Source organism: Manacus candei, unplaced genomic scaffold, assembly GCF_025592945.1.
Source record: "Manacus candei isolate 608988 ecotype Guabito, Panama unplaced genomic scaffold, ASM2559294v1 h1tg000017l, whole genome shotgun sequence".
Classification (NCBI taxonomy): domain Eukaryota; kingdom Metazoa; phylum Chordata; class Aves; order Passeriformes; family Pipridae; genus Manacus; species Manacus candei.
Window position 1 is genome coordinate 19,261,072 of NW_026138065.1, and position 125,377 is coordinate 19,386,448.

Genomic DNA, 125,377 nt, shown 5'->3' on the forward strand with positions numbered 1-125,377 from the left:
TCCATTGCATTTTCTGCTTTCTGTTCCTTAGTGCAGCTCTCACCTCCTCAAGTGTTTTGGGGGGACCAAACAGAAACACTAACACAGAAATGTAAAGGATCTTGTCTTCTACTGTAAGTGCATTTCCATCACTGTAAAAATGTGAAACAATACAGCTTATTTCAATTTGATGATGTAAAGTGCCTTACATCACTATAAACAGAATATACTGTATATATATTGGATATACAGTGTGAGTCTAGCCATGTTGGTTAATAGCATTTTTAAATCTTGACAGCTGTATCCTTACAGTTTAAATGCATCTCTGCCCACTGTCATATATGTAAGAAACAAACAAGACACAGTGAGGCCTTGAAGTAACTGGTATATATGACTATAAAAGACTTGTATAAAAATTCAGGTTACAGTTCTGAATGGGAAAGTTCAAAGCAGAAGATGTGGATGGTTGTTTTAAACTCCTTTAACAAACCCTTGTACATTCAGCTTCGCTACAATCAGTGTAATAATTTGCTTCTGTGCTGAGGAATATGAAATAGAAAACAGAAACTGCTGAAAGTAGGGTGATACGATGACTGGCAAAGTTCCAATCAGAGATGGTTGTCTGTGCTCTTCCACGCAATGTGTGCCAATATTGCATCCACTTCCAATGGACAAAATTCTGAAAAAGTAACATAGCTGACATTGCACTGAAGTTTCACTACATACATTGGAAAACTTTAATCTTGATCTCAGTTGTCAGTGTGAACTTAGACATGTTGCACATTGTGGTAGGGAACCACGCTGACTTAATCATATCTGTATTTAGATATTATCCTTCTGTTACAGAAAACTATTTAGATTAACTGTAACTTAAAGTTAATATTCCAGGTTTCCTTCTATTCTCATCACACATCTTTTCCATAACTTTTACCTTTTATCTTTAGAAAAGTTTTGACTGTAATCAGCTTCATTTTTCCCTCCCAAACTCAAAAGTATGATTTCTCTTTTTCAGCAAACCTATTAGAAATTAGTACAGCTGTCTGTAACAAGCCATCCTAGAGCCTTTTTCTTTGTATATATCAATTTTTGTATATAATTTATATATAATTTGTATATAAAAATTTTTAAAGCCAAGAGAAAATAATACAGGAAGATTGCTTGGGGCATTCAATAAAAATTGTGGGAGACACTACCTTAAATCTATCACTGTATTTCAATGGATTTCAAGTTGACAGTGTCCCTGTAAAGGCAGTTTCCATTAAATAGTGTAATTGAATTAAATCTTTGTCTGCAAACAGGACTCAGTATTTCTATCTGGTAGTACAACAGCAGCACATTTAGAATAAGGCGTGCTTCTTCATAGAGCACTTTTCAGTTGTTACCACTGAGAGTGCATATAAAGCCAGCAGGATAAAACTTCTTGCATGTCAGTCAAACCTCCAAACATTGCAAGATAGGCATAAGATCTACTTGCAAAACACTGATCTGTCCTCAAGATATAACAAAGTGCAATGACTTAGGAGATTTGTTTTCATACTTTACCTCTGCAGCTACTTTCCTGGATGACATTGGACCACCTCTGTTCCCTAGTTTACCCATCTGTAAAATGGGTACATATTACTGGCCCCGAACTGTAAGACCATCTCAGATCAAAGCTGCAACAGAGCAAGTGGTTTTAAAGTGTAAAATAGCTCAAACCACTCCATCAACTTAAAATCTGGAAATTATTTTTAAAAGAAGTTATTTTCACTCATGTTAGTTTTATAAAGATACAAGAATTTTACATGTTTATACATTCATAATTTACAAATGTATGTAATATAATTTCATACATCAGTGTATTGTATAAAATAAAACACTTCCTCATTTTTGGCATGTGAAAAAGCCACACAAACTGGAGCGTTGCTCACTAGGACATGATCACACAAGATGGTCCATGTCACTGTGTATCTCTTGTGCACACATATACATGCCCACAGGTTATTCCTGACAGCATGATAGTATAAGTGACTGTTCCAAGAGGAACGGTAACTGGCACAAAAAAAATGAAGCAAAAATGTCTCTAGCTCATTTTCCTCTGTAGGGCTCATGCATGGTTGCAAAACAGCAATAGTGTCACTGAAAAAAATCTCCAAGTCATCACTAGCTCTCACTTGCCTATCTGTAATTTCTTTACCAAAACATTCCTAAGCACTTTACAGACTTTGATTTGTGTCAGGGCATCCTGCAAAGCGGTGTCACAGGTCCCACGCCCCCAACTGCAAAGCAATGCAGAGAAGTCAAGGCCACATCCCACCAAGAGCTGCCAGGAGGATCCCTCATCCATCACCACTCATCTCTATCAGCACTGGGCCAGAGCCCTAGGGTTCAGCAGGTACTGCAGGCTGCACCAAAGAAGCAACTCAGTGGCTCAGTGACTGACAGGGTTCGAGTTGAGAGAAAACTAGTGCTTGTGGACTCCTAGAGCTGCCCATGGTGCAAACAGCTATGCAGGTTCAGTTTTCCTGTTTTTTTTTTTTTTTTGTCCTGGACTGACTATCTTAACAAGCATCTTATCCTCCAGATGAGATAGCAGCTGTGGCTTCATGACAATTAGAGGTAATTTAAACTTGTGTGGATGCAAATCCCACTTTTGGGCACACACTCCTTCCTCCTTTTCTGGTACTTGCCTGGCTGATTCAATGAGGCAACCCATTTGAAAAATGACAGGACATTTCTGCCAGCACTGGGAGGTGATCTGGCTCACCTGGGTAGCGTGAGTGTCAGCATCAGGTGCAAACAGGAGGCAAAACCATGCAGCTGGAGGCAATAACTTGCAGAAGGGACAGCAGGACCCTAGCCATCGCAATTCACTCAGCCTTCATGGAAAAAAATCATAGAATCATTTAGGTTGTAAAAGACCCTTAAGATCATTGAGTCCAACCATTAACCTAACACTACCAAGTCTGCCACTTTTCCTAAGCACCACATCTGTACATCTTTTAAATCCCAGTAGGAATGGTTACCACTTCCCTGAGCAGCCTGTGCCAATGCTTGACAACCCTTTCTGTAAAGAAATTTATCCTAATACCCATTATAAACCTCTCCTGGTGCAACTTGAGGCCATTTCCTCTAGCTCCACTGCTTGTTACTTGAGAGAAGATAACAACCCCCACCTTGCTACAGCCTCCTTTCAGGTAATCATGGAAAGCAATGAGGTCTCCCATGAGCCTCCTATTCGCCAGGCTAAACAGCCCCTGTTTCCCCAGCTGCTCCTCATAAGACTTGTGCTCCAGACCCTTCACCAGCTCTGTTGCCTTTCTCTAGACAGATGCCAGCACCTCAATGCCTTTTTTGGAGTGAGGGGCCCTGTGGGCAAGGCTTTTACCAGCAGTCTGAGTGACAGCAGTATGCTTTCATCCTCTTCTCTCCTCGGCACATTTCCTGCACCTCCTATGCAATCAGCAAACCAATCTGGCTGAAAGAGAAGAAGAAAATGAAAAAGTTTTATTTCCAGGATTAGGTTTCAAATGTTGGCGGCACAGTCTGAGGTCAGATTAGTCTGCTGGTGAAATCCATGACTTCACCTCACGTCTTCAATCAGAGCAGCCACTTCACTAGACAAAAGCCAACTTGGACTAGCAAGGGTGGGATGCTGCTTGCCTGACACAGGCCTGCTTCTCACCCAGGCAGGAGCAGCCAAAGGGTAGTTTGCAGTAGCTGGGGTCCTGATGCATTTCTACGAAAAATCATTTTAATTTTTTTAAGCTCCGTTTCAACCTTGGCCATTTTTCCTAATTCACAATGGATGCGGTCAGAAGCGACACCAAAGAGCACAAGCTGTTTTATCCTAGAAGCTCTCTGTGTCCTGAGCTTCCTGGTGAGAGGACCTAAGAGGGAGAAACACCATATTCAAACATACATGAAGGCAAGGAGCACCAAGGCGAGAGCAGAGGTGCTAACACTACCTTCAAACAAAGCAGAGGTACAGTTTCTTGAGCACAGGGACAACCTGGAATGATACACTTGCTGATCTCTGAGCAAGCCCATCACCAACTGTAATTTAATTTTCTTTGTGTATGTGGGATGCTGTGGCTAGTTCCTTTTAGATGCACAGGGAATGTGATAGCAGAAAACATGTTTGGATTTTTAACTATTCTGACCCTGCTAGTGTCACTCCTGTAAGACCCCAATGTGTCTTATACATTCAACAGGAAAGAGACAAAGGTAAATGACTTGGTAAAAGCCAAGGGATTCTGATGATACCAAACTAATTTAGAAGGAAAAGAACCAGCAATGTCAAGCTGGAAAACTCACAAACTGAAATGAAAAATCAAAAGTTGAACATTTAACCAGAGGATGATCAATAATTACACCAGAACAACAGGTAGCAAAGGCCATATTTGCCATTTCTTGAAATATCCATAATGACTTTTCATTTTTCCTGGAAAATAAACTTTAACTAAGTAGGTTATAATCTCAGTTACAAATACTACAGTCCACATTATGTTGGATATCAGATTCTGAGACCAAACTTGCTTTCAAACCTAAATCCTATGTCAGTACACTGTATGGCTCAACCGCTCCACGTTAAAACAAAATTAAGTCTGTCATTGGTTTTGTCCAATGGACTTGGATAATTAAGGTCTGGTTATTTTTTTTAAGATAACATCCACAATTAAAAGTTCAACCTGGAAACAGGCATCCAAACCCAAGAAATAGGATGGATATCCATACTTTGGCTGCTGGGACTTCAAGCAGTAAGATACTTGCATAAATGTGATTTATTAAGGTGTCTTAAGTAGTTTTATTTTAATGACTCCAGCTGTTGAACAAAGGTATGTTGCCTCCTACCACAGCCATACTATGTTTTCCTCAGCATTGTCTTTCTTGGAAAGCCTACAAATTCAAGGCAAAGCCTTCTAATAAAAACTAAGGCATTTGGGAAGATGATGACACAGCAATTCTGTGTTGGAAAGGAATAAACCAGGAGGATGATCAGAGACCTTATAAACTTCTGTAATTCATTTCTAAAACACCCTTGCTTAGAAAAAAATTAAAATGCGTTAATTGCTAACAAAAATCTGACAGAGCGACTTTTGCTGCTTTGCCGTTGTTTTAAGTGGTGGGAGGCTTCAGGAGACAGCTGAGCTACCCTGCTAGTTTCCTGCAGGTCCCACGTCCCCCCTCAGCTCCCTTTGAGCTGCTCCCGGCACCCAGCTGACTTCCCAGGGAGCTCACCAAAATGGCAGCAAATTAACCCAGAGAGGGAATAGTTTTCTGGCTTGATGAGCTGAACCACCAGCTCGACGGGCAGGGAAGAGAGGGCAAGGTCTCCCTCTTCTGACAGCAGCAAGCGGGCAGCTCCCCTGGCCAGGACCTAACTCAGCCCAGCTTCAGGGCTCCTAGCACTCACCAACTTGCCAGGTATCGCTGTCAAATCATTATTGAACAACATCACGACAAACCTGTAGAATTATTCTGAGCTTTAATACTGTAAATAGTAATATGATTTGTTATTCAAAACCAGGAAGCTTGATACTCAAATCCTTGAAGATCAGAAGAAGGATGACCAAAACTGAGAAACATAAATTAAGGCTTTGTGCTTTTGATGGAGACCAATTCATAACTGGCAGGATAAGTACAAAGAATGGAATCTGGTTATAGCCAGGCCCCATAGTTCTATGGAAATGTTGTCCAAAGCTGAAAGAATAGCTAAACTTGTTATGGCAAAGATGGGTCCACATCAGAAAGTTCCTTGGTAATGATTCTTTGTTCAAAATTAAATTAGACATTTGCTTCTATTTTGAGAGTTATAGCACAAACCTGTGTGTTTCAGGTAAATCAAGTAACACCTAGCTGATTCAACAGAGATTTACTTGTATCGATTAACTGGACAAGTAAAAATGCCGAGACAAACCTAGAAGGACTGTTAAATTCCATTGCTTATTTTCAGAGGTCATTTTGGAAATCACAAGTAATATGGGTTATTCTAGGTTTCAGACTAGACACAAAAAACTAAACAGAGGCAAGGCACATGTTGAGTGTTGAGTTGTGGTTTTAATTCTATTTTCAACATAGTTTATATGACTTAGGACTCCAGCAAGCAAACAAGCCAACCATTGAATCCAAAACTTAGAATACATTTTGCATAGCTCAGCACAGAGAAGTTACATTATCTGAATGGTATTTTTCAGTTAAGTAAAAATAAAATTAGAAAATTACTAGTTGGCTGGGAAAAAAAAAAAAGAAAAATTAAGAAAAGAGCCTTTCTCACATTTTAAACAGCAGAGACCTTTGCATACAGTACAAAGAAGTTTAATAGCCAATGGGTGATATACTTTTCACTCTTCCTCTAATCTACACTGTAAATCAAAATAATCTCATAAAAGGTTAAATTATTAAGAACAGCGGCCCAATGGAAGTGTCATGCAACTAGGAAACCAGGATGACCATAAAAAGAAAATGAGGCTGCTGGTAACCATTATAATGTAAGGCAGAATCACAAACGCTAGCACCAAACCTTTTTCTGTTCCAGTTATAACCCTTTAGAATTTTGTGTGTTGGATTTTTTCCCCTCTTTAGAGACAGAAGTAGGCCCTTTAACCATCCCCGTTTCAGTTTCTCTCTTCCTAGCTACGGTTTCTTACAGTAACTTGTCTGTCATTGTCCATGAGCTTAAACAGAGCACTGCATAAGCTGTATGCATCACATATCTGTCCCCAAGATGCAAAATCCTTCCATGCGAGGGAACATTTTGGTGCAATCTAATGCAAATGCTGAGCCCAAGAGAAGCAGGACGATGAGGTATTTCACCAATATATTTCTGTAGAATTAAAAAAAAAAAGAAAAAAAAGGCAATTTAAGAGTACCAGTGGCGAAGATCAGTGACCACAGGAGCAAGTTCCTACACGGTTCGCTGTATTAGAGAATTAACTTCTAAATTAACCCAAAGCGCCGGAGCCTCCCTGCAGCCGGAGGCGGCCCCGGCAGGCGCAGCAGCCCTTCCCCGCACAGGGCAGGAGACCTCCCGGGTGAGAGAGAGCCTTAATCGCGGCCACTTTCCTCCCCCGGCTCCCCGGGGCTGGCGGAGGCCGGACCGCAGCGCCCGCAGCCCCTGGCCCCGACACGGCTCCCCCAACTCCGCAGGACACCCCCCGGCGCCGGCGGAGAACCCCCTCCGCCCCAGCCCCTCGGCGGCGGGACTCCCTCGGCCCCAGGGCTGGCGCGGTGTCACCCGCAGGCACGGCCGCCCGGGGGGAGCGGGAGGCGGCCCCGGCGCCCTGCGGCGGGATCCCGCGGCACCCCCTCGCCCGCACCCCGCCGGTCCGGCGGGAGCCGCTGACAGGTCGCCGCCAGTGGCCCCGGCACCTGCGCTGCGCTCACCGCCCTTAGAGGAGGGGCTGCCGGCCAGACCGCGGCGCGGCGGAGCGGGAGGGAAGGAGGGAGGTACGGCGGGAGGCGGCGGCGCACGGCCGGCGGCGGGCGGGCCCCGGGGGCCGGCGGGCGCCCCTCGCCCTCGCCCCGCCGCGGGGCCGGGCGGCCGCGGCGCCACCGACACCTTACTTCCTGCTTCGCTACCCGGGGCCAGACCCATCGCGGCGGAGGGATCCCGCCGCCTCCCGCAGCCTCCTCCCCCTCCTGCTTCTGCTTTTCCCCGCTCTCTGCTGCAAGGAAATTATTTGACAGCGATTTGCTGACACTGGTTTTTTTTTTTTTTCTTTCTCTTTTTTTTTTTTTTTTCCCCCCCCTCTCCTTTCTTTTTGCATCACGGACTCGGCAGCGCGGCGGGCGGGGGAGGCCGTGCCGGAGGTAAGTGCCGGTGCCCGGAGCCTCCCCCGGCGCGGGGCCCCCGCCCCGCTCCATGTGCCGCCGCCGGGGTGGGTGCCGGGCAGCGGGGCCGCGGGGGGCCGGGGCAGCGCGTTTCCTGGCGGAGCGATATTTGTTTACAGGATGGGCGCCGTACTGTAAGTGAAGTAGGACCGAGCCCCGGGCAGCTCCGTAATAAATTAATATCGCGATTTGCTCGCGCCTCGCCGACACCGCCACGGGCCCCGCGCCCGGCTCCCCTTCCCCCCACCACGCCTGCACTTGTTGCAGACTTGGCGCCAGGTAGGGGCAACGCTTCGCAAGTTTCGCTTCTGCAGCAGCCGGGGCAGCGCTGGACGAGAAAAGGGGGTTGGGGGATGGAAAAAGAAAAAAAAAAAAAAAGTTTGCAGGTCGCAGTTCACTTTCGTTCTGCAGCGCCCAGGCCCTGCCGGCTCCCGCCGCCCCGTCCTGCCCGGCCGGCTGCGGGCGGGCGGGGGGTGCGCGGTACCTGGGCGGCCCGGGCGGGCGGAGCGGGGCGCGGGGGCCGGCGGCGGGGCTCCCCACCGCGGCGCTGCCGCCCAGTCCCGGGCGCCGCCGCGCCGTGCCGGGGAGGAGAGGAGAGGCGGGGAAGGGCGGCTCGGCGGGGCTGGCCGCGGAAGTTCTCCGAGCTGCCGCGCTGTCACGGCCCCTTGACACGAGTGTCCAACCCACGCGCGGCTCCCCCCGCCCTTCGCCCCGCAGCGCGTTCGGTGCCGTCTCGGTATCGGTGTTGGATGCGGGGCGGTCCCGGGGCTTGGCTGGGGAGCCCTTCCCGGGCGGCACCGCGTGGGGCGGCGAGCTCGTCTTGGAGAAATGGGAATTTCTCCTTTCCCGCGGGAGAGGAGCGCGCGGCGGGTTGGGCGCTGCCGGGGCGATCCGATTTTCTGACCCGTCAACATGCGGGGTGGTAGCGAACAAGAACTCGTAGCCAGGTGTTTAAATACCGGAGAGGTGATTTGCAAGTGAAATTAATCGGCAGTTAACCACTTAATAAATGGATAATGCCTACTCATCCTTCTGCTGACTTTACAGAGTGGTTTTCACGTGTGCCGGTCACCTAGCCAGGCTTGACTGGTCAAGATGTAAACTTAGCGGGATTAGTGCCTTCATCCAGTCAAATCTGACCTGCACTTACTGTCCCTGTGCATCAGTGCTGGTTGTCATTCAGATGGTTACAAGTGAAGTTCATACATTTTTGCAGATTAGTATGATAGCAAAATAGATATGATGGCCCACAGCTTAATTATTTATGGAAAAAATTGCAAAGTGCTTAACTGCATGATTAATGTTCTAAGCAGATAATTACCGGGGAGGAATTTTTATGCCTTTGACAGCTACAGTTTTATTGTAGGTATGGGAAGAGGAGAGAGTTAACTTGGCAAGTTGGCCTGGCGTGCTGGACTGTTCGTTAGGGCCACCCTGCTGCCTTTACCCATCCTGCTTGGGGCTCTGGCCCACAGAGAGACTTGGTCCCTCGCTAGGGGTACAGTGCCATGACAAAGTGATCCATTCTTATAATGTTGGCATTTGCATGAATTGTTTCTGCATGCGGTATATGCAGCTGTTTGCTGTTGTCCCTTATCTTCTTGGTGGTCTTGGATGCTAAGTTGGATCGGAATGGAGCCATTGCCTTAATAAGACTCATGTATCTAGAAATGAGCCACTTCAGTTTGTTGCCCAGTGAAGTGATGGGCGTGATGTGCCCTGTGTGTGTTACGTCTTTTAATAAGGCTTGTCTGAGTCACACATTTAACAACAGAAGTGCTGCTCCATGAGTGTTCTATGCATATACATGAGGCACAGAAGTTGTTATACATCTTTGCTTAAAACGAAGATATATGTGTAGAATTTAGATAAGTGAATTTTCATACAAAGAAAATGTGTTGTATGCATTTTTCTTCCATAACTGATACTCTGATATACTTTGCAAAAATTTAAGACTGAAATATAGTCTACTCAAAAGTTTTGGTGTGAATAAATGCTCTTATGATCTGTTCTGCTACCATTGATAAGCAGCTTGTGTTTCTGAAGTTGGGCGACTCAGTGAGGAACTGAGCAGCAGTGCGGTGTGGTAGTCAAACCCAGTGTATCTTGAAAAGCCAAAAAATCTCAAATGTAAGTAATGCACTTCACTGTGAAAGTTGGCCTGAGTGAGGAGTGAAGAATTGTCTTCTTGGTGAAATGATAAGGCCAGAGCTTAATCATGCTGTTATCAATGTACGTCTTGCTGTTGCCATCCCTCCCTGGGGGAGAGGGATGAGGCCTCGAGTAGCTAGGCAGGCATCCTGCCTCCAGTATTTATATCAATCCTGCATAGGCCAACATAAGCATAAATAAACCACAGCATGACTAACCTCTCTACCTAATATTGACTCATGTTGTATTTGGATAGACTGAAAAAGTCTCCATGCCTTAGCCATTTCATTTTCTCAGTCTGTATGTTGCTAATGATGACCTGCCTCGTGAGAACACTTCAGTATGCATTTAAGACCATTAAGCAAGTCTTTGTTTCAGATTTGTTTTGTTTTTGGGTAGTACTCAACTAGCCTAGATAGGAAAAAGGAATTCCTAGATTTTAGCCTCAGAACTCTGTCGCTTCTTTTCTTCTGGCCTTTTTAATTCTTCCAGTGATATACTGAGACTTGCCATTATAAACTGAGCTCGTAACTTGGCACCTGGCAAGGAGTGTGAGAAAAGTATAGGAAGAGCAGTCCTGTAATGTACTGTAGGTTCCCTAAAGCATTAAGATAATATTTTGCTGTGAGTATTGCCATCTTACTTTTTGTTTGTTCTGATCAAATAGGGAATATGTCACCTAAAAAACTTACTCAGCAAAGTGTTTGAGAAGGCTCTTCTCTCCCTTTACCAATACTGTAATGGGACAGTAGTAAAGTAAAGAAGGGCCCTGGGTTGTGCCTCTTTATTATGTGTCATAACAACTTGTGAGATAAGGCAGTTTCATTTCAGCTTCCTTAGAAATATGTGCTCTGGTTTTGTTGGTTTTTTTTTTTTAAAAGCAAGCAGTGTTTGACAGATACGAAATAATGGTTGACGTGGAAACAGTTTGTTTCCTCTCCTTGCATTTTTTGGGGGGCTGCATATCTGCACAGTTCCAAGGAAAAATTATCAGAATTATAGTTTTTTCTGTCCCTGAAAACAGATTCTTTTGGCTCCCCTCCACCTGTAAGAAGTAGGCAAAAGCATCCTTAAGCACATGTATGAATTCTGCCTGGAGTGGCTGCCACACCCTTGGCTATTTATGTAAGGTGAGGAGCACAAGTGGTGGTCACATTGACTTCTATGGCACTGTTTACAAGAGTTGAGTTACCCTGTGTGTATTTGTAGGACAGGGAGTGAGGGGGTAGCATTTGAAACTAAGGGAGCTAATTCCATGTGTTTTGCTGCATATGAAGTTATAAAAGCTCTTCTTAACTTGTCCATCTCTGAGAAACCTATTATTGTAATCAGTTGCAGAGCTGTGAGGGGAAATCAAGCCTTCTAAGATAAAGATAAAAATAGCACATTCAAATATATTTTAAGAAAGGCGACTCTTCCTTCAAAGGGTAGATCTGAGTGTGGTTCAAAGAACGGTAGCAACAATTTTATGAGGTTTTTTTGTTTTTTTTAACTCTTTGTTTGAAACCAAACATTTAAGAGATCCATTGAAGTTACTTCTGAGCAGCATGCATTTATGTGCCAAGTTATTTTATGGACCTTGTGGTAGTATTTCCCCTTAGATCTGGAGATGCAGAGAAAGGGCTCTTGCCCCATCATCTCCTTGCTGCTGCTACTGTATGTCCAGCCTGGCCAGGAGGATGAAGTAGGTTACACAGTTGGTCAGCAAGTCATATCAGTGCTGGTTCTTGTTGGATATTGGTTTCTGTGGGCAAAAGGAATATTGTTTTTGATAGTGGTTTCTCTTATCTCTTTTTGGTTTGGCCATGTCACTCCATGTTGTTAGGGGTGTGGGCTCACCTGGACCTGCTCAAAACAGCAGCAGAAAGAAAAAAAATCCATTGATTTTTGTGGGGGAAAACTAGAAAATGTGCTCAGGTTACAACCTGCTGCCACAGAAACTAGAAGGCAAGTACTTAATTTACATTACTTTCTTCTCGAGAGGATAATAGTTTGGGGAGCCCAGGGCATGCTTTTAAATGTATGCCCTATTACCCTATAATAGGGCTTTTTGGTTTTTTTAAAGTTTTAACTCTTCGTATGAGAGTGGGGATGTTGCAGGGGCTTGGGGTAGTTGTGTAGCATTGGGTATATTTTGAGGTTCTGAGTGAAATGAGTCTTGTGGTTTCAGCTTACTCTGTAATAAATGTAGTGTGTCGCACACAAACAGCCCACCTAAGTTTTCATAACTGACTGATGATTTGCTCTGGAAAGACCCAAAATCCTGATATGATGCAGATTCAAAAGGTAATTGATTTTTTTAAAAAAATTCTTTTTAGTTTGTCATTCTCCAATTTACAGTTCAAATTTTGTTAGAATTTCAGTCAAATAGCTAATCTTCAGCTTCCCATGCACCACTCAGCTGGGCTGCTGGAGGTCACTTCCCAGGCAAGTGGCCACAAGTGCTGAGTTTCCATACCCCACCAGTATCTAAAGCAGGCATCCTGGCTCGTCACAGATTTTCTCCTGTCTGTTTAGTTCAGCGAGAAAATGGTTGCTGTCTTTCCCCTCCCTCCCCTCATCAACTGCTCATGGTAAGATTTTTGATAGAGCCCGCATTGTGATATGTCCTTGAAGTACAGAGCTGCAAGGTTTTGTTTTCCTTTGCCATTTTTTCTCTTCATGTTTTGACTTCAGTGCAACTATAGCAAAGCAAGATTTTTGTGAATGATCTTTTTCAATTTTTTTTTTCATTTGTCAAAAATCTCATATTCAGTAAGAGAAAGCTCAGACTCTGGTACTAAAAGCTCCACCTAACCCTGGAGTGTAAAGACTGCAGAAATGTGGACTGGGGAAGGATTGCCCCAGAAAAAACAGGTAGGTGTAAGTTAAATGTTAAATTATCGGCACCTCTTTTTATATAAGGTCCCTGATGGTGAGATGTTTTTGTTCACACCATCTGGCTAGAACAAGGCTTACCAGGGCTCTTAAAGGACAGGGTCCATTTGAGGTGCAAAATTTATATCAGGTACTTTTTTTTTAAGTGAATGTCAAATCCTGAATAACTTCAGCATCAGACTGTGCAAAAAAGTACCCAACCCTGCTCAGCAAGTGGCTATGAAGTTTAAAATTTGATAATGGCTGAAGTTCTCTGTCTTAAAAAAAAAAAAAAAAGCAGGTAATTTTGTCTTTGTCTTTGTTCTCCAATCCCCCCCCCATTTTCATTGATGGGGAAGTTTCATTTCCTTTATTTATATATTTTTAGTGTAAGTGTGTTTGGGGGGGGCATGGGGGTGCATAGGAAGGAAGTCTGTGTTCTACTTTTTATATGTAAGAGAAAAGAATAGTTAATGCTGGTGTGTTTAGAAATGACCTTATATACGTTCTCCCCTTTAAACCAGCAATTCTGCTGGTAAAATTGTGAATATTATTAGGGGATTGAGGGGTTTTGCAACGCTTCTGTGTGCGTGAGAGTCCTGTCTGAGTTCCAGTTGTACTAGCAGAAAAACGTTTTTCCCAGTACTGTCAAGTTTCACATGCCAGATCAGAACTAGAAGTGCCTTTTCCTGGAAGGATCTCTATTTACACTTGGAGGGTTATGCCAATTATGGCTACATTAGTAAGCCTTTTTTTTAAATTTTTAATTTTCCACTTGACCTACATAGTAACTTCTTTAATTTTCTTAACAGAACGCACACAACAATCCTGGAATTTCAGTAGGGTAAATGCTGCTGTCCTGTGGCTCTAATGCATATGGGCATTGTTGCAAGACCAGGATCTTAAGTGTGTCTTAGTGAAATGGAAGCTCTTAGCACTTTGCATAACTTGAGATGGACATCTGCTCTGCATACAGAATTAAATACAGTTTATTGGGGAGCAGGCAATATGTTACCAAGTATGTTATTCATATGTAATAATATTTTTCTGCAAAAGAGATCCAATTTCGAATACAATTTTTAAACACTGCAGATTAGGAAATACTGCATTGCAGACTTGTGGAAGTTTTGAGGCATAAGATAAGGTGCTATTAATTTTTTTATCAGAGACTTAAAATTGTTTACTCCTTTGGACAGTGTAGTGGTGCATGAAGGAGGAGGAGGTAAATGGGGCTTCTTTGACAAGAGTCTGTGGGTGTTGGGTGTTGGAGCAGGACTGTGGCTGTCAATGCTACCTCCCAAATTTGTACCATCAGTGCTTTGCCTCTGCTGCTGCTCTACCGTTGCTTTCTCCTGGTGAACCAACCCTGACTAGTAACTAGTGCTGTTGCTATTTTGTGAGCGGATTTGCTAGCTATTTGCTCTTTTTCTGATGTTAAAACTTGCATTGTATTAGTAAAAAAAAAAGGATGCTGACCAGTCTTTACATGGTTCACATCTTCCACAAGTGTGAATACTTAGAAGACTTACTGAGCTTTCTTTTTCCAAAAAGGTAGGCTGCCAAAGCCCTCAAATATTTAGGATATTGATCTGAAGTTCTGTAAATGTCTTCCCAATTGCTTCTTTTTGGTCTGCTTCTTTTATATTTTCTTTCATCCTGAGTGTTGAAGCTGGGCTTACCTTGCAGAGAGGTGGTGGTGTTTGAATTAGCCCCTCACTACCTTCAGCAGGGAGAGGGCTGCATATTGCACTCTTTTTGGAAGCTGAAAGCAACATCAATGTCTCCTAGGCCACAATGGGCCTTGAAATAGCCCTGAGCTCTGTGGCCATTACCAAAGCTGAGCGCAGGGGGCTGGAGTCACCTGAACTGCGAGTTCACACCGCATGTAGGTCAACGTTGAGCGCAGCAGTTTTGTGGCTGCTTGTGCCCCTAATATATTTGGGGGGAAATATGTGGAAGCGGTTCAGATGCTAACTTGTTGGCATGATTTTTGGGTTTTTTTGGTTACTTTTCAAAAGCTTATATTCAGTGTTGCAAAGGAACCCCTGTGTATCGTGATAGAAGAAATAGTTAATGTTAAACCACGTGGAATGGTGCAGCTTTGCAGGAGCATTGATACCCCATCTGTCTCTCTAGCCTGCCATGCAGTTCAAATTCAAGTGAAGGTCTCCCACGTGGTTACTTTGCAAGTGTCCTCCTATCTCTGTTTCGTATCTGCGATTTCAGTATATGCTTCCAAAATGATTTTTATTCATTTCCAATCATTCTTCAAAGATAACTGGCAAAAACCAACAGGCTGGTTGTGATTTTACAGCAGTAGAAGGTAGACAACTTTGATCTTGTTAAAATTAATTTTCTTCATGTGTGGGCTGGGTGTGTAGTATGTTGATTTAGTTTTTATTGATCAGTGTAAAAACATGAATTCGGCATCACAGCAATGATAATAAACAAGTACATGCAGTGATATTCTAATCAGTTCCTGGCAAAAATAAGGCAGAAAAACCATCTCAGAGATTGATGTGCTTTAGCGGTGAGATGCTGAACCAGGATACTTTATATAAAAGGGTTGAGTAAAGCTGTTTGAAGTTCTAGCTTTTCTCTGGCAACACAATTGCTGCGAGCAGTAGCATGCCAAACTGGGCACGATACAGTCTTTTCTGTAAGCATTTGAATGTCAGAAATGGCATTCTTGCCTCTGTCTGGTAGGTCTTTCACCCTCCTGGTCATGCCAAGGGAAGACAGGTTGGAGGAACCAAGTATCTGCTTTGTTAGAAGGTGTCTCCAAATGCAAGCAGTGGAGCATTAATTACCTTTCCGTCCTCATGCACAGGAATGCCCTGCAAACCATCTCCATGTGCTTCAATAAGCCTGCATGGCAAAGCATCAGGTACAGGGTAGGGGAGTGGAGAGAGGTTTCTAAATTATCAGACAACTTATGACTAGAAAAGTGAGATTCGTATTCATAACTAAGTTAAACACATATTTCTGAATATGATAGGGGCATATCTCCGTTGAAGATGGCAGTAGTTCCTCTAAGCCAAAATATTTGCAGTAGTATGGGCAGGCAAATTCTCCCTCATTATTCCCTCGATGCTGTGTTTCCAGTACTGGGAGAGGCTTCTCAGTCATGGTGGTGAACAGTGATTTTCTATATTTTTTTGTCAGATAAGCTTGTTTTATGCTGTCAGAGTTCAGTAAATTGGTATCTGAGCAGCATGGATCACGATGAAAAAGTATTGCTGCTGCCTGCATGTGTTTGATAAAATTAGAAAATGAGAGGCAAATTTTTTCTAAAGTGAGGAAAAGAAGGGGTTTTTTTAGGACTATGAAATTTTGAAAGAGATGGTTCATAATGAACTTTAATACTTTTCCAAAGTTGCTGCTATTATAATGAAAGAGCATGAATAAGAGAATATGCCTTGCAGGTAGAATGAAAAAAGGCTTCACCATTTATATACTTAAAAACCAAAGATACATTGCAGAGGATGAATTTTACTCCTCATATATTGCTTGTAGTAAAAAGCTAGTCTTTGAAGTTAAAAACAGCTTTAGATTTAAAGAAAGAATACACCTGAACAGGGAGGTGCACAGAAAAAAGACATTGGGTTAAGTGCTGTTTTGTTAATGAAAAGAACGTAAGTTAAGCCAAACGTGGCTGCCTGCATAGTAAGGTACTGCTTAACATGAGTGGGAATGATAAAATAAGGTCCTAGCAGACTTTCATTTCAATGATTTTCAACTTTCAGAAGCGGATTTAATCTGGATATTGAATGCTCATATATAAACCATAGACTAATACCACAGAATTACTCTAATTTATGAAAGGAGCAGTACTTTGATGCTGGAAGTCTGTCAGCATATGATCCCTAGGCTAACTACTTGATTGTTAGTTAAAGTAGGGGTTCATTAAAATAACATGGGCTCCTCTGTTTTTAAAGACTAGCTCTTAGCCAGTAGGTGAGGGTCCAAAACTAAAAAGGTTGTAGCACAGACATTATATGGCAGTGGCACGTAGATGACTAGGTAAAGCTGGCTAAAGCTGGCTGTTGGAAAAGCTTCTGTTGGATTGTGTGTTCAGTACTGGACTAAATATTTCAGTTTTTAGTGATCTGTAGCAACACCTGCTCATGCTGTAGTTGGTTGAACTACCTGTGTGACTGTTTGAAAGAAGGTGCACGGTTGAGTCTGTATATGGCTGCAGCTCCTTGGTGTAATTATTTTACTCTGTAATAATTGTATTCTTCTATTTGAAGAATAGTAATTACAAAGTGGATGATGGGCTTCAATTATGTAAAGAAAATCCTTACATTTAAGCACCATGCTATCCTTAGCACAAACAGCTCTTTTTTTCAGGTAGAACTTTTACTTTCAGGTTATTTCTGGAAAATCCGTACTGTTACTTATGTAAATTGCAAGAAATGAAAAAAGAGAACAAAAGAGCAGGGCATCTTATTTTAAGCTTCAGCAAATGCAAAGTCATGTGTGGCCGTTCCAGAATATGTGCCTGAATTGTTCTGCTACTGCTTCTGTTACCGGTAAACCAGATCAATTAAACTGGGCATTTCTTGCAGGCTTTGTACAATCAGATTGTCAAATGTGGGAGCTGGGAAGTTTTTCCTGTAGGAGGGTCAGCTTATGCCCCATAGAGAGTTCCTCCCTGCAGGGCTCCTTCCTTGCATACACAGAAGTTCCTTGCTGAAGGAAAATGTAGGACTTTCTGGTTTTTTTGGTCTGCTTGTTTTTATACTGTTGTGTAGCCAAGCGCCTGTTTTTTAGGGCGATCCTGTACAACAGCAGTAAGTTTTTGTACCTGATCTTTTACCTATTAAGGCAGTAAGAAGCTCTCCTTGAATAAAGGAAAGGCAGATTTCAGATCTGCCTGCTGATTAGAGAGAGAGGAGAATGGAAGAAGTGGTGTTCGAGTGAATGAACAAACTTTCAAGCTGACTCAGTGATACATGTACAGTGTACGCTCTAAGGATTAGTCACCATTTACGGTAAATCTTTCTTTATAGTGCCTGGTGGGTATGTGCCTCTATCAAGCTACTGTTAGCAAGCTTTGTAGGCTGGGAATACAGGTAAATGTTATTTCCACAGTATTTTCCCATTGAACAACAACAACAACAAAACCCAGTGAAACCTAAAGACTTGTAAATTACTGAGCTAAAGGCAAAAGAAATCTTTCAGTTATCTCATGGTGCTGCTATCTTGATCTGTGAAACTAGCAGGAAAGTGAATAAATTATGCAACAACTTTTTTTTTTACTGTTTAGAAACCTGTGCTTACATGCTATTAGTGCTTTTCTACCTTATTCTGTGCAGGTTGGTTGATATGATGTTGTTTTTCTTTCAGTAGGTAGGTTTCAAGCTGCATTTCTGTAAAACACCCATTTACGTGATGGTAACAGAATAACAATTACAGGGAAGGATATTTTCATTTGCCAAGCAGAAACTTCAGGAAAATTACCCTTCAGGTTGAATTTTCTCATAAATGCTCTCAAGTTCTAAAATTATTTACTGGCGTAATAAGTAAGCATAGCACTTAAGGCGGAGTTTCTATTAAGAAGTTACTTTTTTCGGGGGGGGAAATGGGAGGGTTTATTAAAAAAACCTAGTTAATATTTTTTAAAAATGATAAAATTATTCTGCAGCATTTTCTGAGTTACCACAATTCAGTAAGTTTATTGTTTGGTTTTTTTTTTACTTTCACATTTTTCTTTCAGCAGTTTCTTCTCTGTTTGGCTGAAGTTTTTTTTGTAAAGTTAGCTGGGCATCATTCATAATTCTTAGATGCCCTTTTTCTCTGATCTTCTGACCTGTTTTGCTTGGCTTGTTTAATCTGTCCTTAGAGAATGGTTAATTTCAGCTGTAATCATAGCAAAAATCCTTTAGAGCTGTTAGAGCAAGATTTTTTTTTTGATAGTTTGTTTAAAATTACTTCCTCCAAAATAAAGAAAAACCCCAAACATCTTGTTGAAGAGTGAGAACCAGACTCTGCTGGCACTGCTGGGTGGGACGGTGCTGAGGTTGCGTGCCTGTACAAGTGGTTTGGCTTGCTGCTCTCCCAGCAATCTGATCCTGTCATAGGCTTAGAGTCCTCTGAAGAGCAGGAGCGAAGGCTGAAAGCATTATTAAGTTTTGAGGTTATCGCACACTGTTTATTTGAAATGGAGGCCAAACAATTTACATATCTCTGTATCTTGGATCTGAAAATTTTTTTTTTTTCATTAGCCTTTTGTGTGGAAATGACATCACAGCTTACATCAGCCATGCTAAATTCAGAGGGTTTTTTTCTCCTCCCTTTTGGGTTATTAACTGAGCATTAGCTCTGTGCAGTGAGTCTTCCCTCACTGACTGTGGCACATCAATAACTTCATCGAAAATGCTCTGAATTTTGTATGATGAAGAGAAACGAAGATGTGGTCTAAAGCCTTTTGAATGTAACTGATTTCACTGATGTGCCTGCAACCAGACTGGGTGACCCTCAATGCTGCATTATTCCCAGGATCACTGATGCAGCAGAAGCAAGCCAAGGACGGCACTTTGCCTTTTGGTAGATCTGGGGACCAGGTCTGGATTTTGCTGCAGCACATCGTTGCATGGGTACGTCTCCTCAGCCCTGCAGGTCAAAACTTGCCCTTGTGAGACTGAGTAGGTTCTGAACTAGAGTTCTTAGATTGTGCCTGGATGTCCCATGTGCAAAGCTGAGCTCTGTAGCAGGAATAGGGAGTACATCATCTCTATCAGAAATACCGTGTTTTTGGGGCTGCCCTTCTGGGGTCAGTGCTAAGGCTGCAGCTGTGGCAAAGTGTGAAGTGGAGGCATGGGGGTTTCCTGTGAGAGCCTGAGGAGCTAGGAGGAGGGAAACAGAAATCAAAGCTGACATTTTGAAAAGTTGATTGCTACCTTTTTTTAATCATAAAGCAATTTTTAAAGTAAGTCACTTCCCAGAGGAAAAATAAATACATTAAGAAGAGAAATAGGAGAAATGTGATGCTGAATTTATGCATTTGAATACAGCAGACTTGGTTGTGTGCTGGTGGTGACACCAGTGTGCACAGAGACAAAGCAAAAGGACAACCATCATTCTGACTCTCTTGCTAAATTTCCAACCATGATGTCGTATATGCAGAATATTTTAATTTCTCTTTACTTTTTTGTGGAGATCTGAGACAGTGGGTAAGGGACTGATCCCAGTTACTTAAAAAAACCCCGAAAACTATGGTGAAACAAACCCACATGACACTGCAAGGGTTGTGGAGAGATTTCCCTTCGTGTCATCATAAGCTGCACTTTGCTCTGGGAGGAAGGCAAGGAGGGCCTCCAAGGCACCCTCAGCAGGAAGGCTTGCAGGAAGAGCTTTGAATTGGGCTCTGGGATTTCGAAAGTTATGGACTCACACACTTTGTATTTCTCTTATATCTCTTCTGGCTCAGCTTTTCTGCAGCAGTCAAGGAAGGGGGTGGAGAGCAAAGTGCTGAGGGATGCCCTGGCACTTGTTGGTGTTACCCATGTGAGTGTGTGTTTGAGTGGTCGGTGCTCACACACTGTGGAGGTGGCCCGTTGGAAAACCGGTGGAATTACTTGTCTCTTTTAGAGCTTGCAAGGAGCACTTCATCGCTGTACTTACTTGTATAGCCATATGCTATTCTTTTTTCTTACATATGTTCTCTTATAATTGTCAGTAGCAGGTGCCTGCGAGCCAAAGCGGAGTGATATTTAAAAATCAGATGCTTAATGGGGATAAAGAATAATGTGAGTTAAGCACCAGCAAAAAGACCAGGTTGAAAACATTGGCCTCTGAAGGTCATATTCCTCACAGAGCAGCAGCATGGTTGGTAGTATTGCTGGTCCTTCAGCTCTACTATTCACCTGCAGAGATGTGACCTTCAAGAAGTAGTCAGGAGGTCTGGTTTTGAGTTTGTATATCTGGTTGGGCTGAATCAAGAAAAATGCCAAGTCCCTTCTGATGTAAGTACCAGCCCACAGGAACAATAATGGGCGTGCATTGCACCCCTGCTTGGTGACTGAGGTGGTATGGGCTGGTTGGAGATGTGACATGAAATCTCTAGTTTGGTAGACTCACTTTTTGAACCTACCTTTCCCTCTATGTTTGTTGAGCATCCTGAGCTGTTCAGGTTGTGTAACTGGTTGCTATAGCATTGTGTGTGCAATGGTGCCCATGCATTACTGATAGTAATTGTTGATGCTGTCTCCTTCCATCATCTGAAAAACAACCACTGAGAGGATGATGTGGGGAGACTTGTAGTTGCTCTGGACTTGGAATGATGCAGCTGTGTCCACTGAAAATCATTTTGGGGCATCACATGGCCAGAATCGCCCAGTATACATGATATTGCTGTCACATCTTTTTCATATCTCCACAAATAGCTCTCTGAACTACCATTCCTTCTGTGTATCAGTTGGGGGGAACTTAGAGCCTGGTGTAACAGATGTCTAGGTGACCAACAAATCAGTAGTATCTTGCATTTCAAAGTGTCAGGGACATTTAACGTCCCTAACATTCTTTTGGGGGGGGGGAGTTGTTGGTTTTTAGTTTGGTTTTTTTTTTTCTTCATTTCTGTTAAAGAACTAGTAAAATATAGAGCACATATGGAAATGGCAGACGTTGTTGAGTTTTTGATTTTTTTTTGTTGTCCTTGTTTCTAAAATTAAGCACACAGAAGTTTGCAAGATCTTGCAAAGAATTTAAATGATATTGCACAGTCATGTGTTCAAGGAATCTGTTTAATCTAGTCACATATATTGTGAACAGATCCAAATTTTAAAAAATACATTGCAGTAAGGAGAAACAAACCAAACAGGATAAAGACAAAAGGCTGCTAAATATTTTTGATGGTACTTAGTTTAGTTTGCTGGCAGCATTCTGTCATGTTTCATTTTTGTTCGGTTGTCCTTCATGTTCTTCCTATGTGAGAAAGTAACCTGTGGTATGAGCTGTTCTGCTTATCCCTTGCATAATGTTGGCAACTGAAAGTTGGATCACGCGACCAAAGTAGGTCCCTCTCTGTGTCAGAAAACTTAACGATTTCTTCTTCATGTGGGTGGGTATCCATGCACATGGGTAGTAAGTTTTCATTCTGCCACTATATGTTTCTGAGCTGGATTGTAGGAGGAGTAGTGATCTCGCAGCTTGACCATAAATGCACTTGGCAGTGCTCACATGGGCCCGGCTGGTTCCAGAATTTGGGTCAGCAGGACAGTGTCCTGGTGAGCTGTCTGGCACAGGACCCTGTAAGACTGTATTAACTTACCCTAATTCTTGTTATATATACCATAAAAAACTTTCCTGAATGTTTTTACTTCTGTGTTTCCAGAACCTAGACCTTGAACTACTATAAAACTTCTGAGATACTTTTGATGGCATGTCCTACACCACTTCAGAGCACGTGCTACTCAGGTCAGACACACTAAAGGCAAGTTTAGGCTTTGTAACTGTAAAAGATGTACAGCACATCGTACAACTGTATATGACATTCCTTTAATTGTTTCTGATGGTAAATTTAATAAAGAAGACTTGAGAGATAGACACACACACATATGTATATATACACACACATGCACAGAGGGCAGATCTGAAAGCAGTGAACACAGGCATATATGCATTGTGTTGCAATTGTTTTCCCTTGCAGGTTTTGTTATTGTTGTCCCTTTCACAAACCATGAACCTGTAATTTTTTCATGTGCTGTTCTCTGGCCCTCTCTGCCAGAGAGGCTCAATCTATCATGTTAAAAAAAATCAATAAAAAGTCTAGAGGTTTATTTATAAAGTAGAGCATGGAGAGAGGGTGCAAAAATTCCATTAAAATGGCAGTTTAACACTAGCTACATCTCTTTGGGACTAAACTCCAATATTCTAAACTATTAAAATTGTTACAAGAGTGCTTTTAAAGTGCCACAAATCACAGTTAAGCTTTCTAGTTGAAACTTGCCTTTATATAGTGTGCTAGAATTCAGCTTATATATGTTTTTGGAGTGTCTGATGCTGCCCTCAAACACCATTTTAGGATCTATTTTAGAGCTTTATTATAGTTAATAATCTTCCACGTATTTTCCCTTGAGGATAAACCTGTATGTAAGAAGTCAGAATTTATTTTCCTTGAGAAGTGTGACTGCATGTATGTCTTTGTGCAGATGCAGCTCTGAGCAAATTAATTACTTCTGAGAAGTTTGTAGGCTTCTAATGTAATTCATCAGGATTGCCTGGCTTGGCACAGGCTACTTGGTTATAAGAACTTATAAATTCAGGCATCTGTAGGCTATTTTATAAGATAGCAGATTTCACCAGTGATGTAGTGGTCATCTACTCCATGTTTCTTATCCAAATAAATAAATATGTCCTTCTGCTCATAAATGTGATGCTGGAGAGTTTATGGGATAATATCTGTGTTAAACATCTCAAATATCAGAAGCAGTGTATCTGAAGTGTAAGCTTCTCCTCCACCTAGCATCTTTTTGACTTGTTTCAATAGCTGAAGAAGATCGATCTTGAGACTGTTGAGTTTTAATGCAAATGGCATTTTATGGTTCTGTGTTGTATCATCTTTTATCCTGGGATAGAATTGTTTCTAGTGGAAATACCCTTTATTAACTTCCAAAAATACCCAGGAAAAAAAATGGGTAACTGTTATTTGGGTAAAAAGCAGGCTTCTCTAGGAGACAGTGCAGATTGTTGGAGACCATGACTCTTGGTAGGATTCATGGGAGCAGGCTACATAAATGAACATGACAGAAGGCAAATGAGAAACTCCAACTCACCAAACACTTCTGTGTGGTATAAATATGCACCCTGTCACGCAGTCATATGCATACATACAAGTCAGTAACCCAGTTCATCATTCCTGCATTATTCATCCATCAATCTTTTCTTTTCTTACTAACCCACAGCCTAGTTCTAGCTTACTTGTTGCTGTTGCTTGCATACATTTTCCTCTTTCCTGGATGCATGGAGTAAAGTAATGATCTCAGCAAAGTTAAAAAAAGCAAAGCTATTAACATGGCCCTTTCACTGTTAATTAACATCTGAAGTTTCAGAAAAAGGGATCTAACTTGTGTAATTATTGTGTGGTTAAAAAAATCTTGAAAATTCATATTAGTGCTTGGAAAGTGGAGATGCTAAAGGGAAACCATCAAAACTTACTTTTCAAGCAAAAGACAACTAAAACCTGTTCTATAAGGTGCTTCTCGATGTAAAAATGGAAAGACTGTAGTTGTGTTACACAGCTCTGAGGAGAAGTGATAGTTAGCTTCTCTGCTTTTGAAAAAAATAAGCAAGAGATGTTAATGACGATAAAGCAGAAGAGCATCATTCAGGAAAATGGAGTTTCCTGTGAAGTCTGGAGTCACCAACCCGCCAAAACCTGGGTTGCAGATGGGTTAATTGGGTTTTGCCAGATTGTCTTTGCTGCCAACCAAGGTTGGCTTTCCAGCTCAGCTCTTTGGCTGGGGGGGGGCTACTTCTTGTTTCTCTTCCTCCTCCTCCTCCTCCTGGGCTTGCTCTGGCAGCAAAGGGAGCGTATTGGCTCCCTCACCTCTTGATGCTATGCAGTGCTGCTGTGCCCAGACCCACACAAAACAACACAATGTAAGGAGGGGAGACTGACGGGAGGTTTGGGAAGAGACAAGTGAGAGAAGGTAGCGTAGCCCAAAACATGAGGCTGCAGCCATTGGCAGGCATTCGTGAGGTCAGGGTGCTGCAGTGGTGTGGAGGCTGCCTGAGATCATGTGGGCAGTGTGATGCTCGTCTCACCAGGCTGTAGCCCTCAGAGCTGTTGTGGCAGTTATTCCCTGACTATGTCCTTGTTGGCAGAGCATCCAGTCACCAAGATTTGAATGCTCTCTGGTTCAGGCCACTGGTTTCCATTTCTCCCCCTTCCTCCCAGTGGTGGGCATGTTCTCAGTCTAGCGGGGTGTTTGTCTCCTTGCCTGCAGCATTGACCTTTTGCGGGTAGTGGTAAAAAAAGTCTTGGTTGAACATTGACAGTTGTTGGTCCTGTCCTTGAGAATGGGCTGGCAAGGCGTGCGCCGGGCCGGCGCTGTGGACACGCTTTGTGAAACGAGTGAAATCTGTGGGATTGGAGCTGAACAGCTCTGACTTAGCTCTGGATTGTGTCCAAAGTTAAGGTGCTCAGGTTTGTGTAAGGAGTAGTTACTAATTGCTTCAGCTTTTAAAATTTCTTTGGGAAGAGCGCTGCATTTTGTCAGCTGCATGCAGGATGAGTCTGATCATACATTTGCACCTCGCTCTTAGTCTTTGTCCTGAGTTTGGGGCATGGGACAGCTCCTAAAGGAAGCACCAAGTCTGTCTAGTGAGTTCTTCCTATCAGGGTAGTTTGGGGCATGGTGATGTCCTCCTTTCTTCATGTGGAAGGGGGGGGGGAAAGCCTTTTGTGTGGGTTTGCCACAGCAAGGAGATGGTGTGTTTTAGGATGTTGTAATGACCTTACTGAGCTAAACAGGTATTGTGTAGCTGCTGGTGACTGGAAAAGACTGTCCTTTTGCAGGTCTGATCCCTTATAGGTTTGTGGTCTTACTTTCGTAAGAAATGCTCTCTGAGACACTTAAAAAGTCTCTAACAGAACTGGCAAAGCCTTTGGCTTCAAGGAGTTTCCCTATCGGATGTGGTGGTAAGATGTGGTGTTTGAACACCAGCATTGGCCCTCTCCTGGCCTTGGGGTTGAGCCCACAGTAAGGATGGACTCTCGCAGCTTGTGGCAGAAGGGAGGAAATGGTAGATACCAGTCATCCCCTCTCACATGTCCTTGCACATGCATCTTGCTACTGACCACCCAAATTGTCCCCTAGAGATGCTACTCTACCGTGAATAATTTCCTTGCTTTTAATTTGAAAACGCAGTTATCAAAATTGTGCAGATCAGCTGGGGCAAGTTCCAGCTTTTGTTGTATATGAAAACCTAGAAAGCATAATTCTGGGAAGAGATGTTGGAGATGGGTTGGGTTTTGGGTATTTTGAGTGATTTGAAGACAGGAAGTGGATTAGTCAATGTTGAGGATTTGAATAATTGATGTACCTTGATTTGAAAATCAAGACTAAGTGGATTGGAAGTAGTAGATGCAAACTCTGTCAGGTATGAAGACTAACCAAGGCTGTGATCGTTAAAACTTTTTTCTGTTACTTATAATGCCATAAAAGCTCTCAGTCTGATGGATAGATAATCCACCTGTGTAATAAACAAGTTATCTTTCCTCTGTTGTTTATACAAATATTTTTGTTGGTAGTATTTTATGGACAGCACTACTTAATTGACTGTGAATGTTAGACATAACTTCTGGTTAAACTTCTGTGGGAAATATTTTAACTAATAGATGTACAAGCATGTGAATTTAGTCATTTCTTTATGCATTGCTTTCCCAGCTATAAAAATGTTCCAGTTAAGGGAAATAACTTTTCTTAGCAAATAAATATTACTCTAAGGAGAAGATTTTGTGTTTTGTTGTATTGTGTGTTTTTTCTTTGGGTTGTGTGTGTGTTTTAAAGAAGAGTAGTAAGTGAATAAAAATACTTACTTGAAGTATTTTGAAGTATTGGTGATTTGGTAATGTAGGATCAGATACTTACGTATTAGCTATATGGTGTGCCACTTGCTTAAAACCAAATTCTAGCACACTTTCCATGTATATATATACAACTGCAAATACTGTAAATTACAAAGCACAGAGTAGAACAAAAAAGTAAACTTTCATTGTAGTAGATGCGTTGAATTAATTGAGATGCCCGGGGAAGCAAATTTAGGAAAACGTGTTGAGATGGATCCTTCCTATATATGAGCAGTTCAAATGTGAGAAATTGTCTAGAAGGAAATTGTACAGTTTCAATATCTGAAAACCATTTTTACCAGATTTTACATTTATTGGTGGAGCTATAAATAAATGCAGAATAATTTTACTGAGCTTCATTGAGTTTCTGCAGATCAGTATCAGCCCAACAGCTCCTGATGTCAGGCCTCACTTCCTCCTTGGCTGGAAAAGCCAACCCAGTTCTTAAAAACTGCGGGGAAAGTGGCTGGGCATTAATCTTAGATAAATGGGTTCATTCATTAGGGTTTTTTTGTTTTGTTTTTAATTAAAATACATCTTTTTCAGATGGATTGTTTCCTGGAAATGCTGGGAAAGATGGTTAACCGAGCAGTTTCCTATTACCAATCTTAGTCCCGGCATTTGACTCTAAAAGAGCAAAATACAACATGCACCCCCGTCCCAGCCTCTTAGAAACCTACCCCGAGCCCTGCAGACAGCCTTTGCTCTCCTGGGGCCACCCCAGCCTGAACACCCCGAGGGAAGTTTGGAGCACAGAAAACTTTGTAAATGAAGTAAAGAGGAAAGTAAAATTCTCACTTTTTCAGTGTGGGAAGCAAGAGAGAAGTTACAGGGTTGGTTATATGTTAGCCTACAAACAGTGTTCAGAAGTTCCTTGGATAGTATGAACTCATCTTTTTTGCAGGGAACTGCTTTTAGATTGCCTGGCTCTTTAGGACTTGGTTGATAAAATTTAATCTTAGTGAAAAGTGAGTCAGTTACCTAAAATAACGTTTCTGTTAAAGCCTTGCCCCAGTGTAAAATATTTGAAGTTTAAAAAAACCCAACACTTTTTCTTTATTTCTTCTGTCTTTAAAATTGTCTCTGTGATCTGACAGCAAGCTGTGAAATGGTTGTGACACTTACTGTCTTGACTTAAGCCTGTATCAAGACTCCACTCCAGGGAGTGCAATCATGCGATAAGCAAACTACTCAAACACATCTTAATTGCTGCATACTCCATGTAGTTGCTTTCTGGGACCTTCTCCTCGTGGGATTTTGCAGGATCAGGACCATGAATTAGCTTCTCCATACACCGTTGGTGACCCTTGGGTGAACAGGGTAAAGAAAAAAAAAAAGATAGCACATGTACTCATAGAGACATAGCAAATAAGGGGACTGTTCACCTTTTATTTTAGCTCCTAGCAGTGCAGGTTTCATTGAATTGCCATTAAAGGAGGCTTGGTGAGGTGTAAAACGGACTTGTCTTGACTTCCTCCAGTGATCCCAGCACTGAAGTGCTGTGGTGCCTGTCCTGTGTTTCTTGGGTTAAGAAAAGTGAAGCAAGGCAGCAGGAAGCAGGGATGTAAACTTCTCAGAAGCAGCAGGAAAATAATGACATCACTGTTTTTTCAAACTTTGAGCCATCTTAAAGTTCTAGAGCTGTTTTGATCATATCTGTTTCATGAGGAAAAATGTGTATTTTTTTGTAGTGCTAAATGTGGTTATATGCTTAACTTTGTACAGTGCTGGCATATGCAGACATGGCAACTGCTTTGAAATGGTGTTTCTTTTATTACAGACCTGATTAGTTGGGAGGGAATGGGAATTAGATATTCTAATAACAAGTACTGGCAATATCTCCCACCACCCCCCCTTAAAATAGCTTCCACTTTTATTTCTTTTTATGTGAGGAACATGTTATCCAATGAAATAGAAATATAAGAGACAGTTAGAATTCAGATTTTTGTGAGGTAATCTTGTTTCAGCAAAAAAAAGGCTGTGAAACTTTTAATAAAAAGTAAAGAAAAAAGTTTTAAAAGTTCTGGCTCTGGAAACCCACTTTTTTCTTCTGAACTTTTTACTTATCGGTGTGATTCTTTTAAAGAGGTTCTGCTGCTTTCAGAAAAAAATGATGCTGAATGAATATCATGGGATAATACAGAAGCCTTTATAGGATGTGCACTGACCTACCTAAGAAACCCAAGAGAGATAATTACAACCTTTGGTAGTCTACATGTAAATGCACTTTGCAAACGATTTTCCATGCAAAAAATGCAAACCAGTTACATTTTGGAATCTATATCTATATGGAAAATGGACTGTAAAAGAGATGCCTATTTCAGGCAATTTTTGATGAGTTCCAGATTTAAAAAAATAAAATTATGGCATATTAAATTATTAGGCATCTTTATTAGGGTGTAAGGAAGATTTATGGTGCAATGAAATATTGCTGCAACCTAATTTAGAACTTGACAAATCTGGTTTTATAGGGTTGAATTATAAGGGATACCTCATTATTTGTGAGGAAAACTTTTCTTTATTGTTATTCTTGGCACCCTGATCTCCTTTTTGGTTGGGCTGTGTTCTGTAGGAGCTGCTTTGGGCAAGATGTCTCAGCTGATTCTTTTTCAAGGGAGCTGTGCAGGATGAAGTCATAATTAAGGTTCACATCCTGGCAAGCCTTTCTTACCATGTGTGGTTGCTGATTTCAAGTTAAATACTTGCAGTTCTCGTTGCTTCTCTCAGTCAGAAGTGTAGGTCTTCTTAAAAGCATAGAATATTACTTTATTGTCAGATATTCCTTACTGATAGTGTATATACAGTATCAATAGTTACAGAAAATTTTGCTGCACCAAAATTACATTTATACTGCTTTTTTTTGAGACCTCTATTCCTTTCTTCTGCATGCAGGCCTCTTGATTGCACAAGGGCATTCTTTCAAGCGAGTTTCAAGCGAGAGGCAATGTATGACCTGGCATTATGGCTTGCAGCAGTAACTAGAGAACATCACAAAAAAATCCCATCATTTGCTCAGTTTTGGGGTAGCAAATACTTCTTTGGCCCTCTTTTGAGACTTCTTATAGTATTCTTATGTTGCTGTTTACAGGTTCTTCATTGAGAAACAAAACTGGAAACTAAGTCTGTGCATTTGACTAAGCTGAAGAGCAAATTTTAACTGGAAATAATATTTCTTTGTAGGGGTATACAGTTTTTCTTGTGCATTGTTTCCTGTGCTGCACTGACATGTGAAGTGATTGATCTTAAGCAAATTGCATACACTCTTAACTACAGCCATCTATGCGCACATAAAGGATCATGTGACAAAGGAAAACAAAAACACAGACTTTGAGCTCAGACAGTAAATCTTTTGGGGACCTTTTCTCCTCATTCTTGTGGAAGAGAAATCTCAGTTTCTCCTGATGCTGGCTGTGTTACCTGACCCCGTGGCTCCACAAGTGTGCGTTCTGATGTGTTGTGCCTACCACACTGGAGGAGCAAGGCGTTGCTGGGTGGCTTATGTGATCAGGTATAAGTAGGAGAGGAAGTGTTTACATTTAGAAGGCTCTCATACTGAATACTTAAATGACTTACTGGTAAGCACAGCTTCACTAGAATTCCAGTTCAGTGTGTGTTGAATGTGCACTATGTTATACACTTAGCTTCAACTATAAACCATTTGCTGAGTTTTAGTGACTCTGATGTTTAGTCTTTGCCCCCCCTGTTTAGACATTAGTAGCCAAGTGTTCTGCCTCTGTATTTAGCCTTAAGTTGCACTTTTTTCTGATGTAGTCATCAGATCAAATTATTTATAAAATGAGGACATCCTTTTGGACTTCATGTGTAAACAGTCTTAAATATGTGCACAGGCAGAGAGATTCTTTTCTGTTTATCCACAATTGAGGGCCAGACGTTAATAAATGCTAACATTAAATAGGGTTTGTTTTTTTTTTTCCTGCTTGATCTTCACTTACATTTTCCCTGTAAGGCTCAGATTTCTTCTCTAGATTACCCAAAGAACTTTCACCTTGATCAAGGTACTGGTTGCAGTATGTCTCTGCTACAGTGATTTATCATCAGTTAGGGTAAGCAAGTGAATTCTTTTAGAGTGATTCCTACTGGGCAGATATTAATTGTAATCAAAACCATGGTAGCAACACTGGCACATGTGTTTGAGAGTAGGATCTGCCATCATTAGGCAATATGGTGACTCCAGGACTGTTAATTCTGGAATTAATGGTGAGAGCTGGAAACATGCCACCAGCTCACCAAGGTGCCATTTAAAATTTTCTTGGAGCCAAGTTGGTCTTGGGCTTGGCTTATTTTTAAGAAATCTCAACAGGCAACAAAGTACTCCCCTTGTAGTAGGGATATGGGGGTAGTAGGAAGGGATTCTTAATCAAGATCGGAGGTGACCGATGATGTCTCAAGCTGCTGCAGCAGGGAGACTCTTTTTTGGCTCTCTCTGCTGTGTCTTTTTGCATATGAGGTACTGGAGACCTGGGAGGTGCCCATACGAGTGGCTGCCTTCAGCAGAATGGGGAGATGGGAAAGCAAGAAGCAGGATGCTGTAAAACGGGGTTTGACAAAGGTGCATCTTTCATAGGTTTTAAAGGTACTGACTGCTCCCAGGGTAACTTCATTTCTGTCTTTGTTTCAGCTCTCTGGCTTTTTTTGCTTTTTTTAACAAAACTTCAAGCACCCTCTTAGCCAATGACAGCAAGGTTTGCAAATCAAAACCAAATCTGAGCACAGCACTACACTTGAGTGAGCTGTGCTAATCTAAGACAAGCTTCTGTTTCCTCCTTGGAGCTTCTCTCCTGTGCTCTTGTTTGGCACATGTATGGTGCTGTGTGCTGACAGACGCCTTTGAGGCACAGATCAGTTAAAGAAGTGTGTGTGGTGGCTGCTACTCCGGGCTTGGTATTTCGTGTGCTTATTGGCTACCTACTCGTGGTTAGGAAGTAGGTGTTTGGAGTCATGTAGGCTGGAGAGGACTCCTGCATTTGTGAATTAACATCCGTAATGGAGTGGTGTTGGGTCCTTTTTGTGTGCTCCTATGATCAGACAAAAAGCTTAATATGACAGTGGAAGTATTCCCCATAAGAAGTCACAGAGTGCAAGCAGTGTGTGAGCAGAACGTTTTAGGTAGCGAATACGTTGAACGGATACAATCCCGCGTAGCCCAGCGCTGCGGTTTGCATAAAAGCAGACCCTTAAAGACCGTGCGGTCTCATCTTCCATCAGCAACTCAATGACTGACTTTCACTTTCCTTACAGTAAGAGAATTGATAGAGAAGAGAATTTGCCATCAGTTTTCTCTCTCTGCATTTTTCCAGACAGTTTGGCCTCAACGAATTGTACAGCCTCCCTCTACGCTGCGTGGGAGAGTACAGACTGCTGCTGGCGGCAAGGAGGAGAGATTAACATTCATCTGTTCTCTCTTCGCTCTCTTTTCCATCCCGTGGGCATGGGAGACTTATGAATGTGCCGCTCCTTCAGGGAGCATTTCTACTCATTGCCCTGATGACAAGACCACAGAGACACCGATATGGTTGTGCAAGTTTCACATTGCTGATTAAATAGGCATATGAAAAAGTCAAGTGCAGTAGCTCTCCGGAAGAGGTCAGAGAAGAAGATGGAAGGACTGGCATAAGCCTTAGGTCACTTGCTTGCTGAGAGGTCTCATTTTCCAGAGTCCATGTGCATTGAGGGCTTAATGCAAAGTCTGCCTCCTCACTTGGGTCTTCCATGAAAACTGTGTTTTGCAAGAGCTCTATGCCAAGCAGAGATATTTACTTCTTTGATTTTTACTCTGTGTTTTAATGTTGCATGTATAGCCAGGAAATCTGATGAAGAATATATGAGAACAAATGTTGTGGAGTTTTGTGTTGTGTTTTTGTTTTTGGGGGGTTTGTTTGTTTGTTTGTTTTTGTTTGGTTTTGGTTTTGTTTTTGTTTTGGTTTGGGTTTTTTGTTTGGTTTTTTGTTTGTTTTGTGTTTGGGGTTTTTTGTTTGTTTGGGTTTTTTGTTTTGTTTTGTTTTTTTCTTTGTTTTTTTAAGAAAAGTATTTTCCAGTGTGGAAGTTAAAGTTGATGTTGTGTATGCATGTACAATCATAGCAGTGGTGATAACACTCAAACGCAGGATTAGGCGATTTACTTTCACTTTGTGGCATTGGCAGGGACAGGAAAGATTTTGCAAACAAATGTTTGTGAACCATCCTGCCGCAAGGGGAGCTCTCAGCTGGCATCATCCTCCGGTATCCATTTACCATCCATAGGATGGTACCGCGGTTGGGTGCACACCGTGAGGGGGTGATCCCTCTGCTCACTTCCTGCTGCATGAGCAGCAGGCTCAGGCTGTCTGGGCAGAAACAGCAATTGTTGTCCTCAGTGTCTCATGCTGATCTCAAATTAAAGGGTCTCTCTCAAGTAAGAGCCAGACATTCTTTCCCCCACTGTTGCCCATCCTAAATGGGGAGGGGTTGATAGTTAGCATTTACTAATTTAGGACTGTGGAAGGTTTGTTCTCAATGAAATGCAAGCAGGAGATCTTGCTCCTCCTTCAGTTAGTAGTTCCTGCAGGACAGAGGGCAATAGGCCTCTTCCCATCCTTTCCCACTGCCTAATGGGATGTGATGAGGCAAGTGCCACCGCCGCGGTGGCCTGGAGGTGATGGAGCTGCTGGTGTGGGTGGTGGTTTGCGAGAATCACAGAATCTGGGAAGTCTTACAAGTGTGCAATCAGCATCCTGCATGAGGTGGTGGAAGAGTACAAATGCAATTTATTTTGAAAAATATAGTGAGGATTTTACCTGGGATAATAGCATATGTATTGCATACATTGGCAGGGAATTTCTAAGAGCTTGTTTGAACTTTTAGAAGGATGTTGCTAACAGGAATCAAGTGTGATGAGGTCAGTACAAGAGGAACAAAACCTTCCATTCAGATAAGAGCAGGGGAAGAGAAACACTGCCACATGTGGGACTGGTTCAGGCTAAACTGGTCCGTGCAGTAATTTCTGCAGCTCTTCAGAAACATACTATGGGCTTGAGCTTCCCAGCTTAGACAGGTCTACGTTCACGTTCCAGGCTTTGGGATAGCAGGAACGTCACCATCTGTGTCCTACTTCATTTGAAAAAGAAAATTAAAAAAAATCCTGAATGCCAACCATCTGCTGATATCACATCCAGATTTTATCCTTGTATCTGGGGGCAGAGGAGGAAGATGGTTTCTGTGGGGAGAGGCACTGTGCAGAGAGAAAGAGCTGCCTGCACCTGGGGGTGCTGGTGGATCCAGAAACCAGGAGAGGAGCAGGTTGCCTTGACTTCTCAGTCCAGCTACCTTCTGTAGTACTAAAACAGTCCAGCCTTGAGAGAGTGCAGCTGAGTCCAATCCTGCCAACAGAGTCTACAACACTTGGTTTATGGATTATTAAGAGGAGATCTATGAAGTGGATGCAGAGTGATGGGTAGTTAAGAGCCACCATACTGATGTCTGACACAAAAAGATAAGTCAAGGCTCTTTCCTTGTAGCCTGGTCATTGGGCGTAATGTTGTTTTGGAAATAGATTAGGAAGTGTTTTTCTACAGACTGGCTATTAAAATAGGCCCACTATCTCGATGGGAACTAACACAGGCCCTCGGCTGGACACAGGAAATGAGCAGACTTGCTTTTTTTAAATCCTTTTTATCCCAGATATCCCCCAGTAAATGCCTAGTGAGTTTTGATTTGCTTATGAAAGTGGTTTTTCTGAAGTAAATGTGTCATTTTTCTATACTGTATTTTTCTTTTCCTTTGTATTATAGAAGTTGAGTTCTGTTTCTGTCCAGATAGGTCTGTGTGAATGTGAACACAAGTAAGGCAGTAGAGAGTTAAAAAAAAAATCCATTAATTAAAATATTTGCATTGGGAGCTGCAAAACATTTACTCTGAGTAAAACAAACTTCCCCATTGTTGTTGTATGATTGCTACAGTTGCTCTGAAAATAGCCAGGAAGAGGTTCTGCTCTGAGGAATTTTACTGGATTGGCAGGGGAACAGAAGGGTAGGGATACTGAAGGGGGCTCTTGGTCAGTGGCTCTGTTTTGTTCAAATCTTTCTGTAATGTAGACAAAATTTTGATCTCTTCTTTATAGGAAAAAAATTAAAAAACCTCACAATGGTGGAACTATGTTGTCATGTTATTCTGGTAATGCCAAAAATTAATGATCATCAGTAGAATCTGAGAAAATGGTATTTACAGGATGAAAGATTTATTTTTTTAGCACTTAAAGTGTATACTAACATGCACTTGAAGAAAGGGGGAAAAGGAAACATCCCAGATTAGGCAGTTTGGGCCCTGGCCCACAGGCAACACTCCTGGCTGGGGACCCATGTGGTGCCATCCCCGTTTTGCTGGTGGGGAAATGGCAGCACAGTGTGGTGGAGGCTGTCACCTTTCTGTGGCAGTGAACACCTGTGGGTTCCTGCTGGGGTCTGTCGGCATCGCAGCTGCTCCATGTTCAAGGAAAGCCAAATGAACGTGCATCCAGTTTTGTACTTTAGGCACAGGGATACTCTTCAGTAGCATCACTATAGGAAAAGTAAGCAGACATGATAACTGTTTGCTTCAAGTCATTTAATTCCTGCCATATGTCCCCCAGATGACTGGATTGAAAAATTCAGCATTAGTTGTTTGCTTTTTTTAGTGGTGTTCTCTGGTATGGTGTGCCATTTCACTGTTGCACATTCCTGACCTTTTCCAGCCTGGCAGTGGACTAACAGGCTTATGGGCAGGACACTGAAAAGGCTAAAAGGGTGTGTGAAGGGGTTGGTTTGGCTTTTTAGGTCCTCGTTTCACATTTCTCACTCTAGGCAGACTCTTAGTGGTTTTCAGGGTTGCCAAATGGGAGGTCTCTCTTCTGCCCTAGTGACTCACGGACTGACTGGATTGCAGGTCATGTCATATTTTCTTAATTGTACCATGGATAAGTGTTTGTTCAAGCCCAAATCTGTCATGACTGTAAATTTTATTGACAGTTCTGAGATTGCAAATTTGCTGGTTATGTGTGCGGTAGTCTTTCCTCTGATCCCAAGTATGCCAGACTGCATTATGTTTACCTATATTATAAAAACACCTTGATTGCTTTGAAAGGTTGGTTTGTAAAGGTGTTAAGAAATTAAATGTACTTGTTCAGGGTGGGTGTCATTTAAACTTGAGCATGAGAGTTTTGTTCCATCAGTTTCTTGCATGCTTTACTATGTTTAAGAAAGGCTGCTGCTGACAGTTTCTTGGCCTGGAGATAAAAGGTGCTGCTTACCCAGGTTTGATACTCTGATGGAAAATTGTCTCCACGATGTATAACACTGCTGGGATTATTTCTAGCCATTACCATTGGTCTCATTTTACAACCATTCACATTATGTAATTTGATGCTCATTTAATTTCATGAGAGGATGCTGCAGACTTACTTACGACTCGGCAGGGCAACCTGTACACTTTGACCACCTCTGTTATCCTTGCCAAAGGAGGAAGAGCATGTTTCTTACAGAACATGTTTTAACATCTTTAATACCTTTATATCCAGGTTTCCCAGATTGCTGCAGACAGGAGGGCAACTTGCCCGGAGTGTAGATTATACTGGAATGGCGGGAGAAATTTAGGGTTTTTTTCTTGAACTGCTTATTGGACTTTTGTTGTAAGGTTATCAGGAGGTATTAATGGGCTTTTTCTTTTGTTGCAGATGGAATTTTATGACTCGCTGTATTTTGAATAGGACAAGGAGATGTGTCTGATAAGGTAAGAGAGAGGGTAAGATAAACATGTTCGTATACAAAATCGTCTCACTGGTTTGATTTTGGGTTGAAGACAACCTTTTCTTTCCCTGACAGAACCCTGCAAATAATTGAGATGTTTATTTTTCAGTTACATCTGTCTCTGACTCTGCAAGCAGAGACCACCTCTGTTCTATACAGCTTCTGACCCAGTCCTTTCTCCTGGTGAACTGATGTACAAATTTAGAAGACAAAAACATACGCCCTTTCAGGCATAGGGCTTACCAAGATAGATCGTACTTATGCTACTGTTTTAGAGCTTTTTTTTAAAGTAACAGATGAGATAGAAAAGTTTTTGTTCAGTTTTGAGATATTGCCTCCCCCACCCCCTATCCCAGATATTTGAAAGGTAAAAAGATTTCAAGCTGTTTTAACTTCAGCACTTTAAACCTTGTTTTTCTTGTAGTATTTTCAAATTTGGACTGTTTTTATTAGGACAGAGTCTATATGAGTAGAAAACCTCTAGATTTGAGTATTTGTTGTCACTAGTGTAATGAAGGAAGCTGCGAGTTTGCTGATTCTTTTAAAATTTATTTATTTGGTTTTATTAATAGCATTTTTTAACAGCAGTGTTTATATAGATACTTTCTTTCCTTTCGGTTTCTGCTTCAGAGGCTTCCACCGGTAGAGAGTAGATGTCTTCAGAACTCTTAGATGTTGGGACAACTGTATTCAAACAACAAACAGCCAAACAAAGAAGTAGTATTATACAGGGATTGTCACTGTCTTTCAGTATACGATCCACACTGTAGCTATCCAGATCTATCACTTGTGTGTTTCATTTTTGTCTCCCCTTTCTTCCTGAGCTCTGTGCCATTTACAGGCCTCAAAAATCCCTATTGTTCTTTTTGGCTCTTGGTTGGAAAATGTAGTGGAAACAGTTAAATGCATCATTGTATGAGGACCAGGACTAAAAGACTTTTTCCTTGGATTCAGAGATTTAGCTGTTGTAGATGCTCTTGAGGTTTTTTGGTTATGGGTTTTGGTTTTGTTTGGTTTTTTTTCCATTTATGTTTTGTTTGCTAAGTAGAGTTAGCCTTTGGAGGGTAGCTGCCCAAGCAAGAACTCAAAACTTTGAATGACTCTTGGCATTGTGTGCGGTATGCAAGAATCAAAGGCTTGTTTACTTCTTAGGTTTTTTTGCAAGTATTAAGCATTTTGTCCATTTAAACAACCCCTCTTTCATGCCATTGTTGGATCTTGTTATGAATATTTTATATAAAAGCTCTACACTAAGGTGGTCTTGTATGCACATAGTTGGTAAAATGCAGCTCTCCAGGTGAGAGGCCTTGCAGTCTGCAGCTCTGTTACACAAAGCACCTTCAATGCATACCTCATTTGTTATGTAAACGAGCTGCTTCACTTGCACGTGTTCCAACCGGTCCTCCTATGCTCCAAGAATGGGTAATTAAAGTTGCTTTCAGGACTTAGAGTATTTTCAGCCACTTAGAGTATCTTCAGCCCGACCTGCACTGGCACCTCTCCGCAGGCATGCAGGCTGTTCAGCTGCCATCCCATTGCATGCCTGCCACCAGCACTGATGCAGCTGGAGGCTGAGGGATGCCCACTGTGCCTTTGCCACTGGGGTGCTTTTGTCAAAAAGCAGCATGACCAGAATGGGATAGGTAGAAGTGCTTATGTTCTGGCTGGTTTGTTCAGATACAGTTGACCAAGAGGTGTGTTTGTCCAGTGTCAGTGCAATGTGGGGGACTTTGGTGTGTGTGTGGGATAACAATTTACTCATTCAGCTGCTAGTATTTTCTGAAGATGTTATCCTCCTGTATTATATGTATATTATATAGTGTATGTTGTTCAGTACTGTTCTCTTCTGTGAAATGGATATTGATAAATCCGCGTTATACTGTTATACTCTCTTTCCCAGGGCAAGCTCACTCTTCCTTTTCGTGTAAAACAGGCACTGAGGAGGCTCTGTTTCTAGCAAGTTCTGCAGCTTGAGGCAGTGAGGCCTCTCACCACTGCTTTATTGCCTGCCCCAGGCACGTGCAAATTGTAAGCCAGATCCCAGCAATCGCAGAACTGGCTTTAAAATGAGATACTGTGAGGAAGAAGTAGCACTTCCCACTGGCTCTCATCTTTCACCTATAGAAGAAAATATTCTGTCTGCATTTTGTGTAATGCCTTCTCAGGATAAAATATAATCCTGAGCTGGGAATGTGTGTCTTGTTCGCCTCTCTTTGAGAGAGCTTTGTTTATCCTTTCCCCAGCAACCTGGGCTAGGGAAATGCAGCTGTCCCATGCTTGTCCTCCTGTGTTATAAGAAGTGGCTGTCCTGGTCATGTTCCTTTTCAAGGCCACAGTTGTCAGGTGTCCCTCTTTCTTTCAGCTATCCTTGGCTACTGTGGATGGCATCAGCGTTACTTATTTATTTCTTATTTTTTTTTAACCTTCTGCTTCCTTTCTGCGTTCTCTCACCGCATTTACATTTAGGTTTTCATCCTTCCAGGCAGGCATCTGAATCCTGCCCCAAATGTGCCCTTGAATCCTGTCAGTATCTCCTGTCCATTTTTTTGTTGGTTGCTTACATTTTTCATGGGTATTTCCTGACCCATTCCCTGCTGTTTTTTCTTCTGGAGGAGTCCTTCTGAAGCATTCCCATGTTTCTTGCTGCCGTTCCAATTAAAGGGGTTGCTATGTTTTGGTCCCATTTAAAGCAATGATAGATGGTCCAGTCTGTACAAAGAATAATCTTGGTTTAATCCTAGCCATGATGACTTCCTTGTAATGGTTGGCTTTTGGCATCTGTCCTATTGATTATGTGATGAGGTAGAATTAAAAAAAAATGAATAATAGCTCTTTTAGTATGCCTGAAGCCTAGTGATGAAATTATGAGACTTGGCAAGCTTGCAGCAATGTTGATAGGTGCCAGACCTCTCACCCAATATTTTCTTTTCCTTCCCCCATATTTCCCTATGCCTTTATCTTACTTCTTTCCAAGGAACTTGGAGCCCTTGTGAACTGCAAGTCAGGTTTCACGTGAGGTGTGCCTGATAGCTCGGATCATAAATATAAAATTGTTCTGTAAGGCCTAATCTATTTTCAGAGGTATGTTTATAAGGTAAAAATTACTTTGATCGCTGAAACAGCATTGTGTCATTTTTGAAAGGAAATGACAAGGAAGTAACTTATCAGGCCTATTTTCACCCACCGTTAGCTTAGACCTGACAAATTGCAGCTCCAAAGACTTGTGCCTTAGCAGTTCCAAATTAGGTTGCCAATTAATATTGATTATCTGAAAAGCAGTAGGTTGATGTATATTCTATTATTAATAGCTGTTAATGCACTTTATAATACCAATCTGTTTTGCAGACATTTTCTGGTTGTTCTTTTTTAATGAGTCTTGGCAGTGAAAACCATGTTTTTACACATGCAGAACCACAGTAACTTGTTGAAGTGTTTGTGTGTGGGGGGTTTTGTAGGGTTTATGTTTTTTTTTCATTTTGGGTGTGTTTGTGTTCTTGTTTACTGTGACACTTAATTTTGATGAGACCAAATAGAGGCAAAGTCCAGTAATTATTTCTGTCTAAACTGGTACATTGTGGTTTCTTCTTGTGTTAGTGTGTATCAGTGCAAAACTCTTGCATCACTACTAGATGAGTTTTAATAACTTCCTTTGACATTGCCTAAGAGTATTTTTGTCTCCACAGAAGCCATCTTAGGAAAACTTTCAAAATAAGAAAGACAATTTGAATAAAACAGTAAGAGGTAATTTGAGTTCCTTTTCTTGTGTTATTTAGCTGTTATGTCGCAATATGTGGAAAGTACCTGGAAAGCACAGGGAGAAGAATGGGAAATATCTCATGCATAAGGAAAAGCCTCTAACAGTGTGTGGGGGTAGACTATATACATAAATGTAGACATCAAGGTAAATGCTTTTTCCTCTTTTTTACTTCCAGAAAATTTGAATATTTGCACAATCTGATGTTACAAGTTGTAAATGCTTAGCACTTCTAAAAGAATAAATTACTTCAGTGCCTGAATGTGTAGATAACTGTCAGCTTCAAAGGATCAAGTGACTTGGAAGGAATGTCTGGAGAACTTGGTATAGGCAGGTATCAGGAAGAATATAGAAAGCAGGGGAATATATTCAGTTAATATAACAGAGTCCTAGATGTAAGTTTATGTATAAATTAAGACTAATTATGTTACAAAAAGCAAATTTCTGTGGTTCTGCTTTTAGCATAAAAGTGGAATATTCACTTCCCTCTCCCCATCTCTGTCATACTGTGTTTCCCAATCTGCTTGTTGTAAGAATTGTTCTGCTTCTGTAAAAATTGAGTTGGAAAATTAACCTATTTAATACTTTTCAAACTACCCTTAGAAAAAAGGCTACCTTTGGCTTTCGAATATCCTTGTTGTGAGGTGGCTGGTTCTGTAAGATGTAGGTAACTCTGAACTCTTGACTAAGCAATTAAGAGAAACTGAAATCAGTACTGTAAAATGTGCCTTAAATCTATGGGGCTGAGATTGAAAGAGTTATTGTTCTTGAGAAGTGAACTGATCTGGAGTTTCCCTTGAGCACGTAAAGCACAAAGATAAGGTGTAATTTAGGTTTGCAGTCTCTGGGTTGCCTGTCTCCTGTCTTGCACTGCACCCAGTGAGGCAATGCAGGGTGCTAAACCTGGCCAGAATTACTTGCTTAGACTTCTCCTTAGGGTTATTTTTCTGACCCAAGTGTTCTGGGCTTCAGCAGATACACAAGCACAAGGGGATTGTCAGGGCAGACCATGGGGGTTGCAACTGCCCTGTGGAGTGAGTGCCCACCAGAGCAGGTCTGTGGGGTGATGTGAGCATCACTACTGCTGCTCGTCACTGAGCCCACCACCACGCTCCCTTCATCCTTCCCTGATGCTGGTGTTGTGACTGGAGCTCCTAGACATGGTGTGGAGAGCAGGTGACCCTCTCCCTCGTGAGCACACGGTACCAGCTCTGTGGCTGCGGACCGGCTGCCAATTTCAGTGCTTGAAAATAGCGCTGGCAGCCAAGAAACTTCCAACTGCAGCTCTGCTAATGACTGGTGTTGTGGTTTTGGGCAACTCCCTTGGTTGTCTTTGAGTCAGCTCCCCTTTCAGTAAAAAGGGGATGATACTTACTGTTGAGATGATTAATTATTGTGCTTCAGATGTCAAGGTCCTGCCATGTATTCTTACCATTGTTATGGAGAACCTTCTCTGCTTTTATTAAGAAACCCTGGCTCCAAGAACAGGACAGATTGCAGGGACTTTTTTCTTATGAGGGTTTTTTTTCCCCCCCTCTGGTAATTTATGAAACAGATCACATTGAGTTTAGGTACCAAAGTGCCAACTACCACTACCAATCTTTTGAATCTTGGCTCCTTCTCCTCCCCTTTTCCTTCCTCTTTGCATCTCCCCCTTGACTGTCCACCCTTCATATTAAACCTTTCCTAAATTAAAGACAGGATGCTGGATAAAGTTAAAAGGAAACTTTTAGTTGAGGCTGATGTTGAAATCCTAGCAATAAGGCTAAGGGTTTGCTAATGATGTAGCGAGATATAGAAATGTTCTGCTTTTTTCTCAGAAACCCATTCTGTGTGGAGGTTGTGCAGTTTCCAGGCTCAGACTTGGCTGCCAACTTGAGATGTGTCAGTAACTTGCTGGTTTTTAAAAAATAAAATTAAAAAGTCTAAAAATAATATTGGGGGGAGCCCCATGAGTGAAAGATTGCAAAATTCACATATGAGATTAAATTTAACTTAAAACCCCCTAGATATTTAAATTAAAGGAAAATATTAGTTAAGGTACCCAGACAGAGCTCTGAAAACAGCAGAAACTTGTTTGCTGTTAAATCTCCCACAAAAAATGTGCTCTCTCGGTTTATGAGTGACCTCCAGCTGCAGGTGGTAATTTCCTGCTCCAGGTGAAAGAGAGAGAAGATGTGTTTAAGGAGCAGAGAGCTTTCCCTAGTCCACCCATGTGGGTGGTGGGGCTGTAAGGGGCGGGCAGCTCTTGGTGCTCCTACTGGGTGCCTCTCTGCAGCCCAAGGAGCAAAGCCAAAGGTGACTCTCGTTTAGTCTCTGGTGACCCTCTTGATGCTCAACCAGTAGCCAGGGCTGCTTGTGACTTGTGGATTCCATAAACCCCAAGTTTTAGAAAACATATTCTTTGAAATACATTCATAGGCTTCTGTCCCCAAAATGAACCTCTGGTGTCTATTTCTTCTGTCTTTCTAGAGCAGATCGTGAACTCTCACTCGGTAATTTCTATAGTGAGTGCATAACTTCTCTTGTTACTTTACAGAGATGTCTGCTCCTGACTATAAATGATGGAAGGAGACATGTCCCCTTTTTGTTTATCCATGGAGGGATGTAATATATAGTGCATGGATGTAGTACGGTGCGTAATGTTTTTGTTGAATACAAGTTACTGTGAGTTGAAAAGTGGAGAGAAGATATGGATATCATAAACTTTGATGCTCAGATCTGCCATTTCCACACTTGGAAATCACTTCATGTTCCTTGTTTATCCACATAAAATTTTGAATCTCTAGCACCAATTAACATTAGGTAGAGTAGCAGAATGGTAGATTGCAGGCTGTCCTGGAGTTTTGGGAAAAGCCTTGAATACCCAGAACTGAGGCCATGAAGCACTTTGAAGACAAATGAATTTTGATTTTAATATTCTGATGGTGCCTAGGGAGCAGCCTGTGCTTCTGAAGAGTTGTGCTCCAAGAGCCATACTAGTTGGAGTTACCCAAATGCAGAGGTCTGTATTTCTGAATGGATAGCACTGCTGCAAAGTGAGGAAGATGTAAATGCCAGAGGAACTGCACAAGATTTTAGTCAGCTGGATAAGACTGAAAGTGGATCTTGGGGAAATCGTATTTAGCAAGCTTGCTGTTGATGAGTTTCTGAGCATACCACACATCAACTGTAGTTATGTACAGTCAGGTAGAGGAGTTGAATTCCGAACTCCTCAAAACTTTTTCATCTGACCAAAAGAAGCTTTTGTGGTACTAGTTTTGGCTAATGTATTCTTTATCTTCTGAGTAAATTTTGGTAGAGACATTTGTTGGTAAGTCACTGATAACCGTTATCCTCTTTGATAAGTCAAATATGCAGACCATTTAAATTCTCCATATAACATGTATTCTCTGAATCTTTTCTGAAGGGAATAGACCAGAAATGCATGTTGCCCTTGTTGTTACTGTTTTTTAGATAATACTCTCCCCTCCCTGCCTTGCCTTATACGAAATAACATTCTTATCCATCCAGAGGTTACGTTTCCTTCTTTAGCTGCAGATTTGTGCAAGAAATTTAGTGTGTAGATGGTGCCTGCTCTGACCCCCATCTTTTTTATAGGATTGTTGCCTTCCCAAATGCAGTTCCCCAAGAGTATCTCTCAGGGTTCTTCTTTTTCGTTTTTTATTCCCAGTAGTTTGTAACTTTATATTACTGCTGTAGTAAAACCAGCTGCTGTTCAGAGAAACTATACCTAGCAAAATATACACTTTACTAGAAAGCTGCCTGATTGTTTTTTTGCTTACCGTTGTTACCAGGTTTCATATTCTGTGCAGACGATGAGAATTGATTCCGTATTTTCTTTCTGGTAATAGCAATGAACAGCATCCCATCAGGCCTCCAAAACACCAGTGAAAAAATATGAGAAGAAGTGGGGTACTTGGTGTCATTACAAATAACACTTACAGAATTTTGTATCACTGAACTTCTTGTACTCTGCAGTTTAGGTTTGTGTGAACATAATTACAGCTTTGAATTCTTTCTTTTAAATATTGCATGTATGTGGGGGAGTAGCTGTTTTGTTTTTGCTAAGTAGCATTTTTCCAGACAATTGCATTCATACCACTTGTGTTCTTTTTGGAAGGTTAAATTTAATGTTGATAGGGGGTTTTTTTTGGTCTAGTTTTTATGAGATGAAGTACTAGACAGTTACACGTTTACCATCAACTAATAGTCAAAAGGTGCAGTCTCATGAAGAGTTGGCTAAAACTAAATGAATAGGTCTCGATTTCCTGTGGGTGTGGGGTTTTGTGTGTGTGTGTGCACTGCTTACCAATAAGGAATACAGCAACTTTCTTCTGAGATAGCTATGTTGCCAACTTTTATACTGTTGAAGTAATTTTGTTAAACAGGAGAAAGAAAAAATTTCATAAATCATCAAAAGGAATTTGTCTGCAAAGTGTGCCAACAGGGTTGGGTCTGTTTTTCCTCCTCTGTTTTATCAGGAGGAAAGCTCGTTGCTTTAGTACTGTATCGGCCTTTTGCTTTCACATGGTGAACCTTAACAGTATACTGCTTTCATGATTTATTCTAACAGTTGCCTGTTAGTGTAGTGTTTGAACACACCTCTTGGAGATTAAAAAGGTCAAGACTTTTACTTCCATAGGGATGTCGTACACAGCCTCATTTTAGGCATGTCACTCTGAAGTCACTCGAGTAATTTCCCTAGGGTGGTGTGGGAAGGCTGTGGGGATTTGGGCAATGGTACCCTTCCAACAAAGCCATCTTCTGCTGGTCAGGGAATACTCTCTTTGGTTTGTCTGTTACAGGCTCAGATGAATTTTACCTCTAATATATCCTAGTGGTGTCACTTTGATCCTGTGCATTGCTAGTTTGAAAACTTAAGTGTTATTTTAACGATGCCGTGCTTTTTCTTTTACAAGGAAAAAGTGTACACTCTGGCCCTTATCCTAGTCTGTGCTATTAAAAACAGGCAAATGATTAGACCTGACTGTGTCCACTTAAACTTCCTCTGAGTTTCTTGAGTAGACAACTTGAAAGAACAAATTATATCTTGTCCTTTTTCTCTCTAGTTTCTTCTGATGTGCAGCTTATAACACCATCTCCTTTTGTAGCCTTAAGAGAGGGAGATAGAATCATAAAATAGAATCATAGAATCAAGCAGTTTGGAAAAGACCTCTGAGATCATCAAGCCCAGCCCTTGATCCAACACCACCATGGTTACTAGACCATGGCACTAAGTGCCACATTCAGTCTCATCTTAAAAACCTCCAGGGACAGTGAATCCACTACCTGGGCAACCCATTCCAATGTCTGATTACTCTCTCCATAAAAAATTTCTTCCTAATATCCAACCTAAACTTCCCCTGGCAGAGATGATGAAGTCTTTACTAGAAATATTCTCTGAAGCTGAACTAGTTACACCATCAACGCCACTAACAAAACTCAGCTGAAGTAGCACTTTTTTGACACCATGCTAGGAAGATCTCCAACAAGCTTGTACTGATTGAAAAAAATGGAAAATGTGCTTGGAGTGTACCCGTGCAGCTTGCTCTGTAACTTTTTCCTTTTATGATATTTTGGATGGACCATACTGCCTTGAAAACTTAGCATTTCTACCAAGAGAGGTTGCTGTAGAGCCCTTGAGGGGTGCCTGCATTATCTCTCTGGCAATTGCTAAATGTGTGCTTCCTGTGTCACCAACTCAGAGACCAGCTGTTGTTCCTCAGTTCTGATTTGAGAGTCAGAGCCAGATGAGGGTGTGTTCTTGCTTCTTCAGTTTCTAGACATGGTGCAAGGGAAAGAAAGCAATGTCCTGACATGCTCTGATGAAGAGTGGAGTCTTGAGATGATTTGTGGCTCCCACAAAAGGAGGTGCAAACTACTGTTTAATCTATACTTTACCTGGTACTTAAGGGTCATCTGTAGAATGATCTGAAGTTCTGACATTGTTTTCTGGTGGGGTGTGTTATTGCATGAGGTTTGAGTGAAAGTAGCAATGACCACTGTTCAGTAAAACCATAGCTGACAGTGGTTTAGACAAGGTATTCTCTTACAGTATTAAAGTACTTTTATTAAAGCAAGAAAGACGGCTGTGTGTCCAGATGTCACCTTGAAGGATCCCAATACAAGAATCAGAGCAAGTAATGCTGTTTAGACTCCGGTGAGTCACATACACTTAGGAGATCGTGTGCTGTCTGTCATGCAAGACAAGTTCACATTTGCTTAGGCTACCTTCTTGTCATACATGGGTTTGGCTTTTACTACTGATTAAATTTTAAATTATTTCCCTGTGTTTTCAGATGTTGATGTAATATTAAAGTGTCAGTTCTTTTTTGATTGCTTGTCCTCTTCCATATATGTGTATATTTATTTCTTATTAAAGAAATACACTTTCATGTAATTGTATAATACTATCTGAAGAATAGTTGAAGGGGAGGGACTGGTCTTCTATGTTCTTTTTCTCCTATTTAAAACAGAGACTGATGTGATATTTACTAGCAGTCTCTTGCTGATCCAGGGGCATTATTTTTAAAGAACAGTATTCTGAGAGTATTCTTTTCATTTGGAAGGGGTTGACATCAGCTTTTCATGTTCAGCCGGTGTAGATGGGACATATGAAACACAACCATACAGGTTGCTGTTGATGAGGATGTGGTTTGTATAAGTAGTTTCCTTAGAAGGTGATGAACTTGTTCCTTAATAATTTAATTACTTAATTTCGGGAAATCAGGCAGGACATGAGGATTTCTGGTGGTTAGCCCAACAGCAAATCACTTTAGCCTGAGTGTGCCTCAGAGTTTTGACCTGTGTGAGACAATTTATAATATGTGCCTCAGAAGTACTGTGAAGGTACCAAATTAATGCTTTCAGTGGAATCATAGGATGCTTTGAATAAAGCTTTATAAAAGTGCACAGTGTTCTTATACACAAACTATTTGGTATTAATAGTATCTCTCAAATGACAAGAAAAATGAAATATGCCAGATTTGTGAAGCTGGAGAAACGTTTGCTCATTATTTTGAAAGAGCTGGAAAGTGCAGATGGAAAAGGGAGGATGGAAATTTAGGTTTGGAGGAAAAAATCCCATGGGTTGTCATCATGGATGTGGTTTTAAAATCCTGCATTTTGTTACCTTGTGTCTGTAAATTGGCTTTGTAGGTGGCTGGGCGTGTTTCTGAGCAGGGTGAGAGGGAAGAGAGAGTTCGCCAATGCAGAGCAATGCAGAGCAGAAGAAACTACTGTGCAAACTCTCTATTTGAAGATGTGACAAACCAGGAACTGGTTGTAGTTCTTTTATTAAATGGGAAACACATGCAACCACAAAAGACAAGTGGCTGGCTGGAACATGTATTAGAAATCTGAAATTGCAAAGGACAATCTTTCAACCTACTTTACTGTTTGGATAATACTTCAAAAGCTGAAAAAAAAAAAGACCAGTGTGCAATGTGCCTGCAGAATAACAATTAGCGGCATTTTAACCTGCTTGTCCACGGTAGGGTTGTTCTTTCATAAAATCATAGAATGGTTTGGGTTGGAAGGAACCTTAAAGATCATCTTGTTCCAACACCCCTGCCATGGATAGGGACATCTCCCACTAGACCAGGTTGTTCAAAGCCCCATCCAACCTGGCCTTGAACACTACCAGGGTTGGGGCATCCACAGATTCGCTGGGCAACTTATTCCAGTGGCTCACCACCCTCACAATAAATAATTTCTTCCTAAAGTAAGGAATTTCTTCCTAAAGGATAGTGATGCCTTTATCTGTGCTGCTGTAACTGAGATTCAAGTGCCTTCATACTGTGCGTGGATCTTTGCCATCCTGTCCAAGCTTTGGAACGTCTCTGTCTGTCCTTCCTTCCTAGGCTCCAGTTCTCCTCTGCCACAGTCTCTAATGTGGCCTTATGAAAATGGTTTAGTTTGCTTGAAGCCAGCTCACAGAGAATGAGGAAGATTCACTCATCTCGGGTGGCTGGAGCTTCTTGCTGTATTTTAGTTATTTTAATTGGTAACGGTGAGGTGTGAACTTTCTGTGAGAGGTGAGAAGTGAAAGTCCTGCCTCTCCATTGCTTGGGATACTAGCATGCTCAGAAATGAGGAAATAGCTACCCTTTAACTTTGTGATGGAGGCCAAAACACTAAAAAAAACCTCCAGACTCGTTTATTCAGAGAAGTGAGCTTGATTATTTGAGAACAGCTACATGATGATCAGGGTGTTTTTCCGATGGGCAAGTTGGCCATCCTTCGTTAGGTCGGGCCAATTAAACATTTAATTTTTAAATGAGCTGTGTGTTCTTAGCTACTCCATTCAATATCCTAGGGAAGGCTTTGTGGCTAGTAATTAATTCTGCTTTTGAGCTAGGATTCAACAAATGGCTGCACAGGTTTTATTTAGGCAATGCTAACCTGAGGAGATGCATTGAAACTTCTTTGACCTTTGTTAAAAAGTTTAATAGAGCTTTAACTTTAACCTAGGAAAAGAACACCTTTAGGTCTACATTATGGTGTTCCTGTTCTGCAAATAAATCCATGTGGGCAAAAAGCACTGAGCACTTAGGTCTGGAATCTAGACCATTGCTTTTAAAGGGAATCTTCTCATACAGGCTGTAACGTCTTGTGTGATATCTTCACATGTGCTACTTTTCCAGCATGCCCTTGCAATGCTTGTGCCATTTGTCTGAAAGATAAAGCTTCTTACTGTAAAAAAGCAAAAGTACTACAACTAAATTGGTACTTTTGCCTATAAATATTACTGTTATTTAATAATGATAGGAATTCTCCTTTTTGAGCTGAAAGCAGAAGCAGCACTATGTTCTGACAAGTTGTTCTGACTCAACTTGAACCATAACTTTTTAATAGTCACTAAATGCCTTATTGTATTTAAAAAACCAAAACAAATATTTTTGTTTTAGAAGAACGAATATCTGATATGACAGCATAAAGCAAAAGTTTATTATGCATATACAGTTGAAATAAGTTAACTTATTTAAACTGTATTGTAGACACAGTGCTTCTGCATTTGAAAAAGTTTCATGACTCCATATAACGATATCAACATATTTCCATAGTTAATTTCCAGCCTACAATTGTATTATCCCTTGTCTAATGGAACATCATAATATTAAGTAAACTAATAAAGCTAATGTTAATGTTGCTGATGCTTTATTAGATACTACATAAAGAAAAAAAAAAGCAAAACACTGAAAAAACAACAACATAACAAATCCTACACTCACTTAGCCAGGATATGTTTTAATTCGTGAAGTTTTTCTGGGGGGAGGGAAGTGAAGAGCAGATCTAAAATTATTGTATTCAGTGCTCAAAATGGACCAGTATGCAATTGCATGCTGAACTGCTGTGTACTGTTGCTTATGAGGACATCGAATATGCATCGAGTGCTCTTCAACACTTTTCTGCAGAGATGGTCACGTTTTATGCTGGGACTCCTGTCATGGTTATGTATGTCTACATATATGCAGCAAATAGAGTATTAATGTAGTGAGCATAAATGGGTGATGAGGCAATGTGATTATTCAGAAAGGGAAGGGAGAAGTAACTAAAAGCCTTTAGTTGGTAAAACTGAGATAGTTTTTTTCAAGATCACTGGTAATTATACTGAACAAAGCTATTGCTTACTAAATTTGAAAATGCCACCAAAAATCAAGGTATGGCAAAGACATCCTTTGTCACATGGGGTTAATTTCCTTTTGATGTGGGCTTATTTGATTAGTATGAATGTTAGCACAGTCCAACTCTATGCAGGGAGGGGCTCTCTACATTCTGGAGAGCAGTTTACATTGGAAGGGAGCTGGGGTGATGGTAAAAAGCTAACAAAATACAGAGACCTTGCAGCACTAATAAAATAATGGATATGGTCTTGGAATGCAAAAGCCAAGCATGTCCTCTAGGAGCGTTTAGTGTTTTACCAGTCTATGATGGCACAGGATTATTACTGGAATAGAGTCCAATTCTTATGTGCCTGGAGAAAACTGCGAGATTGATTACAGTTAGAAAACCTGTTTTGCTGTTAGATTTTTAATTTTTTTTTTTAATAAAAAGCTTTGCATACTTACTTCAAGTGAAGTGGCTGAGTTGTATTTTGCAAATATCTATAGAGGAAAGAAAGTACAAAGCTCTTCAGTTTAGTAGGAGGAGATAAAATGAGACTGAATAGCTGAAAGTTGAAACCAGATGAATCTGGGCTGCTTGTAACACACAAATTATTAAACAGAATAAATTGCTCGCTAAAACAACTCCCTTTGGATGTGATGGATTCTTGATCACTTGCTTATGAATTAGGACTGCATGTATATATGTATATAGCAAGAAATGTATCTGCACATGGGTCTGTGGCATGCCTTGAATGGAAGGTCAGACAGGTGATCTCAATGGTCCGTTCTGCTTTCTGGGTCTGTGGGAGGCGGGTAGAGATCACCCGACCCTGTGAAATGTTGTACCAGCCAAGTCTGGTGTTTGTGCTCATATCTGTTCTCAATACCATCTCTAGGAGGCCAGTGAGGTTTTCTGGTTTGTTGTTTCTTTTCTCTCTTTGGCAAATCTGGGTTTTGTTTCATGACTCAGAAGGGAGAAAATAGAATTTAAGTCCTGCCTACCCATCCATGTGGAGAGTGGCTTCTGTAGCTAAAGCAGGGGGTGTCCTGAGGGGCTTTGGGTTTTTTATTCGATAGTTGGGAGGTGGGGTTTTTTGTTTTGGTTTGATTTGGGTTTTTTTGAGGAAGATGAAAGGAGTCAGATAAATCAAATTTTGCATCTGTGAAGATGTCTTCCTGAAGAAAAGAACGGTACAAGTAGAATAGAGAGGAAAATGAACATATGATCATGGGTTTTATTCAATTTTTGCTTGATCTTTTGGGAAATAAGTGAATTTGCACAGGTCATGGAAAATGAAAAGCTAACTCACTAGGGACCCTCCACCGTTAGTTCGGTTTTCCAGATTCATTCCGTATCAGTAATAACTGGACTTATTTTTCTTTTCCTGGTGACTGTTTAACCCATATAAAATGAAGTTTGTCTTAATCCAATTTCAGATAGAGACATGTTTCCATCACTGTGTCAAACTTCTGGCACACTTTTTGCAGTGTGTTACCCTGTGTTCTGCAGAGAGATGGAGATCACACTAGCTGAGTTTCTTGCCTGCCTCTGGATTTGCCTTTTCGGGTTGGAGCAGAAGTCACAAGGTAGATCTGTGCAACACTGCTGCACCTGGGCAGCGGACCCAACTTGTCAATTCTGTATTATTTACATGGGTCAAAATAAAATTCACATATGCAATTTAGAGTCTTTAAAAAAAACCAGAATTGCACTTCTTGTCCCTACAGTAGCAATGCTTGTGTAGAAATCTTTGTCTGGACACTGTTGGTCAGAAAGCCTTTTGTGGGGAATGAAGCTTTGTGTTTTAATGAAAATCCAATGTTCTCGTTGCATTTACGATGTTATGGCAGAGCTCTGTTTCACCGAGTATGAGAAGCTCCATGAGAATGGCAGAGAAAATGCCACTGCCTTCACTTCTGACACGTGTTACATGTGAATAATTTATGGTACTTCATTGCAAATGGAGTGTTCTGTAGTATATTTGTAAATAATGAATTCTTTATGACAGGACATCTGTGTCTGTGGATCATGTCTCACAGGACTGATTTTCTAAATACACTTCATGATAAGATGTCTGTCCCTTTTCCCAGGCTGCCCTCTAATGAAGTACTTTTGTATTTCTGATGTATCTGTTATCCATTTTGACTCTGACTCGTAAATGATATGTAGAATTTTGTGTTGTTTGTGAGTTGATATGTTAAGTTCATAATTAGGTATATGTAAGCATTATAATTAGGTATATGTAAGCATTCTGATTTTTGTACTGTATAAAATCAGTTTAATGGAAGACTTACATGCCACTTAAGTTTACTTCTTCTAACTTTCCTGAAGAGAACATATTTTGTAAGACAGTACTTAACTTTTTTTTTTTAATTCATAAGAAGTAGTTTCTGGTTATGCCAGTAATTTGTGGGGTGCAGTGTGCTAAGTGCAGTGTGCAGTTCACAGTGGTGATGCAAGATATGGGGAATGAATGCCTTTTTGACCCAGAATGTGACTTTGGGGCTAACATCTTCCCTTGGTTATCTGTGCAGTTTGATAATACTCACTTGAAGGCTTACTTTGTCTAGGTCACTCTTACGGTTCGTTCCCTAACAGGACTCTAGCAAATCTTCTCCAACTGTTTAGAATAGTCACTGGCAATGCTAGCTATAAACTGTATATCCTCTGCAAAATGTTTAAGCATTCAACCTAGTTACTTCTTGCCACAGGTTTGTGGAAGAGGCTGCTTTACCCCCTCCTGCCTGAAATCTTCCACGTGAGCATGGGGGAGAATTTTGGTGATGCAGGAGAAGCAGACACCTTGGGGGGCTTCAGATTCTTGGCCCACCAGTGGGTGGCTGAAGGGGTTGATGTTGCCTGTGTTGACCTGCTGACTTGTGCAGCTGTCTGATGAACCAAGCCACTAAAAAGATCCAAGGTGGAAAAACAGTTTTCCACAAGGAAAGGGCTAGTTTGTCACCAAGCCCATTTCGGTAACTTATGTTTCCATGTGGTCCACAGCGGGATTTACCTATCTCGGTGAGGGGGCAGCTGACTGAGCTCAAGGCTGGGAGCTCTGCAGGCAGATTGGCGGCAGATCCCTGGACCAGGTGGGAGGATGGCTGTGCAAGTTACTGGACAGCAAGATATGGAAGCATGTTTGGAGGGATGTGGATGAAACACTAGCATTACCATCTTACCCACATTTGCTAAGGCAATGGGATACGTTAGTTACGGTACCACATGGATGAGAAATGTGCCGAGAGGGAAAAATGCTTTAGTTTAGGTATGCTAAAAAAAACCCCACTGTATTTTCGATTTTTAAAAAGGATAGGGAGTCATCTGTGAAATTAATTGTCTCGTGCATACCCTCCCTCATCAGTGCATGGTGCCCAGGCAGCAGTGTGTGAGCCTGGTCCCCTGCCATCTTCTTCTCTTCCCCCCATCACTTGTCTTCCCTTTTTCCTCCCTGCCCCATAATTACTCTTAAGAACCTAGTACCAGTGACCAATTTCAAAGCTAATGTACTAGTAATCCTTTTGAATTCCCTCAGAAAGGGAGAGAAGTTAATTCTGGGTGCCCGCTTGCCCCTGTGCGGCTGCCACAGTTGCTTAGCAGCCAGCGGAGGCACTGGAGAGGAGCAGCTCTCCCCTCCCTGAATCATCTGTGGAGAGAAATGAGAAGACAGTTATTACTGGTCAGCTTCATTAGCATCTTGTTTTCTCTCCATCTCTCCTGCACACATATACACACCCTTACCTCCCTCTGCTCAGCACTTTCTCACAAGCAGTGGAATGGCGTCTCCCGCATTCAAGCCACCCTCGCTGCTCACAGGCTCAGAGAAAAAAGGCAGCAACCATCCCAGGCCACTGTGAGGCCTTAGTCCGCAGCATCACGAATGCGCTGTGTAGATGTTTTACTGTCTCTTGAAAGAGTGGGGTTGTTAGGTGCTTCAGCTGACAAGGTTGTGGTTTTGCACATAGACCTCTTACTTAAGTTTTCCATTTTTAGTTGTAGGGTACTCGTCGCTTTTCACCGCTTTTCCTTGCAGGCTCTGACAGAGTAGCTCTGCTCAGTCTTCCTGCAATATCTTGAAGACATCTCCAGCTTTTGGCCAAAAGCTGTGGCCTGTTCTGTTACCACAAGTGGTAGTAAAGGATGCCAACCCCTGCCTTGATTGCACTGGTGCAGGGTGGTTGAGATCTTGGATGGAGGGGTGGGCTGTGACCAGGGAGGCTGAGGGGTGTTGGATTACTCTGAGGCTGCCCCACGGAGCAAAAACACCCTGAAAACACAGCAGATGGTCTAGAATGATGGTGTCTGTTCAGCTGCCAGAGCAGCTTTGTACACATGAGGGCTGAAGACAAAGGTCTTTGAAAAAGGATGGGTACTGAGATGTCATTTATAGAAGTTCAGCTTTGTTTCAGAGGGGTTTCTGTAAACCTGACCTGAGAAGAAGGAATTAAGAGTCCCTCTAACCCCTGGTATATCCACTTAACCAGATCACTACATATCTAGCTGTGGTTGTACATGACACTGTAATACACTGTTTTGGAGCAGAAGCTGTCTCAAAAGTGATATAGCTGCAAAGTGTCCAGTCCAGTGGGATCATTCCTTGCTTATTTGTTCTTTAAGAACATTCCTTCCGATGGGCACCTCTGATTTCAGTAGAAGTGAGTGATATGAACAGAGAATCAGCCAGTTTGATGTGTCGTTATACTTTTCATTTTAATGCAGATTCCTAGATAGCCACAAATTTAGAGTTGGAGGAACGAGCACATGATTGATATGAAGAAATATAGCGGGAAGTGCTTGGATTTTCTTTTTATAAGGCTAATTGTGTTAATTTGCTTGAGACACAATTATCTCAATGGGATTGATTTGTTTAATTAACTCGGGATGCCTGCAGGTGAAATAGTGAGTATAAATAGAAGGACAGTGGGGAATGCATCACTAATGTTTGTATTGCAGAAGGATTGACTCATATGTAAATGAAGTGCTGCAAGCCTGCCAGGCTAACCTAGTTCTGTGGTGGTTTCTAGATATATAAAAAAAATATCTCATGCTGTCATGCATAACACAGGGCTCGTGCACTCAGGAATAAGTTAGGGAAGAGTGTACACCGTAGTACTAAGGACAGATATACCTTTCTCCTGCTGTAAATACCGTGCATATGAGCACTTCTTTGAGCACTGCAAAAGGATAGTGTCCAAAGGATACAGTTTGTGCGAGACCGCTGTGGTGGCACTGCCCTGATGCAGCACAGCATGTCAGTCCTCTGGTGAGAAATCACTGCAGTTTCTTGTTCCAAACATTGCAAAGGCCACTTCTAAACAGAGAGCATGGGTAACCTGTATCTGCGTTCCTGGGCTGAAGCCCTGTAGCATTACATGTTCTTGTTCCCAGCTCCCTCTGCTTTACTGTGTGGACATACCACGCTGCAGAGGATTAGGTGTCTTAATAGACCAGTTCTGCAACCTGTGTTTGTGTCCTTTGCCTGCTGTTTGCAAGTGCCGTATCCGATACAATAACGTGTCCTTTGTCCTAAGGTGGATGGTTACGTTCAAGGCCCAGAGAGGAAATTCTGAGCCTCTTCTGTCAGTTTGGTCCTGTGCCATACAAAATCTTATATCCTACATATATGGAGGACAGGTGGATATTTCTGATTTTTCCCCTACCTAAAGTAAATGACTTATTTTTAAGTAAAATGAAACTGTAGTCTTTCTCTGAATCTTTCGGAGATCTTCCTCATAGCAAAATATTGTGCAAATTGAGCGCTGATTATAAACAAAATAAAACCAGATCAGCAGAGCACTGCCACAGAACCAAACCATCTAAACAAACGCACATTTCCTTTTAGCAGCTTCAAGTGTATTGCTGTTTCAAAAATGCCCTTGCTTCTGCACAATGAGAGTGTATAGGAGCCCTGTCGTCTTTTCCACAATTCTTTTTGTTTTATATCCTTGATAGTTTATCCGTCCTGCGTTAGTGTGGGTGCTTCAAGCTTTTCCATCTCTTTCTGTACAGAAATCCGTCTTTGTCCGGAATTATTCTTGTCCCCATTTTCTGAGGCTTTTACTACATCTGCTATCTCAAGAAGAGATCGGACGATAAGAGCCAAACACAGCAGTCTGATGGAGAACACGCTTCTGATTTATGCCGTGGCTGTTGTAGGTCTTATCCTTTAGATAATCATGTGAATGCTTTCGTCTTGAAAACAGAAAAAAAGAATATTTCTAAGTTCTATCTTTGCATATCTAGCAGTATGTTTCATTTATTTGCTGAACACTTGATTCAAACATTGAGTTACTCCAGAACTGTTAAACCCAGCAATCAGTTTGGAGTGCTTCGCATTTTTCATTTAAATGCACTTTGCTTTTTATTGATCTGCAGTGGATTTAATTTGCCCCTTGGCCTGGCCTTGTGTGGTTCATCTGGAATTCTTTCCAGTCTTCTCTGGCTTTGACAAACTGTAAATGGTTTTGTCATCTGTGGAATTTTAGCTGTTCAGGTTTTTAATGGGGAGGGGAGAGGAGGTGTTGCCTTCATATGTTTCAGTTCATTCAAGTATGTATGATACACTGCTATCCCAGTGTAGAGATGAGGGCATTCCTCCCTTTTTTTTCCTCATTGAAAGCTGTTTGTTTTGTTCTCATGTGTTTTCGGTGTCTCTGCTGCTTTCTAATCTGCATGGATGCTCTCCTTAATAAACTTCAATTTTCTTAGTAGCATAAAAGGATTTTGTCAAATATTGTTTGCAAGTCCAATTCCCAACCTCTTTTAATCCATACTGGTGTTAACAAGCCAAAAGTATTCATAAACAGTAAAGAGAAAAATATGGAAGTGTGTATCTGTTGGAGAAACCAGGCTTGCAAAAATGTATCTTGTCAGAAATATTTGGATTATGCTTACCAAATGTATATCTCTTCCACCTTCAGGAAGGGCACTGTTGCTCCAGCCTTTGCTTGCCTTGCTTTTTGTTATATCCTAAACCTTCATGTAGGCTCAGTTTCTTTTGAATGGAGAGGACTCTTTCTGTCCTGCTGTCACTAGAAATAGTTTGAAATTGTCCTGTCTTACTGTTTGTCTGCCTGAAGAAAAACTGTGGTTTGGGTTTATTGGGTTATGGTGGGGGGTGGGTGTGTTTGGTTTTTGTAGCAGGTCCCTCAGCTTTTCCTCCCCTGCATTGTGCTGAAAAGATTCCCTTTCCATACATGTCACTTGAAGCCAGGACATCCATGTATGTTTTAGATGTCTTATGAAAATATTGGAACCCTCAAGAAACTGTCACACTTCTTCCATCTTGCCACCAGCCCACTGAGTGATGTTAACTCTGCTGTCAAGGTAAAAACCTTGATCCTTCTGGTGTTTAACACAGATGCTATTTTGCCCTGACTCACAAATGTGTGTTCTGTCCTGCCTGTAAAGTGGGGTTTACCAAGCTTTTGACTAGAACTGAGTTTACCCAGTAATGCCAGTTTATCTTTTTCAAGTAAATACTACAAAGGCAAGTGGTAGGGAGCCTTTGTAACTTGCATCACTGATCTCTCAGTGTCTGTGGTTGTGAGGAGGTGTTTGATTCCCTTTTGCTTGTTCTGTTTGGGTTAGGGTAAAATGGCAATATCTGAGGAGGATATGAGGTCTGTCGAAGGAAACATTACAAAGAAACATACTTAAAGTTTCTTTGAAGCTCAGGAGTTAAGGAATAATAACTCTTCTCCCCAGGACACAGTTTCTGACCCAGTTATGTAGATTTCAATTAGAGGGCTTCATTGACATAAACAAGTTTTGGTTCTGCCTTAGAACCACTGCAGGAAAAGGTCTTTATATAAAGTTTTGGTTTACATTTGGTTTTTTTAATCTGTTACACTATTGAAGTATTAAATAACTTCATACTGCTGGAGCTTATTCTTTCCAGTCCATGGCTTTCCCTGAGGAAGAAGTGAATACTCCTTCTCAGAGGCACTTTGAAAATGATGCTACACAGACATGCAGGGATACACACACATGTGTGTACACCCAGCCTTGAAAGCCTGGGGTGGTAAGGGGGTAAGATTGTGAAGGAGGCATAGTAAGCTGCTCTGATGGGAAACTATGACTGTGAATTTCTTTTCAGAAATCATGAAGTATCATGTTTTTACTATGTACTTATGTGTTCAAATGCATACTCAGAGATATTAAAAAAATATTTTTCCAGTGCGTGTTATTTCTAAATTGCAAATTACTTGCATGTAATAAAAGATGCAGTGTGCTTTCTGCAAAATGACAAGAAATTTTCTTCCAAATTCTGCAGAATAGTTAACTAAAGCAGCTCTAGGCATTTCATTCCTGTCTATAACTTGAATCAGGAAAACACATTGCTGTGATTGGTGCATTTAATGGCCTCTCACGTTTCGTAAAGGTAGGTTCAGAAATTTGTACCATAGATAATGGTAGATCACTGTAGACCAGGTAAAGAAAATTGATTGCAAAAGACACATCGGCACTTCAGAGGAAGTTAAATTAAAGTGGAAATCATTATTTCTCTCGGAGTGGACCCTTACAGGAATACAAACTGAGTAATGCAGCTGGATGGAGAGGGAAGATTGCATCTACTGCAGGAACTGTTTGGGAAAAGGTAGTACTGATATGACAAACAGCAAAGGGGCCTGGACATGGACTAAGGAGTATGTTGATTCATATTCTGGGTTTATTTTTAAAAAATCCTCAAGGATGGTGCTGTGAAACTGTGAAGAACCATCAGGAATGTGAATGAAAAACTAGAAAAGACATCAGGTAGGCAAAAAAGTCAGAGAACAAGGATGGTTTGGAAACGGTTTGAGGTTTTTAATACAACAAAGGCTATATGTTGCTGCTCTTGAAGTATGCCATGCAAAACCCCAACTATCTCTTTACTGCAGGAAGGTTTTTTTTCTTTGTGGTATTTTAGAAAGCTACATCTTCAAGTAAAATTGAATTTGACTTGTTTTTTTTCTTGATAATTGTTGACACTGAATTACCTGCTTATTGGATATATACTTGTCATGCAGACCATCTGAGATGCCACCAAGGGTTGGTATTCCTGAAGGACATTTTCCATGTGGTTTTAAAAATAATACATTCTGAAATGAAATATACCTTTCTCCATATTATTTCATAAGATTTAAATATTTTTCCCCTGTTGCCCTCACTGGAGTGGAGAAAATAGGTTGACTGAAAAGCCGACTATCAAATTAAATTTGTGCATGTTTTAAATAACTTTTCACATTGAATCTCTAGAGATTTTTTTCCCTGTATCTGCAGAAATGTCATCTGAAATTTTTCTTAGTCCAGGATTTTACCAGGGCAAAATCTCAAACACGTATGCATTCATTTCCTTTGCCCTCTTTTTTTCCACTTCTACACCAAGTTGTGCCTCTTTTCCCTTCCCTTGTGTGTCCTTTCCTAGTGTTTGCTCACCCAGATGAGTTTAGGCTTGGGATACACAAGCATACCTGCTTCCATGAGGCAGCTGTTACACTCCACTGCATGTATATGGATTTCTGTTTGCCATAAACCAACTTGTTTATACATACCATGCAAAACATGGCTCGTTTGTCAGGACTGGAGAAGCTTTTTAGCACTACATAATATTCTGTGTGAGGGGAGGTGGTTAGAGTTAGGAACAACTAGTTCATAAAGTAGGACGGAGCTGTTTTTACAGGAAAACTTGCTCTATTTTGCATCTGTTTCTTTTGAGTGGCAAGTTGGGAAAAAATCATGATTTTTGCTTTTAATTCTGTGAATTCCTGTAGTGTTTAGAAAAAAATGTGAATAGAATTTACAAGATTATTGAAGATTATGCAATGGTCCCATATCTGTGAGCAGTTCAGGGAAAAAAAGTCACTGCTACTTGTACTGTCACTTAAATATGATATGAGAGAGACACTTCCCTCCCCTACTTCCTGCCTCCTTTTATGTTCTTTGCAATGTGAATATACCAACATCTATTTGAAAGTTATTTTTGTCACCTAGGCCTTCTCTTTCTCATCTACCTCAGAAGCAATGCGTGCATCCTGGCGGCATGTGTTTGTTTAATCTAAGGAAGAGCAAAACTTGTTCAGATGACCGCAAAAGCAGAAACAATTGTTTACCTGAAGATGGTGGTGTGCATGTGTTTACCTCACCTTTAGTTTTGTAATCACTTTTTCCCAGGTCCAAAAGATAATTTCCTAGGTGATAATAGCTAATAGAATGGAAATACTGTGTGAATTATACTTGCACCTACGTGCATCACTCACCTTGTGCCACAACAAAGGAAGAGAAAGAAAACAGATAGTGGTCCTTGTTCTGCCGTGTGTTGAGGGCCCTTGACTTGTCCTGAGGCAAACAAAAAAATGGATAGATACAATAGAGTAGAAATTATTTTTTTCCCCTCTCAGCTCTTCACCACTTCTGGTTCTGCGTAGATGTGATGGAACTGTTGTTCGAGTGTTAAATAATATACATACTTATATAAGAACAAGTTCTATCCCTTTTTTTGTGGGAGTGGTACTGCGTGTTAGGATTTTTTTTTTTTTTCAAATTCACAACAGCAGCGTTAAGGGCTGCTGAGATCCTCATAATATTTCTTCCTTACAGTGCTGTCCAGTGGGAAAGGCTGGCTGCTTGGTGGCTTGTATGTGGCGCACCTCGGGCGTTTGCTACGTGCCATTCAGCTTTTGCGCCACAGTGGTCTAATGGCACACGCAGCACTTTGGTACGTCTCATGGTCGTTTTGATTTAGGTGGTTCTTGTGGTGGTTTGGTGTGGGTGGGCAGCTGTACGTGTTTGGAGGTGGTTTCAGCTGGGTGGGGGAGGTTTGGTGTGTTTTAGTGTTAAACACAATTCCAGAGGTGGCTCTCTTGTGGTTCTCTAGCATAACAATGGGAAAGTATGAGATCTTTGATGTTTGCTTTGCAGAAAGTTTCCCTCCTCTGTGTTCTGTACCGTTTGCACCTGCCTCATCACAGCCTGCTTTCCTGCAACCTTGTCTTCATTAATAACGCACTGTAGCCCATCTACAGACCAAATGACATCTGGTCCCTAATAAGCTGATACTGGTTAGCTGTAAAAAAGGTTTAACTGAACTTATTGCTGTTGTGGTTTATGTAAAAAGACATACGTATCAATAGCGGGATGTTCGAAGTTGTCCTAAGTTTAAGTTTCTGACTGGATCAGCTAATTTCCTTAGGTGCCTGGCTTGTCCTTGCAGTCAGTAGAGATAAAGGGTCTTTTCTTTAGGGCAGCTCAGCAGGAACTGAATTTTAGTGGTCTGATCACATTCTCTTCCAGAAACTTTTTATTTTCTCTTTTTTCCCCCCTCCTTTTTTTATATAGCCTATATAGGAAACCTGTAGACATGAGCCAACCACGTTGGTGATGGTATCAGCTGCACAATTGTGCCCACAGTTACCAGGTTGGACATCTTTGGAGGATGATAATGAAGGCATTGGTCAGAAATCCTGTTTAAATAGTTTGGCCAGTGCAGAGTGCTTTTTACAGACTTGAAGGAATTCTTACATCTTAATGAAATATATATCTGCATTTCTTGCTCTTCTGAATGCAGTAGGCCTTTATGAATGGTAGAGATACAAGATCAGCTCCAGAATCTTCTCACTGTTAAGAGCGCAATACAAATTGAAACTACCCAGACTCAAATGGGCTGCAGTAAGTGACACACATCACTTAGTCTTTTCAGTGAAGCGCTCGCTAGCATATGAGCATCTGTATCTAGTCAGGTCCCTCCTGAGCCGCTAACAGCTGTTGATAGGCATTTTCTGTGATATTAGGAGCTGCTTCAAAGCATTCTGCTGAATGGAAGCCCAAAATGTAGATGTGTCTTTCCTAAGTGAACTGACAAGCCAGAGAGGAGAATAGCATTGAGAGAGCATGCAAGTGTTTGACGCAACCTCGTGAATTTGAAAAGATGGAAAATTTTGTATCTAGCACAATCTGGAAAAGTGCTGTTAAACCAGACAAAATTTATTTTGTTTCCATTTTAAAAGTGAACTGAAAAGTAGCTGTAGGAGTTTTTCCCTATGATGTTACATTTTTGAATAAAAGCATAACAACTTAGACAAGGTTGGTGGAAGCTTGGTCCGTGTGAGGCCATCCTCCTAGGGAAACTGTTAGAGAAATAGTGTGGTCTGAGCCTGGGTGAGGCCTTTGACTGAACAAGCAGGTCCACTGTTCATTACTGGAGTTGGTTGTTTATGGCTGTAAACTGGGCGGAGGAGGATGCAGGTGATGTAACTCCAGCCTGGGCTGTTGTGAGGAGTGAGTAGTGCCATCTGCAAGGGGCTGCGCCTCAGCCCTGTCACCAAACTGAATATGGTGGCAAAGTTGAGGGCATGAACATGCAAGGTCAGTCCTTGGTGAACCTCCCCTGGTTTCAGGGAGATATCTCAGCCATTTTGGGGGGACTTAAATTGCATGTTGCCTGCTTGTGTGCACAAAATGCGTATGTGGGAGAAACCACTTGGTTTCTCCATACCTCCTTTTACCTCCTGTGCTGCTGTGTCTGCAAATAGTGGAAAAGAGCCCCTGGGCAGACCCCAGTGTTGCCTCTTACAGCTTCTCTTCACTCTGATCAAAATGACTAAATGTGGACTTTCTGAGCAGAAAAGTCAGATATCTGTGTCTAGTGGTCACTTCTTGGTTTTGAGGGTGGAGAGAATGGATTTAACTTCATATTTTGATGGAATGTAGATTTAAATTATTATTAAAATGAGATCTTAGGAAAACTGTTATGGGAAAAAAGAGCTATTTTAGATAGTTATTTGAGGTAAATGTACTTGTCAAAGAATTTGTTATTTGAGTCCTGTGGTCTTTCTGAATGCATTTGACGTGGTCATTATTCATTTGTTCCTTTTGTTTCCTGTCTCATTATATAAGTTAGCAAACCACTCTGGGGTTGCCTTTACTTTTATTTGCATTAGAAACTGCACCATGAAAAATGTTCTCATTGGGTTACCTGCTGCTGGGCCAAGAGCTGTAAATAAAGTGGTTTCTAATTGAAATCCAGAGGAACCACAGAACCATTATAATTGATGTGCCCTTCAGTTTTTTATTTCCTTTTTTTTTTTTTTTTTATTACCGTGTATCTTTTTTATAAAGTGAAGCAAGTTTCTCTTCTTCCTAGTTACCCTCAACTTGAAATAGTCACTTCTTGCTGTTAATGTTTCCTTACACTTTTCTGGATAAGTGAACAGTGCTGGGAAGAATACCTGAGGCTTGGTTTTTTCTTTTTTTTTTTTCCTTTTTTTTTTCTACTTTTTTTCCCTTGTTTTTTAAATTTTTTTTTTAGTTACAGAATTTACTTATTGATAAGAATGCTTTTAGACAGGAGTAAGAAAAAGGTATTTTGTGGGAAAGTTCTGTGTGAGCATCTTGTGATCTGCAGGCAGATGTTACTGAGAAGTGGTTTGCTTCTTTTGTTTGGGAGGGTGTGCACTTGTTGCCACTCACGTTTTAATGGAATACTCCATCTGCTGTTGAGCGGGTCTCTTTCTGAACATGAAAGTTTTGTGCCAAATGTGACATTAATCCAGATAAAAGTGGTGGGATGTTTTCTTTAGTACTCTGTAAATGTTAAAAACCAACATGTCTGAGAGGATGGGCAAATCCAGATCATCTTGTGAATCTGGTTCTTTGCTTATTTTAAAACGGCACATACTTGTAATTCTAGTTGGTTGTTAGTTTGAAATGCATAGGCAAGTATTCTTTTGATCTGTAAATGGCTGTGTTGTTGGGGTTTTTTTAGTTAACTAATTTGGTATTATCTGCTTTATTCATAGAGTTCTCATCACAGATTACCTAATGTGTTGGATTCTTGTCTCTTATGATGCATGTTATTTTTACCCTTTTTGCAAAGGCTGGTGCTATGCCACCAAATAAATTTTTTTTTTCCTCCTGATGTTAGGATGGAGCAAGTATGTAATCCATTCTTATGGTTCAGAATTCATAATACTCAAGAGCTTTTCTCTAATCTGCAGTATAATTTTTAATTTTTTTTTATTCTGTGTATTGACATGGTAATTTTTTGTTCAGATATGACAGCTGTGAATCATTTGGCAATTTATTTGATTCACGTGGATAATTCTTCTTTTATTTTTTTAAGCACCTGGTAGGAAGGGCAAGAACTCTTTTCTTACTACTTCTCCAGATTTAGGAGTGGGAGCTATGACAATCTTTCCTTACCCGTGCTTATTAGCAACAAAGCAGAAGCTAAGAGCCCTGTGAGGCTAGAACTGGTCATCTGTGATGGTCCTTAGGCATCAAAATGGAGTCAAAAGCCTGAATTGTGTCAGGATTTCCCATCTTAGCAAAAGTCTTTCAGTTTAGGACTTTCCAGAAGACATGAACTCACTGGAAACTGTGACATTCTCAAAGTCCAGGGCAACTTCCTTCTGATAATAACCGATACTCAGAAGGCAGTTTATCCATTTGAGGATATGGCTAAAATTAAAATGGAAATGAGCCTACTGTCTTGCAGAAGATTTTATTTTTATTGAGAATGATCTTGTTGTTAAGAACCTATAAGAAGTTGAGATATAGAAGTGAGATCTGGAGGAAATAGGTGATAGTGATTTAAAATATCTGAAATTGTTCAGGTAATATGAACCAGAAAATCCTTGCTGATTGATTCAGTGCTCTATTATTGTGGGTATATAAAATACACCAGGTCTTGTGCTTGTGGGAAATACCCCTATCTGGGACAACAGACCAGTAAAGTAATGTCTAGAGAGTTATGCTACCATTTTCCTCTCAGGTTAAATGGACTTTGTAGCCCCCTAAAGAAGTAAAAATAGTGGTCAACCCCAGATTGTAGAATGAAACTACATGTCTGTTACCACTGGAGAAGTTGTGCAGACTGCACTTGCTGTTTCTGCTTTGAAAAGTATGGAGACCTACAAGGATTCCCAAATCTCTTCTTGCTCAACAGACTTACCAGAAGCCTAAAATTAGAGAGGTCTAAGTCTGTTCATCTCAGGATTTCTTGTCTTAAGTAGTCCTCTGTCACCCAGAGAAATTTTATAGTCACGTATGTTTTACCATAAGAAATATTTTTCAGTTCAGGACTTCATAGCTCAAGCTAGTGAATAAATCATCAGAATTTCATCTTCAGGTTTTCCTGACAGGAACAGGCGTATTTATTGGAAATAAGGACATAATCATTTATCAGATGGATCTCCAGGACTATGCTCTGTAGTTGTACCCTGTTTTGCTGGTGAATGTAGACAGGCATCACCAGCTGCCTCAGCACTGCCTGTGCTCAAAGACTACCAGAGAGATGTTTTTCCTCTTGCACAAACACAGAAAGATTGTCTCCATTCATCATCAGTTCCTGTTGTCTTTGTGGCTTCCAACAAGTCTCGTCTGGAATGAGAGTGCTCTTGGGTTGTGGCTTTTGCTGCTACACAGGGACAAAAAGAGAAGACTGGAGCTGTCTGCAAGTAAGGCACACCAGACCAATGCTCCTCTGTTTTCAGCAGTTGTTTATGGTGTGCAAAACCATTGCAATAGTTTTTGAGAAGAAAACATTATCGGTGTGTCATAGGGTCTTTGGGGAATGATGGCTTGGACTTACTGGGCTTCAGAGAGTGTAAAAAAATTCGATAATTCAAGGTCTCCCTGTGAAGGAAGATGACTTTATGCCATCTCTCTTTCTGAAACAAGCAGGAGATCTCGAAGGAACGGGGCATTGCAGTTAGTCCATTCAGAGCATCTCAGCCTCGCAGAACTCAGTGTCTGGAGGTAACAAGATTGCAGCTGAAACTTTCAGTGTGCAAAGGAATTTCAGTCCACTGTTCAATCTAGACCTGCTGTCATGACTTAACCCCAGCCAGCAACTAAGTACTATGTAGCTGCTCATTCACTCCCCACCCTCCAGTGGGATGGGGAGGAGAATCAGAAAAGAGTAAAACCCATGGGTTGAGATATGAACATTTTAATAATGGGGAAAGTAAAATAAAATAGTAACTGTGATGAAAAGGGAGATAACAAAAAGAGAGAGAAAGACAAGTGTCGTACTACACAGTTGCTCACCACCCACTCTCCCGTGCCCAAGCAGTCCCTGAGCAGTGATTCTACACCCCCCCATCCCCTCATACTGGGCATGATGTTCTGTGGTATGGAATATCCCTTTGGCCAGTTCAGGTCAGCTGTCCTTGCAGTGCCCCCAGCTTCTTGTGCATCTCTTCACCGGCAAAGCAGGTAAAGCTGAAAAGTCCTTGACTGAGAGTAAGCACTACTTGGCAACAACTAAAACATCGGGGTGTTATCAACATTATTCTCAACCTAAATCCAAAACACAGCACTCAACCAACCACTAGGAAGAAAATTAACTCTATCCCAGCTGAAACCAGGCCCTTGGGTAAAACTCACGAGAGAGATGCAGCATTTGACACAGCTAGGCATTGCTAGAAAATATATCAATTGGGCATGAGACTGCATAGCCTTATCCGAGTCCTGCATTACCAGAGATATTAATGGAGGGGAAGATGATGTAAAAGAATGCCCTAAGATTTTTCTGTGAAATGGACTTCCTACAAGCCAATACCCTGTAGGAAAACTAAAATGAAAATGAAATCTATGCCAGGGATCTCAATATTTAAAAAATAAAAGTAAAAAAATTTAGGCTTTCTGAAACTCTTCACTTTTCAAAGATTTAGACATTCATGCTGTTACCTGCTACAGCATCTGATACACAGACATATTTTGTAGCTTGAATTTGCAGTCCATAAATGCTAAGAACATAACAAAAAGAGTACTCTTGATTATCTTTTGTCTCATGCAGTTACTACTTTTCCAGAAGGCTTGTCTCTGAATCTTCCCTAAGGACAATTTGATTAAAAAAAAAATAAAAAATTAGGTAGGACCATTACCTATTAAAAAAAAGGAAAGCATTGTTTTGTACAAGCAAAAATCACATTACTGTTGTTCTGGCCTGATTCTTGGCATCTGAAGGAAAACAAATCTTTGTGCATTAGGTATTCGGAGGCAACTTTAAATCATATATACAGTGCCTTCATTATATATTATCCATTCTTCTAATTGTCTTTTAACTGAAGCATAGTAATAAGAATTTACCATTGCAAGATAAGGGAACAAATGTAAGGTTGTTCATACACTGGGGAAGATCTTTTCATAATCTTGTAGCCCTCCCCCTGAGGTCTCTGCTGGAAATCTTTATCAGATGAGGCTGCTAATTGAACACCTACCTTATGTTCATGCAGGTTGGTACTTTCCTCTTCAGATGTAGTCTCAGGGGAAGGGTGTTTTGGAATGCCCCAGTGCTATGAAAGTTTTGCAGCCTGCACCTAAGTTTAAGACCATGAGGTTTGGCCAAGAGGAATAATGGTGTTTCCTTAATATGAGTGCTGGTGTTGTGCCTATGGAGCTGAGTGCAGGCAAACAAGAACAAGGCTTAGCATCTCTTCAAACACTTCAGGCCACACAGCAGTAGCACCAGCTTTCCCTCTAGCAGTGTGCCACCATGCTTTCAGAGTGGGAATGTATTCACTGGGGTTCTTGGAGATCTGTGCCCCTCCTAATACCATCCCTTCTGTCTGGCTATGTTGAAGCTTTGGGGAGACCCCAGAGCTGGTTACTTTGGGTGAGAGAGGTTGAAGCACTGCCTGCTGAGGTCTGGCTGGTGTTGCACAAGCTAACTTTTACTTCTGGCTTGCTCAGCACACTTGCAATGTCTCTCACCTTTCATTTCTGCTGAAGTTATTTTTACCTGCTGTTCTAGCTGGTTTTTAAATCAACTCACAATCCTTCCTCACTCCCATTATACAGCTCCGAGTTATGTTTGCTGATGTTTGCAGTGATGAGGGTTGTTAGAAATGGCATTTTTGGTTACATTTTTCAGTCCACAGTCAGAACTAAAAATACCTGAGATTCATGGCATTACTTTGCAATCCTCTGGTCATATTGCTTGGAACCACCTTTCCTTGGGCAGTTCCCAAGGATGGTTCAGTGGGGAGCATCTGTACTGTTCAGAGTTACAAATTACTTTACCAGTCAGATGTCTCGAGTAGATAATCCAAAGGTTTGAATCTTCAGTAAATGAAGAGTGAACAGAAGGAAACCACGAGTGTGTCAGCACCACTTTCTTTCCAGAATCCTATGATAAATCTGGTAACAGTGTTCTGAGAATTGCTTGCCTACTAATTATTGGAAAAGCATTACCTGTTCTTTTTGTCTGTAATTAGCATTTCAGCTTGAGTCTAGGGCTTGATGATAAATGAGCCTTGTATGCCATAGGTTCAGTAAATGATGAAAAACTGAAGTCTGTGTTTGCTTACTCTCTTCCTTTATAAAACAAACAAAACTGAGCTATCTCTAAGTAGAAATGGTGTCAGAAATTATGTGGTCTAAAGGAGGCAGCTGTTTTTATTTCTTCATTTCCTCATTGGGTGGCTCACAGTGCATGTAAACAATGCAATAAATAAATACTCCCAATCCAATCTTAGCTAAGATAACCATGAAAAATCTTTTTGTATGTTCCTAAATCAGAGGACACAAATGCATCTCCAACAAATTGACAGGAGAATTACAGAGTATGTCTTTAAAAGCATGATCTGGAGCAGCCAAGATTTCCAGATAGCACACTCTGAAACTTAATATCCATACAAGACAATTGATTAAAAATGTCAATGTAAAAATATTGTGTGTTCACTTGAGATAAGTCTTGTAGGGACAGAGAATGGGCTGAAAAGCTAAGACAAGGTCTATGAAGTGCTACTGAGGTTCTGTCTGCTGTGCTGGCTCATGGAGTTTGAGACTCAGAACTTGATACGTGGGCATCTGAACAACACTGTGTCTGAATGCAAGACTTCTCTGAACAGAATTTGTGCTAAGGATGTTATCTAGTTTGTCTAAAGATACAAGCTTGCTCTGAAGGTGTTGGAGGTCTTTTACAGACTGTTTGGAGAGATAATTCATAGAGGCTTCTCTAGATGACAGCAGATGGGAAATCACAGAATTTATCTGAAATCTGATGTCTAAAGGAAAAAAAAACAATGAGCAGACTGTGGAAGGTTATTCTGGAGGGAAACCTCAATGGTTCAAGTAAACAGGATTTTAGAATATGTCCACTGCTACCTCCTAGCAACCAAAACTTTTATGAGGTTCAGTTGGCACAGATCCACTTGCTTGGAGGGTGATAATGCATAATTCATGCTAGATTCAGGTCACTGTGACCTCAGAAAAAATTGGGACTTGAAATGAGAGATGATCCTCTGTCTCCTGTTGTAGAGCCCCCAGTTCCTTCACCTTCACCTTTGTGCCAGGATGCCAGTTAGATCATGGGGAAATGTGGGCAGAGCTGTTTGGCTCTTGAATTATCTGGGGTAATAATTCAAACTCTACCTGTGACATGGCTGAAAAGGGTATGAAATGGTCAGGCATATGTTGCTTTCAATTGGATGTGTGATGCTTGGTAACATTCTAGTAATTCTGAAGGATTACTTGGTTAACTGGTACATAAGATAAAGCCATAGATGACCAGCATGTTTATCATAATCTTCAAAGTGTTTCCTACTTATAATTCATTCCCAAGAGAAGATGCTATGGTCGTGTACTGTGCCTGCTGCAGAGAAGGTTTCTTCCCCTGGTGTTTTTTAGGCCCACTCTGGAAACTCCTTCCTGCTGTTCTGCTAAGGAACAAGATGGTAGTTTTGTCAGAAATAAAGCTTTAAAAGGCGGTTTTCTTATGGTGCTGTTTCGTTCTTCTCCCCCGCACGGTCCACAACCCCCCCCCCCCTTCCCCCCAAACCAACTAAACAACAAAACCGAAACAAATAACCCCCCTTACTAGCCAAATAATTGTCTTTAGCCTACCCAGGAAGGGAGACATTAATCTCTTGGAGTTTTTTTATATTTCTCTCAAATAAGTGCTAAGCAGGATGAACTTGCTTCTTGCAAAATATGGTTTTTACTTTGTCACTTCTGTATCAATAAAGCAACTTTTAAAGATGTTCTGTATGCTTTGTTGCAAGTTGGCAAACTGGAGGGAGTGTTGTGCTGCTGGATCTGCGTTTGGTGTGGGCAATACCTTAAAAGTGAAGTTTGAGGGGCTGGGAACATGCTTGCTCCAAAACTGTGGTGGTCTTCTAAGAGAAATCGTAGAAGCCAGTGCTCGAAGCTTCAGAGGCTGTTTATCTGTACCTGTAGGGTAAATGGGCAAAATGTTCATAGCTTACCTAGGGCACTTTTGGGGAACATTGCTGTTATTTTTGCAAGTATTAAATGCAAAATCTGGATTTGTAACAAAAATGTCTCCATAGGCTGTGCCTAGCCCTTCTTCCATGATTGGAAGATGAAGGCATTGACCTTTCACCTTTTCTGAGCTAATTCTGGTTACATGAAATAGTAGGAAAAGAAACTGAGGCTTTGCAAATACTATCTACCCTATAGGAAAGTCTGTATAAGGGAAAAGATTTCTACTGAGATGGCTAAGAGATTTTAATGTATTGAACAAAAAAATATCAGTGACACTAATACTTGTGGGGAATAAATTCTTCACAGAAAGTAGAGAAATGTTCTTCTGAAAGCGGTAAAAGTAATTGTAAAAGCTGAATAGCATGGCATTTAATTATGTAAGGAACCAAAGAGGCTAAAAAAAAATAATAACCTGGTATATCAGAAAGCAATTTAAAATATAAGCTAGGGAAAATGGAATATTTCTGTCAGAATAAGATGAATTCCACCACTGGCTGCATTGATTTCGTGTCTCAAGTTTTGTTCCAAACAAACTATGTAGGGGAGAAAACTATGTAAGGGGGGGGGGAAAGGCATACTTTCGTTCCCTTGACCTCCCAAGCCAACCCATTCCCCTTCTGAGTAAGAATGGTGAGAAAAATCAGGATAAATATACAAACAGAACTTAAGAACTTAATTAGTTCTGTGGGTCATCCAATTTCCAGTTATCTGGTGTAATTGTCCCTTTCAAAGGGATCATTTGAAGCAGAGCTTCATCTGCTTTGTGAATGTCAGTAAACTAAGCTTGTTAGTGTACAGTGTGAAGGCCAAAGCTGAATTCTTGTGGGTATTCACAGCCTTTAATAAATAGCGCGACAGTGCTGAGGAGGAATCATTCCTTACACCCACTCGCCCTTAAGATGTTTCCCTTCAGTTCAGAAATGAATATTCAGTTGAAAAGTTATACATTTTGTGTCTTTCAGAATATTCTTAGCACTGCATAGGAGTCAGTCTGCAGAAGGGTGGGATGGGTTGGTTTTTTTTTCCGCCTACCTTCTGCGGGGAAGATCTGGAGCCAAGAAGTAGCTGTTAGACTTTGAGGTTTGTCTGCTTATTTGTTTTAAGTTGGGGGTTTTTTTGGTCTGGTAGTGCTGTTTCCTGAGCTGTGGAGCTCCTGCTCCATTTTCTCAGGGCAGGGTTGGCATGTTAGTGTGACATGAGAGGTCCAAACATTAATTCATCAGGCTGTTGACAGAAGGTTTTGCTGTGACGTGGTCCCTACTCTGCCAAACTGGAACAACTAGGGCTAAAGCTCATTATGGGGAGTGCCCACTTAAAGAAGTTTTTTTCTGAGTGATTGGGGAATTTCTTTTAGGAGAGTGGTTGTTTTGCAGTAATTTTGCAAAGGGAAAGAATAGTTTGAGGGTTTTTCAAGGAAGGAGGGTTGTTTATTGATGTCATTTTTGGCAATGATTTTGTTTGAGTGGTTTTAGTCACCTCATAGTTTGAAGTAAGTAACTGAAATTATGCAAGAGTGTGGGCTTGGGGCATTAAGAATAATGAAAAGAAGGGCTAGCTGAATGTGTTGCAGAACTAGTACTGAATGATTGGATGATAAAATGCTGGAGGAAATTGCTTGTAGATAAACGAAAGCAGTGTGTGCAGGAGAAGGAGGGAGGTCACAATGCGATGTATGCCTTGATGAGTGCTGCACCAGATGTCAACTGCTCTGGAAGGAGACTTTGTGGTCATCCTGTAAAAATGACAGCATAATGATTGATAAAACAAGTCAGTACTTGTCAGTGAAGGAACAGAAAACAAAACAGAAAGCATGAACGTGCTACTGTGTAAATACGTAGTGCTCCCCTGTCTTCAATAACATATGTAGCTTTGGTCCTCCCTGTCTTCCATCTTGCCTCCCTCAGCCCAGAGAATGTTGTAAAGAAGAAGAAAAATCCAAAGTATGGGGTGACAAAGAGCCACCAGGAGTCCCCGGTCTGGAAAGAGGCACACAAAAATGATTGATATCATGAAGGAGATGCAGAATGAGTGTCCGCTGTTGTTCCCAGGACGTGAGCATGAAACAAGTACCTGAAAGCTGTGAAGAGAAAGATGATGGCTTTTCAGGCAGCTCTGGGACTGTCAAGCTTGTACTGCCAGCCAGGTTGCTTTCTGAATTCAGTAAGGAGAGGACAAGACATGGCTATATGGTAGGAGGTATGGGAGTATTTTCTCTTGAATGGGATAAGCCAAGCCCTGCCCAAGGGAACTGGATTAGATTCTGGCCAGTGCCAGAGAGCAGTCACTTGATGCAGTCACTCAAGGCAGGCATTGTGCCTGGATTGTGCCTGTGCTGTGACGGGGGGTCTCTGCTAGTGTGAGCACCCATTTGCTTTGTGTGACTGGGATGCATCTGACCAGTAGCTCAAGTCTAAAGCCTCTTTAAACATAATGTCATGTTATACAGTATGTGTTGTCTGAAGCCTTGAACCCTACACATGAAAAACTAATAGATTTTGGAATTCGTAATCTATCTGCGCATTAGCATCTGATCTGTAAGATGCACCATTTGTCTAAGACATTTCCTCTGGAAATAAATGTCATGCAATATTCCTGAAACATTCAAAGATGTAGAAATGAACACGTGAAAATAATTATGCATGCATGAAGAATCCTGTCCTTAGAAGAGAATTTGAAGTCCTAGAGTTTTTCTAGGAAAGTGCAAGCAGGAAGCTGAACACGGACCGGGGAAGGGCAACAAATTCGTGAGGTTGATTATTGAGAGTGGACTTCCAGCATGTGAAGAGAGACTGTGCTCTGATATAGTTGTGTTAAGTGAACCAAAGTAATGGTATATGATTGATGATGATAATTCTTGTGTTGTTAACTATTTTGTTGCTGATTTTACCAGTTGATATTAGTCTTTGTTGGTATTGCTTAATATATGTACTGTGTTGTTCTTAATGTGTCTTATCTTAAGGTGGTTTACTTTCCCCTCTCCTGCTCCAAAAATAGTTAAATGCTGTTTAATCATGACCAACCAATTTAGATAACAAGATGCTCTTGGTCACTCTTGTAATAGAAAAAATGACAAATACAGTAAAGAAAACTTGTATTTCAGTGATTTGAAGTGGCTGAGGTTTATTCATTTCATGGCAAGTTTATGAGCTGGTGTTTTGGGAATGGTTAGACACACGACCATTAGGAAGGAGAGGAGAAATCCCAAATTACTTTTTTTCTTTTTTTTTCAATATTTTCCCAGAATTCCATTTTGGATGCTCTGATGATCTACAGGAAGTCTGAGTTCCCAATTTAACACTTCGGTTAAGTTTTTAATGTCAAATGATACAAAAGTTCATACTGTGAAAGTAAATCATAGAATCACAGAATCATAGAATGATTTGGGTTGGAAGGGACCTTAAAATCATCTAGTTCCAACCCCTACCATGGGAAGGGACATCTTTCACTAGACCAGGTTGCTCAGAGCTCCATCCACCCTGGCCTTAAATACTTTCAGGAGTAAGGCATCCACAGCTTCTCTGGGCAACCCATTCCAGTGCCTCACTACCCTCACAGTAAAGAATTTCTTCCTAGTATCTAATCTAAACCTTTTCTCTTTCAGTTTGAAACCATTCCCCCTTGCCCTATCACTAAATTTGCTTTGTTAAGGCTCATACAGGACTAATTCAGCCTTAATCTAGAAATCTTCTTCTTGTGTGTTGCAGTAACGTGCAAGTGGGTGGAAACTTCGATTTTTCTGAAGTGTAACATGACTGAAGAAAATCCCTGTCTTTGGTGTGTTGCTTAGTTCTACTGCCATCCTCCATTTTATCCCTGGGAAAATACCTGGTTTAACTTTCAGTGTGAAGCTCTGCTGATCAATATGTTACAAGCGTAGTAAAGTTCAAGAAATTGCCTCCATTACTATCTTGAGATGAGAAATTGATTTAGCTGCATTCTCTCTCTGTTAATTCATCTGTGTTTTACCTTCCCATAAAAAGTATTATGTGCTCCTTATTTTCCAGCAGTGTCATCAATCCTAATGAAGAGAGGACTGAAAATTTATATTGTGCGTATGGGATAGCCGATCTCTGACTTAGGTCTTAATTTGTTGCTGTAGGCTTCACTTCTCAGCTTTTCCTTACTGTGCTTTGCTTGTATGCAAAATCTAGGGTCTGGGATGGAAGCAAAACTGAAGAATATGGCAAAGGAATATAAAATTAGATTGCTTTTTAATCTAAACTTCAAAAAATGAGATGCTGATTAAAATTTAATGAAAAGAATTAAAACCTCATTTGTGAGTTTTATGTACTTTTGTAGTGTTTGGTCCTGAATTAATTATGTTGGGACTGTTTTCAGTATTTATCAGCCATCAGTTCACTACCTCTGCCTCCAAAATGCCCGAAGTTTTATTTTTTAACTGTGATATTATGTATGAGAGCTTTGCACATATCTGATAATTTATGTACACCTGCATATAGGTGTTATTGTAGCTCTAATAATGAAGGTAGTATAGTGGGAAAAGCAGCAAAAACAAATCAGAAAGGCAGAAAAGGGTTTTCCTGGGCATTCCTGTTCTTTTTCCTGGCATCCATCGGCCTGGCCTCTTGCAGGAGGCTACCGGGGATGGTTTGTCTGCAGAATATTTTGGCATTTTTAGGCTTAATACGAGCATTTGTTGTTCAGAGCAGATGGATAATTGAAAAAGAAAGCAAACCTATATACTGTGACTTTGTTCATGGCTCATGATCACACAGAATAACACAGAATATTCTGAATTGGAAGGGACCCACAAGGATGATGAAGTCCAGCTCCTGGCTCTGTGCAGGACTATCCCCAAGGATCACACCATGTGCCCAAGGGTATCATCCAAATGCTTATTGAACTCTGGCAGGCTTGGTGCTGTGACCACTTCCCTGGGGAGCCGGTTCCAGGGAATATCTAATATCCAGTCTAAATATCTAGTCTAAACCCCCTGACACAACCTCAGGACGTTGCCTCAGGTTCTATCGCTGGTCACCACAAAGAAGAGATCAGTGTCTGCCCCTCCACCTCCCCTCACAAGGAAGTTGTAAGTGAGGTCTCCTCTCAGTGTCCTCCAGGCTGAACAGACCAAGTGACTTCAGCTGCTCCTCGTAGGGCTTCCCCTCAAGGCCCTTCACCATCTTTGTTGCCCTCCTTTGGACACTCTCTTAACAGCTTAATATCCTTCTTATACTGCAGTGCCCAAAACTGCACACAATATTCAAGGTGAGGCTGCCCCAGTGCAGAGCAGAGCAGGACAATCTCTTCCCTCCACTGGCTGCTGATGCTTTGCCTGATGCCCCCCAGGACACAATTGTCCCTCCTGGCTGCCAGGGCACTGCTGACTCAAATTCAACTTGCCATCAACCAGGACCCCCAGTCCCTTTCTGTGGCATCTCATTCCCCAGTCTGTACGTACATCCTGGGTTGCCCCATCCCAGGATATAGCAGTTACTTTTTTAAGATTAAATTTAAACATATTGGCAAGTTCTAAACAGTTATGTTAAACTGGGACAAAAAAACCCCAACATTTTGTCGCTTGGCTCCACTGGTGTTAACCTCGGGTTTTCTGTGTGTGTCTGAGTATTTCCTGTTACAAACAGAAATGGTACACATTTGTCTGTTGTCTAGAACATTTAGTATGCCTGTTACAGACCTGGAGGTGTTAATTACCAGTATAAAAACCAAGTCAGGTATGACACTGTGTATGTGAGGATTTATTAAAACTTGTCTTATTTTGACAAAGAGGTAAATTCATGGATTTGCTTAGAAAAGTTGTAAGCTGGTGGGATGCAAGCAGGTTTGTGTTTGGGGACGTTTGTAGCATTTCAGCTCATGTTTGCAGCAGGATGTGGCTGTGCACAGATTTTAGTTACTGGGGCTCAATGTGATAATGTTTTAAGCAAAAACTTGCTTAGATCCAAGAAACTCCATATATCCCTGGGCGATGCTACCAGCATTTGCCATCAGCTCAGGTTTTCTGTTGAAGAAGTATGTTTTAGGCAGGTCAGGCTTTGTAAGGGACTTTCCTGTCTCTCATGGTGCGTGTTTTGATGGGTTGGTGTCTGGATTTTGTGGTGGACCTGTCTGTTTTCTGTGGGCTTGGGCCAAGGTGAAGGGGAAAGCAGAGGCTGGCATTGGGCAGGACAGGGGAGCTGCTTGGATTTGTGTTGCTGGTTGACTAAGGGAGGGCACTTGTTCTGTGCTGGACTTGGGGGGCAGCATCTTGCTGTATGTAGTAGTGTCACAGTGCTTGGGACTTACTGTCAGAGATTTTAAAAGAATAATTTAAGCAAGTGAATCTAGCATGAAGGTGAGAGGAAGTAAATGCTGACGGACCTCACTGAGGTTATCTGTGATCACTCCTACATTTTTCTTCTTAAACCTGGAATGATTTTCCAAAACCATCAGGGCTCAGTGTGAATGAAGAGTTTTCCATTGATATCATGGAGCTGTGAATTGCACCCTAAGCTTCCAGGCTTGTTTTACAGAATCGCAGAATACCAGGTTGGAAGGAACCTCAAGGATCATCTGGTACAATCCACAAGACCTTGTGTGTTTTTGTTGTACTCCGTAAGGTTCTTGTTAGCCCACTCTTCCAGCCTACCCAGGTCTTCCTGCAGGGTGGGTCTCCCTTCCAACGTGTGTGCTTCCCTGCTTAGCTTGGTATCATCAGAAAACTTTATCAGGGTACACTTATGCCATCTTCCAGATCACTTACGAAGGTATTAAACAGTGATGGGCTCAGTGTTGGTCCCTGGGGGACCTCACTTGTGCCAGCTTGCCATTTGGAAAAGGAGCTATTTACCACCATTCTCTGGGGCCACCTGTGAACCAGTTTCCAACTGACCACATGGACCACTTGTCCAGACTGTAACACAGCAGTTTCTCTAGAAGGAGGCTGTGGGAAAATATATAAAAGTGTTGGAGAAATCCAGGTAGACAGCGTCTACTGTTTGTCCCACATCAACAGCTTTGTTGTAGAAGGCAATCAAATTTGTCAAGTACGATTTGCCCTTGGTGAATCCACGCTGGCTTTTCCCAGTCACATGTTTCATTTGATTTGTGATAACCCCCTGCAGGATTCGTTCTGTAACTTTCCCAAGGACTGAAGTATGGCTGATGGACCTGTAATTTTTCCGATCCTCCTTTAAACCCTCCTTGTAGATGGGAGTGACATTAGCCACCTTCCAGCCTTCTGGGTTGTCCCCCAGTCTCCATGACTTCTCTAAGGTTATGTAGAGTGGCCTCACAGTGATGTCAGCCAGCCTTCTTAATGCCCTCAGGTGCTGAGGGCCTTTCCTAAAAGCCATCTAGGCAGCAGCATTTAGAAAAACAAATATGTTGTTTTCATTTAAATAATTTAAGATGCCTTGTCTAGATATCTCTTCTGCGCTGGGTGACAGCCTGATTGTTATCTCCCACATCTTCGACTGTCATTAATCCCTCCCTTCCTGATTTCTATACCTTCTCTTGTTTGTGTGATACTCATCATGTAGGTTGCAAGCTCTGGGCCAGCAAATCTCCTCTCCATAAGAGAAGCCACTGGGTTCTGTCAAAGCAGCCTGGGATGCTGTGAAATCTTTATGGTGTCTGCAGTAGAGGCAAGATGTTTTATTTATTGCATCAACAAAGCCCATTCCTCATTTTGCAGTAGGTGCCAAGCTGAGTAAAAAGTAAAGATTCATTTACTTGTATTTCGGTCTTTAATTTGAAGGACTGTGGATGTATCAATGCCAGAGATTTGACAATGAAACAGTCTCTCACTGTCAGTATGGGAAAGGGATTCTTGGTGGTTCTTTAAAGGAGTTGCATGCTGCTGGATGTCCTCTGCAGTAGTGACTTAGAGAGTAACCTGGAGATACTCTTTTGAATAGAAGTTAGTATTTTGTTGTGTTACAATAGGAAGCTCATGGCCACAGGTCTGCTCGTGCTTTGGGCCAAGGTGGTGATAGAAGATAGTCACCTGTGGGGAAAAACTAATTTGCATTCTTTTGCTTTGTTTAGATACATCACTCTGAGATCACAGAATGACAGCAGCATGAAATGTTATGGCAAAGAGAGCACAAGAAGATACAAGAATCTCACAAATGCTCAAAAATCAGGTAATGTCGCAGCATATGTCCAGTTTCTCTAAGGCTGGCTTGTTTAATAGATTCAATGCTTTTTGACTGTTTTCCAGAATTTGGGCTTCTGAGTCTCTGACTTTATTGATGGGCTTCTCAAATATGATTAGTTGTGCATTGACTGTGTATCTTGTAAAATATTATTTCACAGTATGTATGACACAGGAGATACACACACATTTATATCTTTCTTAAAGGACTACTTTGGCTGTGTTGTCTCATACAAGCAAAAGGACATTACCTTAATTTGAAAAAAAATAAAAGCAGAAGCCATGGTGGTCAGTTCTGCATAACCATTTGACCTGGTTCTGTTGCTAGATACCAACATGCTGTAGTTTAGAGGGATGGACTTTTCAGAGAGTTCTGCAGCTGCATTTCTGAAAACTCTTTTAGGGGATACACCAGGCTCAAAATAGCTGTTCCCTCCCCACTGAGAGCTTAGACATATGCCATTTTCCACATACTACTACTTCTGCTTGTTTTTTTTAGTTATTTATCTGTCTGAGGATGTTTCCTCCTTGCCTGTTTTTGTAAATCCTAGCATATGTTCTTTGACTGTTTCAGAGCGGTTACAGTTACAGAAAAAAAGAAATCACATTACACCCTACAGAGCTTAAACACTACAGAGGTCAGGAAGAAACCGGTTAAGTGCGTTACAAGGATGCTCACCTTGAACTAAAATTGTATGTGCTTATCCTGGCTGTGGTAACAGCAATAGCTGATGCATTGGTGTTTGAGTGAAAAGGCTTAAAAATCGCTCTCCCTCCCACATATCAACAGCAGGGACCAGAGATTGTAATGTAGCACATACCATAAGTGAACAAGATCTAACCTCTCTGTCCTAAGATCTTCATACCCGTGGCTTCTCATGTCTGCAGAACTAGGATCTTGCTGGGGAGTAACAAGTCACTCAGTTCAGTAATAGAAGGAAACTAAAATATGAAGTTGAGGGCAATTTTGCTAATAGGACATGTCTCTTTTCCAGGAAGCATTTGAGAGTATTGCCCTGAGCAGAAGGGACTATGATTTATATCATCTAATCAGTCAGTAAACCCAGGCTGGCTGAAGAAATTTCAAATAAAGTTTCACAGACAGCTTCAGCCTTGATCAAATATGCAGTAATGTATTGGTGAATATTAAAAAAAATAAACTACTGTATTTATAACTTTAATTAGTGCTGTCTTCAGTATGCTTTTAGTCAGTTAGTCATGGAATATGCAATTCAAGTCCCCTTCTGGCCTTAGCCAAGGCTTGTCTTTTATTTTTATTTTTAATCAGTATTGTGAGGAGATCACATAATTTTACATTTGCCATTTTTTATGAAGTAATGTGATACCTGCTTCAGTTGCAGTTCTCCAAAGCCTTCAGAGTACCTTGAAACTGTAACACCAATTCACTGACAGCAAAGATAATCAGATTTGTTGAAACAACGTTCTTCGTTTCTTTGGGACTCATGAAATTGTATCTCCCTTAAACTAAATTCAGTTAATGGCTTTATTTAGAAATCAGCCTCCTCTTCTTGAATAACCAGAATTCTGTTAGTTTGGAGGAAAAAAAGGTTTTCATTAAATTACCACTGCCTCAGAATGCATTTTCTACTTACAACTTAGATCAAAAAGAGAGAAAAATGTTTCTTCTTGTTTGTCTTCCTTTCTCCTCCCCCTTTTCTAGAGACTTTCCTGAGATGATCAACTGTTGGTTTTGCTGTTGGTTTTTTTTGTTGTTGTTGTTGCCTTTTTTTAAACTTCATTGAAGTAGAGAAATTGCTCGGTTCCTCTCCCAATGCCATCGTTGTTCTCCCCTCCCCCAAGTCCAATGTGTTCTTTATTAAACTGAATTAGGACATTCTAGTCACTCTTAAGAGTGGAAATGGGAACAGCTTAAATGAGCAGCCACATGAGACTCAACAGCCTTTCCAACTGCACTGCAGAAGAAGCTCAGCTGCAAAGGGAATGATAATTTTTGAAGGATTTGTGCAACTGTTGAAGAATTACCAGCATTAATATTAAAAAGCAGCTAATCTGTTTTTCCCTTCCATTTTAAGCATGTATAGCTTTCTTAGTATGCTTGCTATAAAAATCAATCTGCTAAATGTTTTGCTTCTTTTCAATCGTGTTCACTTTTGTAATGCCTTTATTTGCGTACTTTCTTGAATACTGAAGTGAAGGGTTTTTGTTGGTGCTGGTTTTGCCTAAAAGTGCTAACCTTGGGGTTTGTAGACAGATATGGGCATGGGTTTGAGATCTCTGCCATCGAAAACCAGCTGAAATTGAAATGCAGTAGAAACCATAGAAGAGTTTATCCAGGATTTGGATGAAAAGGTTTTCATACTGTAAGCATTTGTCCTTGAAACAGCTATAGAAAATTATTGGTCCTTGAAATCCATATTGCTACTAGTTTATTCTAACTAAAATAGCCATGGTCCTGATACCTTTTGACCCTTATTTTCAGTCTCTGCTTCTCCTTATTGCTATATCAGATGTCTTTGGGGTTTCTGTAGATACTTAAAAAAAAAAAGTAGATCTTTGAGTTATCATCTCACCTCTCCTTCCCTTTTCCTCTCTGCTGGTTCACCCAACCACCTTCCTTGGCATTCGAAATTATTCATTCTGTTTGAGCACTGTGCTGCTTTTTTTCACAGGCTTATTTTCTATGCCAAAAAAAAAGAAATAGAACTGGGGCTTGAACTCTGGCTACATGAAAAGTTATAAGGACAAACCTGGTAACTAAACAGCCTGCAAGAGCATGGGGGTCTTTGAAATATGCCACCCTTCCTCTCCCAGTTCTGTGCTTTTCAGCCTTCCAGCACTACTCTCATCTGAAGATACAGGGGTAGTGCCAGCCTCACACCTGAGAGGTGGGTTTAAGTAATGCAGGTGTGTCCGTTCTTAGGTAGTGCTTAGGTGTTCTTAGATGGTGCTCTCTTGGTTTTTAAAGCTGCTCTTCAGTGTGGGTTCATAGTGGTGTAGTGCCCAGCTGAAAACCATGACTGTCTGTGCTGTCCCTTAAAAGGCTGGGTTGTGGTCAGCCTGTGTGACAGAGGCTGCTGGTAGCACTGGTGTTTAGCAGAATGGAGAGGAGAAGGAACTGCTCTTTATTCCTGCGTCTATCCTAAAGGAAATCGGAGAGCAAGATGATGTGAATGATGGCTGTCTTCATTTAGGAATAGCTTGGCAGGAGATCTGACAGTTCTGAATAACAAAACAGGTCAATAAAGACATTCTCATAAAAAAGGCTAAAAATTGAATAAGATAAACCCTGGTTTGTTTCTGTTGAAGCTAATGGGAGGGGAACATTGAAGCAAAAGAAGGGAAGGGACAACTCGATTTTGAATTTATCCTATCTGCAGTTAAGAATGAAGCATATATTCTAATAGCAGAAAGACAGCAACTTGAGAAAGCCCTGTCTCAGCTTATGTGACTGAGAGGTGGTAAGGCACGATTGAAACATATCTACAGTGTTGGGAGAACACACAGCAATGACACATTTCTGGAGCAAGCATGCCTTAAGTGTTACAAAACACAGTTTAGGCTGCTAAGAGTGGTGGTTAAGCTTGCTTTAGCTGAAGTGTTACCATCCTAGAGGGCGGGAGGGATGCAAGAGGAGTTGGTACCCCAGCACATGAGCTTGATGCTGTTGCTTGTCAGTATGTACAGGTACTCTGTCCTGAAGAAACTAGTTGAACATGGAGGAGTGTTTTCTTTTGGATTTTTTTTGCATCTGCCAGCTTATCCAGTGTTCTTTTTTTCAGGCTAACTGGTAATTAATCTATAAAAGCATGTAGATGTTTTGCTTAAAGGAATAGCTGAAAAACTTGAAATAAGTTGGACAAACCATAGGATCCAATTCCTTTTTGAAACACAGCCATGCAGCCTACCGAGATTGGTTAGATCAGTGCAGTGCTATAATAACTTTACAGCCTTTTAATGAGTCTGCTTCCTTCAGCATCTGCTCTTGTACAGTCTTTTGTCATCCCTCGCCATTAACTCAGTTCTGAAACTGGCTCTGGCTGGTTTTGCAGCCCACACCCACCCCAACTTTCATGCAGCGACTTATTTGGAGTGGATGCCTTGTTCTGAAATTCATGTGAATTTAGGCAGTTCGATTGCGTGACTGTGGTTTGATCTGTTATTTACTCAATTTGAAAAATTCTACAGGTTTTGGCTTCTGTGGTGTGTGATGGAGCTGGGAGTGTTTTCTTTTATAACTACCATCTTATTGATGTTTCGCTGCCTACTGTCTTCTCTAAGTTCATAGAATGGCCTGGGTTGGAAGGCACTTTAAGATCATCTAGTTCCAACTACTCTGCCGTGGATAGAACACCCTTCACTAGACCAGGTTGCTCAGAGCTCCATCCAACAGAGCCTTCCAGGAATAGGGCATCCACAGCTTCTCTGGGCAGCCTATTCCAGTGTCTCACCACCCTCACAGCAAAGAAGTTTTTCTTAATATCTAATGTAAACCTGCTTTCCCTCAGTTTAAAACCATTCCCCCTTGTGCTGTCACTACAAGGTCTTGTAAATAGTCTCTCTCCATAGGCTCTCTTCAAGTACTGGAAGGCCACAATTATGTCACCCCGAAGCCTTCTCTTTTCTAGACTGAACAATCCTAGTTCTCTTAGCCTTTCCTCACAGGAGAGGTGCTCCATCTCTGTCATCACCTTCTCTGGACTCACTCCAATAGTTAGGGTCCATCCTGTGCTGGGAACTCCACAGCTTCTTCTGACTCTCCAGTGAATAGTTTACAAAGGAGAAAAATAGAATCACCTTTATTGAAGACTGATAATTTTGGAATTTTGTTCCATTTCATGTTTACCAGAATGAAGGTATTACATACTTCCAGGAGTAGTTGTATTGCCTTTTAGATGCTTGTGTTTGACGCTGGAGTGTGTAAAGACATTTCAGCCATCTTGGTGTATCCGTGGCTTTTAGTTTGGAGACTGGAGTTGTACAAGTTGCAGGGGACCTTGCTGAAATGATGAGAAAAGAGTTGGAGCAAAACCTTATCTCTGTTGAAATCAATTGAATTCCCATTAGCTTGAGTCCAGATTTCATCCACAAACTTAAGTAGGGTATTTCTCTTTCTGGGCAGTCTACAGAAATGTTTCTGTCCGTTTGCATTTGTTTTCATGTTTCTTTGTAATGATTGCATAATTGGGATGTATCTGTAATGTCAGAAATGTAGTAGGTTAAATAGCATAAATGACTATTAGGAAGAGAAGAAACATAGAACTGCAGAACCATTGTTTCTGTAAACTTTCTACTGCTTTTAGTTGTTTGATTTAACTATTTAGTAGACAGACTTGTGATAAATGGCAGTGATGGGTGTTTAGGCATCACTGCTAAACGAAAAGGAGAAAAAGCACCCTTTTCTTCCTGTTGCTGAAAGAAATGGAAGTCACTCAGAGTGCTGCCAATGGCTTCTCAGTTGGCCAGAGACTTTGGTGGCCCTAAAGCCTTAAAGATATTGTATGCAGCACTCATATACTCTCATGGGTATCCAAGAAGAAATGTATATTGTTAGCATTCTGTTAAAACCGATAGCAAATTCTCGCTGTATACAGCATCAAGCCTGTTTGAGAACTAAAAAAATAATTGGTATCTAAGGGACTGGTTTATTACTGATTATGCTTCTATTAACATGCCTATATGGTTTTTTTCCTATTACCTGAATGTAGAATAACAGTGCTTTTTAAACCTTCACATTTTCTCCTTCTACATCAGTGATGCATTTGAAAGGAATGTTTTCATCTTTCTTTTTTCTTCTTTTTTTTTTTCCTTTTTTTTTTTAGGAGGGGGAGAATGGGTGTTTGAAAACAATGCAAATTTTTTCAAATGTGATTCTCATAGTGACTAAACTTCCCAGTCTTTCTGTGATTTGATTGGTATTTTAATATAATATTCCATATTATTTTTCAGATTTTTACAAATGTTTCTGTATAACTGTGATGTATAACTGTAATCCACTCCCAAACCAGAGTTGAGTTGAGGATGCTAGAGCTGCTGGAGAGGAAATTTCTGTGAGCATTTTTTTTTTCTTTTTTGATTCTGAGAGAGGGGAAGAGAGGTGGTGTTTGTGCTAATGAATAGGTTATAAAACTTCTTGACTGCTTTCCAGTATCCTAAGAACTGTGACAGGTAACCCCCAGGTGAAAGGGTGCAGTAAGTGGAATTTGGTGGGTACCCAAGGGATGGCATTTTCTGTGGTGACTACAACACTGCCTGTGGCTGCTGGTACAGTCGGTAGCATCTGCCATCATGACGCTCCTGCCTGTGGGAAGAGAACAAGCCAGGGGTCTGGTTGGCCACTTGATTAGTTTTTGTAACAAAATCTTGTTGTTTGCTCCCTTAAGAATAAGTCTCTTACTGTCCTTACTCTTGGAATTCTTGTGGTCTTTTAATTGTCTCCTGGAGACATTTATTCTCCCTCACTGGTTTGTATCACTGTTATTTCTTGTCCTTTGACTAATATTTGTAACTTCAAACTTCAAAAGGGTCAAAACCAAGGAACTTGGTGTAAATTACAGATCTGTTAAGAGGTAAAATAGGACATAGCTCCTATACAAAAGGTCTACTACCTAGAGATCCAGTTTTTATGAGAAGATGTGTTCAGACCATCTCAATTGAGCTTTCTTAACTTGGCAGGCATAAAATGAGTTGCATGTTCCCCCTCTTCCTCTAAACGTTGATGGCCTTTCAGTATGAAATATCACACAGTGTTTATTTTTATGCCTTTTTAATGTTTTGTGGAAGGTTTGTTTAGTTGCCCTTCATAATTTTTAATAGGAAGTCTTTGAAGTTGTGTTGTGGATGAAAAATCCTGTTGGCAGCCTGACTATTCATTGTTGACTCCTATCTTCTTTAATTGTTCATCTATAAAAATCTGGAAGGGAGTGTGTTCAGAGAAACTGTGAAGCAATGTATATTTCTGGAAAGGGGAAATAAATGTGCAGTTAATCTCAGCTATTATTTGTCTCGTGAAAATGTTACATACTAATGGTTGCAGATGGTTTACACAAACTGTACACATTGCAAGCCCTCTTCATTGGGAGCTATGGTTTTCTGTCATACATTATGCTAGAACGGAAAAGGTTTTTCTCTGCCTACAGCTATGCATTACCCTTATTTGCTGTTGCTAGCACAAACTCTCCTTAATATGCATCTGGCAATGGTTAAAATTTTCTCCATCAGTGACTTCACATTTATCCATCTAAATTGTGGATTCTCCTAAGTTTGAAAAGGTAAGGACATCAGTATGCAGGAGTCTTTGGTGGAGAGCATTACATTTAGAAAATCAGATGTGAGGGAGGCAGAGTTAAGGTTTTGGTCTAATATTTTTATGCTCTTGTTAAACTTCAGAATCAGCTTTTATGTTAAAATGTATTTATGAGTGCATAAGCGTATTGTACTTCTGTGCATATGTGCAATTGTAGACACAGTGATTGCATCATATTGTGGAATAGTCAAACAACCCTATAATGTGCTTATGTATTTTTTATTTATTGAAAACAGACATCTGTAAAATGTTACTTTGAGTTACAGTTTATACAGTAAAAATTATAAAAGGTTGTATGTGAGAGGGTAGAACAGAAGCTGGGAGTTCAGCACTCCCAGTGTAAGGGGAGTGAAAAGATTTCCATTGACTGGTTTGGTCTTAGCATATATACTACAGGCCAGTCAGCCACACCTCTATCTATCCCTGGACAGATGATGAAACAGCTTATCCTGGATGTCACCTCTAGGGATTTGGAGGAAAAGAAGATTATTGTTATTATTACTATTTATTATATTATTACTAATAGTCAACATGGATTCACCAAGGGGAAATACCACTTGACCAGTCTGATAGCCTCCTATGATGGAATGTCTGGCTGTGGATGGATGAGGGGAGAGCAGTGGACGTTGCCTACCCAGACTTCAGCAAGGCTTTTGACACTGTCTCTCATAACATCCTCATAGGCAAGCTTGGACAGTGAGGTAGAAAGAGGACTGGCTGAATGGCTGATCCCAGAGCTGTGGTCAGTGATGCAGTCTGGTTGGAGGCCTATTGCTAGTGGTGTTCCCCAGGTGTCAGTACCAGGTCCAGTCTTGTTCAGCTTGCTCATCAGTGACCTGGATGAAGGGACAGAATGTACATGATGATACAAAAATGGAAGGAGTGTCTGATATGCCAGAAGCCTGTGCTGCCATTCAGCAGGACTTGGACAGGCTAGAGAGTTGGGTGGAGAGGACCTTAATGAAGTTCAGTGAAGGCAAGGTCCTGCACCTGGGGAGGAATAACCCTATGTACTGGTACCAGCTGGGGGCCAGCCTGATGGAAAGCAGCTCTGTGGAGAAGGACCTGGGGGTCCTGGTAGACAACAAGCTGTCCCTAAGGCAGCAGTGTGCCCCTGTGGACAAGAAGGCCAATGGTATCCTGGGGGGTGTTAGGAAGAGCATTGACAGCAGGTCAAGGGAGGTGATTCTGCCCCTCTTCTCAGCCCTAGTGAGGTCTCAAATGAAGTGCTGTGTGCAGATCTGGGTTCTTCAGTTCAAAAACGATGACCACTGGAGAGGGTTCAGCAGAGGGCTATGAAGATGATTAGGGGATTGGAGCATCTCTTATGAGAAGAGGCTGCTTAGCTCCAGTCTGTTTAGCCTGGAGAAAACAGAGAGGGGATCTTATCAATGCATACAAATTTCTTAAGGGCCGGTGTCAAGAGAATGGAACCAGACTCTTTTCAGTGGTGGCCAGCGACAAGGGACAGCGGGCACAAACGGAAACACGGGAAATTCCATCTTAGTTATAATACGTCCATCTTTACTTGGAGGGTGTCAGAGCACTGTAAAAGGTTGTGGAGTCTCCTCCTCTGGAGATACGCACAGGTGAACCTGCTTTAGCAGGGCATTGAACCGGTGATCTACAGAGGTCCCTTCCAATCCCAACCATTCTGTGAGTCTGTGACTTGGCTTGATAGTCAACTGTCTGACTAAAATTAGTCATGAGGGTGCAGGATGTAGCAAGCTTACAATGCTTGAATGTTCATATAATTTAGGGGAAAAGACAGTTTTGAAGAATAAGCTTTTATTGGTTTGGCAGAATGATTTTATTGGAGCACTAGAGAAGAGGCCGGATAACGGGATGAGATGAAGTAGTCTAACTGCTCTGAAATAGCCCAGCTGTTACAATTTTGCATCTGATTATGGATTTCAAATTAGAAGATTTTAGAGTTTCCTCTGAGGCAATAATAATAACAGTTTATGCACAGAGTCAGCATTTACCTTGTCTTTCACTTACTCCACAGGTGCTTGGCACACTGAACTTACTGATCTGTGTAGGATTTGTGCTGTGGTCCACTTATTGAAGATGTGAAGCAACGTCGAGTCTGAGGTTGGAATTACTGACAGACTGGAGGAGATTTTAGTCCTTGTGATGCACATGGACATGCTGAATTATAAGTAATTCTAGCTTCTTCTCCCCTCCCTCCCTTCCCCTCACTCAGCTATCTCAGGGTTCATAGAGATTTCCATGGTTTGCGTGCCTGTAAGTTTGGAACAGAAGTGACCAAAAATGGGGGACCAGCAATTGTATAAAACTAACCATACTGCCAACAACAATGAGAACTTGTACTACGAACAACACCAAATGAACTCCCTTCCATCTCTAAATCATAGCTATGGGACGTCTGTTATGGATGCTCCCCAGGCATCCCCCCTCTCCCCTCAGTTTCCCCAAGATTCACGGGACAGTATAGCTTTGCCTGTAGGTTCAAAAAGCCTTGGTTCAATGCATACATCTAGACAAACCAGCTGGACACATTCTGGCTCAGGAAACCATGTCCCAGCAAGGAACAATTTGAATAATCAAAGCGCAGTCTGGAGCCCCCTCGGGCAGGGGGACTCCCATGATGGATACCAATATTCTTACTCTCAACCCAGTGAAAATCGATCGCAAAAAATTACCAGTGGGGTCCTGCATAAATTGGACTCCTTTACGCAAGTATTTGCTAACCAAAATCTTAGAATTCAAGTCAACAACATGGCTCAGGTTTTGCACACCGAGTCTTCGATGGTGGATAATTCTGGTGACAGTGCACTCAGGCAGCTGCTGTCCCAGAAGCCAGCGGTTGAGCAGCAGCCTGTAACTTCCACTGTACAAAGATATCAACCAGTGCCACAGCAAACGCAACAGAATTTTGCAAGCACACAGCAAAAGCAACAAATGCAAGTCATGCAGCACCAACAGTTGTACTACGACTACCAGCAGCACCTATCACAAATGCAGATGCATTCTGCATTTCAGCAGGGACAGACGCACGTTCCACAAATGCAGTCCCAGCAGCTCTTACCACAGCAGATGCAGCACTTGCAGCAGCCTCAGTACTACGCTCAGCCACAGCAGGGACACCAGCGGCTCTCGATCCAGGAGATCCAGCAGCAGCAGCCAGCTCGGCAGCAGCGGCAGTGTCCAGTGCAAATCGCTCAGTATTACCAAACACAGCCTGTCATGCAGCAGTTACAGCAACAGCAGCAGCAGATGCAATTGCCACTTCCTCCATATCACAGAGAACCTGATCCAAAGACTATGCATGAACCACACCAGTACTCTCAGGATCCTAGTCATCCTGTGCAGCTTATCCAGTTGGGAGCAGTGCCTCAGTATTGCTTCCAAGATCCCCATGAACAGTACAGGCACTTGTACCCACAGAGTTTACTGCAGCAGCAGCAGCAGCAAGATCAGCAGAAGCAATACCAGAGCAAGAGCAGAGTGCCACCTCTGAACTCCCACGTTGGCCTCACTCCACCAGAGACCACGGAGGATCCTGCACGGCAGGAGGTAAATTCTGTAGGTAATGCCATCCCTCATCGAACACTTTTGCCACCCTTGGGAGTTCATCTGAACAACAAAAGCTCTCAGCAAGACTCTCCCAGCACCACATGGCCTCAGGTAAGTAGTATTTCAGATGCATGCTCAGCCAAACTTGTTTGCAGAAGAGTAGCAAGGTGTGGAAACCATATGGCCTGAGGAGAGTTAGAAGGTTAGGATGTGAGTGGTGGGCATCTCTGGGATGTTTTGGGAAATTGCATTAACAGGCTTCTGTCTGCCTCTCTGGGCTGGCTCTGGGCCAGGCTGGCAGCAGCACAGAACTACTGCTGTGGCACTGCTGCTTTCCCTCTGAGAGGCTTTGGGAAGGTCTGCCTCGGTTTCTGGGGAGGAGGGACCCAGTGACAACAAAGCGTTCTTGCTGATTTTTTCAACACCTGCAGGCTCAGTTGTTCAGGAGCAGTTAGTAAACTCCCTGTTTCCAAAAGTAGTGCTTCTGGGTCAGAACAAAGGCTTCAACAATAGGTGAATGGAAGAAAACTTACACTAGCTATGCTGACAGGGGCACTGATTTGATGTCAGGCTCTCAGAGGCTTTTAATATCGGTAAAATCATACACAAAATGCAAACTTAGTGCTGTAAGGATCTTCATTTATGCATTAATATTTCCTGAAAAATTATTTTCTCCTTTTTCCCTTATTTTTCTTTCTCCTCCTTTGATAGCAGGTGCAACTGTCAGAAGGCAGACTGCAGCAGCTATCCCCAGAACAAAGGTATTTTTAAAATTTTTTTTTGGTCTTTTTAATTTAAATATGAGAAATGCAAAGTTCTGCAGTTTAGAGGGAAAAGAATGCAGTCTGGGTAGGTAATAATTGTTGCTCTCCTAGAAACATCCTTAGTTTTGTGTTTTGTGATTTTAAGTTTGTGTGATTTCCAGCATCCCCCTTCCACAATAAAATCAAATAAATAAAAAAAAAAGGGGGTATGGGAAGGAAACTAAAAAAACCCCGAAAGCAGGGGAGCAGTTTGCTCTCTGTTGCATTTATAAGTGAAGGAATGGTGTGTGGTTTGGATTTGTAACTTTGGCAGCAGAGATCTTCTATTTTTTCTTAAGGTCTCACCTCTGAAGGTTGAGGTTGACAACGAACATGGTTGTCTACCATAAGTTAGAGGCATTGTGTCCAAGTACTTGTTAATTGGTGTCATGAGGGGGGAAAATGTAGGCCTGTCATGATAGATCTCATGGGTTCTCAGACTTTTCTATATTGAGACCCACATTTTGATGAGCACATCCTACTCAAAACTTCCCTTCTCCCCATCTTGGGAACAGCTCATCTAGGTTATTGGCCATGTATTCCATAGCAGTCACCACATGCTTAACTATGACTTCATAACCATCTAGCTGTAAAATTTCATTTAGTTCCTTGACTAAAAAAGCTTCCTCTGCAACAAAGGAAACATACCAAATTAATGTTTTTTCTTCTGCTCCATGCTTAAAAAAATGAAAACAAATATAGTGGCCAGAACAGAGAAACACTTCCTGAGAGAGCTGATGCGAAGAACAAGCTAATGTGTTCAATATGCTTGAAGGAGTTTAAGAGTTTGCCTGCTCTAAATGGTCACATGAGGTCCCATGGAGGAGTAAGAGCATCTCCCAGCTTCAAACAGGTATCGGTCCATTTTACTTCAGTATTTGGCACTCTCCTTTTGTGTTTGCTTGCTTTGCCATGCTTTGCTTTACTGTCAAAACTTGTTCTTCTCAGCGCTGTTTTGTTATGTCATACCCTGTGTAAGTAGAAATGCACATAATTTTGTTAGGTTATAGGCCAGAAGTCTTGTTTTAAAGTCAGAGGCAGTGGGGGAGGATAAATCAGTGTTTGTCCTTCTCTTTTTTCTGCACATTACAGAAACACCCTACAAAGTCATGTCAGGAGTGTCTAATTTTTTTCCCCTGCATGTTTGTTTATTATATTAGACATACCAGGAGCATCAAGTCTTCCTTATTTTTATTTGAACTACTTGGATGACTAAGGGATATTTATTGGAAGCCTTCCCAGGCTTTAACTGAAGGAGCAGAATTTTTGAATCTTTGACAGCTTTTTTCCGAAGTGTTTTAGTTCTATAGGTATCAAAAAATGCCAAACCAAAAACGTGTTTGAGTTGTTCTGCATAACAGTCAGTTGGTCGTTCTCTATCCCGATATTTTAGAAATTCTGTCCTAAAAAGGAACACCATAGGAAGGTAAAAAGCTACCAAAGTTACAGTTTGTGTCTTTGTTTTTAGGTGAGTAGTGGAGAATTCTCTGTTTGTAGTGATATAAAGAGATGTGTTTATCTGCCCTCCTGCAAGTTATCTTGTAAGGGTGTTTCAGGTGATTATTTGTCACCAAGGCTGAATCCTATGCAGGAATCATAAGTAATCCGCCAACATCATTGAAGGCAAATAAAGAGTCCCAGGAAGGAATGCTGGTGTGTGTTTTGTAACCCTGGCCACTTCTTTCCAGCCACGGTGCATACATTGTGTAGTGTATCGATCCAGAAGCAGCGCTCCCTCACTCGGGCTGAAAGCCTTTAATTGTCTGTACAGGATGAAGGAGAGAAACCACCACAGCAGCCGCTGCCTAAAGAGGTGGATAGCCTCGCGCCCATCGTCATGCCAGTGTCTGTCCCTGTAAAGCTTCTGTCACCTGAGCCCAGCACGCAGCCCTCTGCCAGCGCTGCCACAGTCACAGACAAGCCTGCCAACTCTGTGTCAGATGACGAGATGCCCGTTCTCGTGAAGATGACTTACTCTCCACCATGCAGTCCAAAAGTGGCCAACCCCTGCTCATCCTCTGTGAGTGCTGTGTTTCTTGCCACTAACTGTCCTGTGCTTGTTAAATCCCTTTGCTTATAGTGCCGCTATTTTCTAAAACATCTGTGTTTTAAAATATTTTCTGGACTCTTTATGATTCCTAATAAACAAAAAAAAGTCTTGTAACATCACGGCATGTCTTCCTCCATGATTTGGAAATACTTATTTTCCCTTTGCTGAGGAATCAAGATCTCAGTTGAAAATAAGTAATTTGAAATCAGAATGTAATATTATTTTATCCCACTAGAACAAAGGGATTTACTATCTTTTTACTGGTTTTGTTTTTTTCCTTTTCAGGCTGCTTCACTGTTATGTTATTGCTTAAATTCGGCAGTTTTATTTCTTCCTGTTCTTTAAAGTCAGATATATGTGCTGCTCATTTCAGCTGAAGATAGTGCAGTGCTTAGAATGGGTGCTCCAAGCCAGTATGAAGCTTGTCGACTTGGAGTTTTGCAGTGAAGTAATTTTTCCCTTTCCCTCTGCATGCATCAGCTTGAAGGGTTAATCACTGAGAGTTCTGATACAGAAAAAATAGCTATGCTTAGTGCTTTCATTTCGCTCGTAAAACTGAAATTGTCAGGCAGCACAAGGAATTGATGAGTACTTGAATGAGATGTGAAAATGCTCTTTATTGTTTTCCTGAAAGAGTCCTGGAGCAAGCAGTATTTATTTCATATTCCAGTGTAGGAACAGATTCTGCTTGTTCCTTCAAATCCATGTTGGCAGACATGATAAGGGATTACTGGGGAGTATAAGCACTGTATGGTATTATCTGTACAATGCAGAGAAATACTCTTGTGATTTTTTTTCTTTTCCTGCTCCATGAGAGGCTGATGGCCAAACAAGGGGACAGCATATACCATCATAGGGGACTCCTTAAAATATTCCATGTATTTATCACCCCCCCAACCCTTCACTCAGACATTCACACTAATTTTAAATGTATATGAAATCTTTTCTCTCGTCCTTTCAAGCAGAGGTTTTACACACAAACTTCCACTTTACTGGGAAAGCCAACATTTCACAATACTTAGTAACTCAGCAGTACAATTTTTCATTTCTATTTCTAGTTCCTCTAAAGAATAGGGACAGTCTTTTCTGAATCCTTGAGCTCTGAGTGGGAGATCTTCTCTAGAGACATCAGAGTAGGTGGCTTGGGCTTGTGTATTTCTGCAGTGTATGTAAAGTGACTGATTAAATCTGCCAGTGTTTGGCTAAATGCACATTCGTTCCCTCAAAATGATGCTTGTGGTCTTTGTTATTGCCCAAGCAAACGAAATGCATGCAGTTTCTTCTCTGGACCCTATCTTTTATATAAGCAGTAGCATTGGAAACATTGAATGATCAAAAGATCTACAGTTTCCCTCTTCTTCTTTAAAAAGACTTTGTGCCATTGGAGAGGGTTTTTTTCCTAATACCAAAGAACTGAAGCTGTGTTGCATTTATTTATACCGTGCTTTGAGCTGTCCAGAAAAGCTCCCACAAAGCTGATGGAATCAAACAGCAGAAAGTAACTAAACATTCAGCAAGGCAATAGGATGATGAGCTGAAGCCAGCGGTTAAAGGAGGTCCATCAGGGGTCTGCCCAGAGTGGATCTGTCAGGATGCGGCAGCAGGGCCCACAAGGATGCATTCTGTCTTGGATAATAGGAGTCAGTTCCTCAAGCTTCAGAAAAGTATCAGGGTGATTCTTAATCAAGAGCCCATGGACACCACTATCTCCTTTCCTATTCAGTGTGATCTTTTTTGAAAGCAGTAGTTGGCATAGCCCCACTGCAGTTAAGGTATACTGTAGGTGAAGCTATGGAGGTGGTGGAGGTATTTAGGACTTCTCAGATGTTGTCTTGGGTGGCTGGTTTGCTTTACACTAGTGAAAAAGGAGTACCAAATGAGCCCTTAATCAAAGACTTAGATCTGGCCCTCTGGGTATTTTTATTAGGTTTTGGGTTGTTTGGATTTTTTCTCCTTTCTCCTTTTTGAACACTAAATGTTCACCATCCTGATGGACTGTATCTATCCTTTCAGGTAATTTTCACTGTCCATTATCAAAAAAATCCTCTGTAAGGCTGCATTTTCTTCCATGCAAAAGCAAAACTCTTCCAAAAGTTAATTTTTTTTCACAGAGAAAAAATGTTAACAGCTGTTGGAGAGGATACAGCCATGATCTAACAGAGAGGACAGGACCTCTGTAATCAAAAACATTTCCTCAAGCTGGAACTTATTAAATTAGGGATAAAGGGTGACAGTGCTAATGCTTGTTTAACATGATTTTTATTGGGTGAATGTGATTCACAAGAACCACCCATGGTGTAAAGATGTATGTTGTTTAAACATACACTGCAGTAATTTGCTTCATGTAGTAGTAGAATTTACCAGATGATGCAGACATTATGGAGTAACCCCATCAGTCAAAAATTTTATTCTACTTCCCAGATTTATCCTAAAGATGACTTACAATCTGAACACCTAAAAGCAGTACATTTAATTCTGTGTTCATATACCATGTTCTTAAAGCACAAATTGAGAACCTCTTTCTTCCCACCTCATCCCCACCCCACAGAAATCCAGATTCCAGGTTCGCACAGATTCTGTGCCTTCTGCTTCTGTGTACTCTAAATGTTATTAAATGATTTTTAACATTCAAATTCTAGAAGTCCGCACATGTTACAGTGTGTGAATTTCCCAAATGGTCAGCTACTACCCTTTTTTTCTCCAAGGAAAAAGGAGAGAGTTAAGTTCAAGATTTGTTGCAGCTGGACTGTAATCAAGCCGATGGGAATGTAGTGATAAGAGGCAAAGAATTTGAATTTATTACATTTTTCTTCCTTTTCTGCTGCTGAGTACTGCAGTAATTTCACTGAGCTCATGTGTCCTTCCTGGTCAAACTAAATGCATGCATTGATAAAGCTCTCATATAAAGTTTCTAATAAACAGTGACTCACATGAAGTATCTCCCAACAGCCTGTGTGTGTGCTCAGTGCAAATAGAAGTGCCCAGGGTGCCTGGGTAGAATTGAAGAAGGGCGGGGGTGACTCGTGGTCTGGGAGAGCCCTTCCCAGCACTTTCAAAAGCTGGCAGCAGCCTTTCTATGTCTGTCCCTGTGGCTCAGCCGTGCCTTGACCCAGAGGGCTGGCTGACAGGGGTGGAGGTTAATTTATCCTGTTTTTTCTCACTCCCCTGAGGTTTCTGTGTAGCACCAGATACTGTATTGGCCAGGGTTATTATGGTGGTACCTGAATAACTGCATGCTGGTTACAGCTTTTCTGTGGCCATTGCCCAAACCTGTAGGAGATTGTGTGCAAACTACGTTTAAGCATGCCTGAATACTAAGGTTTTACATGTTTTCATTTAGGAAACTAACAAAAAGCCTCATCCAAGTGCTGTAAAATTGGAAGAAAACTTCAAACCATTGCAGGATAAGAAGAAGTATCGGCACAGACCGGAACCTCTCTTCATACCTCCTCCTTCTTTCAACCTCAGCATGTCCCACTCCGGTGCCACTCTGTACCAGAGTCAGCTTCGCTCTCCCCGTGTTCTGGGAGATCATCTGCTAGACCGGACACATGAGCTCCCCCCCTACACTCCGCCACCGATGCTTAGTCCGGTTCGGCAAGGGTCTGGTCTCTTCAGCAGTGTTATCACTTCATCTCATAGCACCTCACATACTCAGCTGCCACTTACTCCCCTGACACCTACTCCACGGGTGCTCCTGTGTCGGTCTAGTAAGTATTACTTTTACAGAGCAGCAGTACAAAGGAAATGCCACTGTCCTGTCTTCCTGTGTTATCACATCGATGATTTTTATGTGTGCTCACATGCATGGCCACTTCTGCTAAGTCACAGGAAAAGTCCAGTTTTGCCTTGGATTTTGCAGAGGCAGTGTTGAGGCATAAAATGAATAGAGGAGCCTAATCAGCGAGTAAGGCTATGATCTTTCCATGTGGTCTGCCTCGAGAAAGGACCACCATGCCTCTCATTGCATCTGGGCATTCTGAAGTGGAGGAAAAAGATTTGGTTTGAGATAGGGGGTTCACTTTAAGTATTTATTCAGTGCTTCACAAGAAAAGGTGTCTAATCACCCATGATCAGAGCAGTAGAAACCTCTGCGAGTTTGGACATTTCTGTTACCTGTAACAATTTAGACTGTTTCTGTCTAAATATCAATAAAGGGTCATTTTTGCATCGTAGACTGGAGTAATGTTGATGTTAATAGGGAGGTGTCAGTGCAGCCCTAGAGGTGGTGCACCAACAGCAACACAGCAATACTCAAACTCCAATCTCTGTTTCAGATAGTATTGATGGAAGTGTCATTCCAGTGACGCCTGGGCCTGGAGAACAGACCGTTGAACCGTAAGAAAAACAATTTTTTTTGTCACTGCTTTTATAGACTATCTCCAGCCTAGAGCATGTGGCCTGAAGTGTTTTGAACTGGGCAGGTAGCATTCAACTGCCTGAAATCATGTTGAGCTGGACTCATTGAAGTTCCCTGTGGATGGCGGCTGAGGACGTTTGGAGCAAAGCGACTGTAGGAGATTTAGGTGTCATGGCTCAAAAATGCTAGGAGAGGCTTGGTGGCAGCCACTGAAAGTGAAACAACAGTGATGGCTGGGAAGAGGGCTGTGAGGAAAATGTGCTGATGCAGTACTTTAGGTTTTTAACATATATTTTTATATCTACGGTGGAGCTTTAGGAAGGTGTTACCTGGTAGGTTCCCCAGGCAAATGCAAACAGGATTGTCCCTCAGCAGTAATGGTTCTTTCTGCTCTCTGCTGAAGAGTACCATTCTTTATGGAACAGAAATTTGCTGTTTCTGACATCTAGCCTCTTTGCTAGTCATGCATATAAGATAGCTTGGGTTGTCCCTAAGGTGTGATGTCTCAGTATAGTTTAAATTGCATATTGAAATTTTTGTTTTCCCCCAAGAGATCAGTTCTCTCTAGTATTCAAAATACTTACCCCACTGGGAGTAGAGCATTGCGTAAAGCAATCTGACACAATTTCCTGCCACTTGAGTGCAATAAAAGTTTTGTTGGAAATAAAGTGAACACTAATGTGAATTCTGTTTTTTCTGCACTTTGTGTAGTTGAATACTTACGTATTTATTCATCTTTACAGGCGAATCAATATCGGGTCCAGGTTCCAGGCTGATATTCCTGAGCTGCAGGACAGATTGCTAATGGAGAAAGACGTGCACAAGGCTACTTTGGTTTGGAAACCATGGCCAGAACTGGAGAACAAAGTCTTCCAACAAAGAGGTACGATGATTTGCTGTTTTAGAAGTTCCTATGTCAGCCTGTGCCTGTTGAAGAAATACACATTGATTTCTCATGTGCGTACTGTACAAAACGTTCAGGAGAATATTAATTGCTGAGAATGCAGAGGAAGACCAGAACTACATGTTACAGATTCAGAGTAATAGCATTATATAATGGCATTTAAAGTGAAGTCTGAATGAACTGCTTTTTGGCAGCCAAGGGGGAAGGATTGTTCTGGGAAGTTGGGTACTGAACTGTCTTGTAAGGGCAGAGGTCACAGATCAGAGGCAGCTGATGGCCCCTGGGCCTGTCTTGTGACCATAGCTGAGAGGAAATGTGACAGGGTTGGTGGATTCTACCTGTCCTGAACAGAGTTCTTTCCTGCTTCCAGCACGGTTCATTTCTGTTTCTCTACCCTGGCTGGGCCTTCTTGGCACAACAACATCACTGGCATGTGCAAGTCACTGCCTCACAGGTAGATCTCTGGCTCTGTAGTAGCTTGTCCTGTCCCAAGGATGCGCTCTGCACATCCTCTCCTCAGTGAGTTATCCTAAAAAAAGGAGATGAGATGCTCAGGAGAGAGAGTATGGAAGAAGCTGCTGCCCTGAACTATGTGGTCTTTGAGTAGCATTACAGAATCTTTGGCTCTGGATGTTTGACTGACAGGCTACTGTATCAGCAGTAAAATGTTGACTTATTTCTGACAGTGGAAGACCTTTTAAATATGAGCTGTTCCAGTGTGTTACCTGGTGGAGGAACTAACTCAGAATACGCTTTGCACTCTCTCTTTGAAGCGAAAGGAGATATTATGGTAAGATAAGAAGCTGAAAGGGGAGATATGATCCTCTTCTGCAGATAAATTAGCATGCTTTATTAAATGGATTTAGATATGGTTGTATAAAAAAGATTTCTGATTGATTTGCAGTGATGCTTTAAACATCCTGTAACATTTTTGGGGAATGACTTTTCACTTTATTCTCTAATAAATTTAAATTTCAAAGCAGTGCCTCTCTGAAGGTTTACTGTATATTTCATATAGATAAGATTACTTAGTTTATAGCCTTGGAGCTTTGAATGTCTCCCAGTGCTTGCTCCAGCCCTGATATTTCACAGGCTTTATACTTGGTTACAGAGAGCTTAGTCCTCCTCTAGCCCTTAAAAAAACCTTTTTTTGTAGCAGCAGTCACATCTACTTATTTGTTCAGAACTGTGAGGTAATTGCACACAGTTCTTATATAAATAATGCATTTCAAATATTTGCATTAGTTTAGTGATGGGAATGTTATTAACTAGGGCAAAACATCCATTTTCCCCAACGTTGAGAAAGACAAGGCCCTTGCACCAGTTCCTGGAAAACCAATTTAAAACAAAATGCAACAGAACACAGGGCTGGAATGATCTCACAGTATTGTCCAATACAGTGGGTTTTTGCTTGTGTCCCAATTTCCTTAGGCTCTGTTAGCTGTATCTGAGCGGTCTGAGTCAGGTGACTGAACTTACTGTCAGGATGTGGAATTTGCTTTACAGGGAGTCTGAATTGTCAGGGGAAAAATTTTAGGGATCCACAAATCATCTATTTCTCTGCTCTGAAGGAGGATTAGCTATACTTGCTGTCATTCCCGACAGATGTTGACCTAAACAGGTATTCTAAAAGACTTCATGCTATATTAATGCTGTCAAACCAACCATTAAATATTAGTGTCAATTAACACTATCAAGTCAAACACAATGAACTGTTTGTATGTGGCAAGCAGAAGGCAGGGAAGAGCTGGAAGTTGCTAAGTAATAGCCAGTTTTCTGCTAATTAAGGCAAGGCAGGTGCACATTAGGTGCTCTTTTGTGAGGTACAGTGTTAATGGGCTGTGAGTAATTTGATGTGATTTTGTATGACAGAAAAGAGAGAAAATTAATTCGTATCCTTGTACGAAATAGTCTTCTAAATGCAGTTTTATGCAGCAGCCGATTGCATTTGCTAATTCTGTTTTTCCCTGCTTTTTCATTTAGGTTGCTCTTGAAAAGCTGCTGTTGCGAAAGCCAGTGAGATTGAAGTGTCATCCTTTGGCAAATTACCACTACGCCGGTAGGTTTCCTTGTGATCTCTCTGTCTGCTGGTATACAGAGTCCAAGCCTGGCATGCCAGGCTGGAGCATGGGATCACACTGCACTCTCTGCTGTCTGCTGCAGGGATGGCAGCATCTAATGGAGAGGTGATGTGGACAGTGTCGAGGGGTATTTCCAGAGCCTTTTGTCACAAGTTTAGCAGTTTTTTACGTGACTGAAAATATACGGAAAATTTGCATCCATGTTGCTGTGTAAAGTTTTATGGATTTAAAACTGCCTCAAGTGATTCTTTTTCTCTTAAACTGAAATGTGATCTCCTTTTAAAACTACTGCTATTTGTAATTTATAATTTACTATCAGTAAGGTCTTAATTGTCTGGTATATAAACATCTTCCATCATCTGCCTGCCTTCTCTGAGGTGATGGTGCACTATCAAAGAATACGATGATCATGAGCATCCTTCTGAAGAGGCAGTGGTGTAACTCCTACTACTAAGTGCTGCTTACAGAGCCTCTCTTTGTGTGGGTCTAATCAAAATAAGCCTGGGTTGGTGACTTCTTTCACAGATGTAGCAAGAAGTATATTGGGATGATGAAGCAGAAGTGCCCTCCGTGAAATACACGACGTGATGTTAAGCCATGGGGCTTAAGTCATGTCACCTGAACACAGATGGCAAATGTCTCTCCTCTGTAGCCCTCTCTTTTAGTCCTTAATGCTTTGTAGTGGCTAACAACTGCTTAGACACAGAATAGGGTTTTACGTAAGACAGTTAAGACTTCATCTCCAGTTTAGGCTCAATGGGAAACAAACCTTCTGGTTTGTCTTCTGGTGGTCAGTCAATCACAGTGTCCAAGGCTCATGTAGTGATTTCCATTTACAGTCATCGTGCGACATAATCATAGAAGCAAGCTACTTCCTGGCTGTAGCAGCCCACTGGAAAGGCTCACAAGTAACAGGAGATCTTTTGTAAATCAAATCCTTAACCCCTTGGCCTGAGAACAAGAACAAAAACACATTTGATGGCAGCTCATAATGATAACGAATAAATGCAAACTTCAGGTTTAGAGTTTTGTCTGAGGGAGATGCCCAGTGCCTTTGATAACAACTCTGTTGCAGTCAAAAGGGTGGGCATGTGGGTGGATGGAGGAGAACATCAGCCAGGAACTTTGACCAGGGTCTCTTGTCTGAAGAGATGATGCTAAATCATTCGTGTGAGACAGTTCAAGGCATGAGAGCAGGAAGATGAGGAAATATCCCAGCAACCTCCTCCTCAGTGAACAATCTAATTAGCAAAGCAGATAAGAAATTTCTGCCTGTGTGGCAGAGGACCAACAGTCTTTACTGAAACAACTTCACAGTAGTTTCAGAAAGTGTTTCACTGGGATTCAGGGAGGAGCTAGGAGAGACTGTTTTTTTAATCTTTAACATAAGATGACGCTAATGCTTGTTAACTAGCACTGAGACCTGTGGATACCAGCATATCACCATTTCTTAAGCAGGAAAGAAAGTTTGATTGTACTTATCACAGCATGAAACAAAATATCACCAATCTGGATTTAAGAACCATAAAATAACAAGTCAAAGCATTATTTTCTAATGCTCTTGCGTGTGATTGCAACTTATATTATATGACAGCATCACTCAAGCACCATGCAGCAGCTCTTGAATAACAGTTTATTTGGGGTTTGTAATCAGCCACTCGAGGCATTTGGGAATTTCTGACAATCTAGTGCATGAATAGCTTTAATATAACTTCAAGTGGTATTTGTTTGGGTTGACTTGTGGAAATCACAGCTCTTGGGCCTCCCACATTTAAAGTTGGAATATACTGAGACAGAGCATGGCACTAACTCATGAGAATTACTGATACCACAAACAATAAATATCCGAACTCATCCTTAGCATTGCCCTCAAATGAGGGTACAAACAAATAGCTCACCTTGGAAACCTGTTGGCTTGTGAGGGAAGCAAGCTGTAAAACTTGAGGATTTTCTGTTGTGTGCCTAGAGAGCTGGTTATGCTGACCCAGGGCTGCTTGGACGAACACCCTAATCTCTCTGTCCTAACACTTGGCCATCTGTCAGGATGGTGTTTTAGGGAAGACAGGGAACGTGTATCTAATCACTGCTGCAAACACTTGCATTGTTCTCATCTGAGCAGTGGAATTTCTCAGGTCTGAAGTTCTGCAGTGAGAACTGCAGGAGAGATGGTCTCTGAAATAAGCTACTTCAAGCAGTCTGAAAGCTTTTTGTAGGTACTGCAGTAGGGTGTGGATCAGACCCAGTGTATGCTGGATGTAGTGGATTTGACCCCACTGTCAGTGGGCTAGGTGTATGTGTATGTGTAGCCCCCTTGAAACCCACAAGTTGGGTCCAAAGTGCACAGATTAGTAGAAGATATTTATTACCGATTAATCAGTGCAGAAACAATATGGCAGGTAAAAGAAAATACAGAATAAATGTCTAAACATAAAGATCAGCTTTAAAATTTTATCTGTATTCCGAAGCCCAAAATTCTTTTTTGCTGCATTGCAGATCTCTCTCTATGCATGTTCTCTATATCTCCCTCAAGCTAACAAGAGCAAAAGTGGTTTCCCAGCAACCAGAGTTAAAAACAGCTTTTCTTCTGTTTCTTTTCCTACACAGGATTTATTCTATTAATTAGGTTACTTCCAATTAACCCGCATAATCTTATAAGGGTCTCTGCTAATACCACAGCTATTGGGGAAAGTCTGTAAGGCCCAAATCCTCCATAGGTGTCCAATAAAATTAGTTCATGGAAATGATTCTGTGTTATTATTTTTATTGTGTTGTTTTTTTAGGAGGGTGGGGTAGAGACAGGAGAGCAGCATGACTAGAAAAAAATCCTCCTTTGGTGTTGTTATCCTTTTTAAAATTATGTTTTGGCATAATAGAGTAGCCCCCTGGACTTAATCAGTGCATTTACCCCTGTCCAAAGTGAGGGTAAATGCAAACGACTGACAAGTTGCGTAAGAAGGGAATGACACTGGTTCGGGGTGGGAAAGATGGAAAGGCAGTGTGTCAGCAGAAAGATCTTTGGATGATAATAGAATAAGTTAAACTTGTGGCTTGAAGCCAGTGCCTTTCTCTGATGCTTAAGAGAGCTTTAAGTGTAAATCTCTGTGGAAATAACTAATGCATGCTTATATCCATTGCTGGAAAAGCCTACATAAAACAGGCTGCAGAAAAGTTAATTTTGTAGTTTTCAGCATATAAAGGAGCAGTGAGATACCTGCTCTGAACTTGTAAGCTTGAGAGCTGATGCTGAAAAGCAAAACATTTGTAGTTAATAAAATCTATATATTTTTTATAGGCATAAGTAACGTGTAGAGTTCAATACCATGTGTGGTGTCAAGTCCAAGTTAATGGAAATCAGTGCAGAGGCAAGCATTTCTATGGAGAATGGTAACGTTGACAGAAATATTAGGGATTTCTTGTCATAAAAGTTATAGATGTTTCAGAAACTCTCACACTAAAGTAGAATCTTCTCATAGTGTAAGTCATTTCAGAGGCGTCCACATTATGGCTTCTTGCATATCCTTCCTTTAATATATGTAATGCTGCCCACTCTTAACAAACAGAACACTGCTTTGATGCAGCAGAGCAATCCTGTGTTCCTTCTGTTTAATACTGAGGAAGCATAAATTCATTTCAATTTAAATGTTGATTTCACATTTTCATGGGCAGTTAGGCTGGTGGAGCAAACGCAGAATAACAACATTTAGAAATTTTATATACAGCTTCCATTAAATGATCAGAAAATACTTTTTGCATATTGCACATTGCTACAGTCTCTACATACTTGTGACCCCTGTCACAGAGGTTTTAAGTGTCTTACCTCAAACCATGCAAGTGAAGAGCTGCAAAAGGATCTTGTAAGAGTTGTCTGGAGAACAAAATGATAGATGAACTTCTGTGTAGTCAAATGTAAAGTGGCATATATGGGAATAAACAATACAAGCTTTACACAGGAAATTATGAGTTCTGTGGTGATACTTCTCAAGTTAGAACGACAGTTTGGGATTATAATGCTAGTTCTAAGAAAGCATCAGCTCTGTATTTTACAAAAGCTAAGGTCAAACATTAAGAGAATAGAGAACATGGTGCCACTGTGAAAGTCGGAAGGTTGCTCATATATAGACTTTTGTGTGCCTTTCTGGTACTGTCATCTCTATAAGGAATGTTTTAGTACTGGAAAGGTTCAAAGAGGGACACCAGTAATGATCAAAGGTTTGGGAGTGACAGAAAGGACATGGAATCTTGAATAGCATGGAGATGATGGTCGAGTTTGGGTTCATTTTATCCTCCTGCTGAAGAACAAAGGGTCATCCAGTGAAGCTACTGGGAGCCAAGAAACAAAGAAAAAGGAGATGGGTCTTCATGCAGATGGTGTACATGTTTGTGAAACTCTTCAGCAAAGGATGTTTTGAGTGCAAGAATTTTAATCAGTTGAAAGGAAGAGTGGCTCAGCACTTACAAGGGTAGTTACTAAATAAGCACATTGCACCAGACTCAGGAAATCCCCTGCACCAAAAGTGGTCAGAGGTTAAGAAAAATTAGGGAGAGGCATTGTGTTTGCTTGCCCTGATCTTACTGTTTCCTAGGCAACCATCTGTGATTACTGCTGGAGACCGAATACTGGTTAGATGGGCTGGAGGTCTGAGTCAGTACACCCATACTTGTATTTGGGTAGCAGCTATCAGTAGCATGTGCTTGAGGCTTCCCAGTTTTTGTTTCAAATGCTACATCAACATAAAGGTGGTGAGTTTTTATCATTTATAATGAATTAACTTTTTTTTTAAGGTTCTGACAAATGGACGCATCAAGAAAGGCGGCTGTTCAAAGAGGCATTGTCCACCTACAGCAAAGATTTCATATATGTACAGAAAATGGTAAGGTTATTTCTGTTCTGTCAGTTGTTGGGTTTTTTTTTTCCTTTTGCTGTGTTCTGTTCCTCTTTGTTTTCCCTCCAGTGTCAGACCAGCTTATTGCAGGCGTAGAGCCAGCAGTGGTTACAAGAGTGGTTTATTCACTGGACGTACCTACGCAATAAGTACCAGTAAAAAACAGTTACAAATAAATAAAAACTGTTCCTTTTTTTTATTACATGTAAAAGTTTCCACACTTGAAGTCCAAATCATGGCATACTACGTGTGGGATAATTATGGTTCTCCATTATCATCTTGGTGTTCTCTGGCAGTTTGTTACAAGGTACCCGAGTCCCTGGCATGGAGCCTGGTGCCAGAAAGGGTTGAAACCTGTTAATAAAGAGAGAACATGTTTGGGCTTAATTTTCATGTTCTGCCACAAAGCAGAAAAGGCAAGGTGTATACATCTCAGGGCACAATACCCTACTTCTTAGCTCCGATGTTGAAAAACATGTGGGTTTATGCAAATCAAATCTTAATTCCTAGATTTCTCAGTTGTATTGTACACTTGAGCTACAAAAGTATATTCTGAGTCATTTTCTGGCTGGAGTCTAGAGAATCCCAGAGAAATCTGCTGAAGCTGAAAAAGTCAACACAAATTTGACTGAAAAAAACTCTGAAAAAAACCTATTCTACAAGAGCATTCCTGTTGTAGTCAAACTGCCTTTTTTTTTTTTTTTTGCTCCATTTGAATGTTTGCGTAATAAAGCCAGCCTCTTGGAATATATTCAAACAGTGTTAAATGAAAGGAAAAAAATTGAGATTGGACTATTTCTGTATTACTCAACTACAGGTTAAGTCTAAGACAGTTGCACAATGTGTGGAATACTACTATACCTGGAAGAAAATCTTGCGTTTGGGAAGGAAACACAGAACACGTTTAGAGAAAAAAAGAGATGAATGCCTGGTAAGTCTAAAAGAATATGAGAAACTTTAACACTTGATAATTTTTGTTTGTACTGTGTTGAGGAGGAGGTTGAAGTAGGTGACATAGGTATCTTCCAAGCAAAATTTTTCCATAATGCTAAATTACATTCTGTATAAACATTTTGTGACCTCAGCTGCACCAAGATCTGTGTTCCTGCACTGTAACAAGATAAAAGTCCATTATCTAACTGTAGTCCAGCAGGTAAACCTCTTTAAATTATGCCTGTGCCCATGTCTGCTCCTAAAAGCTGCTCTAACATTCTAGTACAAATACCACTTGAGATGTGTTGGTTTGTGAGTTAGATTTTTTTGTTTGTTTGTTTATTAAGTAACTTGGCTACAATTGCAGTGTACATTGCCTTTCTAATGGCAGGAGAGTATTGCATCTGTAGATCTTTGGAGCTACAGCTCCATAATTCAGATGGAGGGTGTTTTGAGCACTGCAGATAAGCTTCATGTGCTATAGCTTATCCGTTAAGTGGTGGTAGTGCCAGCAAGACCAGAAGTTCATTCAGGATGGGAGGAAATACTGAAACTGGGAAGCAGACTTGATTAAAAAGCCTGATGTTCAGAACTGTGTATGTTCTACTATCCAGTGCTGTCTTTGACCCTATTTCTAGTATTTGTTAAGTGCACTGTCTTTTTCAGACAAGTGGAGAAGAGGAAGTGTTAGAGGAAGATGAGGAGATTGAAGAAGACAGAAAGGAAGAAAGGGAAATGCAAAAGACTCCTGACCCACCCGCTATCCCTCTTGTTGGACCCATAGATCTGCCTGCTCTTCAGGGTCTTCCACTTTCTTCGTCCTCCTTCATCTGTAAAATGCCAAACTGTGGCGCTGTGAGTCTGTTTGGTATATTTAAGGAGGGGGGAGGGGTGGTGCGTGTGAACTAGTGAATTGTGATTTTTGAGATCGTGGATTTAGACTACTCCTGGGCAGTGATATCTCCTGAATTTCTCTGTATTACAAAGATATTACAAATATTTTGACTGCTTTTAATTCTTGACCTCACCAAATATAAACAGTTGGATCTGTACAGAAAATTGAATCCCGAGATGATGCATCAGTTGGAATTACTATACGGTAACAGCTCCAATTACGTTACACAACTGAAATAATAGGATAGCTCACTGCTTTGTTTTATTATGGCTACGTTTCTTTAGTGGGATCATACATATTAGATGTGTACAGTTGTTGTGATATGCATTCAGCATCCTACTTTCTGCAGTTTCTGTTCCATTGTTGTCTTGTGATTCTTGGGGTTTATTTTTTGTTGGTTTTTCTTTTCTTCCCTCCACCCAACAACCCCCCATCAGGTGTTCAGTTCCCGACAAGCCCTAAATGGCCATGCTCGCATTCATGGAGGTACGAATCAGGTGACGAAAACACAATGCACCATTCCAGGCACTAAGCAGAAATCTGGTACGCAGAGCGGATACTGCTCCATCAAGAGTTCACCTGCCCACAGCACAACGAGCGGTGAGACCGACCCAACAACAATTTTTCCTTGCAAGGAGTGTGGCAAGTAAGTGTATATGAGTGTCTGCAGTATTGCATCACATTTGCCTGTTTAGATTCCAGATCAATAGTGCTGTGAACAAACCCTTTCTTTCACTCTGATGGTCTCAAAAGAAGTTCTCCCCCTAGATGATAAAGTCCTCTTACCAAAACTGTCAGAGATGGGTTTGCATGACATTTTCGATGTGATACCCCTGCAGTATTTCCTCCTATTTTCCTGAATCCATTTATCTGCTAGAATTTGTATATCTGACAGTCCAGCTTTCTGCTTCATCACAGGCTTGGATGTGACAGTGCGCAGCTTTCTCTGTGGTGCTGTGCATTGTCCATCCTCATGGGATATTCCTTCACTTTTTCCATCCTGTGCAGGATTGTTGTAAAACCAATACAGGGAGGATTAGGCTGTGCATGGATACTGAAGTAAGTGTGGGAGTTACAAACTACCTCTGGCAGAGTCAGAGCAGGCCATTTTGATACCATCAGGATGTATAAATCTGGTAGTCTGTCCCTGAAATTCGCACCATGGCATTGCAGGCTTCACTGACTTCTATTTCAGGACAAGGAAGCAAATGTACTGATAGGTTGTTGAGTCTTTTTTGGCTCACTTCATCAAAAGCAATGCGTTTTTATCTGATTTCTTTTTTTCTTTTAAAATTTAGGGTATTTTTCAAAATCAAAAGCCGCAATGCTCATATGAAGACTCACAGACAACAAGAAGAACAGCAAAGGCAGAAGGCTCAGAAAGCTGCTGTGGCAGCAGAAATGGCAGCCACTATTGCAAGAACTACTGGGCCAGCTGGGCATAGTTTGATCCCCCTGGATCACATGGGTTTGGTTAAACATGTTGAAAATGTTGGTGACATTGATGACGATGTTGTTCCGGATCTGGGTGATGTCATGGAAGAGAACGAAGTCATGGATGCTGACCTTTTATTGGATGATGAAGATCCAGATCTACTGCAGGATGATGCTGAGTTGTAAATAAAGTTGTTTGATAGACAGCTACTGAGCACACCCTGAATGGATCAATCAGGAAACCTGGACTGCTTGTTTATTCCCCACTGATTGTAAACTACCTGTTGAAAATGATAATTCTTTTATCCAGGTCTCGAAAAAAAAAAAATCTGCTTTTTTCCCTTTTTTTTTATTAAATTGTGTTTTGGGGGAAGAAATAAATAATTGGTACAAATATTCTTATAAGGTGTTTTTATCTGAGCTCTTCTTGCTGATAACTTCCAAGGCCACTAATTACAGAAGTTTGTGGTTCTGCTGTCAGTTCCCTCCAGATGGTCCCAGTAGAATCTTTAAGTCTTTAACTCTTCCAAGTTTCATTTTACCCCAATTGCAAGAATAAACTTCACACACTTCTGATGAAACATTTTTTTTTGCCTATATTGGATCATTTCCAGCATCTTCTAGAGACTAAATGTCATCTCTCTTAAAGATATGATTACATTCTTTGTGCTGTCATTTTAAGGGAGATGGAGGGGGAAAAAATCTGATTTAACTGTGAAATAGTTACAGGAGTGACTGCATCATCTGTAATTGCAGTACATTTTCAGTTCTGTCTTGTTTACAGAGGACATTTTAGACCTTCCATTTTAGCAAGGTTTTGATCTTCTGATTTTAAAATGACCTAATTCAAGGACTGAAGAAAGAAAATGATTGTACTGTGGTTCACATCATCTGATGGGAACACTGAATCAGGAACTGCCTTGGTAATCAGATTGCACTGAAAATACTGTGCTGTGACAATAAATCACACTGTGGAATAGCCATCTCAGTGGTTTTAGAGGAGTCTGTGCTTGAGCAGTGCAGGATTCTTGCCCATGGAATAGAGACTGATGGAGTATATGCCTTCAGCACGTATTTAGTTATTAATTCCAGGTATAACATGTTAATCTTGTGCCATTTTCAGTCCTCATTACAACAAATTCAAATATTGTTTATTCAGTAAAACATACTGCAAAGGTGAGTTGATGTTGCTGTTTAATTACCATTTCTCCTCCCTTAGGTTCAGATCTACCTGGTGGATGCCTGACAGCGTTTATATAAATTTAGATTTGGTTCTCTGAGTAAATAGGATATCAAAAGAATCGTACCTTGGAGAATAAAAGAATTGAGGAAGAATCAGAGTTAGGTTGAGTGGATCTTTAATTCCAGGGTATGAATGCTGATTGTAGAGCTTTCACAGGTAGCAGCACTGATTTTCTTGTGAATTTTGCACAGTAGAGGAGTATTGCTAACTTTATAAAATATTTTATAAGACTGATTTCAGATCTTCCAGGTTTTAGCATTGTTTGGGGTTTTTTTATGGGTTGGGTTTTGTTTTATTGGGGTTTTTTTGCCACATTCCTAATACCTTTAGCAGAATCTGAGAGATGGTAGGTTTTATTTTCTACTGTCTTTCTTCCTTGTTTAACTATGCAAAATGAGAGCAAATTATGGACTTTTATAGGAGTACTGGACCACACAAGTTCAAGAACAGTGGGACCCACTGACAGAGAGAGGTACCTTCTCTGTCAGAGCCAAATATGTGAAGCCAAACGACCTCAAGTTTCTACTTAAGGTCAAATGCTCTGATGCTGAAGAACAATTCTTTAGGAGAATGAGAATAACTTCTCAGTTTCTCGTTAATGAAGTTCCTATGTAAATGGGTTTTTTAGTGTTTTGGGGGTTGTTCCAGAGGTTCTTTGAGTTGGTTTTGACCAGTGGGTGAAATTTCATTCCCTCTACCACATAAGGGATGACATTCTCAGTTAGTGTACCCTTGAGTTTCAGGAAATCAGGCAGCTTTTCTTTCTTCCTTGAACTGTCAGTCAGACACTCCCCAGCAGTTCTGTGCTGTGACGTGTTACTTTTACAGGGACCATGTGCAACCCAGGCTCAGTGCACTGGGTGCTCAGCTGTGTGCCACCAGCTAGATCCACTGACAAGAAGTCTCATAGGTTGTAAAGTCTTCATGGTTTGCAAAGTGGAGGGGTTTGTGAGCAGTAATGTGTTGGCTCTTAGGAGCCTGTGTTAGAAACAGCCCAGCAGAATCTCCTCTCCCTCTCCCAAACTTGTATCATTTTGAACTTCTAAGGATCTTTCTGAGAAAGGCTGCTACACTGGAAAATGGATGTGTTTTCAGATTCTCTTGTTAATGGTGGGGAAAAAAGTGTGTGTTTAAGCAAAATTATATTTGAAGTCAGAATTCTGATTGAAGAACAGCGTGAAATACAGTAGAAACTTATGGGCTTGATTCTGAAGAACAGCTTATTAAAGTATCTACAGTGGAACAGTTGGACAGGATCTGTGCTAAACTTATCTATAAATATATATATACACACACACATATATATGCCTGGTTCTGTAACATTAATCAGATGCTGTACAGCCAAAAAGATAGCAGAACAATGATAACCAAAGAAGTTATTCATTAAGGAAAAAAAAAAAGAAATGTACATTTCCTAAGCAGTACCTGGTTTAGGCCTCAAACACTGACTTATCATTATTAAGTGTTGCATTGGCTGTTGTTAAACAGATGCTGTTCTGCCTATTTGTACGAGTTGGACATAGTTTTATTTCAGAAAACTTGTTTTCTTGCTGATGGTTGATGATGGAAGACTGTTCAATATTGGACTTAGTCCTCTTTGATAAAACCTGTACATACAGAAAGCATATTTTATGAGAAAAATCTTATTTTCAATATTTAACTGTTATTTTATTAGAAGATGGTTGTGTAAATATTTTAGGTGCTTTAGTGTAAAAAGCCAACTGTAATTTTAGGTGGCAGAGGAAGTAACAAAATAAAAAAAATATACATTTGATATAACTTGTGATCTATGCTGGTTTCAGGTTCCCGCTCCTGGCATTTGACTTGCACAAAGCTAAATTTTAGGTTAATGCCTATCTGGTTGTGTGTAATTAAGGATGGTTTAGTGGAGTGAATGAGCACTTGTTTATTCCCCACTCCCTTTAAATATTTGGTACCAATCAGAACCTGTGTTATATTATTAACAGAAAGGGGTTTCTGTGCCATTTCCAGTAATTTTAATACTTCGGTGAAATATAGTTAGCTGGGTTTTGCTCTAACGGGCTTGTATACCTTTTTTAACTATTTCTAAGAGGGAGGGGAAAAGGTTGAAAACTAAGGTTCATGTAATCGGTTTTTCAGAGGATTCCCGGAGAACAGGACGGGCAGTGCCTGCGAGGGGACCGGGGCCACCGCTGGCGGGAAGCGGCCGAGGGGAAGCTGCTCCACCGCCGGTCGTTCCCTGAGGCAGCGCCTGGGGGAGGCGGGGACGGGGGCGGGGAGACGAAATAGAAGCTCGCCTGGCGCCAAACGAGCTCCCAACTCGTGTCCCCGGCCCGGAGCGCTGTTCTGTCGCCAGAGCCTTTCCCTTGCGGGCAGGGGTGGTGCGTGAGGCCGGGCTTCTCCTTCCGGGCGGTGGGGGCGGGTCGGGGCGGAGACAAGATGGCGGCCGGGTGCCTGTGGCGGCGGCTCTGTCAGGTGCGGCGTGTGGCGGGAGAGGGGACGGGGGAGCCCCGTTCTCCTCCTCCTCGTGCTTTCCCTCGGCATCTTCATTCCTGAGGGGAGTGGGAAAAGGGGACATGGCAAATGTTATCCTTTGGGCTGCGGGAGGGTTGGGGTTGTACAGAGACAGGGCCATGTCTCTGCACGCCATCGTCGCCTAATGGGTCCTCAGAACTCTTGCCTGCAGCTCTGTTTGTTTTTTGTTTTTATTTTCCCAGCAGTTCCTCTGGGTGTAAGGGATGGTGAGGAATAGATCTCTTGGGTTTGGAGGTCCTGCGCCAAGCGAATTTCTCGTCTTAAAAGTTTCAAATCTTGGAAGTTAAAATTTTAAAAAATAGGGAGATGTTTTGCACTGCCGATGTTTCTTGCTGATTTTGACTTCTGAAGGGTGATTGCTTTCTCTTAAATTGAGAAGATTCGATGTTGGGTGTTTACTGTTCATTTTCTGAAGCTTAAATTCACTTCTGTGTGTGCACTGTATTCTGGACTTGCTTAGTTTGCAGGCTTCTGTCTCCCCTTGAATACTTCAGAATCTCTCAGCCAAGTAAAGTTAAGGCTATTTTGCGCTAGGAGAGGTGTAATTATGTTTTATGCAAGGTCTTGGTTCGCACAGGAAATTGAATTCTGCAGACTTTGAGTGTCTTTTGCACCTTCTATGATGACCATTAGCGAGAGTACATCAAGTGTATTTAAATCAGAGAATGAAGCTGTTAAAGTGCACTTTCCTGCCTGCTGAACACCATCTTTACTACCTGAGGTATTCAGTGTATCAGTTTGTCAAAAATTGCACAGAGCACCTTTAATTTTAGACGTGATGCATACCTGTGTAATTAGTAACAAACGGAGATGGCATGTGGTGGGAATAACATGCACAATCGTAGACTACTGGATAGGCTGGAGAGCTTAGCTTGTGGGATAGGACTCTACTGCTTCATCATGTTTTGTTTGATTCATCTTTATTACATGAAGACGGAATTTTTTGTATCCAAAACCATATAGCACAGTATGCTTTGAGTGCACATATCTTTGTATGCAAATAATTAATCCGTTATTACAAGGTCAAGCAGTTAGTAGTAAAAGAATACATAACAGAGACTGCATACACACAAAAAATAAAACAGATAAAAAAGTTAGTTATGATTACAGTCAGTAGTCTTACATTTGTCATCTGAGGTCAGGTTCTGTGCCATGTACTTGCACACACAGTTTAAGCGCTGCACTGAATACAATCTTCTATGCTTATAGGCCTGTCTGCTTCCTGAAGTGATGTCAGGTGATGGTTATTGTGTTTCATATTGCTGTTGAATGGAAGGGAGGCACTGTTTGGACTTCAGAGATAGAGAATTGACATGCGAGTATCAACATAATTTTATCATAGAATGATCTGGGTTGAAAGGGACCTTAAAGACTATCTAGTTCCAACCCCCTGCCACGGGCAGGGACACCTTCCATTAGATCAGGTTGCTCAAAGCCACATCCACCCTAGCCTTCAACACTTCCAGGGATGGGGCAGCCACAGCTTCTCTGGGCAACCTGTTCCAGTGTCTCACCACCCTCACAGAAAAGAAATTTTCTCTAATATCTAATCTACACCTACCCTCTTTCAGTTTGAAGCCATTCTCCCTTGTCCTGTCACTACACGCTCTTGTAAAGAGTCCCTCTATTTTATTAGATGTCACTAGAGAATTATCAGATGTATTTTAGTAGTTCCAGGTATTAAGGCTCAAGTAGTTCCCAACATAAAAACTTTGGAACATTATGAATGATTATCAACTACAGTGGTAAATATTCAGTGCTCCTGAAGTTGCTTATAGTGACATGCATTTAAAGAATGTAACACCAGTGGCTCTCTGTGAACATCTGGATTTGAAAGGGTTGCCTAAGGGGAGGCATTTGTACAACAGTCACCTTTGTAAACAGGAATCTGTCCTGCCTCTTCCTGCAGTCATCTTCCTTACTGGAAGCAGCATTTGTAGGAAAAGTGGCGACTGAGGCAGAATTACTTCAGAAAACAGCTTCATTCACTGCTAATGTCTAATGAGTGTATACTGCATGCTGGAAAAGGTTAGGGACCTAGTAGCATCATGTAGTCAGTTATGCACATCCACGAGCAACTACAGAAAGATTACCTAGAAAAGTGTTCTGGCTGTTTTCTGATGTTTTGATTAGACAGTTGCCTGTATAACTCTTGGGTAGGCTATCTGTCTTCTCTCTTTATGACTCCAGCACCTCTTAAAAAAGAGTATCAAGGGGCAGGATAAGATAATTTGGCTTCAGCATTCTGCTGCAGCCCTGAGGCTCTGTTAGGCAAGTGAAAGTTCCTTCCTGCCCCCTTCCCTCCCCAGTAGCCTGTAACTTTGTCAAATGAAGAATTTGTGGAAGGAAGCTAGAAGCCACATAATGTTCAGAAGGGAACAGTTATTCTAGTATGAAAAATAGCAATGTTACATCTCGATTAACAACTGTATTACCTTTTTAAAACAGAAGAATCATGTTATCTTTTAAATATGACTCATTAACTTTTAAGAAGGATTTCTGTTTAAATGTTCTCTTCAGAAGAGCAAGTGTTCAAAATCACAAGGAGCTTTTTTTCTGAAAAAACGGAAAATTTCCAGTTAAATTCAGAAGTTGAATTTTTGCATTTTAGAATACTGTTTTCAATTGCTTTTACAAGTCCTACTTAGGCTTGTCACTTGACAAAACTAATATGTATTCTACTATGAAAGTAAAACATACACAGAAATGACATCTAATGCCACAAAAAAATACATTCTTCTGTTGAAAATATGCTTTGTGGTTGCTATTCAGGTGCCTCATTAGTAAGTGCATACTGTTATTGTGCCTTTAATGTGTTCCTTTTTTAGGTGCTATTGTATACTGAAATTTATTTCCATGGTCCTGTTTTCCTGTGTTTTCCAATGGAGCAGATGTCATACTTTGCCAGCTCAGTGCTTAGGAATGGGCTGTGCTTTGGTGTACAAAAAAGTAATTTTTAATAAGCTTGTATTAACTGACTACTTTCTGGTTTGGGGGGGAAAACCCACAGCATAACTTATTTGTTTTATACAGGGATCAACTTTTCCTGTCAGTTATGCAAGCAGAATTATACAAAAGCAGTATTTTCTTCCGTAAGTATAAAGGACCCTCCTTCTTTCACTGCTCCTCCGTAGTCCCTAAAAAAAAAAAATAACTCCATCTTTAACAACTCATTTTATGCTTTTCACCTTGTATTTCTAGAAGCTACAACTTGATGGGAGCACGGCTGGCTGGATCCCATGTTGATACACAGGAGCCTAAGACCAATCCTTTGGTAAGTGTTTTGTAGCACAGTATTTTGTACATTGTCTTAGTTATGAAGAGAACACACAGAAAAACTTGAATTCCTTTCTTACAGGTTTTTAAAGTTCTGTCTTAATGATGTTAAATTTGTCATAGAGAAAGAAATAATTTAGATTACTGGCATTTGAGATCTTTCGAGGTTTTTTTGGGCAAGATTCTTTAGCTCACAGTTCTCACTTAGTCACTTTCTGCTTTCTGTATGCAGCCATAACTCTATGAAATACCAGCTTTTTGGCCACATTCAGTTCAGCACCTGTGGCACCTTAGTAGCCTTTTGTCCAGGGCTTCAGAAACATCTCACAGGCAGCATTAGATCTACAGTGCTGACCTCAGCCTTCCTGCCGTGTCTGGCACATGGCTGGATTTACTGTGCTAAACTGCCTAGGAGTAAACCTGTGGGAAAATCGGTACTTCTAGATACACATCAAGGCTCTTCAGATGATGAGTGAGCCCAGGCCATCAGAAATCGAAGTTCTTATTGAAAATCATAAACTTGTATTTGCACAAACATAAAGGATAATACACCTTGGGAAGCCTGCTATGTTTAAGGTAGTCCTATAACTAACTTAGCAAAGTGAGAATTCTGGTGGTTGACCATAATGTTCTGGTTACTTTTCATACCCAAGCAAACTTTTAAGTATTTGGGGTATTCTCTCACTGCTATTTAAAATACAAATACTGCTGCTCCAGACCTGCTTTAACAATGAATTTCATTCCTGGCTTTGCTAGCGTTGTCCTCCTTATATTTGTCTGGCATTCCTTTTTGGATGAAGAAATTTTACCTAAATGTTCAGAAGTTAGCTATCTCTTCACACTTTGCTTTCCCTGATAAGAGCGAGACCTGCCAATCGAGGTAATACAGTCAGCCTCTGTTAGATAAATAAGCAGCTGAACAGGTTGTGGGGTGTTTTTCCTCTTTTACAAATGGGGCACACAGGTTAAGGAAACAGGCAGTGTGAGCATTAATTAAGGAGAACATACAGTGGTAACTCTTGTCCTTTTTTAAAAATGCAGGTATCTCTTTCAGATGAGCCAGAAACACTGTACAAGAGATTGTCCATTTTAGTTAAAGGTCACGATAAAGCTGTGTTGGACAGCTATGAATATTTCGCAGTGCTTGCAGCTAAAGAACTTGGCATCTCTATTGAAAAAGTGTAAGTAACTGATCTGTAGAGTGATGTGGTGTCAGATGCTTCTTATGTCATCTACTGTAATTCAGGTTCTGTGCTTAGAAGTATTATTTTCTCTTTTTTTTTTTTAAGAAATGGATGTAATCTGACAGTTTTTTCTCAGATTATAAATCTGATGCTTCTTAGATGGCAGTACAGTGGTAAGAAAGCAGCAGCAGATCTGCACTCAGCACTGCTGTAGTGGACTACATGAAGGATATTGACAGTGCTCTAAATACAGCTGTCAGTGCTGTAGGTTCCCTGAGCTAATGCTGGCTTAATACCTGAGTGTTAATCATGCCCGTGTAAGTTATAATAACAAACTATACTGCAGTGTTTCATATTTCCTTGAAGATCTTGTAAATGTCAAATAAGAACAGGGATTCCAGCGTAATCTTTGAGATAAACTTGTATTATCATCCTTTATATAACATGAAATTGTCTTTTTCTTTGTTCAGAGAGAAACCTCCAAAGACGATAGAACGATTTACACTTCTCAAGTCTGTACATATTTACAAGAAGCATCGAGTTCAGTATGAAATGAGAACACATTACATGTGTTTGGAGGTAAGAAAGAAGGAAAAAAAAGTGTTCTGGGTGCACGACTCAAAGATGTTACTAGATGTTAGTTCAAAAGTGAAAACAAATTTCCTGTTTACTTGGGTTGGGGAGGAGAGTGTAGGGGAACATCGGAAAGCAGCTGACTTAGGTACATCAAATGTAACACAAGTTATTCTGAATGCACAGCCTATGTAATTTTTGGACTAAAAGGCTGGTTTTGACTATCTTCTTAAGAGCTGAAAGGGTGACTAAAAGAATAAGGTAGAATTGAGGGTTATCTTCATGTGTGTTATGAAAAGTCAGTGGGATGGAAGCTTTCTCAGGAAGGGAAGAAGATGCATCTAAATCACTGTTGTTGCCAATCACTAAGGGTTCTGTTCTCTGTGAGTTTGTTTGATGTTTTTGAACAGACATACTTTTGCCCTATGCAGCATCATGTGGCAAACTAAAACTACATGGAGGAAATGCAAGAAAGGAAGCATAGACAAACCACAAGTTCTGTGGCCAATGACACAGACATTTGTATGGCTTAGAATGCAGCTGTGGTTGACTTTCTTAGAAGAAAGGTTTACTGCCAGCATTTTGTGGCTCCTGGGTGTCTTACTGTACATTTGCACAGTGCTTACCAAAATGAGACTTGAAGTCCCCAGACATTAGTGTAGTACAAATGGCTGTGCACAGACCATAAAGCACAACATTTGCCTTCCAGGAAAAACTAAAACATCAGTAATTCAGTGGGAACCAGGAGAAACTAAAAAAATCAGTGGAACTCTGGAGTTGCAGGATTTACAATAGCCTGTAATTAATTTCACCTGATACCTGCCGTGTTAAGATGACCACTTCCATCATAATCAGTGCCTATGATCCCAGGCAGCATGTGCAGTTCTGTGGAGGGACGTAACTACTTTATACTTGCGTGAGAGTTGAGTACAGATCAACAACCAGCTCTGTTCAGTATCATGGAAACTGCCTTTCTTATGTTTGGCCCCATAACAGGAGCTAAAAAGAAGCTTGAGCGAACTTTTGGGTTTGTTTTTTTTTTTCTGTTTGAAGTATTAGTAATAGTAGTTAATTAGAAAACATTACTTCTCTTTTAGTTAAAATACCTAACAAGCAGTACTGCTGCAGTTTACTTGGAGTATGTGCAACGAAACTTACCTGAAGGGGTTGCCATGGAAGTAAAAAAGGTAAGTTTCCACACCACATTATTAATTTAATAATTTATGAGACTTTAGTCCTTATGCAAATACCAATAACTACTGAAATCTTTAGAAGGTCAGCCGAGTAAATGGGTGTAATTTGGAAGGAACGTTTTTCACAAGTATTATACAGTAAAAAGGCTGTATTGCTTGGAAGTGCCACTAGGTGGCATTTTTAATCTGAGTCATATCTCAAACGAGTAAATAAAGCAAAGTAGTTAGATGTTAGCTAGTTGGTGTAATAAATGGTTGTTTTGCTTTCCTTTTAGACTAAAATAGAGAGAATACCTGAACACATTAAGAAACCAGTTTGGGATACACTACCTCAAGTGGAAGAAGCTGAAGTCAAGTCATGAACACACCAGGTACTTGGCTCTGTTAGTACTGGAATTCATTGCTCCTATCAGCCTGATTTACTGTTAAATAAAAGTTCTCTTATAAAGAAATTTTATAAACTCTTGTTTCTTCAAGTTATTCTTGCTTATAACTCCAGTACATGTAGACTGAACAGCTATAAAGTGAAGAGGTTTGACTGTACTCTATGATCAATAACTATGGTCATTTATAATAAGTTTGTAGAAAGTGTGTATATATAAGTATATATAAATTAATTGTATCCTTTTGATGCTAGATGGCCTCTTAATTCTGAAATACTTGAAAATCCACTTCCCATTTGTGTGATGTTTAATGTTATGGATGCCAGATTGTTGTCAAGTTACCAACTGGATAAACTCATTCGATGGATAAGCTGTTTCCATTCTTTACTTCTTTTACCACATGTTTCTCCACTTTTGCTTTGTACCACCTTTCTTAGCAAGTGCCAACAGCAACACTCCAACCCTTGCTTTAGGTCTGGTCTCGAGCCATCTTCCTGACCTACCTACTGACCATCTCTCATTCAATTAGAAAATTTTTAGTTGCATTTTAGAGGACATTAATAAAAACACCATGCTTCATACCTTTTATAAACACCAGTATCTGAGCATGCTGTATTATCTTCTTTTATGAGTCAGACATTCAAAGCTTAAATGATTCCCATCTGAAGTGCCCACTTTTGCATCTATATAGCAAAACTGCCAGAATCACCAACTTCATGCCCTGAAACAAAGGCAACATCTGCCACATAGGATGTTCTGTGCATCACAGCAAAGCATTCCTACCTTCCTAGAACTCCAATTTGAATATGAAAGTGTCAGACCACTGTCAGTATCTCTGTATGTGTAAACCAGCACTTCTGTCTTTAGGAGAGAGGGAGTGGTTTTTTTGAACTTAACTAAATCCTTAGGATCAGTTCAATATCAATTCGATACCACTGCCTTTTTTATGAAGATGGATGAAAAGGCTTGGCAGCATGCAGGAGCAAAATTTGACTTCCAGTATCTGGTAGCCTGCAGTCTCACCTTGTAATCAGGACACAGACTCTTAATACCGCTGCTCTCACCCCTGGCTGATACTGCATTAGCCTCATCTAGCTAACAAGTTTAACCCAAGTCAGTCATTCAGAGGAGATTTTTAGATGTTTGGTTTAATGCCTTGTCTTTCTAGATGGAGTTTTACTGTGTATGAACTTAGGTAATAATAAACCTTCACCCTAATTACCTTTGCTTTCTCTCCCTCTGTAATCTGTCTATGGCTTTCAAGGACAGACACCTCTAGTCTGAAATCCAGTCAGGTTTCTTCTACCCTTTTGCACACAGCTGTGTCCACCCTGCTGGTATACTCTCACTGAGCACTTTGGAACATCTTCAGTAGAAAAGAACTGAAAATACTCAAGAACACAGACAGACCAATAAGCAAATATTTGATTCAGTTTTCCCTAATTTAAAGGCTAAGTCAGACAACCATTAATAAGAGGAAAATGGTGTGTTTCTGAGTACAGTTCCTCACTGTTAGAAGACTGCTTTATGACCATCCTCAAGCTTGTATGGGTAGATGTCTAACATTATCTGCCAATATGAGAAAATGTTTTCCCAAGGGTAATAGAAAATAGATGTCATGTAAAGCTGTTACAGAAACCCACAGATCGGCAGCAAATACTTAGAAAAGTATCACGAAACTGGTTGTTAGATATGACAGTGAAATTTCTTCATTCCATCCATGGTTAGACTGTCTCAGTCTGAACAGGAGCTGTGCTAAATATTGGCACTGAAGATAGATAAGTTTTTGAGTCCATTCAATCTTTAAAATCCTTGGTCACTGCCAGTAAACTGGAGGTGGATTTCCTTCCACAAATACTTAGTGACTAACAGCTGCCAGCCTACTTTAGGTATCAAAAATATGCAGACCAATATATTATGTAAATCAGAGCATTCACTTATGTTACTTTCCTTTGAGCCATTTAACCATTGAAAAATTGTTGGGAAAGCTCTGCTCAAAGGCAGTTGTGGCAGAATCCTATTACTTATGGATTAAGATATTTAAAAAACAATCTAAATTAGCCTGTGTTTCCAGGATACCCAGGGTTCATTTGCCATATGTATCTTTCAGCACAAAAGCAATTTGTGAACAGTAGCTTCTGTATCATTTAGTGTGATGTTTAAAGAAACAGTCTCAGTTTATTCTTGGCATTTCATCAAAGTGCTCTAGAGCATGTATTTCTCTTCCTTATAGGTGCCAGTAGTCATCAGTCATGTCTGGACTGTTACTTCAGTTTTGGTTTCTACAGTTAATCATACCACTACCACAACTTAATTGTCACGTTAGCATTAATCTGTCTGTACAGCAAGCTTCTTTCTTTAAAAGTCTTTCCTGCCAGTTCTGCACTTCATATGCCAGAAAATTAATTACTATCTATCTGTTATTCCAGGGAGCACTGGAAATACAGCAAATCCAAGGGAAAGTCATTTACCCAGGAAGTTGTGACATAAGAAGGTTTTACTGTTTGTGTAATATAAATCTGTGGTTAAAACTCCTCCAAGGCTGCTATTCTCTTAGCTCAAACTGCACTAAAACAGCTGCAGTCTATTATTTGTCCCTTCAAATTAGAAATTTGGGAATAGAACCTCACCTGGTGTTCATGGCTTTTCCTAGCAAGTGCCATTAGAAAGTGCCACCCTTCCTCTAGTTTCCACATTTCTGCAGCCACAAAAATAACACAACTGGCTTTCAAAAATGTCTTTCCTAACATAAAAGTTGGTGTGACTTCTTGCTCCTATTTCATCCTCAGGTTTCCCTCTGACTGTTGTGGTCTTCTAAAGTTCAGGGTTTTCTTTCCACAAAACCACAGTATTCATCTTCGTCCATTTGTGTGGTGAAAAATGGAAGTTACGTTTCTGACAGTCATTCATATAAGCCAAGCATGATAAATCACTGAGGTCCTCAGGGGATCTGTGTGTGTAACATCATAGCAGTGAAGCCCTACACGACCCAGTTCATGTAGGATACAGAAATCTGAGAGGTATTTAATTTACAGAATGAATATGAAAAACCCCAGCCTTTAATACAAACAATTTATTTGTTCAGGTAGGTGCACACAGCTCAGGTAAAGATTTTTTTCTGCAAAACTTACGTATGGTAAGAGGACAGCATTATGGAATTTGGGGTTTTGTGTACCTGTCTCACTCTTTAAAATTTCTAGTTCTCTTAACGAAACATGTCTTTCTTTTGAAATACTGTTTATTGAATTACTAGAAACATCAGTAATAAAAAGTGCAAATTTTCTTCTTTCTACTTAAATGCCAGTTGATATTATCAGAGAGCACTCAATCAATGTATCACATCTCTGAAGCAATGTCTTCCGTACATCAGCACATTATTATCACTCATCTTTCATTCCCTCCTGCTGTATAAATATTAACTCCTCTTTGCCTCAGAATATGTTTCCAGTTAAAAATAAGGGGCGCTTTTTATGTTAGCTGCTGAAAAAATTCATAGGGCTTTTTCCCTAAGCCATTAAGAGTACAAAAGTTTCACCTTCTGCTTAAGAGAAAGTTACAACATCTACATTATGGAGACACAGTGGCATCATAAATGAGTAACACCAACAAGACTTCAAACATTTACAACAACTTCAGATACCTACAACCAGTTAGAACTACTTTAGCCTGCAGTGGCCACGCTGCTAAGGAAGAGCAGAAGGCTTAGTTTGCCTTCACAAATCAAATGTAGTGATGAAACTTTCAGACCAAAACAATAATTCTGCATTATCCGAGAGGGAACCTAAAAAATTATAATATAGATTAGTTCAGTAACTACTAGGAGAAAAAGAAATTCTAGTGTTTTAAATAGGATCAATTTTAAAAGGTCCAGTTCTTCCCTTATTTTGGCACCCACCCAGAAGCAGAGAAATTCATAATACAGATTTCTTTCCACTCTCTCTAGTACCTCATTAAAATCTATACCTTTACTTAACCTGTCCCAGTGCAGGGTATTAAGAGTTTGGAAAATCTGGCCTTCTATTCTCTCTGAGTTTTCTACGATCCGGGTGTCGATGTACTGCAGAACTAGTCTGAAACTGAAAAGAATGTATTCATTTTTCTGGGTGCCCACAGACAGTTGAGAGCTATGTCTCCATCCCCTTCTTTCACATTCAGTTTTCCACGTCTGGCATACAAGCTGGCAGTTAAACTCTCCTCTGCATTATACATTCTTCCTCAGAAATGGTTGTGGGTTTGGTTTTTTTTTAAGCTAATGTTGCTATAGACAACACATGGATTCAAGGCAGCTTTTGTGGTTCTTTCTAAAATGCTGGGCTCCCCTCACATTCAACAGACTAAAATGTTAAGATGTATTATATATAATATATATACATGTTCTCCATATTCCATATTTTTTCAGTGTGTAAGCTTTGTAGTTCTTTAAAGAACACTAAATTAATTGTAGTGGTTTTTACATGGACAATACGTTATTGTAACCACAGTTTAAGGAATTATAGCATCAGTAAATGTATCAGCCATTTGTCAAAAGAGTTGCAGCTTGATTTTCAACATCATTAGAAATACAGCTCACACTGGCAAAAAAAAAAACAGTGGCAAAGCAGTTTCTAAACTTAGTTTCTAAAATGAGAGCATTAAGCTAAATGTGGCTATTTGAGAACAGGTACTTAATACAAAAGCCCCCAGCAGTTTTGTTCTTAGCTAAATTCATGTTGCTTAAGAATAAACAAACAAGTAACTTGAATACGTAAGTAAAAAATAATTAATACTACAGAAAGGAGGGTAAAGAAGTTACAAAAATCTGTCGCCTTAAGTATGGCCGTGCTTCAAAGGGTGGCTGTGTTACCCTTCAGAAGATAATAGAACCATTCTTTCACCAATAAGTCATGCCACTTCCTGAAAGTCCTGCAGCTGAACTGGCCTGCGGAAATGGCCCACACCAGCGGTGCTCACGCTCCTGTGCAGAGCTTTCAGTAGCCTGTGAGTAAGCAGAAAATTTGTGGGGGTTTGCGTGATAACAATTTCATTTTAGATTTTAAGTCAGCAGCTGCTGAACACTGTATTTGGTCACGGCTCTGCTTTTTTATTTTCACTGGTATTTACTTGCTTGTTACTCTCTACATTTATGCAAGCAGCACATCAAGGACACATCAAGATACTTGCCTTTGCACAGGTGCCAGCTGTTACTAGGAAAGGAGTGATGGATGGAAAGAGGTGACAAAGAAGATTAAGCAAGGATAGTCTGAGATCAGGGAAGACATGATGTCATCACTTACTTTTCCCATTGTAACCAGAGAGTATCTTGTCACACATCTTTCTTTTTATTACACGCCACAAAAGTGCATTTAGTAAATAAAACAGCATTCAAGTTTATAAGCTATATGCTGAAGTCCCTGGTGTAACTTAAACTGCGTAAGTAACTGAGGGCAAATTATTTAAATTTAGGTCTCCATTTTGCATTTGCATAGGAAGAGAGTATATGATCAACAAACTTATTCCAATTAAAACCATACACTAAAATGAAAGAAATGTCATTTCACAAGGGAATGGGCAAAAGCAAAAGTAGAAAAGCAGTAATGAAGGAAAGCATATAAGTGAGGTGCTGCACATGAAACGAAACAAAAGAATGAAGGCAATAAACTAGCAAGGAGGAATCCATTATGTTCAGATAAGCAGAGTTCTCTAAAATAAAGGAAGCAGCTTTTATAACCCATCTGTCTCTGGAACATGTCATGCAGATAAAAGTGCTGGAGATACACAGGTAGCAGCAAGAGACTTCTGCTGACAGGGTTTAATTGTGGCTGCTGACAGAATTGGGTCAGCAGAACAGATTACAAATAACACAAGCTTTTTACCTTCCTTTTCTTTCCTACATTATTGCTGGAATCAGAGGCACTGGAGATATGTTATCATGTTAGCAACTAGGAGCTCCAGTGTAACTTACATGTGATTTCACTTCTTCAGAAATACAAGTTTAGTTAGCAGTTTGGTTTAAAATTTTCAAGTGGAGAGATCTAATTTACGAAAAGGATTATCGTGCAACACTAGGTGGTTACATGCTCTCCAGTCCATGGGATACCAGTGTCAGTGCAGCTTTACTGCCAGTGCCTCACCACAGGGAAGCTGAGGTGTTAATCTTCTGGGGAGCACATCTCTTAAGACACTTGTGAATGGCACCACTGTGTTTTAAATAGTTTAATCCTAAACACCAAATGCTGCCCAAGCAGGATCCTTCTCACACAAGGTGTGGGGAGGATGGAGGGAGGAGTTAAGCAGAAAGAAGGAAGCAATCCCTGGAGTCTCATTGGTTTCAGGGGTTAAATGGAAGTCAGGATGAAGGAAAAGGGGGTGACAGTAGACATTAAGCTACAGGCCCAAATCTTGTAAACTGCTAGAAAAACCATCTGTTATTGTCAAAACAGTTGTGACTAAGTGGTCACAGCAGCAAGTGCTGTCATTCAGAGCATCACAAAAGACTGAGATTAATGCATTTTTAATTAGTGAAAAAAAAAGGCAGAGCAAAACTCCATGGAATATTGTGAAATATCATCAGAGCCAGAATTTTGGAAAGAGTGTACAAAAAATGCTGAAGTCCAAGCTATAACCTTACTGCCACCAAGGTCCTGTTATTTCCCCTTTTTGTTTAAACACACAGGAATGTGGAGGTTTCCAACTGCTCACTGCCTTAGCAGCTGCACCCAGATTCAGTCCCCAAAGAGAGCTCCTGAGCTCTCACAATTCAGCTCTGAACAGATTCCTGCTATTCCTGCTGTCTTCCGACGCCAAATTGCAGAAGCCGATAAAAAACAATTTTGCAACATACAAATAAACCTCCTCCTGAAAGAGGTAGGATTGATTGGCAAAATCTTTCCTCTTAGCGTGGCTGCCAACTCCACATAAAAATCCTGGTAGTTGGAAATTGTTTATTTTAGTCAGTGTTGTTACATAACGTGTTGGCTTTGACAGAGCCTGCTAAGGGAATTTCTGCTGCTGGGCACAGCCCAGTGCCACTGACGTCTCTTTGCTATGGGGAACTGGGTAAAGAGGGTCAGTAGAATGGATTGGATTAAGACAATTTCCTCCACACCGAAGGGGTTTATTGAAGGGGCAGACAGCAGGATTAACAACTCCCTGAGGCTTCTGTGTAACTGAAGTGCAGTTAACGTGCTTCCTTGCTTCAGTCACATCCATGGATGCCCTCAAGTCAAGACAGACAAGAAGACAAGATAGTCAAGAAGCTACAATCAGCAGCTGCTAAACCATTTCCCCTAAAATACTCTCTGCCTCCATCTTATTTGGAATTCCCTTGCTCTCACTTAGTTTTTGTACTCACAGAGACAAACTGAAACCTACTGTGTGTGCTTTGCACATAACAACACCATTTATAGTCTCTCCTTACTAAAGACCAGAGGAGTTTCTGCTAGATCATACAGAAACACAGGGATGTAAGGAATATAAAGAACTTTAAAGTCAAGAATTGAGTTTGAATTTATTTGACACAATGTAAAGTGGTTTTCTATAGAAGTGTTTATCTCTGTGCACACAAAAGTATTATTCAGCAGTAAGATATTTGAAGATCCAGAATTTAGTGTGGTTTCATTTGGAGCTTTTGATTTTACCTTTCAGAATAAAGCAGTCTGAACTTTAAGTACTTCTGTTGGGTCTCTTCCTCTAGGTTTATTGTAGAGGTTTTCCCAGAACATTCATAGTTTTTAGCAAAGCACTGCAGATCATGGGTCAGCTGAGGAAGATGCTGGATCTCAAGTAGTGTCTACCTGAATAGGCCATTTGCAGTGTTCCTCAAGGTATGGAGAGGGTGGATCAGACTGTATTTAGATCATCACTGCTTCTGTAGCTAGAGATTGGAAGTGACATTGCATTCATCTGTAATGCTGTGAGAATTAAAAAATTTTATCATAGCAGTAAAGCTCAGAGCATCCTCTCCATGATTCATTGACTCATCCTCATTAATGTGTATAAATATCTAAAGGAGGGGT

At 40.9% G+C, this 125,377-nt stretch overlaps 2 protein-coding genes across 9 annotated transcripts; both read left to right on the top strand.

Moving 5' to 3' along the window:
- The first annotated feature begins 7,477 nt into the window (after nucleotides 1-7,477).
- TRERF1 (transcriptional regulating factor 1) lies at nucleotides 7,478-107,412 on the top strand. 8 transcript variants are annotated; one of them, XM_051783113.1, is made up of 18 exons: nucleotides 7,479-7,770; nucleotides 36,078-36,133; nucleotides 39,924-40,051; nucleotides 77,738-77,835; nucleotides 87,140-88,782; nucleotides 89,383-89,432; nucleotides 90,177-90,327; nucleotides 91,246-91,494; nucleotides 94,865-95,234; nucleotides 95,802-95,862; nucleotides 96,628-96,767; nucleotides 97,475-97,578; nucleotides 98,772-98,847; nucleotides 103,652-103,740; nucleotides 104,570-104,683; nucleotides 105,352-105,540; nucleotides 106,018-106,226; nucleotides 106,879-107,412. In XM_051783113.1, exons 5-18 carry the CDS (start codon nucleotides 87,406-87,408, stop codon nucleotides 107,198-107,200), a joined length of 3,501 nt encoding a protein of 1,166 aa, XP_051639073.1. In that variant the 5' UTR covers nucleotides 7,479-7,770; nucleotides 36,078-36,133; nucleotides 39,924-40,051; nucleotides 77,738-77,835; nucleotides 87,140-87,405; the 3' UTR covers nucleotides 107,201-107,412. The 8 variants fall into 8 exon arrangements, with proteins under 8 accessions (XP_051639075.1, XP_051639077.1, XP_051639073.1 ...); XM_051783112.1 differs by lacking the exon at nucleotides 39,924-40,051 and adding an exon at nucleotides 83,775-83,875; XM_051783115.1 differs by lacking the exon at nucleotides 39,924-40,051 and having other exon boundaries at nucleotides 7,478-7,770; nucleotides 89,386-89,432.
- Nucleotides 107,413-110,603: 3,191 nt separating this feature from the next.
- On the top strand, nucleotides 110,604-117,452 carry MRPS10 (mitochondrial ribosomal protein S10). Its single transcript, XM_051783180.1, has 7 exons — nucleotides 110,604-110,714; nucleotides 113,808-113,866; nucleotides 113,976-114,048; nucleotides 115,092-115,231; nucleotides 115,705-115,813; nucleotides 116,905-116,994; nucleotides 117,276-117,452. The coding sequence occupies exons 1-7, from the start codon at nucleotides 110,679-110,681 to the stop codon at nucleotides 117,360-117,362; spliced, it is 594 nt and encodes a 197-aa protein (XP_051639140.1). The 5' UTR covers nucleotides 110,604-110,678; the 3' UTR covers nucleotides 117,363-117,452.
- Nucleotides 117,453-125,377: the final 7,925 nt, after the last annotated feature.

Bases quoted from the DNA above. Each gene is read 5' to 3' on its own strand.
- MRPS10 (XM_051783180.1), top strand. From the start codon at position 110,679: ATGGCGGCCGGGTGCCTGTGGCGGCGGCTCTGTCAG. The intron at 113,867-113,975 runs GTAAGTATAAAG...TTGTATTTCTAG, and splicing joins CAAAAGCAGTATTTTCTTCC to AAGCTACAACTTGATGGGAG. The intron at 114,049-115,091 runs GTAAGTGTTTTG...TTAAAAATGCAG, and splicing joins AGCCTAAGACCAATCCTTTG to GTATCTCTTTCAGATGAGCC.
- TRERF1 (XM_051783113.1), top strand. From the start codon at position 87,406: ATGGGGGACCAGCAATTGTATAAAACTAACCATACTGCCAACAACAAT. The intron at 91,495-94,864 runs GTGAGTGCTGTG...GTTTTCATTTAG, and splicing joins CCAACCCCTGCTCATCCTCT to GAAACTAACAAAAAGCCTCA. The intron at 105,541-106,017 runs GTGAGTCTGTTT...ACCCCCCATCAG, and splicing joins AAATGCCAAACTGTGGCGCT to GTGTTCAGTTCCCGACAAGC.